The sequence below is a fragment of the Prionailurus viverrinus genome, unplaced genomic scaffold (assembly GCF_022837055.1).
Source record: "Prionailurus viverrinus isolate Anna unplaced genomic scaffold, UM_Priviv_1.0 scaffold_49, whole genome shotgun sequence".
NCBI classification, from domain to species: Eukaryota; Metazoa; Chordata; class Mammalia; order Carnivora; family Felidae; genus Prionailurus; species Prionailurus viverrinus.
Window position 1 is genome coordinate 691,708 of NW_025927612.1, and position 132,320 is coordinate 824,027.

The 132,320-nt window shown below is 56.9% G+C and overlaps 6 protein-coding genes and 1 non-coding gene across 17 annotated transcripts; 4 read left to right on the top strand and 3 right to left on the bottom strand.

Annotated features, from left to right (window-relative positions):
• Positions 1 to 21,050: 21,050 nt before the first annotated feature.
• Positions 21,051 to 29,249, top strand: DUSP9 (dual specificity phosphatase 9). Of its 4 annotated transcripts, none has more exons than XM_047847414.1 (4): positions 21,051 to 21,180; positions 26,489 to 26,890; positions 28,141 to 28,590; positions 28,895 to 29,249. In XM_047847414.1, the coding sequence occupies exons 2-4, from the start codon at positions 26,524 to 26,526 to the stop codon at positions 29,218 to 29,220; spliced, it is 1,143 nt and encodes a 380-aa protein (XP_047703370.1). In that variant the 5' UTR covers positions 21,051 to 21,180; positions 26,489 to 26,523; the 3' UTR covers positions 29,221 to 29,249. The 4 variants fall into 4 exon arrangements, with proteins under 4 accessions (XP_047703370.1, XP_047703371.1, XP_047703372.1 ...); XM_047847415.1 differs by having other exon boundaries at positions 21,118 to 21,170; XM_047847416.1 differs by lacking the exon at positions 21,051 to 21,180 and adding an exon at positions 25,901 to 25,936.
• Positions 29,250 to 45,507: 16,258 nt separating this feature from the next.
• Positions 45,508 to 59,999, bottom strand: PNCK (pregnancy up-regulated nonubiquitous CaM kinase). 4 transcript variants are annotated; one of them, XM_047847629.1, is made up of 14 exons: positions 59,796 to 59,999; positions 52,786 to 52,913; positions 50,269 to 50,432; positions 48,511 to 48,580; positions 48,140 to 48,271; positions 47,825 to 47,899; positions 47,580 to 47,718; positions 47,316 to 47,439; positions 47,064 to 47,139; positions 46,857 to 46,969; positions 46,689 to 46,767; positions 46,507 to 46,594; positions 46,218 to 46,362; positions 45,508 to 45,884 (listed from the first exon to the last, which is right to left on the bottom strand). In XM_047847629.1, exons 4-13 carry the CDS (start codon positions 48,576 to 48,578, stop codon positions 46,225 to 46,227), a joined length of 1,032 nt encoding a protein of 343 aa, XP_047703585.1. In that variant the 5' UTR covers positions 48,579 to 48,580; positions 50,269 to 50,432; positions 52,786 to 52,913; positions 59,796 to 59,999; the 3' UTR covers positions 45,508 to 45,884; positions 46,218 to 46,224. The 4 variants fall into 4 exon arrangements, with proteins under 4 accessions (XP_047703585.1, XP_047703583.1, XP_047703584.1 ...); XM_047847627.1 differs by having other exon boundaries at positions 48,140 to 48,580; XM_047847628.1 differs by lacking the exons at positions 50,269 to 50,432; positions 52,786 to 52,913; positions 59,796 to 59,999 and adding an exon at positions 49,316 to 49,368 and having other exon boundaries at positions 47,580 to 47,739.
• Positions 48,577 to 49,481, top strand: LOC125159388 (sterile alpha motif domain-containing protein 1-like). Its single transcript, XM_047847731.1, has 2 exons — positions 48,577 to 49,128; positions 49,218 to 49,481. Exons 1-2 carry the CDS (start codon positions 48,577 to 48,579, stop codon positions 49,479 to 49,481), a joined length of 816 nt encoding a protein of 271 aa, XP_047703687.1.
• SLC6A8 (solute carrier family 6 member 8) lies at positions 58,152 to 67,085 on the top strand. 2 transcript variants are annotated; one of them, XM_047847622.1, is made up of 13 exons: positions 58,152 to 58,493; positions 60,186 to 60,317; positions 61,271 to 61,520; positions 62,010 to 62,142; positions 63,010 to 63,144; positions 63,231 to 63,334; positions 63,424 to 63,548; positions 64,136 to 64,248; positions 64,369 to 64,506; positions 64,583 to 64,685; positions 64,778 to 64,878; positions 64,966 to 65,136; positions 65,542 to 67,085. In XM_047847622.1, the coding sequence occupies exons 1-13, from the start codon at positions 58,232 to 58,234 to the stop codon at positions 65,680 to 65,682; spliced, it is 1,908 nt and encodes a 635-aa protein (XP_047703578.1). In that variant the 5' UTR covers positions 58,152 to 58,231; the 3' UTR covers positions 65,683 to 67,085. The 2 variants fall into 2 exon arrangements, with proteins under 2 accessions (XP_047703578.1, XP_047703579.1); XM_047847623.1 differs by having other exon boundaries at positions 64,369 to 64,497.
• A 3,946-nt stretch (positions 67,086 to 71,031) lies between these two features.
• BCAP31 (B cell receptor associated protein 31) lies at positions 71,032 to 101,303 on the bottom strand. Of its 3 annotated transcripts, none has more exons than XM_047847475.1 (8): positions 101,199 to 101,303; positions 100,031 to 100,166; positions 98,169 to 98,269; positions 91,520 to 91,667; positions 74,387 to 74,522; positions 73,399 to 73,522; positions 72,500 to 72,600; positions 71,032 to 71,414 (listed from the first exon to the last, which is right to left on the bottom strand). In XM_047847475.1, exons 2-8 carry the CDS (start codon positions 100,120 to 100,122, stop codon positions 71,376 to 71,378), a joined length of 741 nt encoding a protein of 246 aa, XP_047703431.1. In that variant the 5' UTR covers positions 100,123 to 100,166; positions 101,199 to 101,303; the 3' UTR covers positions 71,032 to 71,375. The 3 variants fall into 3 exon arrangements, with proteins under 3 accessions (XP_047703431.1, XP_047703432.1, XP_047703433.1); XM_047847476.1 differs by lacking the exon at positions 101,199 to 101,303 and adding an exon at positions 101,157 to 101,180; XM_047847477.1 differs by lacking the exon at positions 101,199 to 101,303 and adding an exon at positions 100,732 to 100,756.
• Positions 101,304 to 101,687: 384 nt separating this feature from the next.
• ABCD1 (ATP binding cassette subfamily D member 1) lies at positions 101,688 to 121,695 on the top strand. 2 transcript variants are annotated; one of them, XM_047847474.1, is made up of 10 exons: positions 101,688 to 102,992; positions 105,657 to 105,837; positions 113,338 to 113,480; positions 113,576 to 113,744; positions 114,353 to 114,447; positions 117,206 to 117,351; positions 117,921 to 118,066; positions 119,939 to 120,023; positions 120,279 to 120,404; positions 120,533 to 121,695. In XM_047847474.1, the coding sequence occupies exons 1-10, from the start codon at positions 102,093 to 102,095 to the stop codon at positions 120,741 to 120,743; spliced, it is 2,202 nt and encodes a 733-aa protein (XP_047703430.1). In that variant the 5' UTR covers positions 101,688 to 102,092; the 3' UTR covers positions 120,744 to 121,695. The 2 variants fall into 2 exon arrangements, 1 of the variants encoding a protein (XP_047703430.1); XR_007149744.1 differs by lacking the exon at positions 120,533 to 121,695 and having other exon boundaries at positions 117,921 to 119,763; positions 120,279 to 120,305.
• A 3,663-nt stretch (positions 121,696 to 125,358) lies between these two features.
• Positions 125,359 to 125,462, bottom strand: LOC125159427 (U6 spliceosomal RNA). Its single transcript, XR_007149789.1, has one exon. It is a non-coding gene; the product is annotated as a U6 spliceosomal RNA (small nuclear RNA).
• Positions 125,463 to 132,320: the final 6,858 nt, after the last annotated feature.

Consider the following 132,320-nt stretch of genomic DNA (forward strand, 5'->3'; position numbering starts at 1 on the left):
GGTCTTTCTGAATACCCTTTCCTTCAAACAGGAACTGGGACCCTGTGCAGAAGGGCTGCGGTCCAGGTGTGGGGCAACAAATGTACAAAACAAGCCTGGGACATTCTGCCGTGGCAGGAAGTGAAGAAGGCCTCAGACTACTAATGCCCCATCAGGGGGACCTGGGAGCCACCCTGAAGGAGCTCCCACAGGCCACAGGCAGCACCATCTGAACGTCAAAACGAAGTACAATGGCAACAGCAGACACATAGCCAGTACGTGAAAGTTCTGGCGTTCTTGAGTGGTCATTCTGGAAGTTGCAAGGGGACCGAGTCATGACTCGAAGGGTAATAAACAGAAAGAAGGCTCATGCATCTATCTGGCTTTTCCTGGATTACCTGTATTTCATGCTAAGCAAATAGTTGATGAGGGAAAGTTCTTCCATTACCAAATTGCAAGTGGGAAATGCACGAAGAATGACCGAATCAGAAAACCACCCGTCTGTTTGTAAGCTTATGATGGACTAGGTTTTCCAACAAATAGATGACATGGAAAAGCGGAGAAAGGAGCTGTTCTAGATTTTAAGACATAAGAGGCATATCAACCCCATTCTACTTTTTCAGTGTCTATTTTTGAGAGAGTGCGCAAGTGAGCGGGGAAGGGGCAGAGAAAGAGAGACAGAGGACACCAAGCAGGGTCCATGCTGCCAGTGCAGAGCCCGATGAGGAGCTCGTACTGCCGAGCCGTGACACCATGACCTGAGCAGAAGTCGGATGCTTAACCGACTGAGCCACCCAGGGGCCCCGGCCCCACTGTAAGTATGGAACTTGGTAGCATTCATATCTGAACAAACCACTATGAAAAGGCATCTTTGAGACAATCAAGAGAAGCATGTATTAGGTAACATTAAGGACTTATTTTTAATATCAATTGTTAGGTGTGATAATGACATTGTGGGGTTGTTTTTAGAAGCCCTTATCTGCTAGAAATCCATAGGTGTTTGTATGTGAAATGACATGACCTTTAGCATTTATTTTAAAATGTTCTGGGGTGGGGCGCCTGGGTGGCTCAGTCAATTAAGCGTCTGACTTCGGCTCAGGTCATGATCTGACAATCTGTGGGTTCAAGCCCCGCATCAGGCTCTGTGCGTACAGCTCAGAGCCTGGAGCCTGCTTCAGATTCTGTGTCTCCCTCTCTCTCTGCCCCTCTCCTGCTCATGCTCTGTCTCTGTCTCAAAAATAAATGAAAACATTTAAAAATTTTTTTTAAATAAAATAAAATTAAAATTAAATTAAATTAAATTAAATGCTCTGGGGCGCCTGGGTGGCTCAGCTGGCTGGGCGTCTGACTTCGGCTCAGGTCACGATCTTGCGGTCTGTGAGTTCAAGCCCTGCATCGGGCTCTGTGCTCTCCCTCTCTCTCTGCCCCTCCTCCGCTCATACTCTGTCTCTCTCTCCCAAAAATAAATAAACATTAAAAAAATTGAAAACGCTCCAGATGAAAAGCAATGTGGGGTCCTGTTTAAAAAACACACACACACAGGAAAGAAAAACATTCGTAGAAAAACTGGTGAGATCTGAATGAAGTCTGGACTTGAGTTAAGCAAGGGTGAGGAGTACCCAGGAACTCTCTATACTATCTTAGTACCATTTCTGTAAAGGCAAAGTTCATTTTTTTAAAAAAACACGCCACGGAAAAGGGTAGGGGGGCTATAAATGAAAAGGATGGGCAGAATTCAACAGCAAAGAGGCCAAGAATCTACTTCGAAAACAAACAAAAACCATTTCACCAAAGAGGCTGTGAAAGTGGCGAATAGAGGCATGAAAATGTGCTCGATATCATTAGCCCTCAGGGAAACGCAAATCACAAGCACAGGGCAGTATCACTATGCATCTATCAGAGCGGTTAAAATAAAAACGGTAGCAATAGCAAATGCTGGTGAGGACATGGAGAACGGAGCCCTCACGCCTTGCTGGCGGGCATGTAAAACGGGCGGCCGTTCTGGGAAATAGTCTGGCAGTTTCTTTTAAAAAAAAAATACACATCTGGGGCGCCCGGGTGGCTCAGTCAGTTAAGCATCCGACTCCGGCTCAGGTCATGATCTCACGGCTCATGGGTTCGAGCCCCGCGTCGAGCTCCGTGCTGACAGCTTGGAGCCTGGAGCCTGCCTTGGATTGTGTCTCCCTCTCTCTCAAAAATGAATAAACATTTTTTAAAAATCCGCATCTATAAAGAGGTAGTGCAAGGATCTGTGTGGTGATGGACCGGCTACCCTTTGATGGCAGTGCTGTGACACGGGTCTACGCACACGATGGCATTGTAGAGATGCACACGTGTGCACACAAGCGCGTGCACATGTGCCACCTGAGCGGCTCTGGGAGGACACCGATGTCATCTGCTGGGTGTGCAAGATGCCGATGCTTGGGGGACAACTTCCTGTGAAGCTAACATTTCAAAACAGTAAATTCCAAAAAAAAAAAAAAAAAAAAAAAAAACCAACCCTCCAGGACACAAAGAAGGGTATACACGAAAAATGCAAGCAAATTGTTGATAACTGTTGACACTGGCTGATCAGTCTCCGGGGTCTCCAGGCCTCCATTAACGATTCTCTCTCCCTTTGTTTAAGGTTGACATTTTCCGTGATAAACAGTTTTCTTAAGAGCCACTGCTAAACCAATGTCTGTTGAATGAATAAATGAAGGATTAATGAGTAACCCCAGTCTAAACCTGTGGTTCTATAGATAATGGAAGCAAGAGTGAGGGAGGGAGAGGTCTGCTCAAGGCCACACGGAATAGCAGAGTCCAAGCTGGGCCTCAACCCCAGTGCTCCTGATCTCCAGTCTAGCTTTTTTAAAACACATCTTTTAAACTTTACACAAGCAGTCCATAATCACATGCTCATTGTACAAAAAAGGAAAATTGACCATAAATCGAGGACTCCAACGTGGCGGGTAGGGAAACCGAGAGTTCCAACATGGCGGGGGCAGGGACCGGGGGCTGCAGCGTGGGGGCACGTTCCCTGGGAAATGGCACGGGAAGACGGGGGATGCCGGCTGTGCGCAGGGACAGGGGCACAGGCAGCTAGACAGCCGGCGGCCGGTCAGACGGCTCTGCCGCAGGAGATTTTAAGAAGAAATTACTAGAATGCCTGGTGGTTTGAACGTCTTGAGAGAACATTTACACGCCAGGACGAGTCTAGGGTTGAATTAGGGATAAGTGCACGGGAAGCTGAGCAAACAGCCAGCCGAAGGACAATTATTAACTCCTGGGAAAACAAAATGCTGTGCAGAGAAGAAAAGTAACCGTGGCTTGCATGGCTTCACTGTGAATGGCATTTATGTAGCTGCATAATTTTCAAGGATGGGGAGAGAGGAGGGGGTGGGGAGAACAGAACCCTGGTCTTGCAAAGGAAGCACTGAAACAGGCTGGAACCGCGAGGGCCGCCGGCTCAGGCAACCTCGTGAGCCAAGGTTTGGTGGCAGGATGGAGGGAGGCGTACGAGATGGGCCTCAAGATGTGGCCGTTCCCTCTTCCAAACTGCTCAAGGGCTCCAAGGGTCATCCCTCTGCTCTGCACACTCCTCGGCCCGCCCCTGCCATGGCCCATGCCTCATATTTTGCGGAGGAAACAGAATCCACCGTGCCCTCCTCCCCGTGCTGCTTGCCTCTTGCTTCCTCCCGTCTCTCCCGATGGCCTGTCGCTCCCATCTGAGACCAGTCCCTCCTCGGGGGCACCGGCCCTTTCCCACGAGCCCACCCCAGTGCCGACCCCTCTCCCGGACACCCACCTGTGCACATGCCCAGCCACGGACACGCCTAGGCCACTCTGTGGTCTGCCTGCGTGCTGGACAATGGCTACATCACAGGGAGAGGGAGGACACTCAGCTCCCTGTAGCCAGGGTGGGAAACGGCTGCAAAGCACGTGGGACCCCCATGAGCCATTGTCCTCAGAAGTGGGGGTGCCTGAGACTGGGGCACACGGTGGGGGGGGTGGCGTGAATGGTGGCCCCCAGAAGGTACGTGCACATCTCAGGACCTGTGAATGTGGCCTTATTAGGACAAAGGGCCTTTGCAGGTGTGATGAAATTAAGGATCTGGTGATGAGATCCTCCTAGATTACCACGGTGGACCCTAAATCCAATGACAAGCGGCCTTACAAGAGGCAGAAGAGGAGCGGAAGGAAAGTCGTGTGAAGACAGAGGCAGAGATTGGAGTGATGTCTGCCAGCCCAAGGACTCCCGGAGCCCCCAGAGGCTGGAAGACGTGGGAAGGATCTTCCCTTAGAGCCTCCAGAGGCCCTCCAATGCCTTGATTTCAGACTCTGGCCCCCAGGACTGGGACAGAAGACATTTCTGCTGCTCTAAGCCCCACAGTCGTGGCGATCTGTCGGGGCAGCCCCGGGAACTCCGACAGGGAAAGAAACAGGGGTGTGAGAACAGAGCCCCTTGATGTCATGTGGTCTGCTCTTGACCTGGGGGACAAGGGCCATCAGCCTTCGTTCAGTAAGTGCCCCAGACCCAGCACACATCCCCAGCCCACTGTCACTGACTGTGAGGGCAGGCCGCGGGGAAGGACGCACAGGGGCCCACAGGGCTCCCCTCCAGCTGCCACCCTCTTGCTCCCAGACCACCACCCATTCAACTTCCACCCAACCCTCCTCTGACACAGCTCCAGCCAAGGTGGTCGGTGCCCTCCGTGTTGCCAAAGTCGGTGGTCACGGTTCGGTGCTCACGGCGCCTGACCTTCTACAGGGCTCACCCTCGACCCTCTCCTCTCTCTCTATCATGACCCTCCTCCCTGCAGCCCTGGCAGCCCCATCTACGAGTTCCTCCGTCTGAGGCTTCAGCTCTACGATCTGTGGCCTTGACTGGGGACCGGGGGAGCAGAAGGGAGCCGGGACAGCGTTGTGGGCAGGAAGAGTGAAGGTTGTAACCAAGAGAGACAGAATGTTTGTTCATCCCGGGCACCAGGAGGCCGCAAGTCTTCCCACGTGGGAGCTGGGTGCCGCAGAGGGGTGCTGGCTAGCCTGAGCCTCACACCCTCCCCTTGGGAGCAGGCAGGCCTAGAAGAGGCCAGGCCCACCACAGAGCCAGGGGCAGGGCTCCTGGCCCCAGAATGGCCTCATGGCTGCCCAGACGCTACCACCTAGGGCCCTGCAGTCACCAAAGGGCAGGGGGTTGGAGAGTCAGGGGCCTGCCGCGGCCATGCCGGCCCCGAGGGGCTCTGGGAGGGCGCCCGGGCCCGGGTGTGCCTGGCTTTGGGCAACTTGCCCTTTACCTGACTAACCGTCTGGCTCCCCCGCCTGAATGTCAGCACTGTGACATCGGTCACCCGGCTTTCTCCACGGCCCATTCACAGACGCTTCACTATTGTTGACTAAACGAATGGATGGATGAATAAGGAGACCCAACACTTCCTGCAAGGGCAGAGCATGGTCTGGACAGTCCCCGTGATGGGCCGCTGTCGTCGAAGCATGGTCGCTGCGCCCTCTCCCTCTTTGAGGGATAGCCTGGGAATCACGGACATGGCTGACAGTGTCCCCGGGGGCAAGGGGTGTCCTGCTCCAAGTCACACAGGCTGCAGCTCGGGGGCCTTTGGAGACACGTCACCAAGTCCTGCTCCATCCAGCTCCTTGCTGTCCCTGGATGTAATTCTCTTCCCCGTGGTCAGGTCTCTGCGGCCACCCTTCAGGGGGCTGGCCTCTGAGCTGATGGTCACCAGGCATGGAGGTCCAACGTGGCAGAGGTCTCCTCCCTAAGGGAGGCAGAGGAGCTGGGGCGTTCGGGGAGCACGTGATGAGGAGCCGGCGAGGAAGAGTGAGGAGCTGGCAAGGGTGAGGGCACCCCCACTGGCCCTCCCCCCACCTGGCTGGCCCAGCCATCCCTACCTCCCTTCTCTCCTTGTCTGAGCTCGGCCCAGAGGGGCACAGAGGGAGCAGGTGCATCTCAGCACAAACTGGGGACGCTGGCCAGGCCAGAGACGACTTCCTGGTAGGGGCAGGTCAGCAGCGGGTGCCAGGGACGCCAGCGAGGAAGGGCCCCGGAGAAGGAGTCCAGGGGGAAGCCAAGAAGTTAATGGGGAGCGAGTGAGCCCCTTTGGAGGGAGGGTCCAAGCCAGCAGTGGGCCAACTTTGCAGGGCGGGAGTGGCTGTGCAAGAGGCGTGCACCATGGGTGTCGTAGGAGCTTGGCGAGCCCAACTCTCTCAGAAGGAAAGTGGAGTTTCTCCTCAAAGTCCGTGGACACACCAGTCAGTGACAACAGCAGTCCTCTGGGGCTACCGTGCTCCCATGTCTCCTCCCATCTCCCTCCCCTTATTGGAGCCAGGGGGGCCCAGAACCTTCTGTGAAAGAGGCAGCCTCACCCACTGCACGCGGGGATGGTGCCCTGATGGCAGCAAGGCCTGATTCAGAACCTCGGCCCACATCTCTGCCGACCTGCGCAGGCAGCTGGTCCACTCAATGGGGGGCGGGGTTCTCAGGGGGGCCCCAAGCTGGGCTCAGGCTGCTGCATGGGGGGTGCCTGGGAGATCTGAGTTCACAGATCAGCCCCCGGTCCCCGGCGGGAACAGGTCAAAAACCAGTGTGGGTGGGAGGTGTCCGCAAGGCCCGCATGTGGAAAGCAGGGTCCCAGGCGGGGACAGGCCCAGACAGCAATAGCCCTGAGCGATTGTGCACCCGGGGAGGCAGAGTCAAGGGGAAGCAAGGTCGCAACCACAAGGGAGGGAATGTGCGTCAACTCGGTGCAAAGGTCAGGTATGAGTGGAGCTGGAGCAGAGAGGGCAGTGGCCGGGAGCCCCCAGGGGCGGGCAGGAAGGAGGTCTCTTGCGCTGACCCGGGGCACCCGCCCCCACTGCCCGCGATTCCCCGCGCTGAGCCCAGGCCCGCAGCTCCGTGGGCCCAACAGCCTACCTACCATGGCACGGGAGCTTCCGGAAAGGCCCGGCCTCCTCCAGCCTGGGCCTGCCTCCCTTGCAGGGCTCCCTCACGCATCCCCGCCACCAAGCACTCTTGCCAAGCATCTGAGCGGTCGTGTGAGCCGCCGCGCCTCTGCCCCTCTGACCCCTCCGCGCCTAATTCAGCTCCTGGGGCGATCGCCTCCTTCGGCATATCTCCCCGGCCTGTCCACTTCTCTGCACACGCTCCCTCAAGCACCCATGCAGGCTGCTTGGGGGTTTCTCGCTCTGGCCCTTTCCCTCCCACAGTACCCCGAGGGGCTTGGGGAAGGTTGGGAGACACACACACACACACACACACGTCTTCTTTCGCCTTGCACATATGGGTGAAAATCATTTGGTCCCCATGGCAGACAGGCAAGGAGGCTGGGCCCTGCAGCCCCGAGACCCTGCACAACCGGGTCTTGGAAGAGAACCCCTTCTCTTCTTACCACATGGTCACCATCCTGTTGGCCCAGGAAGGTGCCTGGCCCCAGAAGTGAGCTTCTCAGGTGAGGACTCAGCTGGCAGGGCACTTAGGGCCTGGCTGTGGGTCCGTGGAGGCCTCCCTCCCCCCGCAGGCCCACCCCGCCCCACAGGGGACCAAGGCTGCTGGGCCCTGCCTTACCTTGCCCGTCCTCCCCTCACCCACCCTCCAGAAGGTACAGAGACCAAAAGGCTGGCCTAAGAGGGGGCAAGGGGACACGTCAGCCAGCTAAGAGGGGTCCATGTCACAAGTGATAGATGATGCTAAGGGGCGCCTCCAAGGACACTCATCTGCTTTCCGCTCAGCAGAGGCAGAGGTTTTTGGAGATGAGCTGGCATTCAGGATGCATCTTCAGCGTCCTGAGCAGAGGGGGCGGCTTATGCCGCCTCCCTCCCCACAGCCCCCTCCTCTGCCGCGCAGCCGTGGGCTGTGTATGTCGGGCTCTACTACACCTCAAGCCTCACTGGACTCTAAACACACACACACACACACACACGCCCTAGGTCTAGGGTGTTCGCGTCCCTGAGCAGGTTAAACATGTTCATGCCCCCTGCTCCCCCCACCCCCAACCCGTGAGCTCCTCCTTCCAGACTCCACTCTGGGGCCCCCTCTCTGGGCACCTTTCCCTGGTCCCACACTATCTGTGGAGTTTGTGGGCCACTTGTTGAAGGCAGTCTACTTCCTCCTGGGTCGTCAGCTACCATCTCAATGACTAGCCCCAGACCTAGACTATCCCTGGAAAGAAACCGTTCAGTTCATTCATTTATTCCACAGACAGGTGTTAGATGCCAACGATAAGCTCCCTAAAGATAAGCTCTTAGTTCACATAACTATCAATTACTACGTTGGGATGAATATTTAGCAAAAGCTATAATTTAGAGCAAGGTTTCAAGAAATGCCATCAATTAAGGATAAACTAAGGACCCCGTTTCAATGTCAACTATGAACCATCATTGCTCATGAAATCTGGGTCTGTCTTGGAGGTGGAATAGGCAGAGATGTCTTTGTGGAACTTCAAGTTTTATTTTCAAAGCCCCCCATCCCCGGGCGCCCGGGTGGCTCACTCGGTTGAACTTCTGACTCTTGTTTTCATCTCAGGTCATGATCCAAGGGTCATGGGATTGAGCCCCACATGGGGCTCCATGCTGAGTGTGGAGCCTGTTCGGGATTCTCTCCCTCTCTCTGTGTCCCTCTCCCTCACTCATGCTCTGTGTCTGTCTCTTAAAAAAATTTAAAAAAAAATCATCCCCATCCATGCCTCTGCCATGTTACAGTTCCAAGCAGATGGGAATGCCCACCTGCTTTTCCATAGAGAGGGGCACAGGGGAGTGCAGGCTGCCCTTCCTTTCCCTTAATCTGTGTCCAATAGAGCCAAGGGCAGCAAAACTACCTCCTGTGAACTGAGTTTCCTTTCTTTCCAAGACGCTCTGCCACTGCTGGTCCCCCTACAATGTGAAAACTACAACTGGTTAAAAAAAAAAATTGCATAAAAAATCAAAAAATTCAGTTCAACAACAACACAGACTTATCGCGGTAAAGGGTCGTCCCACCAAAAAGACACAGCACCCCTAAATGTATATGCCCCAAAGAACAAAGCTTCTAAATACGTGAGCAAAAACTGGTGGCACCGCACAGAAAAATAGACACAACCACAGCATCCCTCTCCCAACGATCAACAAGACAACTAAAGAGAAAATCAGTCAAGGGGCGCCTGGGCGGCTTGGTTGAACATCCGCCTCTGGCTCAGGTCATGATCTCACGGTTCATGGGTTCAAGCCCCACGTCAGGCTCTGTGCTGACAGCTCGGAGTCTGGAGCCTGCTTCGAATTCGGTGTCTCCCTCTCTCTGTCTCTGCCCTCCCCCACTCATGCTCTGTCTCTGTTTCTGTCTCTCTCTCAAAGATAAGTAAACATTAGAAAATAATAATAAAAATCATTAAAATTAAAAAAAAATTAAAAAGAGAAAACCAGTAAGGATCTAGAAGAACCCCAAAACACCAGCCACAAGCAAGATCTAATGCACAGGTACAGAACATTCTACCCAACAACAGCAGACATCCATTTTGTATAAGTGCCCACGGGCTACATACCAACATAGACCACGTCCTAAGCCGTGAAGCAAATGTCAGCAAATTGAAAACAACTGGAATCACACACAGTGTGTTCTCCGGTCACAACAGAATCAAACTAGAAATCAGTAACAGAAAGCTAACAGAAAAATCTCCAGACTCTAGGAAATCTGAAGAAAAATTTTTGAATATACTGAAATGAATGAAAATAAAACTACAGCACAGCAAAATTTGTGATATGTAGCTAAGGCAATACTGAGGTGGGACATTTAAAGCCAAAAATAAAGATCGAGGGGCTCCTGGGTGGCTCAGTCGGTTGAACGTCTGATTTGGGTCATGATCTCAGAGTTCATGGGTTCGAGTCCTGTATCAGGCTCTGCGCTGACAGCTCAGAGCCTGGAGCCTGCTTTGGATTCTGTGTCCCTCTCTCGCTGTGCCCCTCCCTCACTCATGCTCTGTCTCTCTCTTTCTCTCATAAATGAATAAATGTTAAAAAAAAAATTTTCAAAAAGGGGTGCCTGGATGGCTTAGTCAGCTAAGCGTCTAACTTCGGCTCAGGTCATGATCTCACGCTTTGTGGGTTTGAGGCCCACGTCGGGCTCTGTGCCGGCAGCTCAGAGCCTGGAACCTGCTTCGGATTCTGTGTCTCCCTCTCTTTCTGCCTCTCCCCCGCTCACACTCTGTCTCTGTCTCTCTCTCAAAAATAAAATAAACATTTTTTTTAAAAAATTAAAAAAAAAAGAAAGATCAACTGTTTCTCTCCCTAAAAAGACTCCAGTCAGGCCCAAATCTTCAGAAATATACGCTTTGGGGGTGGCTCAGTGGGTTGGGCATCCGACTTCAGCTCAGGTCATGATCTCGCGGTCCATGAGTTCGAGCCCTGCCTTGGGCTCTGTGCTGACAGCTCAGAGCCCGGAGCCTGTTTCAGATTCTGTGTTTCCCTCTCTCTCTCTGACTCTCCCCTGTTCATGCCCTCTGTCTGTCTCAAAAATAAATAAACGTTAAAAAAAAGAAAGAAATATACACTTTGTCCCCACCCCACCCTGACACACACACTTTAAAATAAAGTTAAAATATGACTCTATCAGGAAGCTGGGAGACTTTAGATGTCTTACATTTTACTGAATCTAGATTTTTTTTAATGTTTATGTACTTTTGAGAGAGAGAGAGAGAGAGAGAGACAGAGCGTGAGCAGGGGAGGGACAGAGAGAGAGGGACACACCAAACCGGCAGCAGGCTCCAGACTCCGAGCTGTCAGCACAGAGCCCAATACAGGGCTCGAACCCACGAACCGTGAGATCATGACCTGAGCTGAAGTCAGATGCTCCACCGACTGAGCCACTCAGGCGCCCCTACTGAATATGGACTCAAAATCAGAAGAGTGGCATTGAGCCTTGCCTGGGTCTACCTCATATGGGTATTTTAGCATTAAATGATACAACAGATGAGGAGACATTTTGCAAGTAGAAAAGCCATAACAAGGGACCACAAACCGAGGGGCTTAAACCACCACACGTTAATTGTCTCCCAGGTCTGGAGACCCGAAGTCTGGGCTCAAGGGGTCAGCAAGGGCGCGCTCCTTCTGAAGGCACTAGGGAACGATCTGGTGCCGGTGTCTTCCTAGCTGCCGCAGGCATGCCTGTGACCTTCGGTGTTTCTTGCTCTGTACAGCTGTGCCTCCCTCCCTCTTTACGCGGAGTTCTCCTATCTGTGTCTAGGGCCAAAGGTCCCCTTTTCGTAAGGACCCCAGTCATACTGGATTACAGGCCCACTCCACTGTGGTATGACCACACCGCTATTACCTCTGCAACAACCCTATTTCCAAACAAGGTCACGTTCACAGGTACGGGAGTTTAGGGATTGACCATATGAATTAGGGACTAGGGGGACACAACTCCACCCATGAGGAGCCCTGTATTAATGTTATATTAGAACATTTTAGCCTTTTGGATCACTGTTGGCTACAGCTTATGCGATCCAATTAAATCATAAGAAATAGGTCTACACACATATAAATACGAATATACATATACATACGAGTGTGTGCATGTGTGAGTGTGTGTGTGTCTCAACCTTGGCAGACTCCCAGCCACTCTGCCCGTACGGCTCGGGAGGTGTATTTACGTCCCCTGAAGGTTTGTGCACACCCACGCGTGGACGCCATGTGACTGTCCTGGTTCTGAGTCCGTGCTACCACAGCATTACTAATAACGCGCGTTCCAGCACCACCGGAGGGACCAGCAGGTGCACCCAGGCTCGTCCCTGAGCTCGCTGTGCACACAGCCCTGTTCCAAACGCACCCCTGACTGCCGCCCTGGGTCCCCGCAGCCCCGGGAGTTGGCCGGGCTCTCGGCACACGTTTCCGGGCCCATCTAGTAAGGCTCTGTACAGTCGCACGGACACCCCAGCCCTGGTCCGTCACAGAGGGTGAGCTGCTGGTTTCCCGGCTCCCAGATGACAAGCGCTCACGTGAGACTTCCGTTTCTGCAGTAACAAGACCTGCGGCTGCCTGGTCACAAAACCAGGCACAAAACCAGTAGCACAGGTCCTGGGGACCACCGGTGAGCCCGCCCGGCAGCTCGGCCTCCTCCCGCCCTGCCCGCCTTTCCCCCTCAGCACGTGTCCGGCAAGCACACACTCAGCCTTCCGGCCAGAAACAGACAATGACAGAAGCGGCCACAGGGCCTGGGCCAGCTGCCTGCAGCCGAGGGGCAGAGGGAGAAGGCCGGTGCGGGAGCCAAAGCCATCCAACGGTGCCTGCAGACTGTGGGGCGCACCAGGGATTCAGAAGCCGGTGCTTTGGGCCGGTGCCAGGGCGTCTCTCAGAAGCAGGTCTGGTCCTCGATCCTTTCCGTCCCCCAGTGAGCCAGCCCGGAGCCAGACACGGAATGGGGTGTTGCGAGGGTCTATATGGGGCATCACGGCCACCCCAACTCGACCACATTCATTCAGGAGACGTTTGTGGAGGGGAGCCCTGTGGTGCATGAGACGTGAGCAGGGTGACCCCTGAGGGAGGCGCTCCCAGCTGTGGGGCCAAGGAGGAGGCAGAGAACACCCTGCGTGCTAGGACGTGGAGCTAAGCGGCAGCCCAGTGAGGGTAAGGCCCAGGCCGAGTTCGGACCTGGGAGGTGCCGAGAGGGACCGAGGGCTGGTGTGAAGGCAGGAGGACCCGTCTCACGGTGGGACCGCTGGACGGTGACAACAAGGTGGGGTCTGAGTCTCCCCCTCGGCGCACCCCACACCACAGCCCATCGGCCAGGAGCCAGGGGCCGCGGGAAGGAGGGAACAGATGGGGTGGCGGCCGCCCTCGAGGGGCCCGTGCCCGTGCCCCACGCTCCGGTTCCGCTGCCGGCGCAGGGCCACTCAGGTATGAGCCTCCCTCTGACCGCGGGGGTCACCCCACCCAGGGGGCAGCACTCGCGGACCCCAGCAGCCCGAGGAGCCCAGACTGCCCTGTCCCTGGACCCAGTGCACCCCTCCCGCGCCTGTGGCTCCAAAGCAAGACGGGAAATTTGGCCCCGAGGTCTTCCAGGAAGAGCAGAGCTGAAGCCCGTTGAGGGGACGGGAGTCAGGGAAGGTCCCCTGGACCGGGCGGGGCGGGAGGAGGCACGAACGTGGCCCGGGAGGCACGTGCCCAGGCCGTTCGCCATCCTATGAGCCCAGGGCGCCGAGCGCGTTCCATAGGGCTGGTCGACGTGACTGGGTCACGTCCCGGGCCGCCATCGAGGGGTCCCGGCGATCACCTCGTCAAGCCGAAGGTGTCTGCTCCCCGCGCCTCGACCCGCGTTCAGGGTTTGTGCCAAAACGGCAGCGCGCGGGGATTCCCAGGATGGGGACAGTGAAGGGACCCACGGTGTTCCCAGGCCAGTGAGGGGAAACCCTGACTGCGGTGGCTCTTTCCAATACTCCTTCCTCCGGGGCAAGCCAGAGACGCGACTCCCAAAGAAAAGCAAAAAGACCAAAGCCCCGTCGTCTGCGTCCCCGGCAGCCAGGGTGGGGGCGGCCCGCGGTGATCCCCACATCTCCCTGTCCCCTCCTGGGTTGCCAGCTTTGCTTCTCTGTTTCTTCTTCTTCTTTTTTTAATGTTTATTTATTTATTTAGAGAGGGAACGAGAGAGAGGATCCCAAGCAGGCTCCACTCTGCCAGTGCAGAGCCCGGCGTGGGGCTGGAACTCACAAACTGTGACATCATGACCTGAGCCAAAATCAGTGGTCGGAGGCTAAACCGACTGAGTCCCCCAGGCGCCCTGGTTCTTCTGTTTCTTAATTAGGAGGCTCTGGGGTTCCTGTTGAAGTCATGTGGCCACTCCAGCCAAGCTCTTGGAGTCGCCTGCTCCTGGAGTCCACGCACAGTGCCCGAGCCCCATCTCAGAGCCATGCCGGCTACAGAGCACTGGAGACAACTACCACCGTGATGGGACCCCTCTCCTCCAAACATTCTCTCGACTCAGGAGGTGGCTCCTTGGCCACAGACCACAGTGGTCCAGGGCTGGGAGAACACAGATGGCCTGGGCCAGGTGGTCCCAGCGAAGACAGAACGCCCCCGCCGGGCAGATGGGGACCTACGGGCAGTGCGCGTGGCAGGTGAAGTCTGGGGGATGGCAGGATGGCGGCAATGTATCTTGCCCGTGGGCCAGACACGAATCGGGGACACAGGGCATGACATAGTGGGCGGCAGGGTGGACCCACATAACATAGGTCCACCCGGAACCTCGGAACATGAGCTTATTTAGAATAAGGCACAGGGACATGCCTCCTTAGTGCAGGAGGCGGTGCTCAGTCTCAGAGGATGAGGCAAAGCCACCCAAGACGTCCTGGTGCATTCTGGCCACCACCAGTAGTGAACTGGGGGCTAAGGAAGCCCATGGGCTGTGTCATGTGCACATTGTCCTCGAGGCCACTCGGGCCCACTGAAGGGCGCTGGAGGAGGGGACAATTGCTGCACCTGCCACACAGGGGCTGGGTGGGAGAATGGAGCCTGGAGGCTTCTGAGAGTGAGGAGAGGGCAGAGCCCAGCCAGGGACAAGGGGTGATGCACCTGCGAGCTCTTTAAGTGGTGAAGTCATCAGAAACTGTGAGGGGCGGTGGAGCGAGAGGGAGCGGAGACAGTGAGTCCCCTGTGGGGTCGTGGGGAAGTCAGGCGGCCGGGGCCAGTTGCCAGTTGGAACTGTGGGTGTGGCCCCCAAGAGACACTGATGTCACAGTCATCACCCAGGAGAGGAGCTGAGGTCACGGGCAGGAACACGTAGGGCAGAATGGGGGCTGTGGAGCTTGGGAGAGATGGCCAGAACGGTGTGGAGAAGACCGGGAGCGGGGGACAGAAGAGGGGGTGACGAAGAGCAAGACCGAAGAAGGCAGCTGAGCACGCAGCACGCGGGGCAGAGGCCAGGGACCCAGGAGACGGGGCGCCTGAGGGACAGGAAGGGGACTCCACCTCCTCCAAGCTTGGATGCCAAGTGACTGGGGCCACGGCTGCTGGCAGCTTTGACCAGGGAAGGGCCAGAAGTCCAGGCAGCTCTCGCCTGACCTGTCGGAAAGGGCTTGATGATGTGGGTGGCAAAGGTGCCTGCCGGGAGGGACAGGCCAGAGCTGGGCTCCAGGAGACGTACTGGTCAGGAGTGGCCACCGGGAGCTGTGGGAAGGAGGCTGGCCAGGAGCAAGTAGATGTACAGGCTGACAGTGCGTGTCCGAGTGTAGACGGGGCCACCAGAGAAGCAGCGACGAGCAGAGGCTCGGCTGGGCCATTCTGAGGATGAGGGCTGGCGTGGCAGGGAAGAGGCCATGAGCCCAGAGTCAGGGCCCCAAGAGTGGACCTGTAACCAGGCGCTGAGGGCTGAGGAGGAAAACCTTGGAGGCCCTGGACTCTGACGGGAGGGTGGTCGCGTCATGTCCAGGAGCCGCACTCTCGGTGCCTTGTTTTTTCTCTGAAGTAGGCTTCACAGTCGGCAGAGGCCAACACGGGGCTTGAACTGACAACTGGGGACCGCAGTCTTGGGAAACAAAGTGATGCCCACCGGCCTGGAGCTCTGGGAGGTGGGGGGGGGGGCAGAAGGAGCAGCCCCCACAAGCCAGAGGTCAGAGGAGAGCCGGGCCGCGGGAGTGTCTGCATTCTGAAGGCATGGACGCATGGACGTCATGGGAGGATCTTGAGGGCTGGTGGGGGGCTTGGGCAGAGGTGGGGCTGGTGCCGGGGGTGCCAGGGGCCAGCGCTGGCCGCGGGGGCACAGGGGCAGGAGCCATGGGGGAAGGGTAGGCTCGGCTAAGAAGGATACGGCATTCTGGGCACCACAGGTCCCCCTTCCTGAAGGCAACTTCTGGATAATTCTATCCCTCGCAATCCACAGAGCCTGTCTGGGCAGGCCACGGTAGATGGGGCTGCCACCGGGAGCGGAGCACAGGAAGTTCGCTCTGACGATTGGGAAGTCCTCCTAGGCTTATATCCTTGGGGACCCGATCCTCGACACCCCCGTTCTCCTCTGTGGCTACAGAGAACAGGCAGCTCGAGCCAGGAGTGCCCCAGGGAGGCCGAGGCCGCCGTCACAGTCCCTGTGGCTCCGGCCAGCTCTGCGACGGCAGGTCCCGAGAGCTGTCTTCCAGGTTGACGCAGCGGGTCCGGGGTTAGGCTGGTGGTTGCCGACAGCGGCCCCAGAGCGGGGGTCCACTGAAGAGACGCTTGCACTGCTGGAAGGCTCAGGCCACTGCTCCAGGTTGGTGACGGCAGAGGCAAACGGGACCCCAGAGCAGCCGGGGCTGAACCCTGACTCCCAGAGCCCCCACGGTCCCCATCCTTTCTCCCTGCGGTGGTGACACATTGCTGGCAACGGGGTAGGGAGGAGAGGGCCGGGCTGGCAGCTTGCGCCCGCTGGGCGTCGCGGCTGAGGTCCTTCTGTGCGCCCCTGCGGGAGGCGGCCGGCACGGAGCACAGACTCTTTGCACTGCGGAAGCACACAGTGACAGACGGCGATGGCTCTGAGGATGTTACTCTAGCCTCCTCGGGCCTGCAAGGGGCTCAGGGGCACATCACAGTGCCCCACCCAGAGGGTCGCCGTGCGGGGCCGGGCCGTGTGCCTGCCGGACTCTGAGCGCGAGGCCTGGGCCATCCCCTTCCCGCCTCTCCGTGGATATGAACCATCCCTCCGGCGTCCTGGCCCTCCCCTCCCTCTCCTTCCCCCTCTAGCAGCCCAGGGACCAGCCCCAAGGGACGGTGGTCACATGGCACCACACCTTCACACTCTCCTCTCCGCTGGGTGCTCGCTTGCAGGATGCAAATCAGTCACCAATGTGGGAAGCAGGTACTGCGGGGTAAGAGCTGCTCTCTAAATTTAGACAGGAAAAATCCCCATAGAGCTGGCAGAAATATCCCGAGCCTTCCTTGTGGCGAACCTCTCAAGCAGGAAAGTGGGGAGGGGGCAGCGAGAGCCGGGGGGGCTGTGTGGGGGATGGGGGCAGGGCCAAGAAAGGGTGATAGAGGCAAAGGCCCTCATCTACAGGCCCGTCTTTGTCACCCTGGAGCCACAGCCTCGGGCTCTACCCTGGCGGGGCTGGCCTGGATTCAACGGTCCTACCAGGCCCTCTCCGCAGTCGGTTCTCTGCCAATTTGGACCGCACAGACACCTCTCCAGGGTCCCTCTGAAACCAAGAGCTGCCTCCTTCCTTGCTCTGGCCGGGTAGCTGGCCATATTCCGCCCCCTCCAGCCAAGAATGACTGGGACCAGACCCAAGCCCCCAGGGCCCAAGCAGTCCCCTCTATGGAGGCTGCAGCCTGGCCGGGGTCCTCGTCCTCGTCTCTCCACGGAGAGGAGCAGAGCAGTGCTCGGTGCCCCCTGACCCCAGAGCAGCACCTGACCCGGCCAGCGGGGTGTCCGGCCTTGGTCTGGGTGCAAGGAGCCAACAGGGCCCAGCCTGGGCCCTGCGGTGTTGAGAGGGGACGCGGGGGACACAGCGGAGAAGCGGCCAGACTTTGTTCTCAATCCCGTGACGGAAGGGGGCAGACCCCTGAGGAGCACGGTCGCAGGTGGGGGACACACAGCGCCCTCACGAACCCCTTCCCCACCCCCGCAGACATCTGAGCCAGGGCACAGGGTCAGAATGAGCAGCAGCCTGGGCCTGGCCTCACTTCCTGTTCTATATATTATCTTCTTTCCCAGGATGAGATGCTCCAACTCGAGAGGCACGTTCCGGTCAGGACGTGGAGACACGCAGCCGGAAAGGCGGGTGGGCCGCTCAGAGACCTTCCGCAGCTCAGCCAGTGGACGGGGGTCTACAGCAGGGGAGCAACTCCCTGCAGGCTCTGGGTACCCCCAATCTCCCCGGCCATTCTGGCTCCCCTCTCTTCTGCCCCATTCAGCCCTCAACTTGCCTGGGACAAGCCAGGAAGCCACCTGCTTCTGTCTCCTCCCCTTCCGTAGCATGGGGGCTGGAGGGGCTGCCGGCCCTCCCTCCTCTTCCCCACTCACCTCCCTTTGCCCGTCCAGCCGATGGGTGTGGGCGTCCGGCGATCTCCCGGTAAAAGGATTATATCATCTGTAATGTATATCCAGACACGCGCACTGCTTCTCGGGAGGACAAGACAAGGAGAGGGAGCCCGCACAGCTGGCCGGAGGGGGTTTATAACCGGGTTATTGAACCTGAACCTGAGCCCTCCCAGAATGGGGGTGTTAATGGCTCCCGAGGTCACGGCCCCTCAGAAATCAATCGCTGCGCGCTTCTCCTGTCCCTCCTCTCGTGTCGCTCCCTCCTGTCACCTCAGCTGCAAGTGCAGACCCCGGGATGTGCATTTGGTTTAAAATGTCTGGACCTGGCCCTGTTGGGAGCCACCACAGGCAAGTGGGGTGCCCCAGAACAGGGTCTAGGACGCTCCTGAAGGCATGGCAGCCGGTAGCATGATGCGCCTAGAAGATGCTGGCTACAGCACCTCACGTGGGGGGAGGGGCAGGGCGAACCGCAGCACCCAGCCGTGGAGTGACCGGAGTGACAGTGATGGTGGCCCGGGAGCTGGGAGCGGGGTGAGCGGTGTCACGGGGGCTAACGGCTTCGGGTAGCACCCCGTGGGTGCCCAGAAATAAAGCCTCAGGTGTGGTGTGCCCACGTGCCAGGGCGCCCCAGACGGGAGCAGGATCTCTGTGCCAGGCCCACGGGAGATAGGGCCTCTCCTCAAACTTTGCTTGCCTGGAAAGCGGCCCGGAATCGGGACCTGGAAAACGGGCTTAACAGGTACGGCTGTCTTCGCCCAAGGCCCAGAGCAGCAGAGCTGCGGTGTGCCTCGGGGTTCTGGTGGCAAAGGGGGTGGGGGTGCTGAGGACAGAGAGTCTTGGGGGCTGCCCCGCAACTCTGCTGAGATTCCGTCCTGTCGGGAACGGACAGGAGTGAGCATGCGGTCTGGGCGGCTTTGGAGAGGGAGGCCCAGCTGCGTCTTCAGAACAACCTCGGTTCCAACACAATTGGCCTGGTACTCAAGTCCTCTTCTAGAAGGATTCGCATTTTATTCCTCAACAGGGTATACAGTCAGGCCTCGCTCGCTAAGTCCCAGGCCTGGTCTGGCCATTTCTGCCTTCTCCTCTTCCAGCACTGGGTGGGCCTTGTTGCCTGGAGAGCAGAGGCCCCATGGCAGGGCTGGGGTGGGAGCTCTGCAGGGGTGGGGGACAGCAGCATTCGATCCAAATGTTCCTCCTCCAGCCTGTTGGGCCCTGAGTCACTTAAGCATGGCGTGGGGGTGGGGAGGTGGGGACTGGTTATCCAACCTTTCCAGAAAGTCCTCTGAGTCAGCTCACCAAGTCTTTGCCGGGGGGCTGACTGAGTGCCTTGGGCCAGGGCAGGGCCCTGGGTGGGGGGGCAGGGGGGCGGCGTTGGGGGCAGGAAACAGAGCCTTATCTTTTGCAGTCTCCGTGTGTTTTCAGCACATGCGGCCAGTCGGAGAAGCACAGGGTCGGAGCAGCAGGGCCCCCCACCCCTCCCCGCACAGCCTGGTTTGCTCACCTGTCAGGTGCTGTTATGGCCTTTTGGCTCCACACTGGCCCCCAGAGCCCTGACGCCGAAGGGGAGAAGAAAGTGCCAGCCTGGCTCTGGGGTTCCCTGGGCCTGCCTGCCGGATGCACCTTCCAGGAGATACAACCTAGGAAGGCCCAGGGGCCAGAGCAGGGGGTGGGCTGGGAGAGTGAGCGTCCCGCTGAGGCTGGAAGGGGTCAAAGGGCAAGTCGGGTCTGCCAGAGCAGCAGCAGCTGGGCTCTGCTCGCCCTGTCTCATGGGTCCAAACTGCAGTGAGGCCAGTCCCAGAGGGCCCTGGGAGACCATGAGGTCCTCCCCTCCCCCCAGCTGTACACATGAGGAAACTGAGGCACCAGAGACAAAGCTGCCCCTCTCCTCTCTTTTCCAGGAAATGACTCAGGGGAATTCAGCAGTGCTGCAGACAGGAGCCAGGCAGCCAGGCCTCCCTTGGCTGCCCCCTCATCCATGGAGCTGCTGGCATCCCAGCCCTGCCCGCCTCCCTCTCGATGTCGCCCCAGCCTGGCCTCGCCTCGCCTCACTCTGATCTCCCTGAGCAGAGGCACGGGAGACCCTGCCAGGAGCTGGTCTACAGCAGCCCACAGCAATCATGCCGCTTTTCAGCATCCCTTGTGCCCCATTCCAGGGGGGGCCAACTCACCCATGACTCACGTGGGAGCCCCTCTGCGCTCCTCCCCGCCTCCTCCTCCCCACAGCAGTGAGCGGGGCAGAGAATCCACTGAGTGTCCTCGTTCACACTCAGTTGGGGCTTCTGAAGCCGGTGGGGCTCCACCGCCATGTCGCCGTGTGACACCAGGAAACCAGTGCCTCAGTTTCCCTAGCCAGATCCCCTCTGACTCCCAGACTGGCGTAAGGACAAAATGAGGTCCTCGATGGAGATGCTTATGGCCTTTGGTGCCGAAGAAAGCAAAGTGGGCCTGGTGACAAGGCCCCCTCTCAGGCCCTCCCCCAACGTCCTGGCTCCACCCCTTCCAGGCACTGAGGCTCAAACGCTATTATTATTAGCCAGAATCTGATACACGAGAAAGGGAGAAGACAGTGCGGAGGGACCTGGGAGCTGGGGGCGGGGGGATTTGTAGTAGTCAGACGGACCTCATGCCCTCTCCCGCGTGGCAGTAGGAGGTGGCCCCAGGGGCCCAGCTGTGCCCGGTCCTCCATGGGCCCCTTCGCTTCCCTCGCTGGAAGCAGAGGCGCCAGCACGGAGTCTTCGGGGCAACCCTCCCCCAGCCCGGGTCCAGCCTGGGTCGGGTCTCCCCACCCCACTCCCGCGCCCTGAGCCCGCGGACCCCATGCCGCGAGCCTCCCGCGCAGAGGGTCCGCGGCGGGCAGAGCGGACAGTCTCGCAGGTGGGAGGAAGGCGGGCGGGGGCGGAGGAGGTGGAGGGAGACGCCGGGCAGGCTGCGCGGTCCCTCCCCTCTCCCTCCCTGCGCGCCGCCGGCGACATCGCCCCTCCTGGGCAGGGGGCGGAGAAGACGGCGACGGGAAGGGAGGAGGCGGCGGCGGAGGCGGGATTTGGAGTTTCCCTCCGCAGCGGCGGCGGCGGCGGCGGCGGCCCCTCGGCTTCAGGCGAGGCCGCCGCCTGAGGCTCCGGTGACGCTCGGCGGCAGCGGCGGTGGCGCTTCCCGCCGCCTGGGCTTCGGAAACTTCCCGGCCGCGACGCGCGTAGCCGGCGCTGGAAGCCGAGCGGATCCGGGGTGAGCGGAGGTGAGCGGAGGTGAGCGGAGCACGCGGCTCCCCGGCACCCACCCACCCCACCCCCACCCAGCCCGGCCGCCCCCTCCGACGTGAGCTCCTCCACCCTGCACCCCAAAGTCTTGCCAAAGCGTAGCCCACGGGGCCGATGCACGCGCCCCTGTGAGACCCACTCGATCCTGTCACCGCACATCCCCCGCATCCCGCCCGTGCACCTCCCTGTCCTCTGCACGCGCGCGCATCAACCACGCACCGCAGACCTAGTCCCTGCAGTGAGCACAGCAGCAGCCCCTAGCCCACCAGCCAGCGCTGCCCCCAACTCAGGCTAGCACCCATCCCAGACCCAGTACACACCCAGGCGCGTGCGCGCACGCACACACACACACACACACACAATCCATCCCTGCCATATCTGCACTAACATAGCTCCCCTCACGGTGCCACCACCATCTCCAACTCCCCATATGCTCATTACAGACACTCCACCCACGTTCCCAGCCCAGAGACACTGCTGCCACCCACCTACCCCTGAGTGAAGCCCCAGAACTAACTCATGCCCCAGCAGCCGGCTCCCCACACCCCACACCGGGCCCATTCCCCAGGCACACACCCCTAGCATCCCCAGCGTGCACGCTCACACACACCCCAGCACGTAGGCACGCCTGCTGGATTTACACTCCCCGGCCCCATCGCAGATAGCCCCCCACACCCCCAGCACGTCCCCGAGGCCCTCCCTCCGCCACCCCTGACACCTGGCGCGGGCTCTAGAGGCTGCAGCAGTCTTCGCGTCCCTGCCAGGTGCCTCCCTAAACAGACCTTGAGTCTCCCCAGCGACTGGCCTGGCCTCTTCCCTAAGAGATAAAGCAGGCACTTGGGGTGCAAGGTACCATACTTAGATGTGGGCTGGGGGAGGAGGAAGGGAGAGGCGGGAACCGAAATGGAGGCAGCCCATCTGGAACCAAAGGAACGCCAGTTGCCGAACAGGCACCTAGTAGGTCGGCTCCAGGAGGATGGGAGTCCGACACAGTGTGTGTGCCTCTCCGGGTGTGCCGTGAGGGCAGGGCTGGGCGTGCATGTGTGCCTGTGCGTGTCCGCGGTGTGTGTGTGGGGGGGGGGGTGTGTGACCCGCGGGGAGAAACAGCACGACCAGCACCCCCCAGGGCTTCCTCATGCAACAATTGGTTTCATTCATTCACGCCTTCTTTGTTAACAAGCATTTCTTCCGGGAGCGCCGGGCATACGCCAAGCCCTGCGCTGGGGGCTGGGGCCAGCTTGGGGCCCGCTCCTGCCTTGGAGGAACTCCCAGTCCAGCGAGAACACCGACCAGGAAAAGCAGAAAGCCATCCCCGGCGGAAAGTGGATTTGGTGGAAAAGACACTGGATTTGGCAGGAACGCTGTCGCTGGGAGTTGTGCTTCTCCTGGCCATGTGACTGGGCCGCGACAGCCGAAATCCTGCCATTCGGCCCGGAGAGAACCGTGCATTTCGGGGTGGCGGGCGAGGCGGGGCGCCGCTCTCCAGAGGCTCCGGGAGACCAGAGGGCGCACACGGCGCGCGCGGGGCCTACGGGCCGCCGCGTCCCCGCCGCCTCCGAGGGGCACCGGCCAGGTCGGGCGGAAGCCGGGGACGCCCGGCGGGACCGGGGCGGCAGGCTCAGCTCCCACTCTGCGGCGAGCGCGCGGCCTGGCTCCACCCGCCGTGCGGGCCTCCGCGAGGCCGGGCGCACGGCGCTGCCTCCCCCAGCCCAGCACGCTCCCAGCCCGCGGGGCGGGGCCGGCGCCCAGAGCAGGTGCTACGGGGAACCCCGAGTGCGGGCGGGCCGGCCAGGGTCGCTGGGGGCGGGGCGGGGGGGGGGCTTGGCTGCGCTCAGCCCCGCAGTGCGGAGATGGCAACAGGTTCCAGTTTGTCCTGCGGCTGGCGCAGCGGGCGCTGCTGGCGCCGGGCACTGAGTACTCACTTGCGAGATTGAACACGGCCCCTCCTCCTGATCCTTTTCACCCGATGGGTGGGCTTGCCCGCAGCGGTCCAGCGCCAGGCACGCAGGGGAGCCCCTCGTCAGGCGCTGGGAGCCACAGGCTCCGGCACAGCCCCGCTCCGGGAGAGTTTCTTGGAGCCAAGTTTCCTCTCCCTTCACCGGTGCTGAAGTTGCCTCCCTCCCACGCCCCAGGCCGCGCCCACCCTCCTCTTCCCAGACAGGCTCCCCTCGCCTCCTCCAGGGATCCCTCTCTAGAAAGCATGCCTGGGCACCTCAGGAGCTCCTACCCCTTAAGGGGCCGCCCACCCTCTCTCCAGCCACACTGACTCCCCAGGACAGGGGGGCTGGCCGCCCCGCACCCCTCCACCTCCCTGCCCAGCATTGCCACCGCCCACAACTCGGCCAAGCCAGGCACTCCAGGCGGACACACTGCAGAAGTCCTTGGCGGTTTCAACCAGGCCTGCCCCAGAGTTCCTTCCCCAGCTGCAGCGGCCCGGAGGGAGCCCTGAGGCTTGAGGCCCAAGTCCAGGTGGCAGCCCACCTCTGCCTCTGGGAGCTAGGATGTGAGGGACAGGACAGAAGACAGAGTCCCTGCCCTGGAGCAGGCGATACCACGGTGGGGGGGGGGGGGGTAGTGCGCGTGGGTCCCGCTCTGGCCGCAGCCTCCGAATCTGCAGCAGCTCCCAGACATTGCAGCATCAGGGACCTGAGGCCTAGAGCACAGACCAAGGAGGCTACAGGAAGGCTGCTCAGAGGAGGGCGCCTTGGCAGGGCGGGGGGGCGGGGGGGTCTGGAAAAGGAGCAGAATCTGAACAGGCTACAGAGGACGGAGGCCTGGGCTGGGGAGCAGGAGGGCACGGCCCAGGTCCCTAAGACCCCTGGATCCCTGGACTCCCAGAGGCCAGGACATCGTGGGCTATAGCCAGAGAAGAGTCCCAGGCAGCCCCGCTGGGCCAGGAAGGGAGGAGGGAAGGAGGGGGGACAATGGCGGCCCCTTTGAGGGCCCGGCTCCCAACAACCTGTCCTGTCCCTAGTATTCCTTCCTGAGTTGTCTCATCTTCCTCTATGGCTCTGATGAACAGAGGAGACTTCGTAGGTGGCACGGAACTTAATTATCCAAAACGTCCGCCCTCCAATGCTTTTGTGTCCTTCCCGCCTTAGTTGCACATCTTGTGGTGCCCACCCTGTGTGCATAGTTCTGCCTTCTTTTAGTTAGTTCCTCGGGATAGATTCCGAGCAGCTGCCAGAGGGTGTGGATTTCTTCCTAGCTCCGGATGCCTGTTACCAAACTAATTTCCAGAAGGGCCATGCAGATAAGAGCAGCACTGGGTGTATTCACTTTGAGAACATTTTACCAATGTACTAGGTGGGAAGTGTTACCTTGTTTTCCACCGTCACCTTGTTTTGTTTTGTTTTGTTTTGTTTTGTTTTGTTTTGTTTGCCTTCCCTCCATACCTGAGGTCGAACCTTCTTCCCCCAACGGTTGCATTTCTTTCCTCGCACGGTCTTTTCTGGTTCCTTACACATTTATTGGAGGCTTAACCTTTTGATTAATTTGTATGAGCTTTATCTTACCTGCTGTACATTTTCCTTCAACTCTGGTGTTTGCTTTTGATGGGTTTTAAGCAGGGAAGGGACACTTACCACACCCCGCGTTATCGCGTTCAGTCTCCCTATTACTGACCTGTGTGGCTAAGTTGGGAGTGCCCAGCGAGCAGGGACCCTGTGTGTCCTGCCTGTTCATCATCCTGTGTCCATGGAAGGTATGGAGGCCACTGGCCTCTGATGAACAAATGATGTGGAGGCAGGGAGAGAGGGCTTTGGAGGCTGTGACGGGGACCTGGTCAAGAGTTGGCCAGCGCGAGCCCTCACTGCGGGGAGCAGAGGGCAGAGTACAGGTGTAAGAGATGAATTTAAGTCGAAACTACTTGGCTCTTGACCAGGGAGGAGGCAGAGGGAGAAGCCAGGGATGATTCCTGGGACAGTGACGTGGTTAAGAGCAGAGCACCTCAGTTAGGGACTGGGGACTCAGGGCTTCTGGCTGGCTAAGGCCATGTGTGAGGGAAGCTATTGGGGGGGGGGGGGGCGGGTGCCCAGAAGCTGTCATCTGTCCTCCTAGCCCTTGGGCAGAGTTCTGGGCCAGAAGACAGCAATGGGTTTCTGGTCTGGCTTCCTCCTCCCCTCCATGATTTCGGTGGCATCCCACAGTAGCTCGAGGTGCTGGCTGTGATGAGCCCATTAGAGAGATGGGGTCACTAAAGTCCAGTCAGTGGACGTGATGGTCCAGGGTCAACGAGTGAGTAGGGCTGGGCGGCAGCTTCTGGAGCAGGGGCACTGGGCTCTTATCCCTGTCCCTCCCCCCTGCTTCCAGCTGGGCAGAAGAACTGAGGCTGGTCACCTGCTGGGCCCCTGACCTGCCCTTGGCCTCTGCCCCGGCCCGGTCCCGCTTCGGTGCGAGCCCCCGCTCAGCGCGCCACTTGGGGGCCCACCCGACTGCTTCGCTGGCACCCGTTGGCTCGCCGGCCCCCCTGAGCCCGCCCCCGCTGCCCCGCCCCTCCAAACAGCAACTCCACGTCCAAAGGCAGCGGCTTCCAAGGTGGAAGCTGGGTCCCGCCGCCAGGAAGCTGCCTGTTGGAGAGCTGCGCGGGACTCAGCGTCCACGTGCGCGCCTGCTTCGCCACCCCGCCCTCTTCCCCGGAGGCCGGGCCCGGGGACGCCCTACCGGGGGAACCGAGCCCCGCGTCGCGCGCTGGCCTCGGCTCGGACGTCTGCCCGCGGCAGCCCGCCGCGCGATCACGCTCCAGGTCTCTTGCCTCCCGTTTCCTCCTCCCGGGCGCCACCGGGGCCGGGTCAGCTCCGAGGAGGCCAGCTCAGGCCCATCCCTTCGGCGCCACCTCTACTCCCCCGGCCGCCTCTGCCGGCACACACACCCCCAAAGTCGGAAGCTTGAACTTGGGGAGCGATTGCGGGCAGGCCAAGCGAGAGCCGCGGGAAGGGGGTGTGCTGCGGGGTGGCCGTAGCCTCAGGCTGCCCCAGAGGGGGCCGGCCAAGGACCCGCGGCGCTCCGAGGGCCCATCGGACACCCGGCCTTCCTCTCCTGGAGGACCTCTCCCTCCTCCCCTCCGGGAGCCGGCCGCCGCGCCGGGCGTTTTCCTCCTCCGAGGGCTCGAGGCGCCCTTCCGCGCGTCCTCGCCGAGGGAGGGGGCGTGAGAAGAGAAGCGGGCGGTGCTGGGGTGTCCCTGCGGGGCTCTCGGCGCCCGCCTTGGGCATGCGGGGTGGGCTTCACGTCTCGGCCCCTTGGCGGCCGGGCGCGGGGGACGCGAGCTCACGCCGCGCGCCTGCCCCTCTCTCCGCAGCGCCGGCGGGCGGACGGGCCGGGAGCCGCGAGCCCATGGAGGGTCTGGGCCGTTCGTGCCTGTGGCTGCGGCGGGAGCTGTCGCCCCCGCGGCCTCGGCTGCTGCTCCTCGACTGCAGAAGCCGCGAGCTGTACGAGTCGGCGCGCATCGGCGGGGCGCTGAGCGTGGCCCTGCCCGCGCTGCTGCTGCGCCGCCTGCGGCGGGGGGCCCTGTCGGTTCGCGCGCTGCTGCCCGGGCCGCCGCTGCAGCCGCCCCCGCCCGCCCCGGTGCTTCTGTACGACCAGGGCGGGGGCCGGCACCGGCGCGGGGAGGCGGACGCTGACGAGTGGGAGGCCGACTCCGTGCTCGGCACCCTGCTGCAGAAGCTGCGCGAGGAAGGCTACCTGGCATACTACCTCCAGGGTACGTGCGGGCGCTGGCGCGGGGCACCGGCCTGGGAAGGACCCCGGGCCCCCGGGGGCTCGCAGGGCCACAGCTTCCCGGGGGACGGGGGGGGGGGTTCCTAATGCATTTGTCCCTGGGCAAGCCCAGCCTTGTTTTACCTAAAGTGGAGCTGAGATCCCCTCTCCCCTGAGAAAGACCTGGGGCAAGCCCTTCGCCCTGGAGAGCCCCAGTTTCTGAGTCTGGAAAATGGGGAGAATCGGGCTGCCCAGCCCTGCCTCAGGGGACGCTCAACAATAGAGTACCAAGTGAGGACTCCCAATCTCCCGGGAGGACGTTACCACCCCCACCCCACCCCCGCAGCTGCTCTGCCGCGGGCAAAGGAGGCAGGGGCACAAGAGGACAAATCCCCGCTCTGCAAAGGCTCCGGAATGGGGAAAGGGGGGGGGGAGAGAGAGAGAGAGAAAAGCAGTGAAGGTAGGAGGAGGCAGAGACCCGTCCCATCATAGCCACGGGCTGGGGGACGGAAAGGGATAGGCTGATACAGGCCTGTTGGCTCCTTGACGAGCCAAACACACACCCAGAGGCCCAGGGTAGGGACAGGGTTCCCAGGAGGCTGCAGAGCCAGCTCCCCACTTCCCCATCAAGGCGGGTCATTGGACTGTTGTCCCTTGCTCCATTCTGAATGCACGGGGACACAGAAACCTATAAAGCGTCAGATGTCCAGGCCCCACACCTAGCCCGGGAAAATAGTTATCCATACACGAAGGAGATGCTCACTGCTTGGGACTTTGAATCGACCCAGGTGGAATGATGTGCTCGCTCTCAGGCTCCTGCCTCTTGGGGTGCTCCTGCTTGAGCTGGATGGGGGAAGCACCCAGGGACAGAACTCACATCTAAACCTTTCCTCTTTTTACAATTTTTAAAAATGTTTATCTATTTTTGAGAGAGAGAGAGAGAGAGAGAGGCAGAGCATGAGTAGTGGAGGGGCAGAGAGATAGGAGACGCAGAATCCCAAGCAGGCTCCAGGCTCCGAGCTGTCAGCACAGAGCCCGACGTGGGGCTCGAACTCACGGACCGTGAGATCATGACCAAGCCGAAGTCCTACGCTTAACCGACCAAGCCACCCGGGTGCCCCAGGTTGCTGACTGTTGAGTTCCCTTTGGGGACCTCTGCAAGCCCCCTCGGGTGTCGGAGTTGTATCCCCAGCCAGGGGTGCTTGGCTGCCCAGGTGGCCGAATCCACAGGACGGTCCTCCTCTCCCCTCCCAGGTGGCTTCAGCAGATTCCAGGCAGAGTGCCCCCACCTGTGTGAGACCAGCCTCAGCAGCCGGGGTGGCCCAAGCACAGCCCCAGTGCCTAGCCCAGTGGTGGGGCTGGGCGGCCTGTGCTTGGGCTCGGACTACTCTGATGCGGAATCCGAGCCTGACCGCGACTCCATGAGCTGTGGCCTGGATTCGGAGGGTGCCACGCCGCCCCCAGGGGGGCTGCTGCCATCCTTCCCTGTCCAGATCCTGCCCAACCTCTACCTGGGCAGTGCCCGGGATTCGGCCAACGTGGAGAGCTTGGCCAAGCTGGGCATCCGCTACATCCTCAACGTCACCCCCAACCTGCCTAACGTCTTCGAGAAGAACGGCGAGTTTCACTACAAACAGATCCCCATCTCCGACCACTGGAGCCAGAACCTGTCCCAGTTCTTTCCTGAGGCCATCGCGTTCATTGGTGAGTCTGCTCGGCCCCCCTCTGCCCCCCTGCCCCCTGCCCCGCCAGGCCTGGGTCCTGGCCTCTGTCACTCCCCCATGAGGGCCCCATGATGCACTTGGCTGCCGTCCGCAGAGCCCAAAACCCGAGCGGCGCTTCTGGGGGCGGGCAGTGCCGGCACCAGCTCCCGGAGGCCACCAGCGAAAGCCCCTGGACTCCTCAGGCAGGACAGGGCTCCCAGGCCAAACCGGCCAGAGCCACTCGGTTCCAAGACGGCGGAGCGGGGCCCACAGGTCACACTGACCCCCACTGTGCCCCCATCTAGATGAGGCCTTGTCGCAGAACTGCGGGGTGCTCGTTCACTGCCTGGCAGGCGTCAGCCGCTCTGTCACCGTCACTGTGGCCTACCTCATGCAGAAGCGCCACCTCTCACTCAACGATGCCTACGACCTGGTCAAGAGGAAGAAGTCTAACATCTCACCCAACTTCAACTTCATGGGGCAGCTGCTAGACTTCGAGCGGAGCCTGCGGCTGGAGGAGAGGCGCGCCCGTGAACGCAGCAGCGGGGGGCAGGAGTCGGCCGCCTCCGACCCACCGTCCTTCTTCACCACCCCCACCAGCGACGGTGTCTTTGAGCTGGACCCCACATAGGGCGCCGTTCCACCCCCCCCATGGGTGCCCCTGACCACCCATGTGCGGGGGTGGGGCGGGGGGGAGCTGGGGGGAGGCAGAAGAGGGAGGCAGCGAGTTGGGGAGGGGGGAGAGCATAATACCTCATGGGAGGGCTGTGGGGAAGAGGCTGGAGCCAGGAGCCCCTCCAGGGTGGCCTCGGGGAGAGACCTGTCCTACCCACTTAAACCATCCATGGGAGTCCTATTAAATGTGCCTATAAGCAGGGCCCGGGGCCACCAGCCTGACCCGCGCCGCTTTCGGGGCGGAATCACGCTCCAGAACCTGCCTCTTCTGCGACTGTTACTTTTTTCTCTGGGGGGGGGGTAGGGTTGGGGGGATTCCCATTCCAAGGGACCATTCCAAGCGGCTGCCTATTCCTGGGCCTTGAGCCTTCCGGTGGCTTCCCCCTTCAGAAGGGCGGGCCCCTGCGCTGGCCACCTCATGTGCTGCAGGGGCCCGCTCCCAGTCCGTCCCTGTCCCCCGACGGCTGTTTACGGGGAGGGTTCACACAGTGTAGTCACCTCCCCGCTTCTCTGCCCAGGGTTTGGGCCTCTCGGGGCTGAGGCTTGGAGGTGCACCGGCCGCCCAGCGTCCATGCGGACAGCCCCTCTCGGGGCGGCTCCTTGCCGGGCGCCACAGGGGAGGGCGCTGGCCCGGGAGCTGCTGAGCGGGTTCCTGGCCACACATCTGGCGCCCTGTTTATCCACTTGACGTTTGAAAAGATGCTTTTTTTCCCTCTTCCCCCAGATGTCTTAACGGGATCACTGGAGCTCTTTGTGACTGAGGGTGGTCGAACCGCGGCCAGAGGAGATGGGGGTCTCAGAGCAAGAGCTGGGGGCGGGGAAGGGGAAGAAGAAGGCCTGAATTTTGCTGCGGCGGGCCCCACATAGGCACGGTTGGTTTGGGGGGGCGGGGAAGGGGCCAAGCGGCATATACAGAGTCATTCATTGCAGTCCACGCCCTTCGTGGGCGGCGCGCACGCGCGTCCGCGTGTCAGCGCTCACACACGCACACCAGCCTGCTTACACACCCGGCCCGGCCACCTCACCCCGGGGAATCCGCACTACAGTTGCTTTCTTTAATTATTCTTGAATAAACAGTTTATGTAAGATACTGAACAGAGAGAGCTGCTTCCAGAGCACCCCGGAGGGTTTGGGGGAAGGTGGGGAAGGAGGCGGCATAAGGGGGTGGTAGTGCCGAGCCGTGTGCTACGCTGGTCGGGGACTTGAGCGCCACCCCACCCCCATGGCACTATTTCCCATCCCGCGCCCACTCGGCCAGGTGGCCCAACCTCCGGCCGAGCTGCCCATTCGCTCGTGACCCGTCGAGCCTCGGCTCTGGGCCACATGCGCTAGGGACTGGGACTCAGCAACAGCGAGCCAAAGATGACTGCCAGTCAGAGCCGACTTCCCGGAGGCGGGGGGGGGGGGGGGGGGGGGGGGGGGGGGGGGCACTAAACAACAGACCCCAATAGGGCTGGGTGTCTGGAGCTGTGGACAGGGCAAGGGGGCGTAGTGGAGACTTCATGAACAGTGCGGACCATGTGTCCAGAGAAACCCTCCTGCACCAGAGCCCCTAAAACCGTTTGAATGAACGGCCGAGCTGCTGGGAAAATAAGAGGAAGGCTCCAAGGTCAGAAACAATGAGGGTCCTTGAGTCCAGAGGAGTGAGACAGCTCCTGGGTTAGCTCCTGTCCCAGGGGCATCTACACCCAGGAAACAGGAGCCCAGGCCACCCTCCTCCTCGCACACCCTCTCTCTATGGCTATCCGGACGCCACCCATGGGAGCCAAGAGGTGATGCCTGGGCCCCCATATAAAGCCAGTGCTCTTGAAGGGCAATGCAGTCAATATGCGTGCTTCGCAGGATACCAGCCCCCCAAGATGGCCACATCCTAATTCTGGGCCCCTGCGGATATGTTACCTTACATGGCAAAAAGGACATTGCAGATGGGATTAAGCCAAGGATCTTGAGACGGGGAGGCTGTCCTGGAATGTCCGGGTGGCCCCGAATGCCATCATACGCATCTTTATAAAGGAAAGACAGATGCAGGGGAGTGACAGGAGATGCGACAGTGGAAACAGGGGTCAGAGCCAGAGAGACACGGGAGAGAGGCTACATTGCCGGCCTCAAAAATGGACAAAGGGGCTGCGAGCCAAGGAATTCAGGTGGCCTGTAGAAGCTGGAAAAGGGCAAAACAACAACAGATTCTTCCCTCGAGTCTCCTGAAGGAACCCAGCCTTGCTGACAACTTGAGTTTAGCTCAGTGAGATCTACATTGGGATTTCTGACCTCCAGAACTGTAAGATATTAAAGTTTTGCTGTTTAAAACCACTAAGTTTGTGGCAATTTGACACAGCAACAGCAGAAAACTACTACAATTGGTGACCTATATATATATATATATATATACCCTACCAAAAGAGGTGAGGATATTCGTTTATTTTGACCTTGGACCTGGGTAGAAGTGGGAGGCAGGGGACAAAGGAAATATTGCCCTTGAGAATTTAGAACCACAAGCTGAAATTTTAATTTAAAGGATCTAGGCATAGCAATCCCTATCAAAATAACATCAAAAACAACACCAGCATTCTTCACAGAGCTAGAACAAACGATCCTAAAATTTGTATGGAACCAGAACAGACCCCGAATAACCAAAGCAATCCTGAAAAAGAAAACGAAAGCTGGAGGCATTACAATCCCGAGCATCAAGCTGTATTACAAAGCTGTAATCATCACGACAGTATGATGCTGGCACAAAACAGACACTCAGATCAATGGAACAGAATAGAGAACCCAGAAATGGACCCACAAACATGTGGCCAATGAATCTTTGACAAAGCAGGAAAAAATATCCAATGGAATAAAGACAGTCTCTTCAGCAAGTGGTGCTGGGAAAACTGGACAGCGACGTGCAGAAGAATAAACCTGGGCCACTTTCTTACACCAGACACAAAAATAAACTCAAAATGGATGAAAGACCTAAACATAAGACAGGAAGTCATCACAATTCTCGAGGACAAAGCAGGCAAAAACCTCTTTGACCTTAGCTGCAGCAACTTCATACTTGACATGTCTCCAGAGGCAAGGGAAACAAAAGCAAAAATGAACTATTGGGACCTCATCAAGATAAAAAGCTTCTGCACAGTGAAGGAAACAATCAGCAAAACTAAAAGGCAACCCACAGAATGGGAGAAGGTACTTGCAAATGACATATCAGATAAAGGATTACTATCCAAAATCTATAAAGAACTTAACAAACTCAGCACTGGGGCACCTGGGTGGCTCAGTCAGTTGAGTGCTGACTTCAGCTCAGGTCATTATCTCATGGTTGGTGAGTTCGAGCCCCGTGTCAGGCTCTGTGCTGAAGCTCAGAGCCTGGAGCCTGCTTCCAATCCTGTGTCTCCCTCTCTTTCTGCCCCTCCCCTACTCGTGCTCTGTCTCTGTCTCTGTCTCTCTCTCTCAAAAATAAACATAAAAACATTTTTTTAAAAACTCAACACCAAAAAAACCCACAAATAATCCAGTGAAGAAATGGGCAGAAGATATGAATAGACGTTTTTCCAAAGAAGACATCCAGATGGCTAACAGACACATGAAAAGATGTTCAACATCACTCATCATCAGGGAAATACAAACCAAAACCCAATGAGATACCACCTGACACCTGTCAGAATGGTTAACATTAACAACTCGGGCAACAACAGATGCTGGTGAGGATGTGGAGAAAGAAGGACCCTCTTGCACTGCTGGTGGGAATGCAAACTGGTATCACCTCTCTGGAAAACAGCATGGAGGTTCCTCAAAAAGTTAAAAATAGAACTACCCTACGACCCAGCAATTGCACTACTAGGCATTTATCCAAGGGATACAGGGGTGCTGTTTCAAAGGGGCACATGCACCCCCATGTTTATAGCAGCCCCATCAACAATTGCCAAAGTATGGAAAGAGCCCAGATGTCCACTGATGCATGAATGGATAAAGAAGATGTGGCATACACACACAAACACACACACACACACACACACACACACACACACAATGGAATATTACTCAGCAATCAAAAAGAACGAAATCTTGCCATTTGCAACTACATGGATGGAACTGGAGGAGGGTATTATGCTAAGTGAAATGAGTCAGTCAGAGAAAGACAAATATCATATGACTTCACTCATATGTTGAATTTAAGATACAAAACAGACAAATAGGGGCACCTGGGTGGCTCAATCAGTAAAGCATCTGACTCTTGGTTTCTGCTCAGGTCTTTGTGGGTTCGAGCCCCCCATGGGGCTCTGTGCTGATGGCATGGATCCTGCTTGGGATTCTCTTTCTCTCCCTTTCTCTGCATCTCCCCTGCTCTTGCTCTCTCTCTCTCAAAATAAATAAACATTTAAGAAAAAAGAGATGAATGTAAGGGAAGGGAAGCAAAAATAATATAAAAAGAGGGAAGGGGACAAACCATAAGAGACTCTTAAATACAGAGAACAAACTGAGAGTTGCTGGAGGGGTTTTGGGTGGGGGGATGGGCTAGATGGGTGATGGGCATTAAGGAGGACACTTGTTGGGATGAGCACTGGGTGTTAAATGTAAGTGATGAGTCACTAAATTCTACTCCTGAAATCAGTATTACACTAGATGTTAACTAACTTGGGTTTAAGTTAAAAATAAATTAAGCAATTAAATAAAGGATGTAGGCATAGAGTACTTAATGCTCCAGAAGCTTTTTCTCTTGGGGGGACTAAGGGGCAGTCCTCTGGTTGGGGGCACGGCTCCTGGATTTGTCTTGAAGCTGCATTTGGTTAGTTTGCACACAGATTTTACTTACATTGCAATGGCCCAATAAAAATAGCAAAGTTTTGGGGCACCTGGGTGGCGCAGTCGGTTAAGCGTCCGACTTCAGCCAGGTCACGATCTCGTGGTCCGTGAGTTCGAGCCCCGCGTCGGGCTCTGGGCTGATGGCTCAGAGCCTGGAGCCTGTTTCTGATTCTGTGTCTCCCTCTCTCTCTGCCCCTCGCCCGTTCATGCTCTGTCTCTCTCTGTCCCAGAAATAAATAAACGTTGAAAAAAAATAAAAATAAATAAAAATAAAAATAGCAAAGTTTTAAAAATACATTGTTCAAAAGTTCTAAAGGAAGTGGTCCAGAGGGAGTATTGCCCAAGAGCACCTGGCAGGAGTGAACACAAATCCCCTATGCTGGGAAGCCCTCTAGGGCCGGCTGGGATGGCTAGAGGGGCTGGGCTTGGGTATTTGCCTTCTGTTAGCCTCTGGCACGACCCCAAGAGCTGGCGCCATAGCTTGTCTCGAGGGCAGACCTTAGTAAGAAGGGTGTAACACAAAATCTGGTGTATTTCAACATTTCTACTTTCCCCCTCCCAGGACCAGAAGCATGACATTTTTCTCCAGTCTCCGCTGTGGGAACCTGGTAGGACTCCCAGAGATACAATATATAGAAGTGTGGGAGCCTCCATAAGATCGCCCCACCCCTGGATTTGTTTTAACTCTCAGATATGTCCACACTGAGCCTGAAGCAATTCATCAGTTCAAGTTCAGGTGTTCCTACCCCAGAACTCTTCTCACTCATGGGTTTTGGCTCCAGGAAGCGGTGGTTCTCTGTGTCTGTCTGTCTCTCCAACGTTTGGAGAAATGGTTCACCCTGGGACCTCACTTCCCCGATGGATCTAAGAAGAATTGTTGATATTTCCGTTTTTTTCAGCTTTTTACTTGTTAATAGCAGGGAGTGGCAACTTCCAAGCTCCTTACATGCTGGACCAGGGGCTGGAACTCACCGGGGTCTGTTTTGATTGGCTGACTTTTATCATTATGGGTTACATCTTATGTTTTTTCTACTTGAGTCAGAAAGTCTGTACCACAGGGTCTTCACCAACTGTGGTCTCCCTTCTGGAAAACAGTTGATGCATATATTTTGCCAGGTTTTCCAGTTATGTACGGTGGGAGGGTAATTCTGGACCCTCCCTCATGGCCATATCAGTATTGAATCACTTGAAGCTTTGTTAGGATAAATATGCTTGCTAAGTTTTCTAGAGTAACTAATAAAAGATTATAGAGCACACTACTTCCAAACTGATAGAGGAAAAAAATCTCAAATAGTGAGAAAAATCTGAATCCAAAAGAGGTCAAGGAGGAAAATAAAGAAAAAATAAAGAAACAGGATATTGGAATAAGTAGAAAGTATCAAATAATAGTTTAGAAATTAATCCAAACACACTGAGGAAAATAGACTAAATTGTCTAGTTAAAGACAGGATTTTTAAAAATCCATGTATAAGCCATTTATAAGAGACACATCTAAATAATAGAACCAAAAAAAAAAAAAAAAGATTGAAAGGGCAGGACTTCCAGCTATGGCCAAGTGATAATATCAAAAATAATCCCCAGGGGCGCCTGAGTGGCTCAGTCGGTTAAGCGTCTTGACTTCAGCTCAGGTCACGATCTCATGGTTTGTGAATTCAAGCCCCGTGTTGGGCTCTGCATTGACTACATGGAGCCTGCTTGGGATTCTCTCCCCCCTCTCTGCCCCTCCCCCCTCTCTCTCAATCTCTCTCTCAAAATAAATAAATAAGAACTTAAAAAACAGAAAATGTGTGTAATGAGATGCTTTGAAGAAGAGACAAAAGGGGGCAGAATACACATTTGAAGATATAAGGGTAGAAATACCCAAAATTTTATGAGAAACGTCAATCAGACCCAAGAAGTCCAATGAACACCAAGTAAGATAAACACAAACAGAGCTAGTCGTAGGCACTTCACAGTCAAAGACAAAAGCCAAAGATAATCCGTCCTGAAAGCCATAAGAGAAAAAAGACCCAGGCAGAATGGAACCACAATGAAATTAGCAGTTAATTTCTCACCCAAAACAACAGAGGCCAAAAGACAGTAGAATGACATAATCAAAGAACTGGGAAAATACCCTATCAATCAAAAATTCTATATCGAGCAAAAGTTTCTTTTAAAACTTGAAGGTTAGGGGCATCTGGGTGGCTCAGTTGGTTAAGCATCCAACTTCGGCTCAGGTCATGATCTCTCAGTTCAAGGGTTCGAGCCCGCATCGGGTTCTGTGCTGTCAGCTCGGAGCCTGGAGCCTACTTCCAATTCTGTCTCTCCCTCTCTCTCTGCCCCTCCCCTGCTCATGTTCTGTCTCTCTCAAAAATAAACATTAAAAAAAAATTGTTGGGGCGCCTGGGTGGCTCAGTTGGTTAAGCAACTGACTTCGGCTCAGGTCATGATCTCGAAGTTTGTGAGTTCGAGCCTCGCATCGGGTTCTGTGCTGACAGCTCAGAGCCTGGAGCCTGCTTCAGATTCTGTGTCTCCCCCCTCTCTACCCCTCCCCTGATCACGCTCTGTGTCTCTCTGTCTCTCAATAATAAATAAATGTTAAAGAAAAATTTTTTTTTTAATTGTTAAGTTGAAGGTTAAATGGGGTGCCTGACTGTCTCAGTCAGTAGAGCACATGACCTTGATCTCGGGGTTGTGAGTTCAAGCCCCACGTTGGGTGTAGAGATTACTTAAAAACAAAATCTTAAAAATAATTAAAAGTTGGAGGTTAAAAAAATAGACATTCCCAAATATACAAAGACCGAGAAAATCCACTGCTAGTATAGTTCTTTACAGGAAATACTAAAAGAAGTCCTTCAGGCTGACACCAGTTGGTAACTTAATTCACAGGAAGAAATGAGGAGCAGTGAAAATAATTAATATGTGTGCTAATATAAAAGTCTCAATATATTTTTCCTCAATTGTTAAAGGACATAAGATTGCATAAAGAAAGCAATAACCATTGCACTGTACTGTTGGGTTTATAACCTATATATGTAATACACATAACATTAACAGCACAAAAAGGAGGGAAGGAATGCAGCTATAATTGGAGCAAAGCCTCTACTTTTTAATAAAATTGAGTATTGATACAAAGTAGATTGTGATCAGTTAAGATGCATATTATAATGCAATTGTAATTCAAAAAATATACAGTTAGGTGAGCCTGGGTGGCTCAGTTGGTTAAGCATCCAACTCTTGATCTCAGCTCAGGTCACCATCTCACGGTTCGTGGGTTTGAGCCCCACATCAGGTTCTATGGTGCAGAGCCTGCTTGGGATTCTCTCTCTCCCTCTCTCTGCCTCTCCACTGCTCTCTCTCTCTCTCTCTCTCTCAAAAAATAAACTAAAAAATTCTTTAAAATATATAGTTAAAAAATCAACACAGAAAGTAAAATGGTATACTAAAAAATATTTAACACAAGAGAAGGCAGTAAGAAGAGAGGAACAAAGAAGAACAGAGATATGTAGAAAACACATAGCAAAATGGCAAATGTAAACCCAGCTATATCAATCATTACATTAAATGTGCATGGTCTAAACACCCCAATCAAAAGTCAGAGATTCAAAAAAGCAAGATTCAACTAACTATACGTTATTTTAAAAAGACAAATCTTAGATTTAAAGACACAAATAGATTAAAAGTAAAAGGATAGAAAAAATATATCATGGGGCGCCTGGGTGGCTCAGAAGGTTGAACATCTGACTCTTGATTTTGGCTCAGGTCATGATCTCTCAGTTCATGGGATGGAGACCCACATTGGGCTCTGTGCTGACAGTGAGGAGCCTGCTTGGGATTCTCTCTCTCCCTCTCTCTCTGTCCCTAACCCCCATCTCAAAATAAGTAAATAAACTTAAAAAAAAAAGAAAAGAAAAGTAGATCATGCAAACAGTAACCATAAGAGAGCTGGAGTGGCTATATTAATATCAGATAAAATAGACTTTAAGACCAAAGCTATTATTAAAGAAAAAAGGGACATTCCATAGTGACAGAATGGTCAATGCATCACAAAGATATAACAATTATAAACATATGCACATCTAACAACACATAAAGCAAAAACTGATAGAAAGGAGAAAGAGACAATTCAACTATGACAGTTGGAGATTCCAATACTCCGCTTTCAATAATTGATAAAACTAAAAAGAAAATCAGCAAGATGCAGAAAATTTGAACAACGCTATCAGCAAAGCTGATCTAGCTAAAATCTATGGAACACTCCACTCATCAAATGCAGTGATTCACTCTTTTCAAATATGTACGGAACATTCTCTAGGACAGACTATAATGGACACCATAAAATAACTTTCAACACATCTAAAAGGATTGAAATAATACAAAATATGTTCTGTGACCACAACATAATTAAATTAGAAATCAAAAAAAGAAAGACATCTAGGAAACTCAAAAATATTTGGAAGTTGAACAAAGCACTGCTAAATAGCCCCCACAAGTCAAAGAAAAAATTACAAGGGAAATTATAAAATACCTTGAACAGAATGAAAATGAAAATTCAACATACCAAAATTATGGGATACAGCTAAAGCAGTACTTAGAAGGAAATTTATAGCTTTAAATGATTCTACTGGCAAAACAGAAATCTCAAGTCAACAGCCTAGTGATCTACCTTAATAGCCTAGAAAAAGAAAAGCAAATCAAATCTAAAGCAAGTCAACATAAGATTACTGTAGAAATGAATGAAATAGAAAACAGAAGAAAAATAGAGAAAATTGATGAAAACCAAAGTGTGTTCCTTGAAAAGATCAACTAAATTGATTTTACCTAGACTGATCAAGAAAAAAGATTACCATGATCAGTGAAAAGGGGGACATCACTACTGACCTACAGAAATTTGAAGGATTCTATAGCAACGTTTTGACAAATGTATGGCAACAAATCAGACAATGCAGATGAAATGGACAAATTCTTAGACACAAATAACAAAAATTGACTTTAAAAAATAGAAAATCTGAATAGACTTATAATAAGCAAATAAATTGAATTAGTAATTTAAAATGTTCCCACAGCAGAAGACATGAAGAGACACTTCTCCAAAGAAGACATCCAGATGGCCAACAGACACATGAAAAGATGCTCAACATCACTCATCATCAGGGAAACGCAAATCAAAACCACAATGAGACACCACCTCACACCTGTCAGAATGGCTAAGTCAACAACACAAGAAACAAGTGTTGGCGAGGATGTGGTGAAAAAGGAACCCTCGTGCACTGTTGGTGGGAATGAAAATTGGTGCAGCCACTGTGGAAAAGAGTATGAAGGTTCCTCAAAAAGCTACAAATAGAACTACCCTACAATCCAGTAATTGCACCACTGGATATTTATCCAAAAAATACAAAAACACTAATTCAAAGGAACACATGCACCCCTATGTTTACAGCAGCATTATTGACAATAACCAAAGTATGGAAGCAGCCCAAGTCTCCATCAATAGATAAATGGATAAAGAAGAGGTGGTATATACACACAGTGGAATATTATTCAGCCATAAAAAAGAACAAAATTTGGGGGCGCCTGGGTGGCTCAGTCAGTTAAGCGGCCAACTTTGGCTCAGGTCACGATCTCACGGTTCGTGAGTTGGAGCCCCGTGTCGGGCTCTGTGCTGACCGCTCGGAGCCTGGAACCTGCCTCGGATTCTGTGTCTCCCTCTCTCTCTGCCCCTCCACCGCTCGCACTCTGTGTGTGTGTGTCTCTCTCTCAAAAATAAATAAACATTAATTAAAAAAAAAAAAGAACAAAATCTTGCCATTTGCAACTATGTGGATGGAGCTAGAGAATACAATGCTAAACACTGCTAGGAATTTACCCAAGGGGTACAGGAGTGCTGATGCGTAGGGGCACTTGTACCCCAATGTTTATAGCAGCACTCTCAACGATAGCCAAATTGTGGAAAGAGCCTAAATGTCCATCAACTGACGAATGGATAAAGAAATTGTGGTTTATATACACAATGGAGTACTACGTGGCAATGAGAAAGAATGAAATATAGCCTTTTGTAGCAACGTGGATGGAACTGGAGAGTGTGATGCTAAGTGAAATAAGCCATACAGAGAAAGACAGATACCATATGTTTTCACTCTTATGTGGATCCTGAGAAACTTACCAGAAACCCATGGGGGAGGGGAAGGAAAAAAAAAAGAGGTTAGAGTGAAAGAGAGCCAAAGCATAAGAGACTCTTAAAAACTGAGAACTGAGGGTTGATGGGGGGTGGGGAGAGAGGGGGGAGAGGAAAAGTGGGTGATGGGCAGGGAGGAGGGCACTTGTTGGGAGGAGCACTGGGTGTTGTATGGAAACCAATTTGACAATAAATTTCATATTTCTTTTTTTATGTTTATTTACTTTTGAGAGAGAGAGAGAGACAGAGCATGAGCAGGGAAGGGGCAGAGAGAGAGGGAGACACAGAATCTGAAGTAGGCTCCAGGCTCCGAGCTGTCAGCACAGAGCCCGACGCGGGGCTTGAACTCACGAACCGCGAGATCATGACCTGAGCCGAAGTCGGACGCTTAAGCGACAGAGCCAGCCGGGCGCCCCAATAAATTTCATATTTAAAAAAAATAAAGCTGTTATACACACATCAAAAAAGAATATAACGCTAAAGTGAAACAAGTCAGGCAGAGAAAGACAAGTACCACACGATTTCAACTCATATGTGGAATTGAAGAAACAAAAACAAAACAAAACAAAAACCGAGCAAAATAAAAAGAGAGAGACAAACCAAGAAACAGACGTTTAGCTATATCTGAGACTACACTGGTGGTGACCAGAGGGGAGGCAGGTGTAGGGATGGGTGAACTCGGTGATGGGGGATGAAGAAACACTTGTGTTGAGCACTGGGTGGGATGCCGTTGTTGAATCACTGTATTGTACACCTGAAACTAATATAACGCTGTTAGCTATGCTGGAATTAAAATAACTAATGTCTCCACAAAGAAAATCCAAGCGCAGGAGACTTCATAGGTGAATGCTATCAAATAACATAACTGAACACATATGTCCACACAAAAACTTGCACAGAAACGTTCACTGCGGCACCATTCACAATCACCAAAAGGAGAGAACAACCCAAATGTCCACGAACGGACGTGCGGATCAACAAAATGTGGCGTCTCCATACAGTGGGACATCACTCGGCTATAAAAAACGAAGTGAAGTACTCTCGCAACGCCACGGTGTGGATGACCTCAAAAACGTTATGCTAAACATAAGGAGCCAGACACAAAGGGTCACGTATTGTACGATCACATTTCCATGGAATATCAGAATAGGCAAATCCACAGAGACAGAATGTAGGTTAGTGGCTGCCGGGGGGCTTGGGGAGCGGGGGTGTTGGGGAAAATGGGGAGTGACCGCTAACAGCGACAGGGGTGTTTTGGGGGGAGGGGGTGATGAAAATGTCGCAGAGTTAGATCGTGGTTGACGGCTGCACACGTTTGTAAATACACTAAAAACCAATACGTCGTACATTTGAAAGGGTGAATTTTATGATACGTGAATAATAGCTCGCTAAAACTAAAACAAATCCTAACTCTGAAAGGAAGAGGCTTAAACAAGATATACCAGGCAAATATTAACCAAAAGGAAGTAACAGTTGCTATGTTACTATCAGGCGAAAGGACCATAGGGCAAAGCATGACAGTATTAAAGCATCAAATACTCAACTACCCTGAAACATAGAGCGATTCTAAATTCATCTGCACTCAATGACCTAACTTAAAGGATATAAAGCAACAGTTGAAGGAACAAGGCTAAACTGAGAAGGAGCCATCGGGCCTCTACGCGGGGCGTCGTGGGAGGCAAGCTGGGCTCCCTGGCGTGAGGACAGCTACCAAAATCCCCACGAGGCCTGGAGACAAGATCTGCAGGCGAGGCTTTTGTATGGATCGCCAAGGGCCAGATAGGGTTGAAGAATCCTGAAAACCTCTCTTCAAGCAAAAATCTAATCCCATCGGCGCACTGCCTCCAAGTAGCCCTCCGATGGCTCCCCAGCGCCCTCTTGAGAGAGTTCCGTCTCCAGGCCCATCTCTAGCCACTTCTCACCACTGCCCTCAATCAACCAAACCGGGCTACGTGCCCTCTCCGAATACTCCGCACTTCGTGTCTTGCCCACCTGGGCAAGGAGACAGGGATGGAGGCAGGACGGCCCGGACGGAGCTGAGATTAGGTGGAGAACGTGGCAGCCATGTGCCCGCGCAGCGGCTGGCAGGAGGGGCTGAGTCCCGACCGGCCCCTTCGTCTCCCGAACGGGCCTGCTTCTCCCCCGGGTTCGACTCCTTCGTACTCTTCCCTCCCATCCAGTCCCCTACCAGAGGTCTCCATCTTTCCAGTCCCACATGGCCCCCAGACATGTGTCCCTGACACCAGTCCTGCCCCAAGTCCCCACGTACACCCTCACGCTCCCGGCGAGCCCTCCTCCCTTGCACAGAGGCGAGCAGGGGGGCAAAGCACAAGGCCGTGTGGCCTCGGCTCAGTCACTCGGCCTCTCCGCCTGTTTCCCGACATGTAAAGTGAAGATGATACAGAGAGGTTGAGTGAATACGTGTGAGGGTCTCTGAAACTGCCTGGCACACAGCAGATGCTCAATATAAAGCTGGACCCACATTTGCAAAGAAGGATGAGAAACAGTCTCTTTGGCTCCCCTTTGGGCACCTCAGATTACCATGTCCAAAACCAGTCTCGTCTCTCCCCCAAACCCAGCCGTTCAACCCCTCTCGGCGAATGGTCCCAAACACATGGGCCACCGGGGACGGCTCCTTCATTCCCCACCCCCAGCCTATCACTGACCCCTGAAGGCCTCCCAGGACCATCCCCACCCCCACCGGTGTCCCCACCGGGAGCGTGAACCCACAGGCTGAGCATCTCCAGAAACCCCGCCACCCACAGGTTTGCTCCAAGACAGAGTGCGTGGCCCGCCCTGTGCGGTCTGGAACCTCTCATTTCTGGACTGGTCCCCCCCGACACCTGGGCCCCATTCCCAGCTCACAGCGCCCCACTTCTTCCAGCTGTCCAAGCTCAGCACCTGCTATGCCGCCGGCGGCTCGCCACCGCTCACAGACTAGGGCCCAGCCCTTACCCTGCCGGGCCTGGGCACCTGTTGCTACCCAAGGCTGAAATGCTGTCACAGAGCCCCCCAGGCTCCTCCACCCCCTCACCCCCAGTTCTTGTCTTTGGCCGCACCAGCCCCTCCTGTCTCCCAGGCGGCCAGACTCATGGCCTAGGCACCCAGGCGACCCAAAACTTTCCTCTCACAAACTGCCCCCTCGGATGGGAAGGCCTGGGGGGGTGGGGATGAAAGGATGCCGCCTCTGCTGGACCTGGGGGTCCCCCTATCTCCTGGCTCCCGGATGGGCGGCGCAGCACTTCTCTCCCGAGTGAGGAGTTTCCCAGGGCCCGATTTTGGGGTGCGGGTGCGGGGTGGGGGGCACTGGAGGAGAGGAACGGTTTTGAGCAGCTGCCCCAGGTGGTGAAGGACAGGGAGGGCTGATGGACGGTTTTTCGATGTAGCCATGGCGCCGCCTGCTGTTCGGAGGCCAAATCGCACCCCGGGTCAGGACGGGCGGAGCCGCAGCCCCAAGCGCAGCGATGATGTGGCCATCTCCGAAGCAGGGCGACCCCGGCAAGGCAGGCTCCGGCACTTGTGCTCAGAGCTCCCTCAGCAGCCAGCACACTACTTGCCCAGCTCAGGTCTTTCTTATCATCTGAGTAAGCCCACCCCTCCATCACAGGGCCTCCATGAGGGCAGGTGCCTCGCACGGTGGGCCGAGCGGCTGGCACAAAGTAGAGGCCGAATCAGTATCTGATGCACAAAACAAGAACAGGTAGGCGTCATGAGAGTCCAGTGTGAGGATGTCAGAGGTGGCGGGACAGGGGATGACCGGGGCCCAAACGGGAGCTAAGCGGAGGCCAGACAGCTCATTGGAGGCAAGGAGACCGAGCCGTCGAGACCTGGCCGTGGCGCTGGCTGCCTCCGGTCCCCTGGAACGTGGGCAGAAACAGCAGACACGGGAGGACTGGATTATGTGACCCAAAAGCCTGGAGCAAAGGATGGCCTCGAAGTGGCCATGGGGACAGGAAAGGAAGCTGCCCACCCCCGCCCCCAGACCTGCCCTGGGCTCAGGGCCCCGTGGGGACTGCGCATGGGGCACTACGGGGCAGGAAGGGGGCTGGGGGAGAAAGCTGCAGAGGGATTTGTGTGCCTGAGAATGAGCGGGCGGGCGTGCCCACCCCGGGCGGTGCCCGTCCCCGGCTACCTGGAGGCGCCCTGCGCCTGGCCATTCTTCTCCGCGGAGGCCAGGCCCCTGGCTCCAACCCCAAAGGCTGCTCCAGTCCTCCCCCCTCTCCCCCCACCGCCAAGACCCAGGCCAGCGCTGGGGTCTAACTGCCCAGGGGTCTAACTGCCTCCCTTCAGATCCTAAAGGCTGACAAAGAGAAAGGTCTTCTCGGTCAGGCTCCGCAATGAGGGCTGACAGGGAGCCGCAGAGGAGGGGTGACCGGGGCGCCCAGAACTCTGAGAGCTCTTTCCCCCGTGGAGGAAGGAAGGAGGCCGGCCCGGCAGGGCCAGGAGAGGCTTGGGGGTCCTGGCCAGCAGGGCGCCGGAGCCCTGGCTCACCCTCAGTGGGGTTGCAAGGGTCAGGGGCCGCACAGGCCGGAGGACCGGCCGCCGCCCTTTGTGCCACGTGCCACAAGCCGTAACCAACCCAGCCTCCGTGTCCTAGGCTGTCTTCCCCTTCCCGTCGCCGCCCCCAGCACAGGGGTTCCAAAGCCACAGTACAGTACAGACGTTGAGGCCTCAGTGGCGCCCTCTCCTGGCTAAGGAGCCCCGCCTCCACCTTCTGAGGCCGGGGTTCCCCAGGCTTCCGCACAAGAAGGTGCCCGCTGGAACCCCTCTCTGTCTGGCCAGGGCCGCGGAAGAGTGGGGGGAGGAAGGGAGAGGCTGGAGGCCACAGCCCAGGGCTCTGGTCGTCCTCCAGCTACAGCGGGCCTCCACTTGCCCGTGAGCCCCTCCCAGCCTGTCCTGCAGCCCACCCCCAGGGGCCCAGAGACAGCGACCCCCATTTGGCCTCCCGCCACCGCCCTCGGCTGGCAGCCCACAAGGCCTGAGCTGCCTCCGTTTTCTCTCAAGGAGCCACAGCCACGTGCAGGCCGACCGCTGGGGTGGTGGAGCTGGCCAGCCAGGCCGCCTCTCGCCGGTGCTCTGGGGGGACTGGGACAGGAAATTCTTGAACAACTTGGGAGCTCGCCTGCCATGACGGGAGGGAGCAGAAGTTCAGGGGGCCGTAGGCGAGGTCGCGTGGCCGGGTCCCGCGGGCAGGGGGCCTGCCTCCTTGGTCTCCTTCCCACAGGTGACATCCATCCCCTCCGCCCTCATCCCCCCATCCCTGTCCCTTACCCCTCCCTCCAGCTCACCACTGGCCCATCGCTCTGTCTGTATTTATTGATTTGGGGAAAACTCGAGGGCCACGACACAAGCGGGACCACCACAGTCAGCAAAGCACAGAACAGCGTGCGGGAAGAGCTGCCCCCGGAAAGCCTCTTCGGCATCTAGAGCGGGTGTGGCGGTGACAGTGGAGCGGGATCTCCGTGGACGCACCCCGCCAGCCCCCGGGCGAGGGCGGAGCCTGGGTGGCAGAGTGGGGAGACCCACTCCTGCCCCAGCGCCATGCGCCACACCCACACATCTCCAACTTTCCAGCAGAGGCCAGCCCGGGGTCCCGGGGCTGGGGAAAGGGGACTGAAAGGGCCCGCCCACAGGAAGGGAGTCCAGGAGTCAGGGCACTCGGCCTCAGCATCTGCCTGGGGGCAGCGGGGAGGAGAGAGGAGCACGGGGAAGGGGGTGGTCAGGAGGCTCCCCCAGCCTCCCCCCGCCCCCCCATCCCAGTCTCGGTTCTCAGCAGCAGTGCTCCCCGCCCCGCCCCGGGTCTTGCCATCAGGCTCCTCATGATCCCTGCAGCCACCCGCCCCCTCTGGCCTCTATCGTCTGCTTCTGCCAGAACCCCGGCTCCTTCCCTCCACCTCCACCTTCGGTCCTCAGTCCTCTGCTCTGCGAGGTGGCCACATGGAGCCCGCCCTCCTCTCAGTTCACTCGGGGGTCAGCTCCCAGTGGGTGCAGGGCCCACGCCCGCACACCTGGGCGTCACCACTTGGGGGGCTGGCCAGACCCGAGGCCAGGGTGACTGTGGCGGGCCATCCTCCGCCCTGAGGCCTCCTCGCTCTCCGGGCTCTGCCCCAGCTTGCGGATGTGACGCAGGAAGGAAGTGGCGTTGAATGCTCGCTGTGGGGAGAGAGGGCCATCAGGCCATGCCCCGGCAATGGCCCCAAGACTCTGAGGGCCACAGAGGCCACTGGCAACCGAGGCCGTCCCCTGAGAGGCGGGGACAGCCTCGAGCCAGGTCCACAGGCCCCTCTCCACACTGACCTTCCAGTGAGTCCGGGCAAAATTCTTCTGGATCTGCTCACTGACTGAGCCCAGGATGTCCTTGTCAAAGGCTGCGTCCCCAGAGATCCTAGGGGGAGGCCACGACACGGGTCAGTGGCGGGGGAGTCTCTGAGGGTGTGGGCCCTCTGGTCCCGGGAGAGCTTGGCAGGGGCCCCACTCACCAAAGATGCTGTAAAGCCTGCTGGCAGGTGAACCTCTTCTGTGGGTCTCGCTCCAGAAGGTGCCGGATGAAGTCTTTGGCTGGAGTGGGGACGCCAGGTCAGCCCACCCCGTCCCCGCTGCCCTCATCACTGCCCCCTCCCTGAGCTCGGGGCCAGCTTCACGTTCACCTGATTCTGAGATGTCATCCCAAAAGGGAGAGTCAAACTCATAGCTGGCCCTCAGGATCTGGCTGAAGAGTTCAGGGTCGCTCTCGTCGTAGAAAGGGGGGTACCCACACAGCCTGGCACCCACACATGAATCACCCAGCTGCCGGGCCCTCCCCGACCCAGCAGGAGGCAGGCAGGCAGAAGAGGAGCCTCCCAGCGGTCACTCACAAGATGTAGGAGATGACACCCAGGGCCCACACATCCACAGCCTTCCCATAGGGTTTCTGCTCCAAGAGCTCCGGGGCTGGGGGCCAGAGACAGACAGACACACACCCGCACGCACACGTGCCGTGGCTTCAGTGCCGCCAGGCTCAGCCTGGTCGACCCCAGGGATGACCCACCGCCTACCCTTCCCCTGGCACCATGTCCCCCAGCCCCCTCAAGCCCCAGTGAGTCTCAGGGCACGCCCCCCTCACTGACCCACATATCCTGGGGTCCCACAGGCGGTGCCCAGCACATTGCCAGTCTGGATTTTGGAGAGGCCAAAGTCGGAGACCATGATCTTGGAGTCCTCAAAGGGTGTAGCGTAGAGGAGGTTTTCCGGCTATGACACACGGGCGCCGGAGAAAGTGCCAGGTCAGCCCTGGCACAACCCCTGGGGCTGGGCACCCTCAAGTCCCCCAGACCCTCGGTGCACAGGGATGCCGGGCATGGCCCCGGGCGGGCAGGCAGGAGGACGGGCACCTTGAGGTCTCGGTGCACGATGCCCAAGCTGTGCAGGTAGGAGACGGCGCCCAGGACCTGGCCCACTAGGTGGCTGGCGTCCTTCTCCGTGTAGGAGCCACGCTCCATGATGCGGTCAAACAGCTCGCCCCCCGTCACCCTGAGGGTAGCGGGGACTCGGCTAATTCAGGCCAGTCGGCCCCCACTCACCACCCAGCGCCAGCCCCAGCCGCCCCCCCGCCCCAGCTTGCCCCTGCCCTCCTCACAGCTCCATGGCCAGGTAGAGGTGGGAAGGGCTCTCGTGGACGTCCTCCAGAGCCACAATGTTGGGGTGGCTGACCCTGCAATGGCAATAGAAAGGCCCGTATGGGCCACCACAGCCCCCTCTGGGCCTCTCGGGGCCTCGGAGTGCTTCGTCCCGGGGCCCCAGGGAAGGCTCCCTCCCTCTTCTCTTCCTCTGGTCTCTGCCCCGCTTACCTAGCACAGGCCACCTCTGCCTGGTCCAGCAAGGCAGAGCCCCGGGGCCAGGCGGTCGTGGGGATGCACTGAAGGCACAGGCCTGGCCAGGGGCGAGCACGCACCTGCGGAGCACGGCGATTTCGTTCTCCACCAGGGCCTCCTTGCCTCGAAGGGCCTTCTTGGGGATGCACTTGAGGGCGACGAGGTGTGAGGAGCCCCGCTCCTGGGCCAACACCACCTCAGAGAAGGCGCCCCTGAGGCAGAGAGGGAGAGGCAGGCAGGGAGGGGGAGAGGCGAAGAGGAGGAAAGGAGGGGGCAGGGAGGGAAAGCAGAGGTGCGGAGGGGGAAGGGCCCTCCTAGCTGAAGAAGATGGGGAGGCCCTCCCGGTCCCAGGCCACCCATCCGCCCCACCCCACACACACTCACACATTCGCTGACACACACACACACACACACACACACACACATCACATTCATTGACACACACACTCACGAGCCGAGCTTCTCCCGGATCTCATAGACGCTGCTGATGTCTTCCGTCTGTTTCTTGAGCAGCAGCATGTCTGTGGGGGGTCGGGGAGAGATGGAGGGAGGCCCCCTGCGTGAGGCCACCCTCAGTGGCAGCCCTGCTCAGAAACGCGTAAATCGCCCCCAGCCCCAGGCCGGCAGCATTTCGCCCCTCCCCCACCGCCCAGGCCCGCACTCCCAGGTGGGCGACTCCCAGCGAGGCCACCGCAGACCTTCCTCCCCTCCCAGATACGAGGCCGCCATCCGGAGCCCCCACCCCACCCCCGCTCTGGCACCTCGACGGCGATCAGCGCCCAGACACCCCTTCTCTGCCTCCATACAACCAAGGCAGCCGCGATCGGCCGGCTTCCAGAAGGCTCCGTGCACCCCCACCCCGTCCCCTCTGGGCCCACCCCCATCCACGGAGCCCACAGACGGCCCTCCCACACCCCCAGGCCTAGACCTGTCACCCAAGGCCCAGCGCTCACAGGCACTCGCGACTCAGGCCACCAACCCTCCCAAGATGCACCTGCGACCCCCGCGCCCAGCCGCCTGCCACGGCCACGGCCGCGGCCGCGGCCACCCACGCGGCCGCCCAAGTGCAGCCCGGCCCTCGGCGCCTCGGGGCGGGAGGGACTCGGCAGCCTGGGCCTCCCACGTCCCGAGCTGCGTGGGCCACGCCGGGCTTGACAGGTGTGCGCGGGGGCGCGCGGGGGCTGCGGCGGCCGTGGCCGGGACTCCCACGCGCCCCCGCCCGCGCGCGCCCGCGCCCGGGAGCGCCGGGTGCGGACCTGGAGCCGAAACTGCAGCGTCGCCTCGCGCAGTGGCCGCCGCGCCGAGCCCCCCGCCCGCGCCCCGCCGGACCCGCCCCCTCCGCGCGCGCCCCCGCCGGCCGCTGGCGACCGAGCGAACGTGCGGTGGCCGAGCGCCGCCGCGGCGCTGCAGGGCGCCTTGTAAGGCAATCGGCCGGCGCGCCGGCCCCCACCGCCTCCCTCCTCGTGTCATTCGTGCCGGTTCCTGCTGGCTCCCGGTCCCTTGGCGGCCTGGCTGGGCCGGCCCCAGGGCCTTTGCACCACCGGCTTTTGCTGTGCGAAAGTCTCTTCACCCACATGTTGACATAGCTCGCTGCGTGCCCTGAGGTCTCTTCCCTCGCGCCAGCCCTGCCACTGCCATTTCTGCCACCCTGGCCTGAGCCACCATCCGCACTCAATTGGAGGACAGCAACAGCCTCCCCATTGGGGTCCCTTTGTCCTCGGACCCCACCCTTCGCCCCTCCTACCCACAGTCTCTTTCCCACCGAGCAGCCAGAGCATCTCCTATATCTGGAGATCGTTTCACCGGACCTCCGGACCCTTCCACAGCCCTCCAGGCCATGAGGCAAAGCACAAGTGCTTACGGTGGCCTAAGGGCTCTGCATGATTGGTCCCCCTTCCCTATCGCTGCTCTGGCCCATTTCCACCCAGTCTCCTGCTCACTCAACTAGCTCTAGCCAGCTCCAACCACACTGGCTTCCTAACCGGCCCTCAAACACACCACACATGCACCTGCCCCAGGGCCTTTGCACTCACTGCCTCTCTGCCTGGAATGCTCTTCACTCAGATACCTGCTTGGCTTGCTCCCTCACTCTGTCAGTCTCAACTCAAATTTCACCTCCTCAAACAGGCCTCCGCTGCCCACCCACCCCAGTCTGTAGAACACCACCCTGCCTGCCCTGTCTTCAGGAGATCCACCACTGCAAAATCACCTTCTCTGTCTTGTCTTCCTCATCAAAGAATCCACTCCCAGAAAGTGTCTCTGCTGAACCAGCTTGGGAAATTAGTGCAACATTCAATCCTTCGTGCAACAATTAGTTGATTCCTCCCATCCGGTCCCATCTCGGTCTGGCACTCCTCCTAGGGGGTCCAGGCCCTGCCAGGGATGGGGGGAGAGCTGTTCTGGCTGTTGACAGGAGTACATCCATACAGGTCAGTGCTGCACAGGCTTCATGGAGTCACGGGAACTGCCTGCTGAATGCATCTCCACAGGGGTGTGTCTGTAGTCCTTGGCATGACACAAAGTCTCTTTTTTTTTTCTAAATTTTTTTAATGTTTTTTTTTAAATTTATTTTTGAGACAGAGAGAGACAGAGCATGAGCAGGGAAGGGGCAGAGAGAGAGGGAGACACAGAATGTGAAGCAGGCTCCAGGCTCCGAGCTGTCAGCACAGAGCCCGACGCGGGGCTCGCACTCACGGAACGTGAGATCACGACCTGAGCCGAAGTCGGACGCTTAACCGACTGAGCCACCCAGGCGCCCAGTCTCTTCTTTTTTTTAAAGTTTATTTATTTTGAAAGAGAGAGAGAGTGAGCATGAGCAGGGGAGGGGTGGGCGGGGGGGATGGGGAGACAGAATCCCAAGCAGGCTCCGTGCTGTCAGTACAGAGCCAGACACGGGGCTCGATCTCACCAACCATGAGATCACAACCTGAACCGAAATCCAGAGTGAGACGCTTAACCTGCTGAGCCCCCCCAGGTGCCCCTGACACAAAGCCTTTCAAGAGAGTCCATGGGGCCGACAGAGGTTTTTCAAAATCATCTTTCCAGAACTCAGCTCCCACCTGTCTCTGTCCAAAACGTGGTAAGTCTGAGACGATCCCTCCAGTTCCTGCTCCCCAGCCCTTTCCCAATGGTTACACGTCAGCAGGTCGGATCCAGGGCTGCTGTTCTGGTCAAGCCAGAAGGAATTTTACCAGAGCCCCGCGGTCACAGATTGGAACAAGAAGTGTAATTTATATACATTTGTGTTTCAGAGAAATACAAAGCATGAGGAATAAAAGCCCAGAGAAAGACAGCACAAGGGGATGTCTCTGAGGGGCAGCGGACAAAAAGTGGAGGCAGGAAGAAAAGAACTAACTTCCAAAGGGAACATGGAAAGAGTTTGAGACGGACACTGGGATCAGTTCACCGGGTGATTTTAATGCCATTGGCCTCATGTCAAAAGTGGTATCACGGTTGTTGTGGGTTTTTTTAACAGTATTTTTAAGACACCAGAAAGCACACCCTTTGCAACTGTTTGAACATCCATTGAAATATCGTAGACGTCAACTTCAAAATGCACACGTGTGTTGAGTGGTTGGGATAAAGAGCTTTTCAAAATCCTTTCCGGGGACCCCTTAGAGAAAAATTAGCTCAGAGTTGACCACAGGCCTCAATGTAAAATACCAAACCTTTAGAAGAAAACAGAGGAGAAAAATCTGTCTTAGCGTGGGCTTGGCGATGAGTTTTTATTTATCTATCTATCTGCCTATTTATTTATTTACTTACTTACTTCCTGATTCTTAAGAAGGCTCTGCGCTAGGCATGGAACCCAACGCGTGGCTTGAACTCACAACTCTGAGATCAAGACCTGAGCTGAGATCAAGAGTGAGACGCTTAACCAACAAGCCACCCGGGCGCCCTGAGTTTTTAGATATAATATGGAAAGCATGGCCCGTGAAAGAAAATGTGAGAAAAACTGGACTGTATCGAAATTTTCAATGTTTGCTCTGCAAACAACACCGTTAGAGAAAGAGAAGAAAAGCCACAGGCTGGGGGAAATGTCTGTAACAGACAAATCTGATAAAGGACTGGTATTCAAAATAAACAAGGAGCTCTTAAAACTCAACAAAAGAAAACAAACAGCTCGATTAAAAAATGGGCAAAAACAGGGGCGCCTGGGTGGCGCAGTCGGTTAAGCGTCCGACTTCAGCCAGGTCACGATCTCGCGGTCCGTGAGTTTGAGCCCCGCGTCGGGCCCTGGGCTGATGGCTCGGAGCCTGGATCCTGTTTCCGATTCTGTGTCTCCCTCTCTCTCTGCCCCTCCCCCGTTCGTGCTCTGTCTCTCTCTGTCCCAAAAAAAAATAAACGTTGAAAAAATAAATAAATAATTAATTAATTAAAAATTAAAAATGGGCAAAAACAAAGAAATGCAAACAAGTAAGCATAGGAAGAGATGCTTGAGGTCCTACGTCCACAGGGAAGTGCAAAAAATATTTTTAATGTTTATTTATTTTTGAGAGAGAGAGAAAGAGTACAAGCAGGGGAGGGGCAGAGAGAGAGGGGGACAGCAGAGAGCCCGATGTGGGGCTCCATCATGACCTGATCGTGACCTGAGCCCAGGTCTGACAGTTAACACTTAACCGAGCCCCGCAGGCACCTGGGAAGTGCAAATTACAAAACTAAATGTACTCTTCCCAAATGAGGGAGCAATCGTGCTTCTATTTACCTAAAGGAGTTGAAAACTTACGTCTACACAAACGGCAGCACGGAAATGTTTAGAGCAGCTTTGTTCATCATCATGCCAACACTGGAAGCCACCCTGATGTCCTCAGGTAGGTGAATGGATAAAGTAACTGCTCGGTGAAACAAGTCCGCCTGAAAACAGCAACATACTGTAAGATTCTCTTTATGTGACATTCCAGAAGAGGCAAAAAAGGTAGAGAGAGGGACCACATCAGGGGTTGCCAAGGGTTTGAGACAGGGGAGTCCCGGGTGGCTGGGGGAAGCCTAGATGTTTAGGGCTGGGAGGCCGGACACCCTGGAGAAGTCAAGACCCAGAGAAGTGGACAGCAGAAAGAGTGAAGCTTAACATACACAAATTTTAAAATAATCCTTCAGGAAAGTGGGGGATCCCAGGAAGGAATGCAGACCCACCAAAGAATCTAGGTGGATTACAGATGTATGCAACCACCTTGCTGAACGGGATTGGGGGAAAGGGGCTGATGAAAGTCACTAGGAAATGAGGGGATTGGACGGGGAGGGGGGTGGGGGGGCAGGGTTCACTTTAAAGTGGAGACACCTGAAGTACAGGCACGACCCCAGCCCGATGACCGAGGCCGACATACAGCGGTGAGTCATGCTGGCAGCTCCTCGTCTCTATAACCATCACCCGGGCTACTCGTGACAAAAACACCAGACAAACCAAACTGTCCAGGCGGTTAAACATGAAGAAAGTCTAAGAGGAGACGTGACAACAAATGCAGTGTGGTCCCGGGGCAGAGCAAGGACATTAGAGGCAAGCTGAGGAAATCTGAGTTCTGACTACGGACTTGAGTTAATAACTGGTTGGTTATTGTAACAACGCGTAGGCAGGGCGCCGGGGCGCAGAGGCACCCGGTTCGAGGGCCCCAAACACACCAAGTTCAGCCCCTCCAAACTCCAAAGACAGAGAAACTAGGGGTAGTGAAACAGGAAAGGGACTTATTTCGGTGAGGCCAACAGCGGGAAGACAGAGAATACTTCCAGGTTTGTAGAACAAAAACGTGGGGCGGACGGAGGCGGGTGCATGCGGGTGGGCAGTGAAGGTCAAACGGATTGTGTGTTCCGGGGCAGGATCTTGCTGGCACGGGGGCAGTCCCTCTGCTGGAGGGGGTAGTTTCGGTTCCCATCTGGGGGTGCTTTGCCAACAGACCAGCTGGAAGGGAGAGGCCAACTGGCAAGGGTGAGGTCAAAATGGAGCTGGCCGAAGCCCTCTGTCAAATACAGCACACTAATGTGCAGTCTTGCAACAGGGGAAGCTGCGCCCCCCCCCCCCCGCCCCGCACAGCCCTGCGTAGGGGTAGGAGGCTCAGATTGCCCCTCCCTAGTCCTGGGGACCCTCCAAACCTCCAGCCCCCAGCCCCGGGGCAGCTCCCTGCCCCAGTCGTGGAAATCACAAAGCCCTTCAAGGTGGATCCCACCCTTTGTTCCCAGCTAATTCTAATTCCAAAACTCCTTGTGCCCCTACCCTATCTCCTGGTGCCCCTGGGATAGCCAGCCACTCCCGGGTGGGGCACCCCCCTCACCCACGGGCCCGCTCCTCAGGCCGTGGCCACCCGAGATCGGGTGGGCCACGCAGCCCCAGCCTCTGTGGGCACAGGGTCCAATTCCCAGGCCTCCCCGGACAATGAGAGCCTTCCGCTCACACCCCCCTCCTGCCCTCCCTCTGGCTCTCTCCTCCTCCTCAGCTCCTCCGGCAACTCCAGCCTCACTGGGCTCTGAAAGGCAGCCCCCCTGCCTTGGGCCCAGGAAACCTGTGCTTGTCACTTCGAAGCGGCCTTGGTGAGAGGCCCCCACCCACTCCCTCACATGCTCGGGAGCCAGCCTCATGGGGGTACAGGGGCCTGGCAGGAGCCACGGAGGCTTAGACCGGGCTTGCAGGGGGGAAGGTCTCCTGGCCCTCGGCACCCCACTCACCCCCAGTGGCTCCCGCCCACCCGGGGAGGAGAGGGGGGCAAGATATACCTTCCCCAAGCCCCAAGAACCCCCCACCCCCGCCGCCACCCCAAGGGCTGCAACTCCCTCCGCTTGTGTCCTGTTCAGATGGTCAGCACCAGCCCCAGGAACGCTGTGGCTGTCCTTGGCAGATCGGAAGCTCCCACGCGCTGCTTGGGGCAGCACCACAGGAGCCAGAGTTCTGGCCTCCAGCTCCCACTCGGGGCGACCCCCGCCGATTCATCCTGGTCCGGAGGCGAGGACCAGTCCATAAACTTCGCACCCCATAGATGCCCAGCTCGCCTTGGCAGTGCAGGTGCCAGCGGATGCACACCCATCTCTCTGGCCTCCCCGGGACAGGTGGCAGCCAAGCCGAGTCTGCAGGGGCAGAGGGAGGTCAGCCCAGACAGCGGGCTCGGCGCGGGTCACGGGGGCAGGTCAGCTCAGGGGGCACGCTGCTCTGCAGTGCTGGGAGCCCACATGCCAGCTCTTGCCCAATTTTGTGCACCTCGGAGAGGAATCTGACTCCGTCTCCAGCACAAACAAAAGCCCAGAGAAGATCAGATGGGGAGGGACAGGGGAGATTTGTCCAGCGTGGTTGCTGGGGCTGAGAGGAGGAGGCCACTGGGGCCCGGGGCGGGGGTGGGGGGGGCGTGGTTACCTGCTTGGGGGAGACTGGAGTGGCGGGGGGGGGGGGAAGGCGCAGCAGCCCTGTCAAGTCTGGTCTGGGGGCCTGTTGCACCCCCCAGGTCATGGAGCGCCCCCCAGGTCATGGAGGAGGGTCTAGAGACACCCCATGAAGGCTCCCCCTGGAGGGGTGCCAGCTTGGGTCCTAGAGCCCCGGAGCTCCCCCGGCCCTTCTCAGCACTCACCTCCCCCTCGGGCCTCCCTGTGGCCCCTCCGGCCAAGCTGCCCCCCCTCCCAGCAGCCTCGGATCTCACGGATCTCACGGATCTCATGATCTCACGCAGGCAGCTCACTCACTGCTCAGCCACTGGCCTTTGAACCTGCCTCCCCTCCCAGGGGAGAGGAGACCCGCCCTTGGCTCCTTCAAAGGCCCTCCTCAGGTTCCCCAGGTCTTGCCGCCTTCACCCTGGGCCCTTCCTGCAGCGGCAGCCATTTCCCCAAAGTGCCACCCGCCGGCCCACACCCCCTCCAGCCACTGCCTTCTCTCCCCGCCGCGCTCCTGGTACAAGCAAGATCTTAAATTCTCGAAAGGGTTGCCTGCACCCGACCGAGTCCACGCGTCCTCACTTCCCCCTGCTTGTCAGGGCGCTGTCTGACCTCTGCCCGAAGACCATGTCCATCACGGCTACCGCCCTCCCTTCCGCGGGCACCCCCGCCCCCCCCCACCCACCGGGACGAGATCTGTGGTTCACTGGGCTACTCGTCTTTCCCCTCTGCCCTTGGTCCCCGGTGGCCCCCACTTCTCCACGACGCCTACATGTCACACACTTCTCGGTGGCCTCTGTCTGCAGACCAGCTTCAGTCTGACACCGGGCCAGAGAAAACTCCAGTTAGGGTCTTCCGATGAACAGAGCCGCCCTGCCACCTGGCACATCCCCAAGCCTCACCCCCCCCCCACCCCCCCCACCCCCCGTGCCCTGACCCAACCTGAGCACAGGCCACCTGGCCAGGCTTCCACAAAGCCCCCGCCCCGGAGGCTACTCCAGCCATCCTGGGAGGAGGGCCTGCCCCTCCTCACCCAGCAGGCTCAATCTGGCTCGGGCCAGAACTGCTTTTCTTCTAAAAGCCGCCGGATGGCTGAGGGTTTAGCTTAACAGGATGAGCCATCTGGGGACTGCAGCCTGGTGATCGCAGAGTCTGGGAGTGGTGGGGGGCGGGGGCACCCTTCCTGTCCCCAGGCCAGGACAACGACCCTTTCCTTCCCCACCCCATGGCTGCTCTTCACCCTGCAAAGTTCCCAACAGGCTGCTCGGCTGTGGGTCGGGAGGCTGCCGAACACCCTTGCTAAAGGGAGGCCTGAAGGTCCCTGGAGAGAGAAGCTGTGCAGGTGAGGGGTGCCGGGCCTCCCAGCTGAGGCCTTCGGGGGAGGGTCTGTGCACCTGACAGGCACCAGGGGGCAGCCTTGCCCTATTCGTGCCTGAATCTCCAGCACATCTGGCACGGGTGGGGGCAGCGAGGGTCCCTGCGACCCCTCCTTGGTGACAGTGTGTTGCTTTGCCGGGCAGGCTTGTCCTCGCCCACTTAGGAGACTCAGAGAGACTTCTCACCCCAAGAGCTGGGACGCTGACCTCAAGCTTCCAGGGTTTCGACGCTGAACGCCAGGAGGAGGCAGGGCGGTGCCTCTGGTAAAGCCCCCCCCCCCCCCCCCAGCACACCTGGAGACAGAGCCCCAGTCCAGCCTTTCCCTCGCCGGCCAGCTCAGCCCCACTCCCTCGGGAGGCAGAAGCAGCCGGCAGGCCCTCTGGTGCGGGGCGCCAGGAAGCCCTAGGCCTTGGTACCCACCACTGGCCCAGGCCCTAGCTGGGACTCAGAGAAGGGCCAGAGGGCTGGGACAGACTGGAAGGAGGTGGGGAGAAGAGGAAAGGAGGGCAAGGATGGCTGGAAGGCAGCCAGGGAAGTGGCTTTCCTAGAACCAGGAAGGGCAGGTTAGGAGGGGCGATCTGGGAGGGAGCCAGGCCCAGATAAACTCGGGGTCAGGAGTGGCTCTGTCCCTGGGAAGGACGTGCTGGTCGGCGCCCCAGGTAGCAGCCATCCTGCTTCCCGCCGGAGTGGCGTCTCCTCATCGGGAGGAGGGAAGGAGGAGGTGGGCGGAGTGACGGGGAGGGCGGGACGGCGGGGGGAGGGGGACCAGCCCGGTCGTGGGGGTGGGGCGACAGTGACATCACCGGGAGTCGGTTCTTAAGCGGCAGCCGCTCGGACCGGGAAAGAGAGGGACGGTCGGAGCGCGGTGGCGAGTCGCTGAGCCCGCCGCGGCCCCGAGAGCGGCTGGAGCCGCCGCCGCCGGGAAGGAGGGGCGAGCGCGCCTCGGCCGTCGCCGTCGCCGCCGCCACCGCCGCCGCCGCCGCCGCCGCCGGAGCCGCGAGCGAGCCGGGCAGCCGCGCCGGCCCGGGCCGGGGCGGGGGGCGCGGGCCGCAGGCCCCTGCTCCGGCCGCCGCTTGCAGACCGTGGGCGCCCGATGCCGCCCGCGCCCCGCTAGGCTGAATTTCGGGCCGGGCAAGCCGCCGCCGCCACCGCCCGAGCCGCGGACAGGAGTCTCGGGAGCCACCGCCGCCGCCCGGCCGGGCCCCGCCGCCGCCCGCGCGCCCCCGGGCCCCCGACACACATGAGATTCTTCAGGCTCACTTTCAAGTGCTTCGTGGACTGCTTCTGACCGCGCCGCCCCGCCTCCCCGACCCCCGGCCCGGCCGCCCCCGGCCCCCCGGCGGGCCCGCGCCTTCGGGGCCCCCCAGCGCCACCGGCGCCCTCCGCCGCCCGTCCGCCCGCCCCCGCGAGGCGCCGCGCCCCCCGGCCCGGCCGCGCGGCCCGCCGGGGCCATGGCGAAGAAGAGCGCCGAGAACGGCATCTACAGCGTGTCCGGCGACGAGAAGAAGGGCCCCCTGATCGCGCCCGGGCCCGACGGGGCCCCGGCCAAGGGCGACGGCCCCGCGGGCCTGGGGGCGCCCGGCGGCCGCCTGGCCGTGCCGCCGCGTGAGACCTGGACGCGCCAGATGGACTTCATCATGTCGTGCGTGGGCTTCGCCGTGGGCCTGGGCAACGTGTGGCGCTTCCCCTACCTGTGCTACAAGAACGGCGGAGGTGAGCGCCCCCGCCCCGCCGCGTCCCCGCTCCTCCTCGCCAGGAGCCCCCTCCCCCGCCCGCCCCACCGGGGCGTGGGGCCGAAGTCCGGGATAGGGGGTGCTGGAGACCGCCCCTCGCTGGCCGCTGCCGCTCGGTGGCTCAGCCCCGGCGGCCTCCACCCCCCAGCCGGTCATGTGCCTGGCAGTGTGTGGGGGGAGGGGGCCGGCGAGCCAACTGCCGAAGCCCCGGGACTGCCTCCCCCCCCCCCCCCCCGGACTCCTGGCGCAGGGGCCCCGGAGTGATTGGCCACGGAGGTGGGAAGGCGATGCCTGCCCCCTGGGGGGCTCCCAGAGGTGAGGAGCCCAGGCTGCCCCCGCCGGTCAGGCACACAAGTGGCACATTGTGCGGGGCCCCCACGTGTGCACACACGAACACACACACACACAATGGACTACTCTGTCCCTCCCCCTGCCCTCTCCTCCCCTCCCCTCCCTTCCCCTCTCTTCTCTTCCCCTCACTCCCCTCTCCTCCCCTCCCCTCCCTTCCCTTCCCCTCCCCTCCCCTCCCCTCCCCTCTCCCCTCCCCTCCCCTCCAGCCTGGGCCTGGAACACTGGGTGCCTGAGCCAGGCTTGGGTAGCCTGCGGCCTGGGCCGCCTGGCGCCGCCGCTGGACACACTGCACGCATACCCCATGCCCGCCTGCCCCGGGCCCAGCTTAGCAACAGCGACAGCCACCGGGTGTCCTGTGACTGCAAAGTAGCGCTGGGGCTGGGGGAAAGCCATGGTGACTGGATGATGGGTGGGAAACTGAGGCCCAGAGTGAAGGCCTTGGCCCAAGGTCACACACAAGAAGGATGCTTGGGACCAGCAGCCGGACAAGCTGCAGCCAAGCCCGACTTCTGAGTAATGCAGAGCTGAGCTGGGGCAACAGAAGGGGGCCTGGAGAGGACAGGAGAGCAGACGGGGGGGGGGGGGGGGGGGAGGCTGCTGATGCCCAGCTCCCCTTAACCCCCCACCTCTGGCCTGTGGTCTCTGGCCCCACGTTGCCTGCAGCCTCTAGAGCCAGGCTCACCAGCGTTTGTACTACCCCACCTTGACTCCCTCTGTCTTTGTTCACCGATACCTCGAGATTCCCCCCCCCACCGTGCCCCCTGGCAGAAGACTGCCACCCACCCTCTTCCCTGGACCTTCATGCTTGCAGGCAAGTGCCTGGGTGCAGGAAAACCCAGGCTCCCCGTCCTTGCCCAAGCCAGACAGGCCCCCAGGCCGGAGTGCCAGCCATGGCGCACACACGCACACGGACGCATCCACATGGCCTCACCGCTCTTTCCCGTGCTGCCTGGCCAACTGCGACACGAGGCCGTATGTGTCCTCCGTGCCTGTTAGGTCACCCTCGGTGACGGTGGGGCCAGAAGCCTTGTGAGCACAGGGGCCCCCTACCCAAGAAACAGGGCTGTAAGCATCGGGGGACGGCCACATCCCTCCCGACATTCCAACCCCCTCCTCCCAGCAAGGCTGTTCACCTTGCAACTCTGAGTCAGTGGCCACCCCCTGCACTGATTCACCCACTGGGAAGTTAGGATGGGGCCGGGGAGGAGCCCGGAGCTGGCTCCTCCCTGGCCTCCCACGGCTTCCGAAAGCTGGGCTGGCCAGCCAGGGGCTAAGGGGCCGCCCTGGGCAAGTGCCCACCCTTGTGTTCTTCCTCCCCCAGGTGTATTCCTTATCCCCTATGTCTTGATCGCCCTGGTCGGAGGAATCCCCATTTTCTTCCTGGAGATCTCACTGGGCCAGTTCATGAAGGCCGGCAGCATCAACGTCTGGAACATCTGCCCCTTGTTCAAAGGTGAGCGGCCCCAAGCCGGTCCCCTTTGCCCTCTCCCTCAGCGACCCCTCCCCTTTCCCACTGCTAGGGCAAAACTGGCACCCACTTGAGAAATCTTGTCTCATCTGAGCACCAGGTCGGGGACCCGGTGCATAACCCCCAAGTCACGAGTGGGAAGCCGGAGGATCTGGAGACCACCCAGTGACCTTAGGCATGCGGGGAATGGGAGTCGGAGACTGGCCTCTCCACCAGGGTGAGGGTGCCCAGGCCCAGCAGAGCCGGGAACAGACCCTGCCAAGCATACTTGGCTCACCGGGGCTGAGCAGAGGGTGCGAGAACAGGAGATGATGTCAAGGGCCAGCTCTCCCAAGGCCAGAGGGCCAGCCTAAGGAGGTGGGGGAGCAGCTATGAGAAGTTCAGGGAGGATCTGAAGGGAAGGACTATTGGCAAAAGTCACTTTAGAGCTCCTTCTGCATGTGGGCAGTGTCCCTGTTATCTCTCAAGGCCTTAGGAGGGACCCTGGGGAGGCCAGGGCTCAGAGAGGCGAAGTGACTGGCCCCGGTTGCCCGCTGAGAGAGTGACCATCTCCCACACCACCCCAGGTCACCAGGAAGCCCCCAGCTGCTGAGTACTGGGGGCCACTGGGGGGCCAGCTGGAGGCTTGGCCCTCCATCAACCGCCACGGTGGCAGTAGGACCCAGAAGGGGACCCGTGTGTGAGACTAGGGAATTCACAGGAGCTGAGGCTCCGACTGCAACAGGAGGGGAGGGTTCAAGGGAGGAACCTCGAGCCAGCCCTCTAGTGTCGGGCTACTCGGACAAGTGAGAGTCCAGGGGCTCTCTGCATCTGCCCTCCCCACCATCCTCCCACCACATCTCAGTCATGCTCCAGACTTCTCTGAGCTCTGTAGGATAGATAAGGGGGGCGGTGGGGAGCAGCCAAAGAGCCCACGCAGAAACTCCTCTTCTTCCCAGGCCTGGGCTACGCCTCCATGGTGATCGTCTTCTACTGCAACACCTACTACATCATGGTGCTGGCCTGGGGCTTCTATTACCTGGTGAAGTCCTTCACCACCACGCTGCCCTGGGCCACATGTGGCCATACCTGGAACACTCCTGACTGTGTGGAGATCTTCCGCCATGAAGACTGTGCCAATGCCAGCCTGGCCAACCTCACATGTGACCAGCTTGCTGACCGCCGGTCCCCTGTCATCGAGTTCTGGGAGTGAGTCAGGCGCCTCTGGGCCAAGCCCTGCCTGTCCCTGTCTGTGGGCTCCCCATATGGCCCGGGTCTGCGTGTGCTGGGGCCCGGCCCCCTGGGGGGTGGGGGCGGGGCGGGATGCCAAGCAGGGGCCACTCCCAGGCCCTGCCTGTCCTCCGGGAGCCCCCCACGCGGTCCCTAGGGGAGCTGGAATGGACGGGCCTCACTCCCTCACCACTTCTCGGTGCCGGGCATCGTCAGTCCCCTTGTGCCTGCCAGCCTGGGGGAGGGGAGACCACCGAGGGCACGACCAGCCTCTGGCCAGGGGCTCCCGGGCTCCAGCCTCCCGCACTGCAACGCCTCCGGGCTGTGGGCTTGGGCTGGGTGCCCGGGTGCCCAGGGGGGCCCAGCTGGACCCGAGGGCTGCGGCACGGGGGAGTACTGCCCCGGCGACAGCTCCCGGGTCGCTTTGCCCTCTGCTGCGGCAGCCCTAACGGGCTGTCCCTCCCCCAGGAACAAAGTCTTGCGGCTCTCTGGGGGGCTGGACGTGCCAGGGGCCCTCAACTGGGAGGTGACCCTGTGTCTGCTGGCCTGCTGGGTGCTGGTCTACTTCTGTGTCTGGAAGGGGGTCAAGTCAACAGGAAAGGTACAGCTGGAGGCGGGCGGGCGGGTAGGCGGGGGGGGGTGATGATGGCAGGGGTGGGGGCAGCATGGCCGATGGGGAGAAGAGGCATCTCCACTGCGGGGGGGGGGGGGGGGGGACCCCCGCCACGCGAGGTGACCGGGCCAGAGCCTGAGGAGGGGGCAGGTACTTGAATCCAGGCCACTGGATTTCCCACGCATGCCTGCGTAGTCAGTCCTCCCCACCCTCCAACTCCAGCCCAGACGGCTTCCGTCCTGAGGGGACAGGCCCAGGCGACAGCCAGCTGAACTTGCCTGTGTCGGGCATCCCCGCCCCAGTTTCCCTCTCTTCCTCACTCACTACTTCCTCACTCTCTGCTTTGCGGCCAGCCTGGGGGGACCCGGCCCGTGGCCCTCCCTTGCCTACCTGTCCTGCTCTGCTGAGGGTGGGACGGAGGCAGAGGTCTTCCCTGTCACCTCGCTGTCGCCTCTGTCTCCGGCCGGCCCAGTCCACTCCAGACTACCCAGGACCCTGCCCCTGTGCAGAGAACCACCTGCCGTCAGGGGCACGGGAGGCATGGGACCTGCCTCCAGGCCGATGTCCTGCTCCCCACCCGGGGAAGGTCCTGCCTCCATCCTCCCTCTACAGCTGACCTGTCCTTGCGGGGGCGGCCGATGGCCAGCTGAGCACCCCGCTTCCTTCGGGAGGAGCCCAAGCTCTGAGGAATATAAGGGGGGGCTGCAGGCTGGCCTCCCGCTTGACCTCGGAGCGGACCGTACCACAGTGGGGGGAGTGCGGCCCGCCTGCCCCCCTGCTGAGGCTGGGAGCCCCTAAGTGGGGAGGCGGGGGCCGCAGGGCCCCTTCTGAGCAGCGCCCCCACCCCCACCCCAGATCGTGTACTTCACGGCTACATTCCCCTACGTGGTCCTCGTCGTGCTGTTGGTGCGGGGAGTGCTGCTGCCCGGCGCCCTGGATGGCATCATCTACTATCTCAAGCCTGACTGGTCGAAGCTGGGGTCCCCTCAGGTGAGGGGGCGGTGGGCTGGACGGGACGAGGGGCGGGCCAGGCCGGCAGGGCCCCTCATCTCCTCCCCGCCCTGGTCTATCTCCAGGTGTGGATAGATGCCGGGACCCAGATTTTCTTTTCTTACGCCATCGGCCTGGGCGCCCTCACGGCGCTGGGCAGCTACAACCGCTTCAACAACAACTGCTACAAGTAGGTGCCGCAGGCCGCCCCCCGCCCCCGCCGCGCGTCCGCGGGCAGCGGGCGGCCTGACCAGTCCCCGCGGCCCCCTCTGCCCCCAGGGACGCCATCATCCTGGCCCTCATCAACAGCGGGACCAGCTTTTTCGCTGGCTTCGTGGTCTTCTCCATCCTGGGCTTCATGGCCGCAGAGCAGGGCGTGCACATCTCCAAGGTGGCGGAATCAGGTGAGGACCCCGACCCCTCTGCCCGGCCTTCCGTCCTAACAGACCCCATCTGAGAACACACGTGCACACAGATATTCTGGGAAACGAGAGACAGATTCACTTCGCTTGTCCCATCACTTGGGGCCGAGGGAGGCCTGGCCGAGCAGCTGCCAGGCACAGCTGTTCCCGTCGGCCCCGAGCCGGAGCCTCGAGGGCCGGGCCACGGGGGGCCTCGAGCTCTCGTCCGTCCGTCCGTGCATCCCTCCCCGGGGCCCTGGGCTGAGCCCCTCACATTCGGCCGAGTGTTGCAGAGGGAGAGGAGGGGCTTTCCGGGGTGAACGGTGACAGGTGACCACAAGGGCAGCCGGCCGGCAAGACCCGGAGCCTGAGCCAGACACCCCGCTCTCGCGGGCTCGGGCCCCCCCCCCCCCCCCCGGCAACACCTTGACTCAAGGGGAAAGGCCCCCAGCCACCGCACGCCCCGGCGTCATGCCTCAGTTTGGAAGCTCAGGGAAGGGGAGAAGGGGAGGGCGGCGGGCGACGAGGCCGGACGGAACGGAACGCGGGCACGGGACACAGGTGTCGAGACCCTGCCGCTTCCCCTTCAGGGCCCGGCCTGGCCTTCATCGCCTACCCCCGGGCCGTCACGCTGATGCCTGTGGCCCCCCTCTGGGCTGCCCTGTTTTTCTTCATGCTGTTGCTGCTCGGCCTGGACAGCCAGGTTTGCGGGGGGGGCGGGGGGGACAGGACGGAGGGTGCCGGGAGGGTGGGGGAGGCCCCGGGGCCAGGGGGGACGGCTGGCAGGTGGCCGCAGGGGCGTGGCCTGAGCGCCCAGCCACAGTTTGTAGGTGTGGAAGGCTTCATCACCGGCCTGCTCGACCTCCTCCCGGCCTCCTACTACTTCCGTTTCCAAAGGGAGATCTCCGTGGCCCTCTGCTGCGCCCTCTGCTTTGTCATCGACCTCTCCATGGTGACTGATGTGAGTGGGGGCGGGGTGGGGGCCGCCCCAGGCCTCCCGCTGCCTGCCACCTTCCCTGACCCGGCTCCGTCCCCAGGGCGGGATGTACGTCTTCCAGCTGTTTGACTACTACTCGGCCAGCGGCACGACCCTGCTGTGGCAGGCCTTCTGGGAGTGCGTGGTGGTCGCCTGGGTGTACGGTAGGTCCGGGCCCCGGGGCGAGCTGGGGGTGCGGGCCGGAGCAGGGGTGGTGGGGCGTCCGGCTCCAGCCCTCCCGCCTCGCTCGCCCCAGGAGCCGACCGCTTCATGGACGACGTCGCCTGCATGATCGGGTACCGCCCTTGCCCCTGGATGAAATGGTGCTGGTCCTTCTTCACCCCGCTGGTCTGCATGGTAAGGGCCGGGGGAGGCCCGAGCCGGGGGAGGGATGCCGAGGGCCCACCGCTGGCTGAGTGCACGGCGGGGGGTTCTCACCCGCAGGGCATCTTTATCTTCAACGTGGTGTACTACAAGCCGCTCGTCTACAACAACACCTACGTGTACCCGTGGTGGGGCGAGGCCATGGGCTGGGGCTTCGCGCTCTCCTCCATGCTGTGTGTGCCCCTCCACCTCCTGGGCTGCCTCCTCAGGGCCAAGGGGACCGTGGCTGAGGTCAGTCCCCTGCACCCCCTCTTCCCTGCATGACTCCCTCCCTCCCTCCCTCTCACCCACCGGATCAAGGCGTTTTCCTCCCAAGTGCCCCTTCTCCCACCCACTACTAGGATGTAGCATCACACTAGGAGTCTCTGGGCCAGAAGTCTCTGGGCCGGCCCACAGGGGGGTGGATGGAAGGAACGCTGAGCCTCCAGGTCCCGAGGTCACGGCAGGGGGAGGAGAGAGAGGTCTGTCCCTAGCCCCTGCCCCATTTCCCTAGGACAGAGTGTGGGGTGTGGTCAGTGCCCGTGGGAGGGGCCCCGGACCCCCACCCGTGGCAGGTGGTGGGAAGTGGAGAGAGACCAAGGGGAAAAAGCGTATGCGCCCCGCCCGGGGACTTGAACGTGTCCCTCTCTCCTGCAGCGCTGGCAGCACCTGACGCAGCCTGTCTGGGGCCTCCACCACTTGGAGTATAGAGCTCAGGACTCCGATGTCAGGGGCCTGACCACCCTGACCCCAGTGTCCGAGAGCAGCAAAGTGGTGGTGGTAGAGAGCGTCATGTGACAGGCACCCCGGCTCACATCACCAGCTCACCCTCTTGTAGCCATAGCAGCCCCTGCTTCGGCCCCCAACCCCTCCCGGGGGCTTGCCTTTCCCTGACACTTTTGGGGGTCTGCCTGGGGAGGGGGGGGAAGCACCACGAGTGCTAACTAAAATAACTTTTTTTCCATTTTTAATAAAACGCCAAAAATATCACAACCCACCAAAAATAGATGCCTCCCCACCCCCCACCCAAGCTGGTATACACGCTGCTTCCTAGGCCCTGCCCACCGCCCTCCCCCTAGTGCCCGCCGCAGATGCGCCTCACCGGCCCCCAAGTGCGCCTGCCTCTCCGGGCTCTGCCCTGCACACCCCAGGGTGGCCCCTTGAGGAGGCAGCGGCGGCTGCTTGGGGGACAGGACAGGAGAGGGGAGGAGGGAGGTGGGGGAGGGGCTGCGGAACCAGGGCGAGTATTTCAGCCGGGCTAGACCCCCTCTCCCCGTCCCAGTCCCTATCCTAGAAGCTTAGAGAGCCAGCCAGCAAGGGAACCTTCCGGTTCCCGCGCCAATTGCCACCAATATCAGTTGTGTGAGCTTGTGTACGAATGCATGTGTGCGTGAGTATGTAGGATAAACCTAGATCTCTTAGCAAAGGTGACTACCAGGTGTAAACTGTGCCTGTGGGCTAACGAGGCTTGTATTTTGCACATTTTATAAAAACTTGAGGAAAAGAGATTTCTGCTTGTATATTTCTAAAGAGAAAACCGCCCAGCGTCCCTCTCCTTGCCGCTCCCTGCCCCTCTCAGCACCCCTGAAGTCCTCTGCCCCAGCCAAGGAGTGTGAATTTATAGATCTAATTTTCATAGGCAAAAGCTTCAAGCTGTTGAGCGCGCGAGTCTGTCGTGTGGGTGTGCATGTGTAGCGCCCGGCCCCAGACCGGGTGGAGGAGTGCATGGCCGTGGGGGGTGGGCATGGGGGGGCCGGAGCATCCCCGCACCCCCTCTGCCCGCGAGGCGAGGCGGCGGGGTGAGCGGAGGCGGCATCCTGACCCCTGGGGGATCTGGGGCTGCTCACCTGGAGCGCTCAGGCCCGCCCCCGCCCTGCCCCCTGGGCCAGGCGCCACTGCAGGGATCTGAGGTGGGCACCGGCCAGGGAAGGGACCCCGGGCACGGCTCCCACCTGCGAGCTTAAGGCTGATGCACTTTCCACGGCTCAAGTCTTCCATGTAGCAGCTTTAATTAACCCACGTGTGTGTCACGTCCGATTCCGAGACAGCCGAGCGGACCCTAGAAAGGCTTCCCCCACTCCGCGCCACCCCGACGTCGGTCGGAGGGGTGGGACTGGGTGAGGGCGGGGGTCCGGCGGGGACATTCTTACTGTGCTAAAAAGCCACTGCAAACATAGCAATAAAACATGTCATTTTCCAAAGCCGGCTCTGGCTCCACCTCTGCTTGTCGCGAGGGGTAGTGGGGTCGGGTCAGGGGTGCTGGGGCTGCAAGCGGGGGGAGCCTTCCCACCTCGAGCTGCTTCCTCGGGCGAGTATTCGTTGTGAGGGTCTGCGCCCGGCGCTGTTCCAGGAATAGGGGTAGAGAAGGTGACAAAGCCGGGAGAAAGGGTAACTGGAGAGGAAGGCCAAGAGCAGGGAAGGTGGGTGGGAAGTGGCCAGCGCGGAGACTCCCCAAGACGGCCCAAACACACACTGCACCCGACAGAGCAGGTCACCTCCCGAGGGACAGGTGGGTGGGGCTGCTAGGAAGGAGGCTGGGGACAAGGCTGCAGCAGAGCCCAGGAAGCCGGACAGGGCACGAGCAGCATACTGGGGGCCTGTCTGCAAGGCCTGCGAGGCCGTCCGCAACAGGGCTGCGGGCGGTTGGGACGCAGGGTCGAGAGGAGCCAGGGAGATGCCGTGAGCCTGAGCACTTGAGCACCGGGAAGGGCAGCACTGCCAGGCCCTCCCTGCACCCAGGGAGATGCGGGAGAGAAGGTCTGGAGGTGGCGGTGGCCACTGACTGTGGGCCTACTGTGCCAGAGATGTCGCCTCAGTGGGAGTGTCTCGTCAGCAGGTGGACAAGGAATCTGCAGTTCCAGAAAGAGTCTGGACTGGAGAGAGAACATTAGAGGCTCTCAGCACACAGAGATGGGCCAGAAAGCCCTGAAGCTGCACCAGCTCGCCAAGGGCGGCTGAGAGCCGTGTAGAGGGACAAGCGGCCCACGCACCGAAACCTGGGGTCCTGGGACACCCTAGAGATGGCAGAGGAGAGAGGGAACTGGCAGCAGAGACTGAGGAGGGGTGGCCAGGGGGGAGGGAGGGACCCCAAGCGCAGGGTGGCCTCCTGGATCAGGAGTCTCTCTCACACACACACACACACACACACACACACACACACACACACACCTAGGGCGGGAGGTGATCAGCTCCCCGGGGTGCTGCTGATGGTCCAGGGCGATGAGGCCCTAGGATGCTCACTGCGTGTGACAGCATCCTGGAGATCTGTACAAGACAGGGTCGGGCATACAGGGACATGCAGAAGCCTGATTGGCGTGGGATTAAGAAAGAAGGGGCAGGGGGACACCTGGGTGGCTCAGTCGGTTAAGCATCTGACTTCAGCTCAGGTCAAGACCTCACAGCTCGTGAGTTCGAGCCCCGCATCGGGCTCTGTACTGACAGCTCAGAGCCTGGAGCCTACTTCGGGTTCTGTGTCTCCCTCTCTCTGCCCTTTCTCCGCTTGCACTGTCTCCCTCTCTCTGCCTCTCCCCCGCTCACATTCTCTCTCTCTCACAACTAAACAAACATTAAAAACAAAAAAAGTAAGAAGGGTGGAAGCAACAACCCAAGTGTCCCCTGATGGGAGGAAATGGATGAACGAAATGTGGCCGTTCCATAAAACAGAATATTATTCAGTCTTAAAAAAGAAAAGAAAATTGGGGCGCCTGGCTGGCTCAGTCAGAACAGCATGTAACTATTGATCTCGGGGTCATGAGTTCAAGTCCCACATTGGGGGTAGAGATTACTTAGATAAATAAAAACTTAAAAAAAAGTGAGAAGTCGATACCTGCTACAACGTGGCTGAACCTCGAAGACCTTATGCTGAGGGAGAGAAGCCAGACACAAAGACACTGCAGGAGACGGCTTCTGTGAGGTACACAGTTACGTTCACAGACAAAGTAGGATGGTGGGTCAAGGTTGAGAAGCCTGGTGCTCACGCCGGAGGCCGGCCTGCGGAAGGGCGGTGGCCCCTCAGAGGGACGTACCGGCTTGCTTCCCGCCGCAGTCCCTCCCGGGCCGGTGCCTGCTCTTCGGCAAGGCACGGTCCCCGTACGGAGGAGGGGCTTTAGCGCTCAACTACACGGCCAGGGGGAAGGGGGCCTCTGGCTCGTGATGCCGCCACCAGCCATGTTGCGGTGGTCACCGAGAACCTGGATGGGGCAGGTCCCCACAGAGCTCAGAAGGGAGCACTGGCTGAGCAGGCCCGACTGCAACTCAACCCAGGCCTGTGCTGGCACGCGGAGGTGCCTGCCTGCGGGACTCGGCACGGCCCCGCAGCACGTGGGCCGTGTCCCAGGCCCTCCCATTTCGCCCTGCCCTGTTGACTCCCCCATCGACAGTCTCTGCCTCCACACCCACAGATCGGAGCCCGCAGCCTAGCGTCACCCTCTGGCCCGCTCTGCTCGCTACCCTGGGCTCACCCCAGCTCCTTACCATCTCCACTCCCCCCACCACGGCCAGGCCTCGGCCCAGGCTTCGGCACCTTTTCCCAAATGGTCTACGAGCCACCTGCCACAATGCCACCGAAGACTCAGGAAACATCGACATCATTCAAAAAGAAGTCCACGGAAGTCGGGACTGCTCGGCTGGGACCCTGAGAGCAGTGGGCAGTCCCCATTTACTCCGGAGTCTGCCTCTGTGGTAGGGGCTCAGGACACGGGGTCTGGCAACCTAGTGGGAGGCAGGTAAGGGAAGGAATCAGCCCAGGACTGTGGTGCACCATGGCCTACCACAGCCAGAGGCAAGGGAGAGGACACCATGGGGCAAAGGGGGCACACGGGCCCACTGGAGCAGAAGGCTGCTAGCAAAGTTTCCATGGTGGCCCTCCAGTCACGGCTGGTCTACCACCCCCGATACTGTCTCGTTCTCTGTCCCCCAGACAGGGTACTCTGAAAGCAGTCTGGTGCTGCTTTCTCCTCTGCCTGGTCCAGAGCCTGACACTGAGGGGGCCCGGGGGCTGCCCGAAGTTGGCCAGGGAAGAACCCACAGACACACTGCTTGGACTCTGGCCTCTAGAAGTTCGCAGGAGGGCGAGCTCAAGGGAGGGTAAAGTGGTCAGGGAACACTTCCTGGAAAAGCGGGCCTATCCCTCGGCCTCGGCACAGCAACCAGAGAGCCTCACCCATAGTCCCCGCCCCCACCCCCCATCAGACACCACCTCACCGCTCACGAGAGCATGGGGAAGGGACACTGGCGAAGGCAGCCCAGGCCCAGGCCCGGCCAGGTCAGGAGCAGCGCGAGCACCAGCTAGCCACCGGCACTAACATCTCCAGGGGTCCCCCCAGTTCCGAAAGAAAACCCCTCCGGCCTGCTCCTCCTGCCCTCCTACCATCCTCAGGGCCAGCGGAGGATGAGCACCGCATGGGAGACGGGCCACAGCCGCCCCGCCACCCGTGCCCTGGGCCCTCAGGCTGCTCGAGGACCAGGCCCTGTTAGCAGAGGGCACCTGCCGCAGCCTGTCAGGGGCGGGGGGAAACGCCAAGGTGGAGCCCACTGCAAGAGTGGGCTCTCCGAGCAGGTAAGCACACCCCACATGGGCCCAGGGTTGCAGGCAGCAGAGGGGGCACCCTCCCCACCACCTAGCTCTACCCTAGGCCAGTCATAGGTGACCGTCAAGGGCAAGTCTCCTGCCTTAGCAGGCATTAGTCAGAGGTCATCCCGCAAACCTTCAGGAGGAAGTGGGGCAGGGAGCGACTTGTGGCACTCTGCCACGTTCCGTCTGTCCTACAATGTGATGGAACAGGCTCAGAGGAGGCGGGCAAGCCTGCCACCCGGAAGCCCCACCGGTTTACTGAGTCTCTCAAGCTTCCCCGGGCCCAGTGGCCAACCCAACAGGTCAGACGCGCCCCAACCGGCCATAAAATAAGGCCTGCCTGGGGAGCAGGAGGCAGAGGGACAGAGAGAGCAAGTGTGGGCCTGGGCGCAGCCTGGGAGGAGGGAGCCCTTAAGGAAGAAAATTTTTCTTCGGGAAGAAAATAACCTGAAGGCCTCCAGGACCAAAGCCTGGGGGTCTCTATCAGAGCCACCTGCTGCTACCTTCCTGGTCACTCCCAGGAGGGGAGGAGGAGACGGCCTTCTGGTGGCCTCAGTCACACACATGAAGCGCGGTTGCGTAACAACAACCTTTATTGCCCCCGAGAGAAAAATATACTCTGCCTGCTCCAACCACCCGCCTGCAGGACCAGAGACAAGGGGCCCCAAACAACATAAGACACAAAAGAGGCTCAACCCAGCGGGAAGCAATGCCTGCCTCGTGCCTGGCCGGCCAGGAGGTAGCAAACCCATCCTGAGCAGGCAGAACCAGGTCCCCTGTGGTATGCCGGGACAGCGTGGAACGGTAAGCTGTGCAAGGGGATGGGAAGCGGTAGGGGGCGAACTGAAGTAACCAGTGAGGCCGGGCCGCAGGCGGCAGCAGCGGGCACCGGCCAGGTGGCAGGCAGGGAGGAGCGGCCTCACTCCTCCTTCTTGTCCGTGGGACCATCTACCGCTGCCTGGAAGGGACAGAAACCACAAGGCAAGGGGTCGGCAGGGTGCACCCCTCCCCTTCACCCTCTAGGCCCTCCACCCCAAAGGCCCAGCTTGCTGCCTTCTCCCCAAATGACAGGTACCAGGTGACCAAGGAACCCCACCCTTCAGGGCACTCCAAGTCCTGCCAGGGTGGGAGTGGCCCTGCTCTACCAAAAGCTGTGACCCTAATGCCAAGCAGAGGGGTGCAGCTGGAAGCCTCTGTTGTCACTCTTCTCTGAGAGGTGCTGGACCCCACACCAACCCCGTCTCGGGCCCATGGCGGACTCGGCATTCAAGTCCCCCCCAGGTCCCAGTTCAGGTCCTTCCCAATTCTGCACGCCTTTTACAGGTCCTGCTGGTAAGCATGCCCTACAATGGGGCCATCGGTCCTCCTCTGGGGCCTTTCTCATCACCCACTGTTGCGGCCCAACTTGGACAGCCAAGCAACACGGCAAATTGTCAGAACTCAGGGGTGTTTACTTGCCCCTCACGCCCAATTTCTGGGCCACCTGAGCTTCCAGATCGGATCATCTGAGGACTCAGAGAGGACCTGGGTGGGGGGGGTAAGTGGAGGGCCCTGTATCACCCCACAGCCCCGTGTACAGGAGAGCTGCCAGTCCTGGAGCTTCCCAGTAGAAGACTTGAACTAGAATCAGGGGCCCCACACCACAGACCAGGCACACAAGTAAGAGGAGCTCCTCTCAAAGGAACTGACACCAGGCACGGGGCTGGGCCGGCCACAGTGCAGAGGACCCATGGCTGAGGCCACTTTAGCAAGTGGCTGCCATCTGCCAAGCCACACCCCTCTAGGCTGAAAACAGGTTCCAGCTGCTGGGCCCAGACTGGCACCGCTTGGCAGGCTCTTCTCTAGACCCAGCCTCAGCAGCAATGGAGGAAGAGGGGGGCAGTGGGAGACAGAGCAGCCAGTCTGCCACCGGGGTCTCTCAAGGGCTCTGCCGGGCAGCCTAGGCTGGGGATGGGCCTGCTCTGTGCCTGCTCGGGGCGCGGGAGGCGTGGGGGGAGGCGGGAGGTTCTGATCCGATGCAACAGAGCAGACCAGCGTGCTGACCTGTAACTTCGCGTGCTCCTCCAGCAGGCGGTCATACTCTTTGGTGAGGCCCTCAGACTGCTTCCGCATGGCCAGAGCCTCATTTTCAGCTTTTTCTAGTTCTGGCGGTGACGCAGGTAAGGAGAAAAGGGAAAGAGAAAGATAGGGATTAGGGAGTAAAAACCCAGTTGCGGGAGACACCAGACACAGGCCGAAATCTGTCCTCACTGAGGTTGTCTAGGAGACGGCTCCTCTCAAGAAAGCTCCCTGCCGGCTGTCATGAGAGCCCCCAAAGTTGGGGGCGGGGGGTGGCCACCACAGCTGGGGGAAGCGGAGAAACACGAAGGACCCCCTAACCCTTTGATGGAGGGACTCCAAGTGGCTCTCAGCATGGCTGACTTCAGGGAGGCCGAGGGTGTGGGGCAAACAGTCTGAGAGTGCTGAGGTGAGAGCAGGAGGCAGGGAGCAGAATCCCATCCTCAGAGCTGACGGCAAAAGGCGTGTCAGGTGGGGCCTTCAGGAAGGGAGCAGATGAGCTCACAGCAGGTTTTTCAGGAACGCTGCAAGCAGCTCTGGCATGGCTTCTTTCTATCCCCGCCCCCAAGACCCTGGGGATGCCACCGCCTGCACAGAGCACCCGTCCCCAGGCCTGGTGCTGGGTGAGGTGCTCCGGAGTCAGTCTACAAGCACTGACTTGAGCTCCCCGGCCCCCCAGAGCTCCCCGGGCCCCCAGACGCACACTCTACCACCGAGCCCCAACCCTCGGGGTTGGACAAGCAGGGTATCACTGGTCTGTTTTCAACCAGCTCCTGAGCCCAAGCGCGCGTTTGTTATTAACACTTTGGCAAGAGGGGGACAGCCACCATGAGTGGAAGTTCTAGACTTTCAGGGGCTGGGGGACACCTGAGGACAATGCTCACTTTGCTTGCTGATGTCCAGCTCGTCCTTCAGTTTCTTCAGCTCGGCCTTCAGGCTCCTGTTCTCTTCTCCCACCTTCTCCTCGGCATCCCTACCATCCAACTTGACTCCGCCAGCAGCAGCTTCCTAGGAAGAACGCCAAAGGCACGGGTTACTTGGGTGGGAGGGAGGGAGGGAGGGAGGCAGGCAACCCAGCTCTGTCTTCCCCACTGAGTGTGATTCCTCAAGCTGTCCCGGGCACCTGCCCCTTCAGAAATGTCAGCACAGAACTGGGCCACTGCTTCTCCCCAGCCACAGGCAGAGGGAAGGGCCAGCGTGGCCACCTGCTGCACTCCACAGGCCATACACCCAACCTCTCTTTCCCAGCAGCTCTGCAGAGTTTACCTCCGTCCAGTGACTCGACCCGCTGTCATCTGTTTTTGCCAATCACCCCTAAGTGACCAAGGCCCTCCCCGCCTCTGCCCAGGCTCCACAGCTCGCTCCGGCCATGGAGCCCCAAACTCATCCCTGCCCATGCAATCCCATCCTGTCTATGAGCCCAAGTCCATCCATCCATCTCCTTCCCAGCTCCACAGACACCTCACTTCCTCAGACAAACCTTTTAAGACCGGCTGCCCGCCCCCCATCCCTGCCTTGTCCCCAGCTGATACAGTCCTCCAGAGACCACAGACCTTACCTTGCATTCTTCTCTGTTAGCCTGCCCATGGTTCACAGCACAGGGTTCAGCTCATTAGAGAGTCAGTGTTACCAGGAAAAAGTCTGGCCCAGATGTAGCACGTAGAGACAAGGGAGCAACAAGGGTGTCCCTCTCCCTGCAGAGTCCCCCAGGGCCCTCCCATACACGCCCCCACTGAGAACCTTTCCCTTCTACCCAACCCCTCGGCTTTGCCAACACCAGCACTGTCACACGTTCCCCAGCCCGATAGGCCAACAGTGACGCCGTGGCCCGTAAGGAATGTCACGTGACAGAGTCCAGCAGGCAGAGCTCACCTTCTTCAGCTGGTCATTCTCTTCCATGTACTTCTTGGCCGCCTCACTAGCACTCTCTGCCTGTTTTTTAAAGGCTTCGTTGGAGGCCAGCAGTGTGGCCTGCTGGGAGATGAGAGTCACCAGGCGTCTCAGCAGGCTATAATTGAAAAAGAAAGGAGAAGTGAACAAAAGAAAGGAGGAAAAATGGCTGGCACAATCTTCTCTTGGTTGCTCCTGCCCCAAGCCTGCCTCCAGCCTAGACCTGTCCTCTTAGATTGCCAGGGCAGCCAAGCAAGATGCCGCCAGCCTGGATCTGGCAACACAAGGGAAAAGGTGGAGCCTGCGAGCTGTCTTCTGCCACCAGAATGATTAATACTGCCCCAAAATGGCTGCTTGAAGCTCTAAGGCCGTCCTTCAGTCCCGATGGTGTGGGAAGCAGCACAGTGACAGGGTACCCTAGGCCAGGCCTAGCTATGGCCGGAGGACCCTGAACCTGCCCCTTTCCAGGTCGGCGCTTGGGTATTCCAGAGAAGCCACAGCACCATTTGCCTTGCCGTGAAGTCAGGCTCGTCGTGATAAACGATGAGAGCAGCTAGCATCTGGGGGCATTTCCAACTCCTGGGCCAAATCCTCACACCCACCTGATACTGTAGCAGGATCACTGCCCCCGTTTCATAGAGGGGAAACTGGCTAAAGCAACCGCTCGACGTCAAGAGCCAAAAACGGACACGGCAGAAATCCCCACTCCAGTCTCTCTGACCACAAGGTCCAAGCTTGGAACCACCACCCGTTCTCCATTTGGAGGGAACTGCTCCCACGCCAAATGAGAGAAACACAGAAAGGACTCCCGGGGCTAGGGAAGCAGAAAAGGAAGAATCAGGGCCCAGACACACACCTCAGGTCCAGACCCGCCAACGAATGGCAAATAGGTGGCACCTGGGGGTCACGGGCTGCTGCATTTCCCCCGACGGCCACCCCTGCGCTTGCTATGTTGCCTGATGGGAGGAGAGGGGAACTGGAAAAGGCACGGCTCCAACAGTAACAAAGGAAACGGGTCCCACACACCTGGGACACAGGCCCAGGCCAGCTACAGCTACGAGGAAGGCGCTTACGGGCACCCCTGGGGAACAGGGAAAGACTCCGCTTTGTGCAGGGTGTTTCCACAACAAAGTGCTTGCTCAGAAGAGACAAGACAGCCTTGGATGCCTGCTCCCAGACCATCCTTTCCAAGCACCTGCCAGCCTTCGCAGGGTTCTCGTGGATACCTGCTATTCAGATGGCCCGAAGGGATGCGGACAGAAACCACGTGAGCTGCCCTGCTGGCGCTGGCCCCCAGAAGAGTCCCTGTCATGAACAAGCACTTGGGTAAGGGGTAGGGGAGGTGGGCACACAGGGGCCCTCATATGCCCCTCGTGCTTCCTGGTTTGCAGAGAGGCTCCAGGGGCCCCTGGCAGTATGGGGAAAGCCAGGCTGCTGGTTCCTGGCAGGAAGGGAGAGTTTCCAATGACATGTGCTCTCTAAAATTAGCAGCTGGGACCTCGTGGCCCAGGGCTCAGGTTTCCCTGTCTCAGCCCCTGACTATACAGGGCTGGAGCCCTGGAAGTGGAAGGAACTCCCAAGCACCCCAGAAGCCAGAGAAAAGCAACACACCTGACTCATGTCAGCAGGGCGGAAATCACTGGAAGGACCCAGAAAGAAAGGCAAGTCTGACTAAGCCCCAACCTCTTATACCTCCCAGCAAGGAGTACTCAGGCAGCTCTGAGCAGATTCTGATGATGTGGAGGAAGCCCCTCCTCCCAGATGGACACGGCCTGGGGGGAGGGCACGTGTGCCACCTGGTGGACCCAGCAGGCAAAGATGGGGCAAGTAAGCCCAAGAGTGACACACCCCCTGTGTCACGACAAGGCCAGGCAGGGAGCTGACGTGAGAGGGACTCCAGCAGCGCTCTAAGTGACCACGGCTACCACCCCCGCCCCGGTCATCCAGGGAGGCTGGGTCCAGAGTGACTGTGGTGATGACGCTAGCGACACAGCAGGAGCCCAGCTCTCCTCAGCACCCTCCCAGCATGTCCCCAGCTACGGAGAAGCAGGGTTACTAACACAGGCCAGGGAAAAACCCAGAAACTAGCACAAGAGCCCTGCAAGGAGCTTCCCGAAACCTCAACCTGCTCCAGCCCCACCCGAGCTCACCGCCCTTAGTGAGGATCACCCCATTCGGTGCGGGACAGAAACCACCAGAGCAGGCACCCTCCGGTACCCCGCCCCAGCCCCTGATCTCTCATCCTCTGGCTCCCTGTCAGACCTGTTCCTCCAACCCTGCCCTGGTCGGTTCTGGTAATTCCTCCCTCCAGGAACCTGGCTCTCAAGGAGCTCTCCCTCCTGCTGGCCCAAGCCCCTCCTCCTCTCCTCCCTCCTTTCCTCCCTCCATTCGGCAGCCCACTAACCTAAGACCTGCCCTGGCCAAGTCAGGGGCAGGACAGCTTCTGGCCTAACCACCAGATCAAAGGAGTGCCCTGGAATCCCTGGGGCGCTTATTCGTGGCACGCGGTGCAGCTGACAGGTTGCCTTCCTTGTAGGAGTCTCTCCCGCCTCGGACTCAAGCAACCCTCACCACCCACTGAACTCACCACCAACGGGGTTGATCTCAAGCTAAACCCCTACATCTAACTGCCTGCTAAAGGGCGGCTCCAGAGGGGCCCCGAAACAAGCCCCGCTCAGCATGTCCTTGGGCGGGCCGTCCCTGCACCCCACTGTGAAGGACATTGCCAATCTACCCACACTCTGCTTGCACAGCACCTTGCACCCTCTCCTTCCACCCCCAGCCCCCACCCAGTCCCGTCCACGTCACCTCCAGACAATCTCCCAGTCGTCCCCACTGCCAACGGCGATGGCCTCAACACTCCTTTCCCTGGGTGATTTTAACAGCTCCTGAGAGCCTCCTCCCTATCCACGACCATCTGACTTTGCAATCCACACCCCAGAAGCAAACTAGAGTGGTCTTTCTCCAGGACAATCTGATCATGTCACCCCTCTGCTTCAAGCCCTCTGATGCCAGACCCACCGTGGGCCCTCTCCCCTCACCACCCACGGAGGCTCTGCTCCAGTAACACCCAATGGCCGGGCATTCTTGGAACACGCCAGGTTCTCGCTCGCCTGCTCTCCATGCCACCGCACCCCAGCCTGCAGCAGCCTTTCCTCTTCTGTCTCAGAACGCCCACCGCCGAGTCACATCCAGCTCAACCACCACCTTCCCAAAAAGCCTTTCCTGACCCTCCTGGGTCCTCCTTTCCTGGTTCTCCCACAGCGCCTCTGCACACCCCCACGTGGCCGTGCTGCGTGGCACTCTGTTCTCCCCCTTACCACCTCTCCAAATCGTCATTTGTTCCCCGGGGCCCTGGCTCCCCCCCCGCCCAACTCCACTGTCCCTCAACCCAGCCACACTGACAAGGACACAGGCACAGAACTTGCCACTCAGTCGAGCAATAGGGTGACGGGAAACAGTGGTGGAGAGATGCCATGTAAGACCGTGCTGATGAGCAAGCCAGGCTCGTGACTGCAGTGGTAGCTAAGAGGCAGGCGGAAAAACACTCATCACCAAAGCCGGGGGGCCCAGGGCCAAGCCAAGAGCAGTGAGCCCAGGAGCTGGCCTTCTGGAAGTGCCCCCGCATACTGGGCCCGAGTTCTTGCCTTCAACCTGCCCGTCAAGATCCAGCTGCGCCACTACCCCCGCGGCCCTTCATGGCACACCAACGTGCTCTTTTATGAATTCCCTCAGTGCTCTGAGTCTCCATCAGGCCCCAGACCCAGGACAGAGCAGACACGGGAGAAGAGCTCAGCTTCAGAATCTCCAAATCTCCATAGCCAGGCAGGACAAAAGACTGATGTACTCTTTTCTGTCTCCTGCCCCTTACCCTCCATCACACTCTGCTCCACTACCCAAGAACTATGATGCAGCCACGTGACTGTTCTCAGCCATCCACGTCTGGACAACACACGAGAACCCAGGAGCCAAAGGGATTTCCCAAAGGCACAAGGCTGACAGGCCCAGCGTCCGGAATAAATGCACCCAGCAACAGAGGGGAAAAGCCGGCACACAAACCTTAAGAAAATCCAGATGTCTCCTTGGCAGATAAACGTCATCCCCAAATACCTGAATTCAACTCAGCTTTCTTATAAAATGTTTTTGGACACTGAGCAGTGCTCTCGTGCTTTTATAAAAGGTTGAGTAAACAGGGAACGCGGGAGAAACAGACTCTCTGTGTGGACACTAAAGAAACAGTGCCAACCATATCAAGTGGGGAAGACATGGTTCTTACGTGCTTTGCACCAATCCTGTGTCCCTCTTCTGGGCAAATGGGGGAGGCAGACAGGGGCTTAACAGGAAGTGGGGTACAAGCAAGGGGAGGGTCCTCCCAAGGTCCAAATGGAATATTCCATGGTTGTGGCAACCCCCTCCCCGCCCCCCATGACCCTGTTGCTGATCCTGCCCACTTAGCATTTACCAGGCATCTCCTGGTGCCATGCCCTCCGGTGAGTTGCATCACTGGGTCACCAGGACCCCACTATGGGGACAAGTAGGCAGGCAACTCCCCTTCACTCCGCTGCCCCTGTGCAAGTGGGCACAAGCTAGTGTCACAGTGCCACCTGTTGACTCTCCAGACTGACTGCAGCCTGGCGCCAGAAAGGAGCTCCACAGGGTGGATTCTGGGTGACCCCAGCCTGCCCACCTGTCCAGGAAAATACACACAGGAGGAAAAGGCCATCATGGAGAGGAACCAAAAGCCAAGTGATGCCCTAGCAAAAGGCTCCGGGGAAAGTAGAATGAAAGTAACAGTGCAGAAGCGGCCCCAGGAAACTCACACCCTAAGAAGCCTGGAGTCATGAAAAGAAGGCCTAAAAAACAGCAGGAAGAGTTGACTCAAGATCCAAGGACAGTCGTTCCAGAGGGCCTACCCGTGAACACCCTTGCATACGTGCCTGACCTTCCTCTTAGCCCTCAAGCACAGAGGCTATAGAAAATGGGGAGGCGGGGCACAAGGGTCAGGGTAAATGCCAGCGCCTATAGCAACAGCCAGGTGGTGCTCGCCCACCCTGAGGCCAGTGAAGCCAGCTAGAGGGGACCCGGGTGGAAGCATGTGGCTGTCCACCCCATAGAACTAAAGAGAAGCAACGGACAGGAGCGAGCTGTGCTGCTGGGGGGTGGGGGGGCTATCGTGTTGCCTTCTTGCAACCAGCTATCTGATAGGTTCTGTGTAACCTGGAGAACAGAGAGCAACTGAATGAGGGCAGACAGCCAGGACTCAAACATGCCGGTGGTCCACCTGGTGACCACAGAAGTCAAAGGAGCGGGAGGGAGGGAGCCGTCAGCCCTGGATGTGCCCAGCACGGTAGTAACTAAAGTCCAAAGGAAACAAGGCAGTGCCTCCAGCAGGCAATGTGCCGCGCTGGGAGCGTGGGAAACATGTTTGGACCAGGGCATCGAATTAAAGGATGAGAAGTGGTTTCAGCTACACAGTCCTGTGCGAAGGCCACCAGCCACATGTCCTTTCCAGTTTAAATGAGTTAGAATGACATTAAATGGCCAAGTCCAGCTCTTCAGTGCCACCAGCATGCTCTGGCAGCACGAGCAGTTCCACCCTGCAGACAGCTGGTAGAGGGCAGTGCAGGGAGCCCTACTGGTCCCTTTCCATCCAGAACCCTGCTCCCGGCTCCCACACCCTCTGCCTCAGAAAGGGGCCCTCCTGGAAGGCCAGGCTTTCAATGACCTTGGAGCCCAGAAGAAGGAACCTCTGCGCACTTGGTGCTCTGCCCCAAAGGAGGAAATAATTCACCGTTTGCTTTTAGAGCACAAGGAAGGGAATTCTTCAGGCCAAATCAAGTAGCTGAGCAGACAATCTGGATTTTAAAAGTGGACGCTTGTTCCGCGAGGCTTTTTCCGAGGCATGTCAGACGCTCCTGCTGGGACAGTGTGTGAAGAACTCCCTGTCTCCTGCTTCAGCACAGCCCCTGCACCAGAGCCCCTCCTGGCCCAGCACCGACAGGACACCGCATGCCCCTACAAGTGGGCGGAGTGGGCCTTGGAGGGGGCGCTTCCATAAGACTTCCTCAGTGTCCAGGTCTGCAGTGCTGTCCTGGTGTCCAGGTGTCCAGATATGTTTGTACCCTCAGAAAAATGACCGCAGCCAATACAGCCACCGATAGAGCAGCGGGGCAAGAGGAACTGAGGACCAAAGCCGTGCCCGGCCTTCTGTGACAAGGCCGCCACCTAAATCACTCCATCTTTCAGCAGACCTGAGCATCAGGATTTTAAAAATCCCTTAGTTGCCTCACCTAGATACCAATTTAAACAAACTATAAAAAACCCCCAACCCCGGGGCACCTGGGTGGCTCCGTCGGTTGAGCGTCCGACTTCGGCTCAGGTCATGATCTCAGTCTGTGAGTTCAAGCCCCGCATCAGGCTCTGTGCTGACAGCTCGGAGCCTGGAGCCTGCTTCAGATTCTGTGTCTCCCTCTCTCTCTGCCCCTCCCCTGCTCATGCTCTGTCTCAAAAATAAATAAAAACGTTAAAAAAATTTAAAAAAAAACCCAACCCCAAACCTACAAGGCAATCAAGAATACATGAATAGTCACTAACAAGACTACGTGACAAAGCTGTTACCATAAAGTCCTTACTATTGCTTATGACTTTAAGTTCCTCTCTTTGCAAAGAGACAAACCTAAATTCTGCTTTGCCCATAAACATGAGATCTGGGATTTGCTTCAAAGTAACTCACGGCGAGGGGACCCTGGCAGTGGGGAGCGGCCATGAGGCGCTCATTGCTGAAATCACACTGGGGCGCTGGGGCGGGGGCACGGCCAGACTCCTAGTCCGCCTCTATAAATGGTCAAGAAAAAGAGCAGCAGCCGGGGCAGTTCCAGCACTTGGCCCGGGCTGAGAGCCCCCGAGCACCACCTCACTGGGTGCCCTGAGGATGCCCTCCCCCGACCTTCTGCTCCGGCTGCGGTGCCTTTCCCGCTCCACTCCACCAGCCCCGTGCCCGACCAGGGACACGAGGTCCCTGAGGACCAAGACTGGGCCTTCTCGTTGACTCTCCACCTGGGCTTGGCACAGCCTACCGCACAGTGAGGAAAAGCCCACAAGAGTCTAGCCCTCCTCGAGGTGATGCAGAGAACAGCTACTATTTACAAAATACTCCCTACGTGCCAGAAACGAGGCTGAGAACATCTCCTGAATCCCCTCAACCCCCACCCCAAGCACACAAGGAGTACCCTCATCCTCGCTCTACAGATCCGGGGAAAGGCTTACGTGACCCCCCCGAGGTCACCGAACAGCCAGGAACAGACCCAGGTTTCCAAAGCCATATCCGATTCCCAAATCCACTATGGTCACAGCAGCCTGCCTCTCAGGGCCGCCACGGGTCATTACGGGGGGAGGGGGAAGCGGCCAACGGTCAGGGCAGAGCAACAGAGCCCAGGCCGGACGCGGGCCCCTGCCCGGCACAGGCAGGCGGCTCGGCTCCCCTCACCTTCAGCACAAGCCCCGGTAGTCACGCAGGCAGCAACTGTCTGCAGAGCTAGAGGCCGGCGGTAAGCAGGGCTGGCCTGAAGGCAAAGCAGAGCCCTTGCCCGCCTCAGAGGGTCTGGATGAATTCTACCCTGGGGGTTAACAGGGACTCAATCAGCTTCAAACAAGCAACCCAGCCCCTAGGTCAGTGGCCATTAAGGAGAGAAACTTGGCAGAGAAGCAGAGGGGTAGCCCCATCTGGACTAAATGCAGCAACACAATCCAACCCAGAGGGTACACAGAAGACAAGAGATCCCTGTGGACCAAATTCAGGTCGTTACACGTTGTGGGGTCCAGGGGTCCTGGGTCTGGATGGTGAGCACTACTTTGGTCCCGACCCGGACTGACATTTTAGCAAAAGCAGAGGAAAAAAAAGAGACAGTGTGGCCCTCTGAACACTCAAAACAGCCCAGCAGGAGCTGCTGTGCGGCCACAGTCCCAGCGACTCCAGAGGGATGATGGCCAGCTGCCAGTCTCAAGTGGGGAAGCAAGAACCGAGGAAAGGGGTGTGAGATACTAATAGACTGGACAGAGCCTGCAATTGCCCAAATCTTTACTAAGCAGCAACCTGCAGGTATCCTTGCCACAGACCAGAGGACCCAAGTGTGGTGCCGGGGCCAACAGCCATCCGCACCTTCTAGGGGTCCACACGCTGTTTTCATAACGCCCCTGGGGTCTCTACTGCGGGAGCTCAGGAGACCGGAGAGCTGGGCTTCCAATCTAGAACGCCTGCCGTGGCAGTCTGCCAGGCTCAACCCAGAGGCCTAAAACTGTCCTCACCTGCCCACAACGCCTTATTCAGTCCCTAGTGGTTTAACCAGCCCGTGGTGTGCACCCAGCCCCTCAGCACAGAGCTGACCAGCCTGCAGCGGACGAGCCCAGGTTCCCGTGCCACACCTCACAGGCTGCCCGGGGCCTTGGAGGACAGCCTTCAAGGCCAGCGAACGGTGCGGAGCGGGCCTCACAGAGCAGAGTCGGGAGAGAAGCTTCAGGAAAGCATGAAGAGGCAGCAGGCGTTAGCTGGGCCATCAGGGGAGAATGGGGAGGGGGGCTTCCAAGCAGATGCCACAGAAACGCTTGGGAAAGGGGAACCACAGAGCCAGCTCATGACATATAGAGGCCAAGGCAGAGACTATAGAAGGCTGCAAAGGAGGGGTCACATCCTGAAGGAGCTGGCTGTCAAGCCTCTAGGCCAAAGGTGCTGTGGAGGGACGGACTGAAAGGAGGGGGTGGTGGGATCAATTCTCCGTGTCGGGAAGATCACTTGTCTGGGGCTACGGGGGCACAAATGGCATCAGGAAGCCCAGCTGGGATGAGAGCAGTGCCGCCATGGCAGTGGTTCCAAAGATGAGGAAGGCAGGCTCGGGAGGTGGGATCCCTAGGCCATCAAAGGGGGACGGTCTCAGTTCTATAAGGTGAAGAGTTCTGGAAGGTGGCTGTACGACAGCGTGCACAGCCTCAACAGTACTGCACCGTACGCTTCAAAATGGTTCCGACGGTTAACGTTACGTGTACTTTACCAGGATTAAAAAAAAAAAAAAAAGCCCACAGGGACAGATCACAGGGGACAAGGAAAAATGGCAGAGCACCTCCAGGCTTCTGGATTGGGACAGCAGTTCTCTACTCTGTGGCCCAGCCCAAAGAGAAAGGAGCACGAGGACCCGGGAAGGGAAGCAGCTGCCCACATCAGCGCTGCCATGCAGCAGAGAGGGGACGAAAGCCCAGACCCCGCTCTCACCCCCTGCAGCCCACTGCTGGAGGGAAGAGCAGGCTTATTTAAATTTTTTTTTTCAACGTTTATTTATTTTTGGGACAGAGAGAGACAGAGCATGAACGGGGGAGGGGCAGAGAGAGAGAGGGAGACACAGAATCGGAAACAGGAAGAGCAGGCTTATTTAAGGATGTGATGCTTTCTTTAAGCCCAAGGCCCTCTTCCCCAATTATGAGGAGTGCTCAACCCAATTCCAGCCACCCAACGTGCTCCTGACCCTGCTCGGAGCCAGTGCCACGAGCAGCCTCTCTTCTGAGCATCGCTCTCTTCCTCCGTGGTCCCCGCATCCACTAACCTGCACTGCAGCCTCTGGGTCTCTATCCCGGTCTTACCTCTCCTGGCGTCTGTTTCCGTTTCACTGCATCTCAATCCCAGGGAGCGGCCACCCTGCCGGCACTTCCCTCTACCCATCCGTCAACCCCTCCACAAAGCCGCCCACGGCCCATCCTGCTGACCGGCCGCCCTTTGCCTCCTTGAGCCTGGTCCTCATTCCTTCCAGCGAGCCCTGCCAGCTCCCTTCCTTCCGACGCACGGGTCTTCTGGCACCGCCACTCTGCAAGCGCCCCCAGCACAACTGCCAGCCCCTCAGCCTCAGAAACCCCGCTGGCTCCTCCCCTTCTCACCTGCACCTCTCCGACCTCCCTCAGCACCCCAGCTACTGTGCCCTGCCTCAGGCCACCGGCAGCTCGCTCTCCCACAAACTCCAACTCGGTCTCCCTCCATCTGGACTCTCCCACCCACTCCAACCTTTGCGCCGTTGTCAAACACGGACACGCGACTCTGACCAAGATGCAGTGCCCTCTACCACACGGAGGTCGGGTGCAAACTCAGGAAGCAGCACTCAAAGCCCCCTACCCTAGCTCTCACCACACCTGACCCATGCACCCCACACTCAGACGAACTTCCTCGGGTTCAGGGGCCGAGCCGGCACCTGCCAGTGCAACATGTGCAAACACGAACGAAAGAGGCAGAGGCTTCCAACAGGATCAGGAGACCCACGGCACCTGGCCTGAGGTGCGTGCAAAATGGCAACTGAGGGGTGTTTTCACGTTTTATGACCAGAAAAATGGGGGAAGATGGGCTTTATGCTCAACAGTGGATAACTGGTTAGACACGCAATAATGCTGGAGAGGCAGATCAGTTGTTCTAGAACGATGCTCATGATAAACTTGGTAGAAAGAAAATGCAAGTTCCCACATGGCAGCTACTGGTTGAGCCCGCCTTTTAAAGAAAAGTTTTTTAATGTTTATTTTTGAGAGAGAGAAAGAGACACTGTGAGCAGGGGCGGGGCAGAGAGAGAGGGAGACCCAGAATCCGAAGCAGGCTCCAGGCTCTGAGCTGGCAGCACAGAGCCCGACACGGGGCTCGAACTCACAAACCGTGAGATCATGACCTGAGCCGAAGTCGGACGCTCAGCCGACTGAGCCACCCAGGCGCCCCAGAGCCTGCCTCTTTTTTTTTTAAATGTTTATTTAGAGAGAGAGAGAGAGAGAACACACCCACATGTAAGTGAGCAGGAGAGGGGCAGAGAGACAGAGAGAACCCCAAACAGGCTCCTCACTGTCAGCTCAGAACCTGATGTGGGGCTCAAACTCATGAACGGTGAAATCATGACCTGAGCCAAAATTAAGTCTGATGCTCAACCAACTGAACCCTCCAGGCACCCCTGCTTGGGTGTGGTATATAGAATGCTTAGCAAGTGGTAGCTGCTATCAGGTGTAACAAACTCTTAGGAAGGTACACAGCAAAGGTATAGGTCAACAGCGGTTACGGGAATAGTAACATTTCAAAAGACTTATTTTATGTATTTAAAGCCTCATCTTCCTCCAAGGACTATGTGTTACCAGATGGCAATAATCTTCAGCTGTATGAAAGGGACCGAGAGAGTAGTCAGACTCGTGAAAGCAACACTAACAAGGAGGACATGCAGGAAGGTAGATTTTAGCTTATAAACGGCACAGGAGCCTTTCTACCAAAAGCTGGGCAATAACTACTTGGGGGAAAAAACCAGCCCACCATCTGGTCTACAGTCAGAGGCGGGCTGAAAACCAACAATCTGATATTGACAGCTCCCACCAGATGAGCGGCTATCTGAGCAGAGGATTAGACTAGGTGTGAGCTTGGGCTCGGGCCACTTGTCTCTCCACTGATAAGGCCCACAGAACAAAGCCGATTATTAAAATTCTTCCTGGGTCTGAACGGAACCAGAACCCTAATGAGCCACACAAACAGCTCACACACAGAGGTGAGGTCACAGGGCCACACAGTCTTAGAGACAAGCCCTCATTTTAACAGATGAGAACACAGAGTGCCAAGAGGGGAGGAGCCTATCCAAAGCCACGCCCTGACCTGGGGGGATCCAGTCTCCTGACTTCCAATGTTGAGTCCTTCTTCAGACGCTGCGACTCTAAGTGTGGATCTGTACGGGCGTGGCACCCCAGGCATCCTCTCCAGCCGTAACTCCAACACAGGGCAGGAAGGGCTACTCATGTGCAGGCCTCCCCCAACTGCCTGTCGTCTTCTCCTTTCCGTGGCAACAACCCGGCACCGTCTCGTGGCAAGTAATGCTCACGTGTCCGCTGAGTGACGACTGTGAGTGGGAACACACAAAGCAACTGCCATAATATAACCAAACCTGACCCTGCAGAGAGGGATCTCTCTTGCTCATTCTTTTGGAGGTTTGCATACAGCTGACAGGAGTTAAGTGGTTCCGGGGCACCACGCTGAGTCAGCTGGGAGAGCATGCAACTCCTGATCTTGAGGTCATGAGTTCGAGCCCCACCTTGGGTACAGAGACTACTTAAAAAGAAAAGAAAATTCTTAGAGGCGCCTGGGTGGCTCAGTCTGTTGAACGTCTAACTCTTGATTTGGGCTCAGGTCATGACCTCGTGGTTGTGATCAAGCCTAGCATCGGGCTCTGTGCTGGGTGTGGAGCCTGCTTGGAATTTTCTCCCCCCCCCCCACCCACTTGTGTGTGTATGTGTGCACTCTCCCTAAAAAAATAATTTTAAAGTAAAAAAAATTAAAAATGAATTTAAAAATATTAAAACAACATGTTCAGGGGCCCACAGACAAAGACACGTAGAACAAAACAATACAAGGAGGCAGCCCTCCACGTAGGGCACACAGTAGGTGCTAACAGATGAGACGGCCGTTCTTCAAAGGGGAAAGTGCTTCAAACGTCACAGGGCAGGCACAGCATGGTTTCTGAACCAAGCAGATAAACGAGGAGAGCAAGAGAGCTCTCCAAGTGTTTTAAATGCCTTCGACTGTGTCCAGACACAGAGGACTCCTATCCCAGGTAGTGAAACTGCACAACACGGCCACAACTGCCATCCGCTGGTGACCTCTGGGGTACTGCGCTTGGGTAGATGTGCCAGAGCGGTGCTGTCCAAGCACTAATGTGCACGGGGCGGGGAGCAGCCGGGAGCTTGCTCAAGCGCAGGCCCTCACCAGAAGGCCGGGGGCAGGTCTGGGGATCTGCGTTTCCAACAAGCTCCCAGGTTCTCAGTTCCTATTGAGGCTGCTGGGCTACAGGCGGTCAGAGCAGCGAGGCGCCAGGGGAACAGGACACCACGGATCCATTTCCCACGACTCGAGAGAGTTCAGAGGCAAAAAGGAACACAGTGCCTGGGAGGACTGACGTGGGAAAGTGGTTTCTAATACTAAATATTTCAAACCAGCTCACGTATCTGGGAGCAGGGAACTGGTTAAACGCACAATGGTCCCCTCACATGACTGACTACACGACCGTTAAAAACAAGAGATGTCTGCATGAGTCATTTGGAAAAATCACGAAGATAGATCATTGAGTGAAAAGGGCAAGTCAGAGCAGAGCAAAAGAACCCACGGCACTAGTAAGAGAAAAGTTACATGTTACGTAAAACGTTATTTTAAAACTTTGGAAACATCCCAATTATTACCCATCTCTGGGGATGAGACGAGGCACTCCCTCCTGCGCCTGACATTTTTTTTAAGAGATTTTATTTTTAAGTAATCTCTCTACCCGACATGGGGTTTGAACTCACAACCCCAAGCAAGATCAAGAGTCACATGCTCCACCGACTGAGCCAGCCAGGTGCCCCAGGTGCCTGACACTTCTAGATTATTTGGGGGCCTTTATTTTGTGATGAACAGGTGTAACTTTATAATAAAAGTAACAAAGATGACAGTTTGGTTTTTATTGAGTTTCCTGCAAGCCACGTATACGGGTCATGTGGACGTCAAGTCTAGACAAGACACTTCTATGGTTTACGTGCAAAGAGAGAAGTTCCTCAAGGACCACAGCCACCGTATAAGACCTCACCCCTAGATTAGGGAGGAGTAGGTCTTTCTGGAAAATTTTAGAAACAATTACACAGACTATTTGTGGGCAACTGGGGAATCCACACTGATCCCTGGGGTTACCGTTTCCTCTTCTAAGAAGCTGTACGAGACCAACCTCACATCTTTTTGGATCAGCTACTGGACAGGGACATGGGAGGGTGCAGCAGGGGCAGTGAAGCATCTCCTAGCTACAATGGAGAGGTAGGAGATCCGTGGCTGCCGGAACAACCACGCCCGAGAAGCTACCACAGTCTCTTGTCCCGGCTGACTCGTTTAAAAGGGAACTAGATCAAGTGTTCGGTGCTTGTAAAATGGACAGGCCACGGCAAAGTGGGGGAGATGGCTCATAGGGCAGAGAATAAGAGCAGACCGGAACGGCGAGCTCAAATTTCACTCCATCCTCCTAACTTCTGTGCATCCTTCTGGGAACAGCCTAGCATGTAAACGAGGAGTGCTCTTCTCTGAAGCCGCCCCCTTAGGTTACAAAGGAAACTGTATCCCGATGATGATGCTGTTACCGGACTCGGCATTTACCAAAACATCCCCAGAACCAGACTTGAGTGTGTACTGTCCATGTCAACAAGTCAACTGCAGGAATGAGGCTGGAGCACCCAGGTGCGCAGCGCTGCAGAGAGAGGGGACTTTAGCCGAGCACACACTCACTCGCCTGGCACTCTTGGCTACCCACTGCCCCTGGCCCAGCCACACAGCCCTGTCCCGGAGGGTCCCTCTGGAAGAGACTGTGAAAGCAGAACCGTCAGGAGAGTAACTTCAAAGACACAGAACGTGGAGAATAAGCACCACTCTACCCTCCCCGGTGACCACCACTGAATTCTAATCTCGTTAGTTTACATATGCAAATCTGCAGTTTGCCAGCGTCTAGCAAGAGGTGGGGTCCCAAATGCAACCCTCCAGGCAGCACCAGCCGACACAGGTCAACGAGGCTGGCACCTCCCTCCTGGCAGCCCCAGCCTTCACGCAGGGGGCTAAGAGCTCTTCTTCTGCCACTACCTGCCACCAGGCTGCAAGAAGCCACAACCTCAGGTCCGTAGGAGATCCTGACTGGCCCTGCCTCTGCTGCCCTTTGTGAACCTACACAGTCATTTACAAATGTGTCCCCCACTAAAAACTTGAGTCGCAGGGCACCTGGGTGGCTCAGTGGGTTAAGTGTCCGACTTCAGCTCCAGTCATGATCTCACGGTTCATGGGTTCAAGCCCCGCATCGGGCTCTGTGCTGACAGCTCAGAGCCTGGAACCTGCTTCGGATTCTGTGTCTCCCTCTCTCTCTGCCCCTCCCCTGCTTGAGCTGTCTCTCTCTCTCAAAAACAAATAAAGAGTAAAAAAAAGTTGAAAAACAAAAACAAAACAAAAACCTCGAGTCTTGTTAGACTCGGCCCTATTAGAGAACCCATCTAGACAGCTGTGGATTCCCAGTGGCAGCTAACCTACCTGCTGTTCAAGCCCTCCCAGCTCCCATCTCTCTCAGCACCTGCTCACCATGACAAGCCCCAAGTGTCCTCCGCAGAGAAATGCTGAGCAGGCTGAGAGTGGAGCCTGTCCCCAAATGGAGCGGGTCCCTGCAGCAGCTACTCATGGGAGTTAGGATCCCACCTGACTGCATACTGTTATGCCAGCACCCTGACCGCACTTCGGCATCTGGTCCCTAGGAATCCAAAGAGAGCCTGGCAAACACCGTGCTGAGCAAGTCCAGACACACTAAATGGATGGAGGGCAGGTGAGACGGACAGAACTCATGCTCTCTGAGTCCATAGTCACCAATGATCTCTCTCTCTTCTCTGAGAGCATACAGGCTATTACTCTTTCTAAAACACGAACTGAGATCGAAGTCAGGCCTGCACACTCTAGTCAGTTGTTCACCAGCCCTCTCCCTCGGCTGGAAACTGGGGTGCTTGTGTGGAGTCTCCCAGCACCTCTCCTACCCCGTGGCTCCTCAAGGACCAGCAATTTCACCTGCAGAAGGCCTCAAAGAGCCTCTGGACAGGATGCCGTTAGTCTGAGCAGAAGTTAAGCCTCTCACCTGGGATTTCCATTCTCTCGTTCCAAGGCTTCCTTTACCCTTGGCTTTCTGCCCGCCCTTTGCTTACCTTACATAAAAAGGTCAAAGTAACTATCTTTGCCTCAGGTCTTTCTGTGTTTCACCATCCAGCTCACTGCAGGCTTTCGCCTTCCTGACGACACTTTTCTTACAGCTCTGTGTGCTCTCTTGGTGCGGTCCTTAGTTTTCTTTCTGTCCTTCCTATCTTCCACAGAAAACGTAAGCTGGCCTGGGAGTCCCTCCCCACACCCCAAGGCCTCTGTGTGCTCTTCAGACACAGTCAACTCTTCCTCCTCCCAGGGGCTCACCTACAGTTAGACTCAATCTCCCAGGACCTGCTTCCCTTTCAGTCTCAAACCACAAGATCACGCCTCTTTTTCGGAGCATCCCAAAGCCCTCCAACTCCAGGGTATGTATCCTCCCAGCCTTCTCGCTGCTGGACTCTCCAGTTTGAAGACAGCAAGCCTGCAGACCCCTTCAGTGATCCAACAGACCACTTGGAAAAGCTCTGCCCTTTCCGGCTCCAACCCTACCACCTTCCAACTTCGACCTGAAGTGGTTAAGGTCTCACCTGAACAAGGGACTTTTCTTTTGCAAACCTGAAACCCAAGCAGGTAGTCATTCTAATGCCCAGTGAAGAAGGATATCCAGCTCACTAGAGGCAGAAAAGCCCTGCTAAAGAATTCACACGCTACCCTGCTAACCTCTGGAAGCCCTTGGCCCGAGTGCAAGGTTTACTCCCAGCCAGTTAGCACGCCCAAGGGCAGCCGGGCCTTTCTGATGGGAAATCTTAAGAGCAGAAGGCAGCAAACTGGCCTCCAGACTCAAACAGGTACTTTATTATCAGTTTGGTCTTACCCAACTAGCCACCCCCTCAGCCCTGACTGAGGCACTCGGTCTCGCCAACAAAACAACAAAAAAACAAAAACCACCAGAAACACACAGGCTGCTGTGGAGCACAATATTCTCCTGTAACAGATCTACACTGGGGAAGGCGCTGGGCATAAACATGGTCTCAGCCCCTTCCTGACATTTCTGCCCACTCTTCTCAGGTCAGGTGCCCATGTCCAAAAGGCTCCTATTCAATTAGCCCCTTTAATTAAGTTGGCCTCCAAAGATACTCTCCCAGAGTACGACGCCTCTTTACTTACTCCAACCCATATGCAGAGAGCAAGCTGGGCATGTTTCGCCCTAAAAGAGCACGTAGCAAGTTATGGCAGAGACAGAACACAAGTCTTCTGACCCTCCAGTCACTGATCTCCCACCACCACACTGCCTCTGAAGGTCAGAAGGAAAGCTGGAGGCTCTGAGGAAATCTGGTGGCTTCCAGAACACAGACAAGGCCTCCGGTTCAAGACCAAAGACTGAAGAAGTCAAGGTCACAGGCTAGCCCAGGGCTCCCTTCCCAACCCCTAGCCCCTTGTCCCTCCTCACTCACAAGGACAGCAGCAAGGAAAAGCCAGCAATATAGAGATTCCTCTGGGCACGGAAAAGCTTCATGTGGAAGTGTTCCATGGCCCCGGGATTATTCTGCAGGTTCACCTTCTCTGTCACATCATCATACTTCCGGATCTCACGCACAGCATCTGCAGCAGAGAAGAGACGTGAGGGCATTTAACTCCTACTGACATTGGGGTGTCCAGGGAGAGGCAGCAGGACTCAAGGTGACCTCACTTCCATCACATCCGCCACCCCAGTTATCCCCTGTTCTACACACACCTTGGGGGACACCTTCTCAAGAGCTCTGCTCTCAGACCCATTCTCTCCTTTGGTTTTTCTCAGGTCGCTCCCTGGCCCCAGCCTTCACAGACCACAAACCCGCTCATATCAAGGTGCTAACCAAGTCTGAAGTGTTGCTGGCAATGGCCATGGCGCCCCCAACATGCAATTCTGCTTAGCTCAAGTCGGACTGGCCATCAGGTGCCCCAGTGATAAACCAGGGTAATCCCCCACTGAGGAGGTACCAGTGTCCTAGGAGTCAAGACCCTGAGGGCACCTGCCTGCTAAAGACTTGGGCTTTGGGGCACATGGGGGCTCAGTCGGTTGAGCATCTGACTTCGGATCAGGTCATGATCTCACAGTCCGTGAGTTCAAGCCCTGCGTTGGGTTCTGTGCTGACAGCTCAAGCTTGGAGCCTGCTTCGAATTCTGTGTCTCCTCTCTCTCTCTGCCCCTACCCTGCTTGTATGTGCACGTGTGCTCTCTCTCTAAAAAAATAAACATTACAAAAAAAGACTCAAGCTTTTCCATTCCTAAATTTCGTAATGGGTTTTATTATATAAATATTACCCTAAAAATAAATGTTAAGATGTCTACATTACCCAAAGCAATTGGCAGATTGCATGCAATCCCTATCAAAGTACCAACAAACAGCATTTTTCACAGAACTAGAACAAACACTTCTAAAACGTGTATGGAACCACGAAAGACCTGGAATAGCCAAAGCAATCTTGAAAAAGAAAAACAAAACAGAGGTATCACAATTTCAAATTCTAAATTATATTACAATGCAGTAGTAATTAAAACCATATGGTACTGGCATAAAAATAGACACATAGATCAACAAAACAGAATAGAAAATCTAAGAAAAAAACCCACAGCTGTATGGTCAATCTTCCACAAAGAAGAAAAGTATATCCAATGGGAAAAGCACAGTCTCTTCAATAAATGGTGCCGGGAAAACTGGACAATTCTTCATGCAAAAGAATGAAACTGGACCACTTTCTTTCACCATACACAAAAATAAACTCAAAAATGCATTAAAGACCTAAACGTGACACCTGAATCCATAAAAATCCTTGAACAGAGCACAAGCAATAATTTCTCTGACATCAGCCACAGCAACATTTTTCTAGTTATGTCTCCTGAGACAAATAAAACAAAAGCAAAAGTAAACTATTGGGACCACAGCAAAATACAAAGCTTCTGTACAGCAAAGGAAACAATCGACAAAAACTAAAAGGCAACCTATGGAATGAGAAAAGATTAAAAAAAAAAAAAAACTTCAAAGAAAAACCAAAAACTGTCTTATTCTGATTACAAAATGAATGCAAGCTCATAAAAAATTCAAATACAACCTGTATACCTGAAATGTGTAAAGAGAAAGAATCCCATGACGTAATCACTTCCAGTAAGCATAATACGTTGGTCATCTTACCTAAAGCAGTCACCGTCAGCCACGTTACCCTATTTCCTCTGTAACACACACCCTAATCTGATATTATCCTAATTACAGGTTTATTGTCCATCTCCGCTGAATCAGACTACAAACTCCACTAAGGAAGAAATCTTTTCTTCTACATCCAGGCCCTAGCACAGCTCTGGGTGCACAGGGGGCATGCAAATAACTACTGAATCGCCAATAGCCTCTGCTCCTGGGCAGCACTGTTAGACGTAGAGTGCCCCAGTTTACAAATATACTCATATCTGTTTGCCTATTATTGTGGAAATGGAATAACCTACTGCTTTTTCCTCCCTTACCCGAGACATCTTTTTAAAAGCTGGCACATAAAGATCTACCTAGAAAGGTCTGTTAACAGACACCCATGGGAAAGGAGCAAGTTAACACTATATGGACATTGTTTGGTTCTTAATGTCTGGTTCGAGACTGCTTGGGTTTTTTTTTTTTTTTTCCAATTAAAAAAAAATTTTTTTTAACGTTTATTTTTGAGAGAGAGAGTGCAAGTGAGAGAGAGCACAAGCGGGGGAGGGGGAAAGAGAGAGGGGAAGACAGAGATCACAAGCACTGCAGCACAGAATCCAATGTGGAGCTGGAACTCACAAAACTGTGAGATCACGACCTGAGCTAAAACCAAGAGGTGGATGCTTAACCAATTGAGCCACCCAGGCGCCCCGAGTCTGCTGGTTTTTAAGCTGACTTCACATTATAAGAAATGTGCTGGGGCGCCTGGGTGGCTCAGTCGGTTAAGGGTCCGACTTCGGCTCAGGTCATGATCTTGCGGTCCGAGAGTTCGAGCCCGCGTCGGGCTCTGTGCTGACAGCTCAGAGCCTGGAGCCTGTTTCGGATTCTGTGTTTCCCTCTCTCTCTGACCCTCCCCCATTCATGCTCTGTCTCTCTCTGTCTCAAAAATAAATAAACGTTAAAAATTTTTTTTTTTTTTTTAAAAAAGAAATGTGCTCTTTACTGGCATTGCACCCTTGTGTTACATCTGGAACGTGAAACAAGCATTCTCCAACACTGAGCAGGAGTTACAACCAGGACAACAACATACCTATTTGTTATGAACTGTGTGTTCCTGTCCCCCCCCCACCATTCCTATATAACCCCCCATTCCTATAACCCCCAATGGATTGGTATTAGGACGTGGAGCCTTTGAGAAGAGCTAGGTCATGAAAGTGGGGCCCTCATGAATGAAGTTAGTGCCCTTATAAAAGAGACCCCCCCGAGCGCTCTCATCCTTTTTGCCACGTGAGGACAAAACGAGAAGGTTTTATGAACAAGGAACAGGGCCCTCACCAGACATCAAATCTGCCGGTACCTTGATCTTGGACTTCCAGCCTCCAGAACTGTGAAAAATACATGTCTGTTGTTTAAGCCACACAGTCTATGACATTTTTGTTATAGCAGCCCAATCTAAGACATAAAACTTAGGGGCGCCTGGGTGGCGCAGTCGGTTAAGCATCCGACTTCAGCCAGGTCACGATCTTGCGGTCCGTGAGTTCTAGCCCCGCGTCGGGCTCTGGGCTGATGGCTCAGAGCCTGGAGCCTGCTTCCGATTCTGTGTCTCCCTCTCTCTCTGCCCCTCCCCCGTTCATGCTCTCTCTCTGTCCCAAAAATAAATAAAAAAAATAAAATAAAATAAAAAACTTAAAATGTTCATACCCTTGGGGGTGCCTGGATGGCTCAGTCAGTTAGGTATCTGACTCTTGATCTCAGTTTGTGAGATCCAGCCCTGCCTCAGGCTCTGTGCTGATAGTGCAGAGCCTGCTTGGGATTCTCTCTCACACACTCTCTGCCCCTCCCCCGCTTGCAATCTCTCTCTAAATAAACTTAAAAAAATGTTCATACCCTCAGATTCACCTATTCCACCTCTATGAATTTATCCTACATGAACATTTGCATAAATGTGTAATGATACAAGTGCGACTGTAAAGAAAGAATAGAATTACAGCAAAACCATGTGTTAGAATACCACACAATCTTTAAAAAGGATGAGATTGCTGTAAAAAGATATCTAAGACAACACGGAAAACACACAACCAATCCAGAATAACGTGTACTATGATCTGAATCCAATCCCAAGTGGTACGTAATATACGTATATATTTTTGCTGTTTATTTAGAGAGAGACAGCACTAGCTGGGGAGGGGCAGAGAGAGAGGGAGACACAGAATCCGAAGCAGGCTCCAGGGCTCTGAGCTGTCAGCACAGAGCCCAATGTGCAGCTCGAACTCACGAACCGTGTGATCACGTCCTGAGCCGAAGTCAGACGCTTCACCAACTAAGCCACCCAAGACACCCCTGGTACTTGATGTTTTAACAAAGATGTCAGCATGGAAAAATGCTGTGGAGGGGCGCTTGGGTGGCTCAGTCATCCAACTCTTGATTTTGGCTCAAGTCATGATCTCACAGCTCATGTGATTTAGCCCTGCATCAGGCTCTGCACTGACAGTGCAGAGCCTGCTTGGGATTCTCTCTTGCTCCTCCACCGCTCATGACTAGTGCACACGCGCGCTCTGCTCTCTCTCTCTCTCTCTCTCTCTCTCTCAAAAATGTTTTAAAAAAAGGCAGTTCAACAGCTTAGAAGAAGAGAACGAAAAATGCCTGTCGAAACATACAACAAAATACCAACAATGGTTTTCTGTGAGACATGGAATACTGGGGAAGGGGGGGGGAATTCAACTTTCTGGGTTAAACTTCTGGATTTTTAAGAATGTGTTATTTTGTGATTTAAATAACACACATTGGAGCTCCTGGGTGACTCAGTAGATTAAGTGTCTGACTTGATTTTGGCTCAGATCATGGTCTCACAGTTCGTGGGACCAAGCCCTGCATCGGGCTCTGGGCTGACAGCTCAGATTTTCTTTCTCTCTCTCTCCCTCTCCCCCTCTCCCATGCGCACTCGTGCGTTCTCTCAAAATAAACTTTTAAAACAAACACACTTTTCTACACCACCATTTGCATCCAGAAACCCCACCGCCCTAAGGACCACCATAGCCAATGGCAGGGAACAGATGGGATGGAGTGTTAGGCCACACTAGCCCAAGTCATAAAACAGAGTGCTGCCCTCCCTGTATCAGGCCCCTGGACCAGGGCAGCTGACCCTGGAAGTTCATCAAGCCCACCCCCAGCCCCAGCCCTGCCCCAGACCCCTCCCAGATAAGGCTAGAGTCCAGCCAGGGCTGAAGCTATAGCTAGTTATGCCCATCACCTTCCACTAGGATTTCCTGCTAACTGACGTTTATATTTTTAGAGGCCTCCACAGACCTCTCTATGTTACACTTCTTACCGTTAGAGTAGAAAGCAGCCAGTCATCATAGCTAGTGTCTCTCTACAACTTCCAAGCAGTTCCCTGACCTCAAAAAAAAATAGCACCTTTGCCAACTACTGGATTCTGCAAAGGGCCTCCCTGGCCCATCAGCGATGCTAGAAAAGAGAGCACTCGTGGAGCCTGGTGCAGAGGGGCAAGGCCCTAAGGGAGCACCCCAGCATAGCCCTGCCACTCCCATTCTTGCCCCTACCCTACACCCAAAAGCAAAAGCACACACACTCGGTTCCGATCTAAAGTCCAGCTTTTTTTTTAAGTTTATTTTTGAGAGAGGAGAAAGAGAATGAATCCCAAGCAGGCCCCACACTGTCAGCACTGTCACACAGAGCCCAACATGGGGCTAGAACTCATGAAGCATGAGATCGTGACCTGAGCCAAAATCAGTAGTCAAATGCTTAAAAGACGGAGCCACTCAAGCGCCCCTACAGTCCAGCTTTTTAATGCGCAAAGGCTAACGCAGGTATTCCCTACCCACTCCGTGCTCACAGGGAAAGAACCTCGATTGGAAAGAGCTACCTCCTGGGCCCCTGCCAAGTATTTCAAGAGCAGCACGGTTGCATATGAGGGCAGCTAGTACCCACCCTACACCGCTGGGAAGGGTAGGCCGCACCTGGCCTGTTCAGAGGAAGTCCTGCCTGAACATATCCCTTCAGGCCCCAAGACATTAGGAAGGAAATGCCTAATGCTCAGCTAGTGGGTGGAGCCTTGCACATTCCCCCTGAACTACGGCCCCCTGCCCTTCCACCCACTACCAAATTTCTGCCAGAAACTAAGGGAAAGAAGAGCGTTTTGAGTCTAAGCAGGTCACACTCTGGAAACGGGACCGCTGTCTGCAGCAGGGCCCAGCCAATGCTTTCAAGTCCAAATAGGGGGACGTACTGATCACTTACCACAGCGAAACGCACGTTTCACAGCCGGATGAGAACCATACTGATTCCTCTGGTCTCTAAACAATCACACCGCCACCACATCACAAGATGCCTGCCTTCCATCTTAACACCACAAGGCCCCAGGCCCCATCCCCGAGCATGCTCTGGAACCAGCTTATCTTTCAAGCCCTGCTGGTGTGCACCTCAATGTGTTTATAGAACTTCACGGCCAGAAGGACCCAGAGAGACCTGGCCTGACCCATCCAGAGAGATCTGGGATATACTGCCAGACCTCTCAGTCCCCCCCCAAGCCACAGGACGTGGCAGCTAGCTTCCTCCCCAGCCCCACTCCCTTTTGGTAGCTCAGTTCCTTATTCACAGCCTGTCTGTGTGACTCAAGAGCAGTACTGCTTAAACCAAGGTCAACAAGGACCAGCCAGCTTCTCTCGGTTTCAGTTCTGGAATGACCTCAGGAGCCGCCCCAGAAAAGTGAGGTGGCTGTCGTAAAGTGCATAAAGGCTGCTGGTCAAAATAAAGGCCCTGCCGGCAGTCAGCAGCACCCTCTTCCCAAGAGAAAGACAGAAGCACCGAAGTGGTCTCCTCTGAGAAGCTCAACCTGCAGGCTGCCCGTGGCACGGAGCCTTGCAGCAGAGGCCATGCCACGGCGAAGGGTCTGGGCAGGTGGCCGCCCTCAGCCACGGCTCACTCACCGATGACCAGCAGCACAAGGATGACAATGAGAACTACGAAGAAGGTATTGCCGTACATCACCACCAGCTCCACCAGGCGGGACTTGAAAATCTTCTGCCATCTGTGAAGACAAAAAGGCTGAAGAAACAAACACACTTGGGACTCGGGCCCCAGGAACAGAGCCAGTCCCGCACTCTTCTCCAATGGCTGAGTATCTTGAAAAGACTCGGCCTCAGTGGCCTGCAGTGCTCCAATTTAGAACATCTGTTCAAGAGCGGAAAGGAAAAAAAAAAAAAAGGGCCTGTGCACGTATAAAAATTTTCTAAAAAAGCACAATCTTAAACTCTGGTCATCTCTAGGGAAAGAAACAAAACCTTTGTTTGATTACTAAAGTATAATTAACACACGACATACTACCAGTTTCAGGGGCAGGAGAAGCGAAAACCGGACCTTTTGTTGCGTTCCTCTACGTGATATTCAAAACGTTGGCCACACGCACACTTCTTCAAACAGCTTCTCCACGTGACCCAAGTGCGTTCATCTAGATTCCCACCACCCTAGGTTATAGTGAAGCAGACCCAAGACCCCTCTTCGCTTCCTTCCATAAGTACGTAAGGATGTAACTCTGTCACGAAAGCACCTTTGGGAATGGCTAATACAATCACAATGCCATCGCCAGACCTCAAGAAAATTAACAAGAATCCCTCGTTATCAGAGCCAGAGTCCCAAAGTCCAATTGCTGCATTTCTTTTTAAAGCTTCATTTGTTTGAATCTGAACTGATGAGGTTTTGACTCTGCATTTAGTTAGTATTTTCAATTTCTCCTCACCCTCTTCTGTCTTCCTTCCCAGACCACTTTTTGCAGAAATCAGGTTGGTTATCTTACAAAGCTGCCCAGGTCGCAGCTCCAAAAGGGCCTCTGTCTCTGCATCTCCCCCCTGAACTGTATGAAGTGTGAAGAGACTCAGATCTGGCTTTGGCAAAAACATTTCTTAGACAAGGTTGAATACTTTTTATCCCATCAGCGGTCCGTATCTTTCAATTAAAAAGTTTTTTAAAATACCTGTGAAGGGGGCGCCTGGGTGGCTCAGTCCGTTAAGCGGCCGACTTCGGCTCAGGTCACGATCTCACACTCCGTGAGTTCGAGCCCCGCGTCGGGCTCTGTGCTGACTGCTCAGAGCCTGGAGCCTGTTTCAGATTCTGTGTCTCCCTCTCTCTCTGACCCTCCCCCGTTCATGCTCTGTCTCTCTCTGTCTCAAAGATAAATAAACGTTAAAAAAAAAGTTAAAAAAAAAAAAAACCTGTGAAGAATTAGCGTTATTTGTAATTTTCTAATTAAAATCAGAATGTGTTCCCATATTACCTGCAATTAAAAATTAATCTCCAATTAACTCCGAACAGGCCCTCCGTTCTTTAAAAAGAATATGGCTTCACCTCTCACTGGCTGAGTAATGCTCATGAGGCTCCTACACAATGCCAGCGGGACTAGTGAGGAGGACAGGAGTCACCAAATCAACTACAACATGACCCCACGGTGTGTGTCTTCCAGATGCCACACTGCCATCCCCTGAACCCTTGGGGACCAAGGGAAGGCGGAGGGCAGCGTTCCCAGAAACATAACTAGAGACAGCTCTTCCTCCTTTTGGGGCATTCTAAGGCCAGAAGGCAGGGTGCCCAGGGAGGGAATTCAGCAAGACGTGACAAAGCAAAACCGTGTAGAAGGCCGGCAATAGTTATCACAGCCCCTGCCACCCCAACCCCACACGGGTTCTACCTGTTTCCACGTGGCCCCGATGCCGGGGTCTTCCCAGCTTTCCGTACACAAGCTATGGGGCTCGGCGCAGTCACCCTCTTGCTCGCCCGCTTGCTCCACGGGCCTTACCTTTTGGGAGAAATGAAGGGAATGCAGAGCAGCAGCACAGCAAAGACCTCTGCGTAGAGGAAGGTGGCGACTGCAGTCCACTGCAGACTCATCCTGTTGCTAGAAGGTTTCCAGCAGTGAGATGTGAGTTTGTTTCCTGGCAGGACAGAAAAGGGACAGAAGTCGTGAGAGCTGAGCGGCCACTCCTGACCCTCTACCCCAGCATTCCACTCGTTTTCCAAACCAATGGCTGAAACTGGGCACGACTCGGCAGGGACACTTGGCCAACGGCGCCCAAAGGCCTGACAAACTCCCGTTTGCCAGGGCGGAGGTACTTGCTGCCTCCTAGCACGCGCATTAAAAGCCACCCTTCTGGAGAATTCCTTTCCCGGTTGAGTTGGGCACACTCCTTAGGCCTGCCTACCCGAGAAAGCGTTCTGAATTATGATCATGCAGACGAGACAAAATTCTCGACATCCATCGGGCCCTCTCCCTTCCCAGCCAGCTCCGGGGCGGCCGCATCTCGATAACGCACTTTTCCCCAGAGCCGCGGCGTCCCCGCCCCCCAGGGAAACTGGAAGACCCTTCCCTGCCCAGCCTCTGAGCCTTCCCAAACAGGGCCGAAAGAGAACCTGCAGCCTCCCTCCGGGGCTCGAGCAGGGGCTAAAAATGGCCTTCCGACGCCGCGTCTGCCTCCCACGAGGTGGGAGAACTCGAGGTACCTCAGAGAGCCCCGCAGAGCGACTCCTACCGGGCGGGAGTCAGGGCCAAAAACAAACGCAGATCCCGACTAAGCGCCTCATGGCCCCGTCCAAAGAAAGTTCTAGAAAAAGCGGTCTTTTCGGGAACCGGAAGAGCCCCTCTCCTCAGCCCTGGTCGGCCCCAGCGCCCACGCGGCTCGAGACCCGCCCTCCTCCGCGCGCCACGCGCGCGACCCCCCGGGACGCGGCCCTAGCCCGCCACGCCCCCCACAGGCCCCACCCCGGCGGCCCCTCCCCAGGGGCTTCGCCACCGCCCCTCACCCCCGCGGAGGCCCTCAAGCCCCCGGAGCCCAACTGCAGCCGCCGCCCCGACTTCCCTCCCCAGCCCCGTCCCCGCACTCCCGGCTCGGCCGTCGTCCCCACGCCCCGCGGCCCCTCCGCACTACCCGCCGCTGCCCCTCGTCGAAGGCCCGGAGGCCCACGCTCACCGAGCTTCCCACGGCCGACGCACACGCCCCGCCGCCGTCACCAAACGCTCCCACCGCAGCCCTGGCCCCGCCCCTTCCCCCGCGGCCGGAAACCGGAAGCACCCGCCGCGTCCCGCCCCGCTCCCGACCGCACCCAGGCCCCGGCGACTCCGCCCACGGCCGGTTTTCGCCCCGCCCCCGAGCCGTGGCTCCGACGCCCAGGACTGGAGGAGAAGGGGCGCCTCGAGGCTGGGCGGTGGCGCCTCGAGAGCGCGCCGGGAGGAGGGGCGGGGCCTTGGCGGGAAAGCCAGGGGCCGCTTCTCTGGCCCGCGCGGTCCTCCCACGTCTCACTGGTCCGGGGAAGGGGCGGGGCCCAGCCGTGGGGCGAGAACGGGGTGGGGCTCGCTGCGCCCGGGCTCCGCCTTCCGCCCCTCCTCCGCCTCCTCCCCTTCCCTCGACTCGCCCCTGGGGAGGGGTAGGGTGGGTGGGGATTCTGGGCGGGTGGCGGAGTCTCTGTCGGCTTCTGCCGGGCTGCGGAGCGGACGGACGCGCCTAGTGCCCCGGGGAGGGGAGCCACCAGGAGTGGAGGTAGAGGAGGAGGTGTAGAGGAAGAGACGCCCTCTCTGCCGGGACGTCCCCCCGCCCCCCGAGGCTCTGACCCCAGGGGCTAGGGGCCTGACAAGTTTCTCCACCTTGGCTGCCTGAGGAGGCCGCTACCCTGGAGGGCCCTGAGCCCACCGCACCAGGGGCCCCAGCACCGCCCCGGTGGTCTAACGCGACAGTTTCAGGGACCACTGCAAGGTTTCCAGTGGCCTAGACCAGGAGCCCGGGGTCAGAGCAACAACCCTTCCGGCCACCTGCCTCGACTTCTGCCTCAGGCACCAGTCCCGGCCCCGTGCATCCAGCCCAGGTGACATGCCGGTACTCTCCACGCCCAGGCCCTCTCGGGTGACCACGCTGAAGCGCACAGCTCTGGTCCTGGCCCTCACCGCCTATGGAGCCCACAAAATCTACCCCCTGGTGCGGCAGTACCTAGCTGCAAGCAGGGGCCCTCAGGTACCGGCAGGGGAGTCCACGCAGGACGTCTCTGGGGCCACGGCGGCCAAGGCCAGCGTGAACAGGGTGTTCTTGCGGCGGCTCTTGGGGCTCCTGCGGCTGCTCTTCCCCAGGACCCTGTGCCGGGAAACGGGGCTGCTGGCACTGCATTCGGCCTCCCTGGTGAGCCGGACTTTCCTGTCCGTGTACGTGGCCCGCCTGGACGGCCGGCTGGCCCGCTGCATCGTGCGCAAGGACCCACGGGCCTTCAGCTGGCAGCTCCTACAGTGGCTCCTCATCGCTCTCCCTGCCACCTTCATCAACAGTGCCATCCGGTACCTCGAGGGCCAGCTGGCCCTGTCTTTCCGCAGCCGTCTAGTGGCCCATGCCTACAGCCTCTACTTCTCCCAGCAGACTTACTACAGAGTCAGCAATATGGACGGGCGCCTTCGCAACCCTGACCAGTCCTTGACGGAGGACGTGGTGGCCTTTGCCGCTTCAGTGGCCCACCTCTACTCCAACCTCACCAAGCCGCTCCTGGACGTCGCCGTGACGGCCTACACTCTGGTTCGAGCGGCCCGCTCCCGTGGGGCCGGCACGGCCTGGCCCTCGGCCATCGCTGGCCTTGTCCTGTTCCTCACAGCCAACGTGCTGCGAGCTTTCTCACCTAAGTTTGGCGAGCTGGTGGCAGAGGAGGCGCGGCGGAAGGGAGAGCTGCGCTACATGCACTCTCGAGTGGTGGCCAACTCAGAGGAGATCGCCTTCTATGGGGGCCACGAGGTGGGGCAGGTTGGGGTGCTGGGCACAGAGGAAAGCTCACAGCTGGGAGGCTAGGGAGCAGGCAGCCATGGACAGCGTGGAAAGCTCGGGTCTGGCTGGGGCTCATGCCAGAGGTGTGGGTAGGTCATAGAAGACGAAGACTGGGGATGACAGGGCCTTGGGCGGCCCAGGCTTAGGCACGGAAATGGAGAAGCAGGAAGGCTGGGCGGGGGCTGCCCACATGCTCCAGGCCACTTCTGCTTCCTCTCCTCGGTGTGGTTGGCCTGGCCTAGGAGCTGTGGATCCTAGCGGTTTCAGATGGTAGAGCTCCCTGCTTGCTCCACTCCTACAGCCAGCCAGGAGGAGGCTCCCGACCCTCCGCCAGCAGGGACTGTGGGACTCTGGCCTGCTGCCTGGCCCCTCCTGGGCCGCCCCCCACCCCACCCCGGGCCCTTTGAAGGCCGGCATCTGGCCAAGCTGGTGGGCCAGGCAGGCTGGCGTTATGGGCATGACTCAGCCCAAGCGGGGGTTAACGAGCAGCACCCAGCGCGGTGGCAGCGCTGGGCACTCGGGGTCAAAGCTTCCCCCTGCCTTAGCCCCCAGGCCGGCCCCGGCTACCTGCTCGGCTGCCTCCCCAGGCCCCAGGCCAGGGATGCCCGGCCCAGGCCGCCACCGCGGCGGCGGGACGCACTTCCTGCCCGCCCGGCGGCCACCCTGCCCCCCCCCCCCCCCATGGCCGCCCTTCCGCCTGGGTCCCAGGCCTGCCGGGAGCCCGGCGCTGGGAAAGGTTACTCGGGGCCAATGTTCCCTTTATCTCGCCTTGGCCCCTCCCCTTCCTCGTGCCTGGGGCTGCAGCTGCCTCCGGCCCTGCTCTCTGCTACTCTGGTTTCAGTTCCCGAGGGCTTCTCCAGGGAGGGGCACAATGGTATCCACCTCCTGAAGGCCTGTGTGTCCTTCCTAAATGAGGTGGGCTCTTGTCCCTGGAGCTTGTCTCATTGGCTGCACGTGGGGCGGAGGCTGTGATTTAAAAAAAAAAAAAAAAAAAAAAAAAAGGGTTTGTCCCTGAACTCTGCAGTGGGGGCAGCCCTGGTGTAGGCCGGGCTCCAGATTAAGAGAAAATGCCTGGTCTGCAGCCACAACCCATCTCTCCCGCACGCTGGGCCGCAGGGCCTTGGCAGGCAGCCACGGCCTTGGGTAAGGCGCTTGGCACATTACCCGCAGCTACATTGTCGGCCCCGGCTGGCACTCCTGCCAGCTCCCAGCACGAGCCTGGATCGCCAGGGTGCTCCCTTCAGGAACCGGGATTGGGCTGGATGCAAAGCCAAGCGATGTGGCAGACATGGATGGTGGGGGCAGGAGAGCCCCGGCGTGTGTCCACAGGCTACGTCTTTAGGCTGGACAGCAGTGTGGGGTGACGAGCCCTCACGGGTGGTGGGTTGGTTGCCTTTGCTGTGCGGGTATGTGGCTCGCCCCAGTCTCACCTGCTGACGCCCCTAGGGATGCTGGCCCAGGTTGGGGCACAGGTGACTGGCCGGCTGGAGGGTAGACATCACAGTATTCTGCTCTCTTTGGGATTTCATTGAGGAGGCCGATCTAGATTTCATTCAGGAGGTGGGAGCCTGTGCACACGCACACGCGTGCACAGACTCTTGCTGGCTTGACAACAAGGTAAACCCCTTAGTAAGTCAAAGCATCATTTATGAGAATCTGGTTCTCTTTTAACGGCTCTGCCAGCATGGTCCAAATTCCCCACCTTTTGCTCCCTCCAAGCTGCGCGAGCTCACGCACATCACTTTGCCACTTTGGGCTGGGGCGTCCTACGGTACAACGGACGTGAGAATACACGTTCGACAGCACGCGATGATTATCAAGTGGAGAGTCGGGTGTGAAGCACTTGGCAAAGGAAATGGTGCCAGGCTGGGCAGCTGTGGTCAGCCGGGGTGGGAGGGCAGGGCTGCGGCACACACCCCTGTACTGAGCCAAGAAATCTGCAACCTAATGGCCACCTGGCTGTGACCGGTTCCTGACACCCCTGGTTCCCCCTCCCTTCCCTCTCCTGCTCTCTTCTACAGACCCTGCACGGTCCCCTTTCCCCAGCAGTCCCCGTCTTGAGGTAGCCGGTGGTGGCCAGTGCAGGAACGGGGAGGGCAGGGCAGGGCTGGTTTGGGAGCCCACCGCCCGGGTTTCTGTAGGAGGACACAGCAGAGGGCCCTTGTCCAGAAGAACCTCGGGCAGGTCGGGGAGGCGGGGCCTCAGTAGGTAGACGCTCTCTAAGCAAGTTCCTCAACACCAAGTACTGCCTTTTACTTTCCTGTGCTGACCTTTGCTTAGTTCAGGGTGGCACTCGCCAGCAGTTGCCCAAAGATGTCCCAAAGCCGCGCAGGGCAAAGAGAGGGGCACGGTAAGTGTCCCAACTAGACAGGTGGAAAGAATGGGCCTCCGAAGGTGGGGGCGGCAAGTCCCTTCTCTTCCTTGCCACTGTACCCCCGTACTATGACATCAAGTGGTCCCAAAGTTTGAAAACCGTCCCCTATAAACGTGACCCAGTTGTAACCCCCAGCCCCTGACCTTGTCATGGCCATCAAATGGCAGGGCATGTATGAGCAGTGCTGGGAGACTTTTTGCCCCCCACGGTGGTCACTGGAAGGCCTCTCTCTCTGTCTCTCTGTCGCCCCTCCCCCACAGGTGGAGCTAGCCCTGTTGCGGCACTCCTACCAGGACCTAGCTTCGCAGATTAACCTCATCCTGCTGGAACGCCTTTGGTACATCATGCTGGAACAGTTCCTCATGAAGTACGTGTGGAGTGCCTCCGGCTTACTCATGGTGGCCGTCCCCATCATCACTGCCACCGGCTACTCCGAGTCAGGTAGGAGCCAGCTCTGGGAGGCTGGGGGGGGGGGGGGGGAGGCAGGGACCCTGTCCTGTCCTCCTGGATCACTGAGTGCTAGGCTTGGAAGGACCAAGAGCTCAGCCGACCCACCCACCCCTTCTGCTAGGGCCGTGAGGCCCACCCGGCATCCTCGATGGCAACCAAGGTCCCATGGCTCCTGGCTGCCTTCTGCTCTGCGTGTGTCTCCGCTTCCCGGCATTTCACGCTCCTGGGTAGCACTCAGCCGAGCCCCTGGGGACTGTGAGTCAGGGACAACGCATGTCCCTTTCTCAGGCCCGTGCTCCCTTGCCCACCTGGCCCTGTCCTCGGCTCACTGCAGCCTGCAAGTGGAGCGGCTTTCTGTGGGCCACCTCAGTGCTCGGGCCTTGGGTTTCCCGTGCCTACAACAACTCTTGTAGGTTGCAGCAGTGGGTGTAGACCTCTGCCCTGTGGTCTGGGGTGGGGGTGGGGGACAGGAAGGCCTCCTTGCTTTTCATCTTAACTACGGGATCATCAGGATTCCCGCTTTGTTCCTCTAACTGCCAGTCTTTTCGTGGTTACCGCGCACGGGAGAAGAGTAGCCCCTCCCCGCCCCCAGCCTTTAGAACATTCTAACTCAGGAAGGGACCAGCCTTGCTGATGTTTGAGGTAGCCCTGTGTCAAGTTTGCTTTCCTGTTGTTTTTATGCTCGGCTATTGCTTTATCGGGTCGATGTGGATTTAAATTCATCCCTGTTTACCGATTTCTACGTCTTCTAAAAGTTCTTTCTGCAAGGCTTTCATCATGGGAGCTTTGAGATTATTTTGTTGTTTCTTTCCCCCAAAGTTTGGTTGGGTGTGGGAGGCGAGGCGGACTGTTATTTTCTCTCAGCCCCTTGAGAATCTTCCATTTTCTCCATTGGAAAATCTATCAGCTTAACCGCCGCTAGAAGCCTGCATTGTCTCTCTGGTTACTTGGAAACTTCCTTCTTTGCCATCTTCCAGGTTCCCTACGAAGTGTTTACCTGTAGGTTTCTGTTTCTCCATACTTGTATGGCCTTTGTATGTTCACATTTTTTGATCATTCTGGAAAATTCTCAGTTGTTATCTTTCCATATGTTGCCTGGTCTCGTTCTTTTACTCTTTCCTTCTGGAACTTCTGCTAGACATGCAGACCTTTGCTCTCCCCCACCTAGCACTGTGCTGAGTCTGGAAGATTTCCTCTGACCTCTGTGCTCGCTCACCCATCACTTCGCTTTTCAGCTGCGTCTGATTTGAAGTTTTTTTAGTATATGTGTTGCCGAAGTGAGCGCTGATTTGAAGTTTTTTAAAATTTCAATGACTTTCTTTTTTTTTTAATAATTTTTTAAGTTTATTTATTGATTTTGAGAGAGAAAGAGAGAGAGAGAGAGCACACGCAGGAGGAGCAGAGAAAGAGACAGAGAGAGAGAGAGAGGGAGAGAAGAGAATCCCAAGCAGGCTTTGCACTGCTTCTCATGAAATACTAGATCATGACCTGAGCTGAATGCTTAACCGACTGAACCACCCAGGCGCCCGTGAGTGACTATTTGTATAAGTTCTATTTGATTCTCTTTCACACAGAAATTTGAAAACAGAAATTTTCCTTTTTTTCTTCTTTCCTTCTTCCTTTCTTTCTTTTAGAGAGAGAGAGAGTACACATAGGCAGGCAGAGATGGGCAGAAAGAGACAGTCTTTTTTTAAATTTTTTAAATGTTTATATCCATTTTGGAGACAGAGACAGAGCATGAGTGGGGGAGGGGCAGAGAGAGAGGGAGACACAGAATCCGAAGCAGGTTCCAGGCTCTGAGCCATCAGCCCAGAGCCCGACGCGGGGCTCGAACCCACGAACTGTGAGATCGTGACCTGAGCCGAAGTCGGACGCTAAACCAACTGAGTCACCCAGGCGCCCCGAGTGAGAGAGAGAGAGAGAGAGAGGGAGAGAGAGAATCTTAAAAGAGGCTCCATGTTCAGCATGGAGCCCAACATGGGGCTCGATCCCACGACCCTGGGATCATTACCCAAGGTGAAATCAAGAAACCGACTGAGCCACCCAGGCGCGCTGAAATTTTTCTTTTCAAATATGAATTCGAAACCGTTTCTAGAAGTGTCCGATTTTCTCGTCTTTTGGACTGCTCCTTTTACGCTCCACGGTCTCTATCCAACTATTTGATTATCTGAATTCTTGGGGCTCTAACTCGTGGTGTATTGTTTCCCCGTGGGCTTTGCAACCAGACTTCCGTGGGAACCCCGAGTGGTCTCACTGGAGGGGTAGTTGTCCAGTGTAGTGTGTGTGTGCTTTTGTTTGGGCCTGCACACCTGGCTAATTGACCATTTGGAGGCCATTTCACGTTAGCTTCTCAGCTCGGGGAGGAGAGGTTTCTGAACTTGGAGGCAGTATTAATTTGAACTGCACACACACAATTACAGATTCTTAGAAGAGACCTTTTGTTCGGTGCACCTAGAGCCCCAGCTGCACAGAAGAAGCTTCCCTGTCTTCTCCCATCTCTGGAGATTTCACAGGAGTACCTGGCTGCTGGCCCCTCTTTGTGCTCCTGGGAATTTCTCTTGTTTTCCTTGGAGCACAGCTCTGCTTTAAAAGGTGTAATGCTGGGGCTCCTAAGTGGTTCAGTCGGTTAAGCATCCGACTCTTTTTTTTTTTTTTAACATTTATTTATTATTGAGAGACAGAGCGTGAACAGGGGAGGGGCAGAGAGAGACACACACACACAGAATCGGAAGCAGGCTCCAGGCTCCGAGCTGTCAGCACAGAGCCCGACGAGGGGCTCGAACTCACAAACCGCGAGATCGTGACCTGAGCCGAAGTCGGACACCCAACCGACCGAGCCACCCAGGTGCCCTGAGCGTCCAACTCTTGATTTCAGCTCAGGTCATGATCCCGGGGTCATGGGATCGAGCCCCACGTTGGGCTCCATGCTGAGCATGGGGCCTGCTTAGGATTCTCTCTCTCTCTCTGCCCTTCTCCCCTGCTCACACTCGCTCTCACTCTCTCTCTCTAAAAAATGAATGAATGAATGAAATAGTTCTACTTTGGGGTGCCTGACTGGCTCAGTCAGTAGAGCATGCAACTCTCGATCTCAGGGTCATGAGTTCAAGCCCCACAATGGGCATGGAGCCTACTTAAAATAAAGCTTTTTTTTTTTAATGTAAATAAATAAAATAAAAGGTGTCGTATTTTGGAGCACCTGGCTGGCTCACTTGGTGGCGTATGCGACTCTTGATTTTGGGGTTGTGTATTGGAGCCCCACGTTGGGTGTGAGTAGAGCTTACTTAAAAAAATAAATAAAATGTGGGTGCCGGGGTGGCTTAGTCGGTCAAGTGTCCAACTCTTGATTTTGGCTGAGGTCACGATCTGACAGTGGGCTCTGCACTGGGTGCGGAGCCTGCTTGAGATTCTCTCTCCCTCTCCCTCTGCCCCTCCCCCCACTTGCGTTTTCTCTCTCGCTCAAAAAAAGAAATAAAATACATTATAAAATTTCTGAACGTAAAAGGTGTCATGTGTTATGCAGTTCCATAGTAAGAGAATTTTCAGTTATATGTAAAGAGAGGGAGGGGAGCCTGCGTGGCTCAGTCGGTTAAGTGACTGGCTCTTCATTTGAGCTCAGGTCATGATCTTGAGGTTCATGAGTTCAAGGCCCACATCGGGCTCCGAGCTGACAGTGCGGAGCCTGCTTGAGATTCTCTCTCTCTCTCCCTCTCTCTCTGCCCTTCCTGTGCACGCTTGCGTTCTCTCTCAAAATAAGTAAAATAAACTTTAAAAATTTTTTAAAGAGAGAGAGAGAGGCTGACTTGTTTCAGAACCAGAAGCCTCTCTGATTCTCTCCCTATTTGTGTCTCTGCCTTGGGGCTTCTGAACCCTCCACTGTCTATCCCCCTCTGGGTAACCCCCAAGAGGAAGGATCTATTGGAGGGGGGTTACTGCTTCCTGCCGCAAAGGCCATACGGAAAGGGCGGCCTTGATTCAGACACAGGTGCCAGACCCGGTCAGCACCCCTGGCCTGGAGCACGGGGACCCACCCACGAGGTGACCTGTGGTTTCCGTGAAGAAGCGCCTGCAGCTACTTTCCTCTATAGCTGGCCGTGGGGCCTGTCTGGTCCCGGGGCTTCTCCCTCCTGTGAAAGCCTAGGACTTTTTGGAGCCCCTGCTACACCAGGCTTTGTGAGCAATTCAAAGAAGCGTGAGCTCTTGTCCCTGGCCTCACGGCACCTGTGAAAACAAAATACTCCTGCCCCCCTGTTCCCTCTACTTCTGACTCACAGCCCCCTTGTTATTCCTCTGAAGCAACGCTTGTGCCTCAGGGCCTTTGCAGGTGACTGCTCTAATGTGCTTCCCTCTGATGACAGCACCCACCCCCCCCCACCGTCCTCTTCCCCTTCCCCGCCTCACTGCTGTCCTGACACTGAACACCCTGTCTACTCTACTTCTCTATTTGCTTCATTGTCACTCTGCCACTTTAGGCTGTGTGCTCAATGGGGGCAGGGGTTTTTGTCCGTTTTGTCCTTGCTGCGTCCCCAGTCCCCGGTGGCTAAGTGAGGGCTCTAGGTGCTTCGAGGAGGCTGAGAGCACTGGGGACCAGTGGGAGGAGACAGATACTTCCCAATTGTCAAGTAGGGAAAATTTGGATACCTTTGCCCTTCTGGCCTGGAGCTGCAAGCCTGGAGGGCCCAGAGGAGGAGTGGCCTTGCTGTGAACAGCAGCCTGTGTTCAGCTCCAGGGCCCTGGCCTTAGCTGCCTGAGTCTCTGCAGTAACCTATGGAGAGGTCGGTTAGTTCTGTCTCCAAGGAGGTGCCAGCTGTTGCCAGGATGCCCCCGGCAGCTGCACACCATTTCCCTGTGTGTGCGGTCACTGCCCAGCTCTCGGGACCTGTGAGGAGGAAGGCTTATGGCCCCCCTGCCTGTTGGGGGCTATGTCCCCCCGGGCACGATGGGAAGGTAGGCCCGGGACCATACGCTATCAGGATTAACAGTCCCATCCCCTGGATTCCTGGGCCAGGCCCAAGAAAAGGCAACGCAAGGCTCTCGGGCCATCCATCCCATCCATTTTCCACCGTGTGCTGTTCTGGAGGCCGTCTGTCCTGAACCCGCCTCCCGCCCCTTCCCACCCCACCCCCGCCCATCATAACCCTAGAGTCCCTGGGCTCTTTACAGAATCTTCCTTCCCACTGCTTCAGCCCGGGAGCCTCTGCTTCCCCTGGATACCCCCAGCGGGCACTGTTCACTCTCCCACACCCCAGGACCCTCAGACTCGGCCTCCCCCCTTGCTCCCCATCACCATTTCCAGAGCATTCCTTGTGTAAAAGCCCTGCCCCCCTGAGAGCTCTAAGGATCAAGGGAGTCAAGTCCTCTGACAGGAGAGGACCAAAGTGCACAACCGTGGGCTCTAGACTGAAACAGACAAGCAAGTCAAGACAGAAACGGGCTCCTGGGGAGAAACAGAGGCATCAAGGATGGCCATGCTCACGGAGGCCAAAGAATGCAGCCTCGAGGGGAGAGATGAGGGAGAGATGGGGGGTGGTGATGGAGGTCCAAAAGGGACGCTCGTGTTGGAGAGGCCCCGGGGTACACAGCTCTGGGCGTGAGATGATGAGGTGCAGGTGTGGCCCTGAGAGGAGCTGCTGCCATCAGCGCGGGACACGGAAGGAGGGCAGTTTCGGGGGAAGGAGCAGACTGTGCCAGAGAAGAAGGCCAAATGCCTCGTGGCTCATTTTCTCGCCCCCGTTATTGAGATGTAATTAACATACCATACAATTCAGCCTTTTAAAGGGTACAATTCAGCGGTTTTTAATATATTTGCAAAATGGTGCAACCGTCGCCACTGTCTAAGTCCAAAACGTTGTCATCGCCCCAGAAAGAAACCCTGGACTCCCCATCCCTCCCCCCGCCCAGCCCCTGGCACCTACACCTCTTTCTGTTCCCGTAGATGTGCCTCTGGGGGACATTTCTCATAAACAGAATCATTCAGCATGTGGCCTTTTGTGTCTGGCCTCTTTCACCCAGCATAGCACTTTCGAGGTTCAGCCACATTGTGGGATGAGTCAGTGCCTCACTGCCTTTCGTGACTGAATAATATTCATATGCATACGTACGTACGTACGTACATACACCGCAGTTTCTTTCCTACCCCTCCGCTGATGGACGTTTGGGTTGTTTGCACCCTTTGGTGATTGTGAATAACGTTGCCGCGATCATTTGTATACAGGTTTCCGTGTGAATGGATACTTTTGTTTCTCCTGGATACATGCCCAGGCATGGGATTGCTGAGTTTCCGGTAACTCTAGGTTGAACTTTTTGAGGAAGCGCCGAACTGTCTTCCAGGCCGGGCCATTTTACAGCCCTCACAGCGGTGTGTGAGCCCATCTTTTCTCTTCCTCACCAACACCTGTTATCATTTCTTTCTAATTCTAGCCGTCCTGGGGCATGTGAAGTGGTATCTCACTGTGGTTTTTTTTTTGTTTTTTTTTTAGTTTATTTATTTTTGACAGAGACAGAGACAGCGTGAGCGGGGGAGGAGCAGAGAGAGGGGAAAGGAGGGAGAATCCCAAGCAGGCCCCACGCTGTCAGCACGGAGCCCAATGCAGGGCCCGAACCCACAAACCCGTGAGATCATGACTTCAGCCGAAACCAAGACGAAGCCAGCCAGGCGCCCTTAGCTGTGCTTTTGATTTCTAATTCTCTGGCGACTAATCGCGTTGAGCGTCTTTTCACATGCTTATTGGCCGTTTGTAGATCTAAGAAATACAGTAGGAATGCCAATTCAGATCTTTTGCCCATTGTCTAACTGGGTTCTCTTTGTTTTTGAATTTAAAAAGTCCTTTGCAGGGGCGCCTGGGTGGCTCAGTCGGTTAAGCATCCGACTTCGGCTCAGGTCACGATCTCACAGTCCTTGGGTTCGAGCCCCGCGTCGGGCTCTGTGCTGACAGCTCAGAGCCCAGAGCCTGCTTCGGATTCTGTGTCTCCCTCTTTCTCTGCCCCTCCCCTGCTCACACTCTGTCTCTCTCAAAAATAAATAAAACATTAAAAAATACATTAAAAAAAAGAAAAAGTTCTTTACATATTCTGGATATGAGACCCTTATCAGATACGTGATTTGTAAATATGTTCTCTCAGTCTATAGGTCGTCTCTGCACTTTTTTTGTTTTCTTTCAGTGCCCAAAAGGTTTTAATTTTGATGAAGCTCATTTATCTGTTTTCCTTTTGTTGTCTGTATTTTTGGTGTCATATTTAAGGAGCCAGACCTAATCCCAGGTCACAAAGACTTAACGCCTGCTTTCTCCTGAGAGTTTTACAGTCTCAGCACGTACGTGCAGGCCAGTGCTCCACTTTGAGTTAGTTTTTGTGTGTGGTGCAAAGCAGGGGTCATTCTCTGGCGAGTGGGTACCCACCTGTCCCGCACCGTCTGCCAGGGAGACTTGTCTTTCCCCTAGTGTGTCAGTTTTGATTCTCCACTGTCCCCTCCCTTCTTCCCACTGTACTCCATAGACTCAGAGGCAGTGAAGAAGGCCGCCTTGGAGATGCGGGAAGGGGAGCTCGTGAGCGAACGCACAGAAGCCTTCACCATTGCCCGCAACCTCCTCACCGCTGCCGCGGATGCCATCGAGCGAATCATGTCGTCCTACAAGGAGGTACCCCCCCATCCCAGCCGCGCGCCCCTCTCCGCTGTGCCGCCCACCCTACCCCCCAGCCGGCAGGGTCTGAGCCAGCGTCACCCTCCCCACAGGTGACAGAGCTGGCCGGCTACACGGCCCGAGTACACGAGATGTTCCAGGTATTCGAAGATGTCCAACACTGCCGTTTCAAGAGGCCTGGCGAGCTGGAGAGCACTCAGGCAGGAGCCGGGGCTGTGGCGCGCTCTGGTGTCCGTGTAGAGGGGCCCCTGCAGATCCGAGGTAAGGGCACCCTCCCCGCAGACACCCCCCCCCCCCACCCAGAGGGCAGCATCTTCGAGCTGCGCCCCAGGGAGGGACTTCCCCCGGACTGCTGTGCCCCCCCCCCCCCCGCAGCCTTCTTTCCCAGAGCAGTAACCACTGGCCAACCCCTCACTTGCCGGCTCCTTCCCAGTGCCCTGGCTGAGATTTCTGTTATTTCTCTTTGCAAAAGAGGGGGACGCGGTCCCCGAGTAGAGGGGACCACTCCCCCGTGTGGGCAGCAAGAGAAAGTTCAAGACTACAGCAGAGGCCACGATGCTGTGGAAGAGGGGACCAAGTGTTGAAGCCGCCATTAAAATGGTAGCAAGAGCAGAGGCTTTTACGGAACAAGGCTGGACTCCGTGCCCCAGGTTCCAGAAGCCACAGAACTGACTTCGCCCCTCCCCTGCCCAGAGCTCGGCACCAGACACTGGTTGGGGGTGGACTTCCGGAAGACCCAGCATATTCCCAAGGGGGCCCCGGACCACACACTGGCATGCTGTGAGCGGGTTGGGGGGCACATGGAATCCACCAGAAGTCAGAGGGAGTGCTACTGCTCTCTCCATTCCTTCGTTGCATTCTCTCTCCAGGCCAAGTGGTAGATGTGGAACAGGGAATTATTTGTGAGAACATCCCCATCATCACGCCCACGGGAGAGGTGGTGGTGTCCAGCCTCAACATCAGGGTAAGTCACGTGGGGGACAGGTGGGGGGATGCCTGGCCCAGAAGTGTGGGCTGGGCTGGGCTGAGCTACCCTGGGCCTGGCCTTCTGCATCTATGAGCCCCCAGTCCTTGGTGTCTGGCCTGCCGGGCCTGCATATGTTGTCAGTCCCTGGATGTACTTAGCAGGCGGGCTAAGGTCAAGTTGAGAGGCCAGCGTGTCCCTGACTATTGGCTCTGACGCAGTGGAGTCAGAGCTCATCAAAGCGACTAGCGACTATCAGGAGTGGCCGAGGGTCACCCGAGGGCTCCTGGCCCCATCCTTGCCACCCTCCCCGGCTCCATCCCTGAGAAGCCTGGGACTTGGGGACTCTGGCTCAAGTCCAACTATGGTAGAATAGATTGCTCCAGTGACCTGGGCTTGGGGTCCCCCCATCTGCTTCGAGAAGCCCCCAGTGCAGGTGTGTGTGGACTTCAGCCTGGCCCGCTGGGAGGGCTCTCAGCCACTTCAGAGGCTATCTGGTGGCCAACATCCACCAGTCACCTTATCCCTAGCCAGAGCTTTGGACAGGGTCAGGGAATGATAGGATGAAGGAGAGACCTGTTGGCAGGGGTGGGGGCAGGGGGTCAGGGTGAGAAGTGAGAGGGAGTCATTCATTCATTCATTTTTTCATTCGTTCAACCAATATTCCCTAAGCCCTGGGCTGGGCACTGGGAACTAGAGGTAAATTGGAGGGGCCCTGCCCTCTGGGAGGCCCCACTCTGGGGCCCCAAAAGTATTACAAAGTTAGCTGCCCAGGATCCCGTGCGGGCCACAGTAAGGGTAGTCCCATCCCTGTGGTGCACGGAGGTCACCTGAAGCTTCACCCAGGAGCTTCGGGACAGGTGGGCTGCATGATGAAGGCCTCCCCCTAGGGCAGGCAGAAAGAAGGCCATGAAGTGGCAGGAGCACAGAACTAAGGGACCTCGGGGCCGGGTCCCATAGAGGCCTCGTGCACCTGGCCGCAGAGCCGGATCGGCAGGAGCCATGGCCGGGCCGGGGGTAAGTGAGAAGAGGCAAGTGCCTGGGGCTCCTTTCCTTGGCCTGCCGGGAGGGCCCTGAGAGCCAGTTGGAGGCGGGCACATTTCGTCACCCCAGGCAGCACAGGATCGTGGTGTGATCCCCATCGCCCCTGCCTGTGGTCACTCTTGCGGCATGGCAGGAAGCCACCGATGATTGGTTTGCCCAAGGCAAACGATTTCCAGGCAGGCCCAGTGACAGCCACGTAGGCCAAGACTGGGGGCCCTGGCGAGCCAGGGCGCAGCTGGTTAGCATGGCCAGGCGAGAAGGGGTGACCGTGGCGGGGGCGGGGGGAGAAGAGCAGGGGTGGGTGGCTAAGCAGAAGCTGGGCTCCGGGACTAGAAGACGTTGGGGAAGAGAAGGAAGCGGTTCCCAGTCGTGATCGCCCAGGCGCAGAAGTGGGACAGGGGCAGGGAAGGGGACCAGAGAGGCAGCCTGGCGCTGGCTGGGGGCCGGGCCGGGCCTGCTGGACTGCTGGGTGCACATTGATGGGCCCAGGCCCCGCTAGAGAGACTTTATAGTGTAACAGAGGACCACAGAGTGAGGGGCTCAAACTACAGGAGTGGATTCTGGAGGCCGGAAGTCCAGATCAGGGTGTCTGGTAGGTGAGGGAGAGTCTGTCTATCCCAGGCCATCGGCGGTGTTCCCGGCCTTGGCTTCACGTCAAACTGTGCCTTCATCTTGACGTGGTGTTCTTCCTGTGTGCACGTCTCTGCGTCCGAATGTCCCCGTGTGATAAGGATACCAGTCACATGGGATGAGGGGCCCACCCCACTCCAGGATGACCTCATCTAAATTTAATTAATTATATTTGCAAAGACTCTGTTTCCAAATAAGGTCACATTCTGAGTGAGGTCTTGGGGGGTAGGACTCCAACATGTGCATTTGGAGGGACCCCGCTCAACCCACAACGCTGGCGCACCCAGGCCACCTAGGGACTTACATGGGTCAGCAGGAGAGCGGTGCCACCATCAGTCATGCTCTGAGAGAGTGGAAGTTAACGTGGCCTTGGGCGGGAGGTGGGGGGGTTGTAGGTTGGGAGCTGTGCCCGGGTGCCCTGGCTTCATGCCCCGTACTCTCCCCTGCCTCCCGAGGACGGTGGTCTCCCTGCCATTTGACCCCCTCTTTCCTGCACACGCAACCCCAGGCTACCCCCCCCCCAGCCCGCAGCAGGCGTTTCTATAAGACCAGCAGGCATCATGGAATCGGGTGACTGGGGAGCCTGAGGCCTTGACACTGAGGCCAGGGGTCACAGAGGCATCTTCCCAGCACCCTAGGACCCGCAGGGACAGTGAGAGGGCCACGGAGGCAGGAGGACTGGCCAGGCATGAGGAACAGAGTTGGGAGTTTGTACCGTCCACCTAGAACTCGAAGGAAACTGCTTTTCCCAGGACAGTCCCTCACAGGAAAGCGAGGGACAGCGACGCTACTAGGACAGCGAGCACACGGGGACTCCTAGCGAGGCGGGACGGCATGGCAGAGAGGGCGACGTGGACTTTCTGAGGCCTTCCTCATGCTGGCCCCATGCTCTCCGGCACATGAAAGGAGCTTAGGGGACAGGCCGGGACCCAAAACAGGCATCGGGTTAGGGCTCTGGGCGCTGGACCTCATGCCTCGGGCCCTTGGCTGGGGGAGCCCCTGAGTGTGGGCCACGGTCAGAGGAGGGAGGGCCCCCGCGGCCCTGCCTCTGCCGGGGCCCCACACCGCGCCGCTGCCCCCACAGGTGGAAGAAGGCATGCACCTGCTCATCACGGGCCCCAACGGCTGCGGCAAGAGTTCTCTGTTCCGGATCCTCGGCGGGCTGTGGCCCGCATACGGCGGCGTGCTGTACAAGCCCCCGCCCCAGCGCATGTTCTACATCCCTCAGAGGTGAGGGGGAAGGGGGCCCGGCGCCCAGCTCTGCCCCTGCGCCCCCCTCCTGTGGGACCCACCGCCCAGGAGCCAGCAGAGCTTGGGGCATCGGGAGAGGATGGCAACATTCTGCGCCGGAGTCCAAGGGCCACAGCACCTCCACCCACTGCCCCGCCCTCGCCTGCCCGCCGGGCGACTCCACCGCACGTGACTGTGTGCGCACAGAAGGGGGGGGACCGTGTGTCTGTGTGCGAGTGGGTGTGTGTCTGGGCACGTGTGTGAGCACGCACTTATGCACGCAGGGGGACTGTGCACAGCGCGTGGTGCGCGTGCATGGGGGGGGGGGGCACGGTGTGAGCACTGCCAGGATCACTTTGTGGAAGGGCCTGTGGGCTTTGAGTCAGCCCCGAGTCCAGCAGCCAGCGCCCTTGACAGGCCGTCGGTGGAGGTGGGGGCAGAGCCCACTCTGGCACAGGCTGTTGGGGGGGGGAGGGGGTGACAGGACCTACTAGGGCACAGGCCGTCAGTGGGAGGGGGCGGGGAACACGGTCAACCCTGCCCTTAGCGGACGTGAAGCTTCCCCGCAGGCCCTACATGTCCGTGGGCTCCTTGCGAGACCAGGTGATCTACCCAGACTCTGTGGAAGACATGCGAAGGAAAGGCTATTCGGAGCAGCACCTGGAGGCCATTCTGGACATCGTGCACCTGAACCACATACTGCAGCGGGAAGGGGGTAAGGGAGGGGGTGGCCCGTCCCACCTATCAGCGCCAGGGAGTGAGCCACTTATCAATTGCCCTTTGGCCCCAGACTGTCAACCGGTTGCCACCCCCACCCCTGCCTCCCTCTCGCCCCTGAGGAATACAGATAGTCCCTGCATCCGGGAGTCCAAAGTGCTAGCGCCCTGGAACGCCCCAGCTGGTGGGCGGAAGTCATGAGGCAAGGGCAACCAGGCACAGTGGGAAGCGTGCGATGGGGGTGCTCACTTTTGGCCCGGATCACCTTGTTCAGGCTGTCGGGCTCAGGGGCAGGGAGGCTCCTGTGGGCCAGGCAGGGAACCCAGGCTTTCCCTGACAGTGAAGGAAGCCTTTGGAAAGCTCGAGGCAGGGAAGTGACAGGTCTAGCGAGAGGACAGAGCACGGGTGGAACGTGTGCCCAGGGTGTCCGTGCAGAGCGCCTCTAGCACAGGGAGCAGGACACAGCCAGAGGGGACGCTTGCGTTTCCGTCTTGAGCCTGGGAGGCGCCATCCCCTGGGAAGGAGACGGCAGGAGTGGAGGGACAAGCTGGTAGCCCAGGGCTGCGGAGCTGCTGGAGGAAAGGGAGGTGGGGCTGGGCTCAATTTTCTTCCTGAAATCTGAGAGCCTGGGCTGCGCTTCCTGCCTCGTCACTTGGGGACAGCTTGGCTGTAAGCAGTGACCTCACCTCTCGAGACTCTTCCCCTGCAAAAGGGGACAGCTCCCTTAGCACCAGCCTGACACAAAATCCGTCTTGTAAGGACTCATAGCAGGTGTTCAGGGCACAGCAGATGATTCATGAGGCTTCTTCCCAGATGTCGTCGCCTGTGTCACAAAGAGGGCTGGAGGTGGTGGATTTGGGGGGGCGGCTCCTCCTGGGCCTACCCTGGTGGCTGTGGTCCCCCCAGGCTTCATCCCCGGCTTCCCTGTGTCCTGGTCAGCCCTCTTCTGTTCCAGCGGCCCCGCGCCGGGGGTGCACCCCTCCTCCTGTCTTCTCTGGCACCCCTGAGTGCGCTGGGCCCCTGAGGCCTGCCGTCACAACCTATTAGCACTGAGTTCAGCTGTGAGCAGCAGAACCCCCTTCCCCGAACGAACGTCAGCAAGATCGTTCACAAGTTTACCTTACCGTGACATAACAGTCCTGAGGAAAGCAGGCCACCACCGATGGAGGCAGCCCTGCGCTGTGAAAGGTCCCTCAGGTCGCTCAGCTATGTTAGCCTCCGCCACTGAAGCCACCTCGTGGTCCAGAGATGGCTGCTCCGGCTACCACATAACATCCCAGGCCGTGGCTTGGAGAAGAGGGGGAAGGGCCAAGGGCACATGCCATGTGTCTTTTAAAGAAAGTTCCAGAAGCTGCCACATGTGTAACACACTTACACGCGTCGGCCAGAAATCAGTCACCCGGTCGCCCCTCACCTCCGGGCAAGCTACGGCCTCAAGGCAAGGTATGGAGTAGAGGCTTTCTTGTGGCTGGGCGTGTGCCCTGACAAAACTTCGAGTCCCGAGGGAGGACCGAGTGGAGGTAGTTGCTTCTGCTCAGACTCGCTAAGGCACTGGCGACAGGCAGTGACAAACACCCAGTCCCCGTGGGTGAGGACCCTTCAGGAGACGCTGCTGCAGTCATCTGTGGGGCTGTGCCACGACCGTCTGCACAATTCTGATCACGTCTTTTTGGGCTATTAAAGTCTTACCTCCAGGTAGGTAAGTAGGCAGGACACACGTACCCAGTGGCCAGCCTTCTCCAAAGTCAAACGTGCCACCGTATTCCACTCTCACTAGCCTCTCCAGCCCCTCCCACGTCCCCCGGGGCCGGGCCCCTGCTGATGCCCAGCCCTTGCTGAATCCAACAGAACCCCCTTGTGCCCCGCCCAGGTTGGGAAGCCGTGTGTGACTGGAAGGATGTGCTGTCGGGGGGTGAGAAGCAGAGAATTGGGATGGCGCGCATGTTCTACCACAGGTGAGCTGGGCTGTCCGCGGCGCTCGGGCTCCCTCCCGCACCGAGCCAGCGGCAGAGCCGAAAGGGCAGCCTGGGTGATCCCAGCGCGCTGGGTGGGACAGCCAGGTGCCCCGGGACCATTCGGAGGCCTCACCCCGGGCTCGGATTGGCCCCCAAAAGCAGAATCGGGGTTTGCACTGGGGCGGGGGGTGGGGGGCAGGCCAAGGCTTCTGCAAAGGAGGATCCACAGCCTAGCACGTTGGGCCCTGTCCCCAGGCCCAAGTATGCTCTCCTGGATGAATGCACCAGCGCCGTGAGCATCGATGTGGAAGGCAAGATCTTCCAGGCGGCCAAGGACGCTGGCATTGCGCTGCTCTCCATCACCCACCGGCCCTCCCTGTGGTAGGTGCCCTTCCTTCCCTCCTGCATTCGGCACCCCCGGGGACATGGCAGTGGGGGGGGAGGAGGGTGCCAAGTGTCTCCTGCCGAACAGCCTCTGCCCCTCCGTCCCCGTCCCTCTCCCGGCCTAGGAAGTACCACACGCACTTGCTGCAGTTTGATGGGGAGGGTGGCTGGAAGTTCGAGAAGCTAGACTCCGCCGCTCGCCTGAGCCTGACTGAGGAGAAGCAGCGACTTGAGCAGCAGCTGGCCGGCATTCCCAAGATGCAGCGGCGCCTCCAGGAGCTCTGCCAGATCCTGGGCCAGGGCTCTGGGGTCCTCCAGGGTGCCGCCTCTCCCTGAGCCCCAGGACCACGTGGAGGAAACAGCAGCACCCAGCCGCTCACCCCTCCAGCCAGCCCTGCCGCAGGCCCACCCCGCATGCCTTTCCCTCCCGGGCCTCCTGGCCGCCAGCGAAAGCACGCACCTGTCCCTGCGCCCCCTGCCCCGGGCCGGGCGGGTGGTCCTTTCTTCTCTTCCAGGAGGGGGTGGGGGTGGAGGTGACACCCCCAGCTCGCACTGCCGGCCAGACTGTGCAGAGCCTGGCATTTGTGGGGCCCTGCCCTCCTGACACCGTGGTCCCCCTTATTCCCTCCTCTTCAGTCCCTCGGAGACCCCACGAGGTCCCCCCGGATGGCCCACCGAGGCTCCCATCTCACGGGATGCCCTTCCTGCCATAGGAACGGGCGAATGGGGCCCACAGCCAGAAGGGGCCCCCAGTGTGAACCCCTTCTCCCCACCAGTCGTTTCCAGGAGCCCTTGGGAGGAAGCGCACGGTATTTCTTAGCAAGCGATGACAAGAATGTGGTCCCTGTCCTCCTCGGCCCCTCGCCTTCTTTCCTTCTACAAGCTAATTTATTGGATCCCTGTTTGTAGCCGTCTCGATTGCCAACATGGGCACCCTGCCAGCAGCGCAGGCAGCCCGGGCCACGGTCCTTCCGCAGGTGGCCTAGCCATTGAGCCAGCCCCCAGAGGCCCTGTGCCCCACCAGCCCACACTGCCGGCCACCTCCGGGGGGGTGGGGGTTGCAGACCAACTGAATGGGGGATGACTGCTGGGGCTGCCGGGCATGAGGGCACCTCTGTGCCCAGCTCAGTGCCAAAGAGGGGTCAGCCAGGGGAGCTGTCTCTGCAAAGCCAGCACCCACCCAAGAGGGAGACCCCACCACAGCCACCACCGCATGTGCCTTTCCAGGCCCTCAGCCCTCTGGCCGGGGAGCCTCCCTCAATCCCTCAGTAAAAACCTCCCACAGAAAGTGCAGTGGTGTCGCCTAGCCTCTTTGTGTGGCAGGGCTTGGGGGAGAGGCGGAGCGGGCATCAGGTCGCCTGGGCTCGAAGAATAAACTTGACCCCCACCCAAACGCACAGCTTGGCGTAGTCTCCTGGGGACATGGCCGAGGAGGGAGATTTAGCAACATCTCCCAGACATACTGACTGAGCGCCAACCGGAGTGCGGTGCAGAGGGGAGGGGACTGACGCCCAATCCCTGCAAAGTGGGCAGAGGAGGAAGCGTCTGTGGGAGGGGGCCACAGAGGAGGAAGCGTCACGACGCTGCTGGCCTCCGGGCGGCAGGGAAAAGACGGTTCCAGACCTTCTAGGAGGAGGGAAGGCTGGTGCAAAAACCCAGAGGTGAATCAGGAGCCAGACACGGGACGTCAACGTGATGCAGAGGGCAGAGGGAGGGAGGGGCTGGGGCCACGCTGGGGAGCCTGGACTTACCTCGGAGGCTAGCAAAGGGTTTTCAGCAGGAGAGAGGGAGGCGACCCGCAGCTCCGCTTATGGCAGGTGTGTGGAGGGCTGTTTGGAAGGAGGCAAGAGCGCGCAGCTTGGTCCCCGTCCCCTGCGGGTAGCAAGGGAAATGGGGCTCCCATACCACCCAGCACGTCCACTCCTGGCTTAAAGCCAAGCCAGCTGAAAACAGAAGTTCAATCAAACACTTAGATGTGAACGTTCATAGCAGTGGTGTTGATGATACTCTGCAAGCAGAAACAACCCAGAAGCCCATCAACACGAACGGACACAGAATGCGGTCTGTCCGGGCGATGGCGGCGACTCGGCCGGAACGAGGAATGCGGTTCTGACCCCTGCCACAACAGGACCTGCCACAACAGGACCTGCCACAACAGGACCTGCCACAACAGGACCTGGAGGGCGGGGTGGAGTGAGAGCAGCCGGACACAGAAGCCCGAATGGTGTGTGATTTCACGGACGGGTAATGTCCAGAATGGCCAAATCCACGGAGGCTGAACGCGACGGGTGGGTGCCAGCGGCCGGGGAAGTAGGAAATGGAGGGACTGCGTAAGGAACGTGGGCTTTCCTTTTGGGGTGGGGTTCTGGAACTGTAGAGGTGATGGTCACTGTACCGAGTGCCACTGTACTGTGCCCTTTAAAAGGGCGAATTGTAGGTCATGTGAATGTCACCTCAGAAAATAGATCTGTAGATAATACGTGATAGATACATTGATTGATTGATGATAGCTGGATGATGCATGATCAATAGGTAATAGAGAGATGATATATACAGAGAGATGATGGATGATAGATAAAGGTAAAAGCCCTTAAAGCACCACTTTAAGCAGCCCAGGCAAGATGTGCTGACGCTTCAGATCCTGGATATATAAGAGCGAGATTAGAAGAAAGTCAAGAAGCATGGGGGGCGGGGATCAGACTCAGGGGGAGGTAGACAGGGATAGTCAAGATGACCCTTGGGCTCTGGCTGACGTGGCCAGGTGGGTGACGGCAGCCTTCGCTGAAGGAGGGCAGGTGGCGGGTGAAGATACGAGGAGCCTGGGGAGGAGGTGCTCCTCACTACGGTTGGTAGCTCAAAGAGACAAAACTTGTGGGACTAGGGGTGCCTGGGTGGCTCAGTCCACCAAGCTCTGACTTCGGCTCAGGTCACGATCTCGCGGTTCATGGGTTCTAGCCCCACATCGGGCTCTGTGCTGTCGGCACGGAGTCTGCTTCGGATTCTCTGTCCCCCTCTCTCTGTCTCTCTCCATCTCTCTCTCTCTCTCTCTCTCTCTCTCTCTCAAAAATAAACAAACATTAAAGAAAGAACTTGTAACACTATAGGAAAAATTGAACACGCTTCATTAATGGACATCGCAAAACTAGAGACTACACATTCTTGTCAAGTTCACCTTGAACGTTTACTAAAACTCATCACGTCCCAGGCCACAAAACGAGCTGCAACAAATACTAAAAGAATTGGTATTGTACAAATGACGTTCTCAAACTGTGAGAGAATAAAATCCTAAGTCCGTAACACAACTAAGTCCTCTCATATATTTGGAAATTTTAATGTACAAATGTAAATTTTAAAATACACTTCCACCTAACTGACTGGTGCAAGAAGAATTATAATGAAATTCTAAAAACGGAAGTGAGCAACAGCAAAAACACTACGTATGAAAACTTACGGGATGTATAGCTCGAGCAGTGCTTAGGAGGAAATGTATAGCCTTAAAGAGCTTAAGATGAGCACAACTCAGGAAGCTAGAAAAACCACGGTAGAATAAACGCTAAGAAAGCAGACCAAAGGAAATCACGGAGACAGCAGAAATTAATGAAATGGAAAAAAGATCAATAAAACGCAAAGTGTGTTCTCTGAAACTCGTAAAGTAAACAAGTCTCTGGCCAGAACGGAAGGAGAGAAGTTACGAGGGAGCGTGAGCACCTGGGGAGTCCTGGCTCGACAAATCTGGTGCAAATGACACCAAGGGGATGACCAAGGTGGAAAGGAATGAACTCACCACAGAAAATGGGATGGGTGCCTACCAAGGATGTTTTAGAAGCTGGAGGACAGGTAGGGGAGTAACAGGTGATTCAGGAGACCAGAGCAAAGTTTTAAAACCGCAGGAAAAGGCAGCCAGGAGCAGGGGCTGGTTTGCGCAAGACCTGGAGGCATGAGATCTCTCAGAAGAAAATATGTGTGCATGCTCGGTCGGGGGTGGGGGGGGATTGATGGAAAATCTGTATAGGAAGCTGCTTGATCTTAAACACACTCTCACACACACACACACACACACACACACACACACACATAAAGAAGCTGCGGGGGCCTGTGTGTCTCAGTCGGTTAAGCGTCAGCCTCTTGATTTCGGCTCAGTCCTTGATCTTGTGGATGGTGAGATCGAGCCCCAAGTTGGGCTCTGCACTGACAGCGCGGGGCTTGCTTCGGATTCTCTCTCTCTCTCTCTCTCTCTCTCTCTCTCGATAAATAAATATTTTTAAAAAATAAAATAAAGGGGCACCTGGGTGGCGCAGTCAGTTAACCACCTGACTTCAGCTCAGGTCATGATCTCACTGTTCCAGGGTTCCAGCCCCACCTCGGGATCTCTGCTGTCAATGCAGACCCCGCTTCGTATCTTTTGTCTCCCACTCTCTCTGCCCCTCCCCTGCTCATGCTCTCCCTCCGTCTCTCTCAAGACAGAATACACATAAAATAAAATAAAATATTTAAAAAAATAAAGAAACTGCTAGATGCTCACATCCTTGCCCCACCTCTTGCAGAAGACCAGACTTCACCCTTGATGTAGTTAGGACAGAAGGCCCGTGCAAATGCAAACTAAAGTCACGGTGAAATATCCCTGTATTCCCACCGATTGGCAGAAATTAGAAAGTGTGACCGCCCTGGGCACTGGCGATGCTATGGGGCAGCAGGAACTCTTACACTGCGGCGCAGAGCGGGGGTGCTATGTGAGCTGGTATAGCCACTCTGGAAAACGATCTGTCCTTATCCAGTAGACTTAAAGATGTACATATGTATGACCTAAGGATGTCACCCCTGGGCACATCCTGGAGAAGCTCTTTTACAAATAAACCAGATGGTTTACAAATAAACCATCTTATAACAAGCCAAAGCCAGAAACGAGCCAAGTGTCCAGTAGCAGGAGAATAAACACGGTATGTTAGAGTCATAGGACAGGAAACTATTCGGCAATAAGAGTGCCATCCTTGCTCAGGGACCATGCTAATCTCTGTATCGCGCCAATTTCAGCGTATGTGCTGCCGCAGCGAGCCCTCGGCAATAAGAGTGAGGAAACCGCAGCCCCGTGCAGCAGTCTGGACTCTGTCACAAGTGTGATATGGGATTAAAGCGACAAGTTACAGAAAATTGCATCTGGTACGATTCCATTTATAGAAAGTGCAGAATATACAAAACTAAATCATACTGTTTCGGGATAATTCATATTTGGGATAAGTATAAAGAAGAACAAGGAAGGGTGCCTGGGTGGCTCAGTCGGTTAGGTGTCTGACTTTGGCTCAGGTCATAATCTCACGGATCATGAGTTCGAGCCCCGCGTCGGGCTCTGTGCTGACAGCTCGGAGCCTGGAGCCTGCTTCGGATTCTGTGTCTCCCTCTCTCTCTCTCTGCCCCTCGCCCGCTCATGCTCTGTCTCTGTCTCTGTCTCTCTCTCTCTCTCTCTCAAAAACAAATAAACATAAAAAAAAAAGAAAAACATGGAGGGATCGTGGTTACCTCCATTGAGGGAGGAGGAGGGTACTTGGGGTCTTCAGAGGCTTTGGGAGTGCAGTCCTCCAGGGGATGGCGGGGATGTAGGCATAGCGCTTTATCGTCATTCTCTACACAGTGCACAGAACTGGTGTGTTCTCTTGTGTATGTATTACGTCGGATAAGATGAAGCTGCCATTTTTACGAGCCAAAGATAGCTGGATATTAAGCAATTCCATCTGCTTTTGACCTACCAAATTTCGTAATAATAAAACCAAAAGACTTTATCCTAACGAATGCAAAATTGTGACGAAAGGGGCATGCTCCTAATAAAATACTGTTTATCAAAAACTAAGTCGAAGTAGAAAAACTCATGCAAAAGTTCACATGGACTCTCAAGGGACCCCAAACAGCCAAAACAATTCTGAAAAAGAAGCACAAAGTTGGAGGAGTCACACTTCCTGATTTCAAAACATGCTACAGGAACCGAAATCGTGTGGTGTGGCATGAAGACAGACAAACCGACAGGACAGAACACAGACCCCAGAATAAATCCTGACAGAGAAGGTCAGACGATCTTCGAAAGGGTGCCAAGACCACTCAGTGGGGGAAAGGATGATCTCTTCAACAGACAGAGCTGGGAAACCGGACATCCACATGCAGAAGAATGAAGTTGGACCCTTACCTTACATCGTGCACATACACCCATCCAACATGGCTTAAAGGCCTAAATGTAAGACCTAAGACTATAAAACTCCCGGGGCGCCTGGGTGGCTCAATCGGTTTAGCGTCCGACTCCTGATTTTGGCTCAGTTCGTGATCTCAGGGAGCCCGGGTGGCTCTGTCTGCTAAGTGACCCACTCTTGACTTGGCTCTTTGACTCACGATCTCACGGTCCACAGGTTCGAACCCAGTGTCGGGCTTGGTGCTCACAGCATGGAGCCTGCTTGGGATTCTCTCTCTCCCTCTCTCTCTCTGCCCCCTCCCTGCTCTCTCTCTCTCTCTTTCTCTTTGCCTCTCTCTCTCAAAATATAATGAATAAACTTGAAAAAGAATGGAAAATATCAGGTGTCGGCAGGGATGTGAAGAAATTGGAAACGTGTGCACTGTTGGGAGTTATAAAATGGTGCAAGCGCCATGGAAAACAGTATGGAGGTTCCTGAAAAAATTTAAACTAGAACCACTACATGATCCCGCAATCCTACTTCTGGATATATATCCAAAGGAGTTGAAAGCAGAGATTTTTGTACATCCATGATCGTGGCGGCGTTATTCACAATGGCCAACCTCAGCAGCCACCAGCTGATGAATGGGTGAACAAAATGTGGTCTATCCATGCAACACTACTTTCCTAAAACAGGAAGGAAATCCTGTCATAGGCTACTGCACGCATGAACCTTGAGGACATTATGCCAAGTGAAATAAGCCAGGCACAAATGACAAATACTGTATGATTCCACTTCTACAAGGAATCTAAAGGGATCAAATTCATAAAAATGGAAAATAAAATGATAGGTGCCAAGGGCTGGAGAGGGGGGCAAAAGGAAAGTTGTTTAATGGGTATGGAGTTTCGGCTTTGCAAGATGAAAGTTCTGGAGATCTGTTTCATAACAATGTAAGTGTACTTAACATACTGAACTGTACACCTAGAATGGTTCGGATGGTAAACTTTATGAGTTTTCTATCACAATAAAAAAAATTGACTCAAGAAAACCTGAACAGTCCCATAATTATTAAAGAAATTGGATAGGTAGTTTAAAATGTAGGGATAGGGGCGTCCGGGTGACTCAGTTGGTTAGGCATCTGACTCTTAATGGCAGCTCAGTTCATGATCTCACTGGTTTGTGAGATCGAGCCCCAGACAGGCTCTGCACTAACAGTCCAGAGCCTGCTTAGGATTCTCTGTCTCCCTCTCTCTGCCCCTCCCCTGCTCATTCTCTCTCTCTCTCTCAAAAATAAAATAAACATTTCTTAAGGTTAAAATGTATGGAAAGAGGGGCAAAAGACTGCAAAAACAAGGTTTATAGATGAATTCTATCAAATCTTCAAGAAACTAATAACTCTCTCTCAGATCAATAGTCCCAAGGAACAGAAAAGGCAAAATGCTCTCCCAACACATTTTATGATGCCTCTATATCAAAACTCAACAAGGATAATACAAGACAAAAGAAAGAAAGAAAGAAAGAAAGAAAGAAAGAAAGAAAAAGAAAGAATGAAAGAAAGAAAGAAAGAAAGAAAGAAAGAAAGAAAGAAAGAAGAGGAAGAAAGGAAAGAAGGAACACAGGCAGGAAGGGAGAGAGAGAGAAAGGGAGGAAGGAAGAAAGGCCAATCCCGAACTACATATGAAAAGAATACACCATGACAAGGTTGAGTTTAGCCCAGAAAATGTAAAAGTGGTTTAACATTAGAGAATCAATTACTGTAACTCACCATATTAACAGGTGAGAGGAAGAAACTCCTGTTACCATCTCAATGCACTGAGAAAAAGCATTCGATAAGAATTGAACACATAGCAAACTAGGACTGAAGGGGAGTCTCCTTACTCTCATAAAGGCGTCTAGCAAACACCGCCTGCAAACATCCTACTTAACAGTTAAACTGAGAACACTCTTTCTGCTTTGATTCCATGTTGTACTATCCAGGGAAGGAAGCGAAAGAAAAGAAACTACAGTTAAAAGGACTGGAAAATGGGAGAAGATATTTGCAAATGACATTAGATAAAGGGTTAGTCTCCAAAATCTATAACGAACTTATCCAACTCAACATCCCCCCGCAAAAAAACAAATAATCCAGTGAAGAAATGGGCAGAAGACATGAATAGGCACTTTTCCAAAGAAGACATCCGGATGGCCAACAGATACATGAAAAGATGCTCGACTTCACTCATCATCAGGGAAATACGAATCAAAGCCACACTGAGATACCACCTCATGCAGGTCAGAGTGGCTAAAGTTAACAACTCAGGAAACAAGAGATGTTGGCAAGGATGTGGAGAAAGGGGAACCGTCGTGCACCGTTGGTGGGAATGAAAACTGGTACAGCCACTCTGGAAAACAGTACAGAGGCTCCTCAAAAAGTTACAAATAGAACTACCCTACGACCCAACAACTGCACCACTAGGCATTTATCCACGGGATACAGGGGTGCTGTTTCGAAGGGACACACGCACCCCCATGTTTATAGCAGCACTATCAACAATAGCCAAAGTATGGAAAGAGCCCAGATGTCCATCGACGGATGAATGGATAAAGAAGATGTGGTTCATATAGACAATGAAATGAAATGTTACTCAGCCACCAGAAAGAATGAAATCTGGCCATTTGCAATGACATGCATGGAGCTAGAGAGTATAATGTTAAGCTAAATAAGTCAGTCAGAGAAAGACAAATACCATATGATTTCACTCATATGTGCAATTTAAGAAACAAAACAGGTGAACATATGGGAAGGGAGGAAAAAAAGAGAGAGGGAAACAAACCATAAGAGACTCAACGATAGGGAACAAACTGAGGGTTGATTGCAGGGAGGGGGTGTGGGGGAGGGGAAATGGGTGATGGGATTGACAAGGGCACTTGTTGGGATGAGCACTGGGTATTGTATGTAAGTGATGAATCATTGAGCTCTACTCCTGAAACCAACATGACACTATAGGTTAACTAACTAGAGTTCAAATTAACATTTTGAGGGGAAAAAAAAAAGGACTGCAGAAGAAGAAACAAAGTAGTCACTAGGCAGATGACATGATTGTATAAATAGAAAACAAACAGAATCCACAAAAGGACTCCAAAAAGCATTACTAGACGTAATACCAGCAGCGCTATCAGAAGGTAAATTAAAAAGAAGACAGCATTTATCATGGTATGAGACATGTAACAAATGATGCGCATGTCCTTTGGGGAAATGTGTATTTAAAGGACCTTATTAAATAGAGATACGCTATGTTCATAGACGGGGAAACAAAATTTTAGAGGTAGCTAGTCTCCAAAGGGTTTCGAAATGGAACAAAATCTCTATTTACCCCTTCAAAAAAATCCCAACAGAGTTTTTCCTGGAACTTGACAAACTGTTTCTTAAACTTAAAAAAAAATTTTTTTTTAATGTTTATTTTTCAACGTTTATTTATTTTTGGGACAGAGAGAGACAGAGCATGAACGGGGGAGGGGCAGAGAGAGAGGGAGTCACAGAATCGGAAACAGGCTCCAGGCTCTGAGCCATCAACCCAGAGCCCGACGCGGGGCTCGAACTCACGGACCGCGAGATCGTGACCTGGCTGAAGTCGGACGCTTAACCGACTGCGCCACCCAGGCGCCCCTTTAATGTTTATTTTTGAGAGAGACAGAGTGCAAGCAGGGCAGGGGCAGAGTGAGGGAGACACAGAGTCCGAAGCGGGTTCCAGGCTCTGAGCCGTCAGCCCAGAGCCCGATGCGGGGCTCGAACCCACAAACTGTGAGACCATGACCTGAGCCGAAGTTGGACGCTCAACCGACTGAGCCACCCAGATGCCCCTGTTTCTTAAACTTTTAAGGAAAACTAAAGGGTCTAGTATAGGCAAGATAATTTTGAAAGATGATGAGAAGAAGGAGCAGCCAACTGAGGGGGAGAGCGAAGGAGAAGAAAAAGGAGGAAGAGAAGAAAAAAAAGCTTTCAAGCTTTAGTAAGTTTAACAGAGGTAGAGAAATCAACCAAAAGGACAGAAGAGAGAGCCACGGCCACATAGGCTTGGGACAGTCAGTGGAGCCAGGTGGGCTGAACACGGGGGCAAGGAAGACAGCCCCCCATGTGGAAAAGGAGAAGGTACATGCAAACAAACCCATTCCGGAGGGACGGAAGGATACCTGAGTAGGAAATTACGGCGGTGACACATGGCCTGTGACCCGGCGAGCCTCCTGCCAGCGTCTGGAGAGCCTGGCACTGGGAAAGCAGTCAGCGCCAGGACGACGGGCACGGCACCACCGGGCGCTCGGACCAGCGACGGCCGCCTCCCCACCCCTCGAGGGGATGCTGATAAATGTGCCATCGGCAAGGATCAGCACAAATACATCTCCCCAGGGCCGTGGTGAGGGGAAGGGGTCGTGGGCAGAAGGAAGCCCACCACACGGCTCCCTTTCTAGGAGATTTCAAGCACACAAAACCTGGAAACATCCTCCATGGTTGCCACCAAATTCAGGCTCGGGGCCGCCACCTGCTCCGGATGGCCTTGCAGGCCATATGCGCGCAAAGCTATTCAAAATCGTGTTGCGCGGGGCGCCGACATGGCTCAGTCGGTTGAGCGTCCGACTTCGGCTCAGGTCATGATCTCACGGTTGGCGGGTTTGGGGCCCCGGGTCGGGCTCTCTGCTGTGGGCAGGGAGCCAGCTTCGGATCCTCTGTGCCCCTTTGTCTCTGCCCCTCCCCTGGTTGTGGTCTCTGTCTCTCTCAAAAATAAATAAACTTACAAAAAGCGGTGCCGTGCGACTACAGGTTTATTTTCTTCTGTGGAAAGGTAGGAAAAACGTTGCCATTGCCGAGATGGAAGATGTCTTTCCCGAGGTCAGTCAGGACATACGTGTGTGTGAGGTGCAGAGGCGGAGGGGTGGATAGGGTTGGGAGGTTGGGGGGCCGGCTGGCTCCAGGGCTGCTGGGGGACGGTCTTTCCAGTCTTACTGTTCAGAGCCCTGCCCTTGTGTCCCCCCCACACACACTGTCCCTCCCCAACAGCCTGGCCCTCCTGGGGCTCCTAGATCCCTCCCCGGCTCCCTGTGGGCACCTCGTCTTCCCCCTGGGAGGGCGCGGAGAGGGAGGCAGTAACATATTGAGCACCTGTGCTCCACATCCGCGGGCCCTTGGGCTCAGGGTCACTCACCTGCCTGGACGCTCCTGGTCTTGCTTCCAAGTCCCCTCTAGTGACACACATCCATCCCAGTGCCCCAGTCCCCTTGAGCCAAGCTTCTCACACTAACACCCCAACAACTCCATCGGCCATCTCTCACCTCATAGGCCCTTCAGTCCTCTCGTCCTACCCTGCACCGCCCACCCCTCCACCTGCACCTCTGCCCTGCAGGGAGCCACTTTCCCGCAGAAAGGGCCCAGGGGTCCCCCGGATTCTCCTGCCCGCACTGCCGACACCCCATGGAACACCAGGTCTCCAGGATTCTGCCCCCTCCGGCACATCTGGAGCATACCCACCTCTCCACGTGCCCATAGCCACCACTGGTCCACATTCTCCCACGCTCTCCACCCAGGGCCACCAGCTTACGCTTGTCCAAATTCCGAGCTATTTACAAGGTCATGGTGACTTTTGCCGTAAGTCTAAGTTCTCCCTGATTGGCTGACCTCTGCATCCCGTTCGATGAAAACTGTGCTCCAGGCACAGGGAGGCACGTGCGCCTATGTCACCTGCAGGCCTGGCATCGGGCAGTCCCCATCTCCCCTGCTGCCCAATGCCTG

What these genes read in the sequence shown, in the direction of transcription:
- PNCK (XM_047847626.1), bottom strand. Translation starts at nt 48,447, where the DNA reads ATGTGTGAGTGTGTGTGGGGTGGGGCGGATGGGTGGCCTGGGACCGGG. An exon ending in GAAATCGCCGTGCTCCGCAG is followed by an intron (nt 47,900 to 48,139) that starts GTGCGTGCTCGC and finishes TTGCCATTGCAG; the next exon opens with GGTCAGCCACCCCAACATTG. An exon ending in TGGGACCCCAGGATATGTGG is followed by an intron (nt 47,140 to 47,315) that starts GTCAGTGAGGGG and finishes TCTGGCCCCCAG; the next exon opens with CCCCGGAGCTCTTGGAGCAG.
- ABCD1 (XM_047847474.1), top strand. Translation starts at nt 102,093, where the DNA reads ATGCCGGTACTCTCCACGCCCAGGCCCTCTCGGGTGACCACGCTGAAG. An exon ending in CCTTCTATGGGGGCCACGAG is followed by an intron (nt 102,993 to 105,656) that starts GTGGGGCAGGTT and finishes CCTCCCCCACAG; the next exon opens with GTGGAGCTAGCCCTGTTGCG. An exon ending in CATACTGCAGCGGGAAGGGG is followed by an intron (nt 118,067 to 119,938) that starts GTAAGGGAGGGG and finishes TGCCCCGCCCAG; the next exon opens with GTTGGGAAGCCGTGTGTGAC.
- DUSP9 (XM_047847413.1), top strand. Translation starts at nt 26,401, where the DNA reads ATGCGGGGTGGGCTTCACGTCTCGGCCCCTTGGCGGCCGGGCGCGGGG. An exon ending in CCTGGCATACTACCTCCAGG is followed by an intron (nt 26,891 to 28,140) that starts GTACGTGCGGGC and finishes CTCCCCTCCCAG; the next exon opens with GTGGCTTCAGCAGATTCCAG. An exon ending in TGAGGCCATCGCGTTCATTG is followed by an intron (nt 28,591 to 28,894) that starts GTGAGTCTGCTC and finishes GCCCCCATCTAG; the next exon opens with ATGAGGCCTTGTCGCAGAAC.
- BCAP31 (XM_047847475.1), bottom strand. Translation starts at nt 100,122, where the DNA reads ATGAGTCTGCAGTGGACTGCAGTCGCCACCTTCCTCTACGCAGAGGTC. An exon ending in CCCTTCATTTCTCCCAAAAG is followed by an intron (nt 98,270 to 100,030) that starts GTAAGGCCCGTG and finishes TTGTCTTCACAG; the next exon opens with ATGGCAGAAGATTTTCAAGT. An exon ending in GCTGGACATCAGCAAGCAAA is followed by an intron (nt 72,601 to 73,398) that starts GTGAGCATTGTC and finishes CGTCACCGCCAG; the next exon opens with AACTAGAAAAAGCTGAAAAT.
- SLC6A8 (XM_047847622.1), top strand. Translation starts at nt 58,232, where the DNA reads ATGGCGAAGAAGAGCGCCGAGAACGGCATCTACAGCGTGTCCGGCGAC. An exon ending in GGGTCAAGTCAACAGGAAAG is followed by an intron (nt 62,143 to 63,009) that starts GTACAGCTGGAG and finishes CCCCCACCCCAG; the next exon opens with ATCGTGTACTTCACGGCTAC. An exon ending in TCACCCCGCTGGTCTGCATG is followed by an intron (nt 64,879 to 64,965) that starts GTAAGGGCCGGG and finishes TCTCACCCGCAG; the next exon opens with GGCATCTTTATCTTCAACGT.
- LOC125159388 (XM_047847731.1), top strand. Translation starts at nt 48,577, where the DNA reads ATGTCTGTGGGGGGTCGGGGAGAGATGGAGGGAGGCCCCCTGCGTGAG. An exon ending in CACGCGGCCGCCCAAGTGCA is followed by an intron (nt 49,129 to 49,217) that starts GCCCGGCCCTCG and finishes CGGGCTTGACAG; the next exon opens with GTGTGCGCGGGGGCGCGCGG.